Below are 144,179 nucleotides of genomic sequence, written 5' to 3'. Positions count from 1 at the left end.
AAACCTGTCTAGCTTGGATGGCCCGGCTGGTATTTGAAATATTGATGGCATAGCTTTCAACATCATAGCAACATGCAAGCCACCCCTGTGAGACGAACTAACAGACATAACTCACAGTCCACAAGCAGGGCTTTCTTCTCTCTCTGGGGGTCTGGTAACAAAATATCTTGTAGTTCCTTGGTTGACACCAGTTTGGGAAGGAGCGAGTACCACTTAAAAGTGTGAGACCAACAATGTCCTGACCAATGAGGAGTGATCCAGCAACTCTGACCAGCTGTGTTGGGGCAGACTGTGCCTCACACGGTGTTCTAGAAGCATCCACTCAGGAAACTAATGAGGAAAAACAATTGTACAAGGGCCTCAGGTAGCTTGGGGATGATCATGGATGGGGATTACTTGCTGATGAAGTACTTTTAAATTATTTTTACTTTATTAAACATTTCTTTTCAAGGGGACAGCATGAATACAGCCCCCCACTACCACACATTATGCAGATGAGTTTCCCACATTTGGGGAAAACACAGGGGTCAGCACACCCGGAGCGCAATGGATAATTCTTGGGAAAACCACTCTGAGATCTTGGACGCTCTCCTGCCAGATAAGTATAATTATTTTTACTTTTATCTCCACATGAACCATTGTCATTGCCCCCTTGCCCCATGTGTGTCCATTCCTGGCATAGTCTTCCTTCGCCCCTCACCTAGTCTTTTGGGCCATGTTCTCTGATCTTCCTCAACCTTACTTCATTTTAGAGGCTAGATGTTTGGAGCACTTCTTCAAAGCACACATCCTAATTGTAACCTTCTAGGTATTTGTCTAGTGTTTGTTGGTGGTCTGCCCTCCCCAGAAGTCCAGATCCATATGTGGTTTTCCACTGGCATGGAAAGCTGCTCTTTCCTTACAGAGATGAATGAATGGATTCTTATTCTGGCTCCTCCCTTGCCACTACCCGTCTCTCTTCTGATAATCCATGTTCTATTGTCTTAAAATCATAAAGATGAAAGGAAGACTTGGTCCCTCCTTTGACGATGTACTTCTAGTTCTCTCCCTGATTAATTTTTTGGGCTTGTCATTCCTACAGACACCAATTTCTGTACCACGCACTTTTGGAACTTGGCACCTGGCGGTTTCCTGTGGGTGGAAACTTCCTGTGGGCATGGACTGTGCTAGGCACAGAGTCAGGAGAAAATACTTCCTGGGATGTGGGAATTACAGGAGCTTTAGGGGAAGGCTGACTTGTTCCTCAAGGGCACCCACAGTGGGGAGCCCCACTTCCAGAGACCTTAGAAAATGAATTCCTGATCAGGGCTTTATTCTCCAGAGTGGGATAAATAATTAACATATTTGACTGCCGACTGAAATATTGGAGGCTTGAGTCGACTAAGAGGCACCTTGGAAGAAAGGCTTGGGATTCTACTTCCAAATCATCAGTCACTGAACACCCCATAGAACATGGCTCTTTTCTGACCACATGGGATTGCCATGAGTTAGGGTGGACTGCACAGATTTCTTGTGGGTTTTTATTTTGTTTGTTTGGTAGACATTTCATGGACCCTAGATATGTCCTTACACAAATTATGTTCCTGGGGATGGGTGTGGGGTGGGTGGGATAGGCAAGACCGATCTCCACTGCCCCCGCCCCGCCAAACCTGGCACAGTTCAATGGAAGCTTCTGTGAAGAGCAAGTGCTGAGAGAGGTAGATGGGAAGCACCCCAGGCCCTGGAGTAAGCCCTAGGAGCAGGTCTGCTCAGCTCTTGGAAGGGCTGGGCTGGGAACGCCGATTACAACCACAAAGTAGATGCTGTTCCACGATTATTTCTTCATGGTGGACAGGGAAGCTCTGAGGCCAGTGTTTACGTAGATCCATGGCCCTCATCACCTGAACAGGGCACCCCACTTCTGAGCAACCACTGTTGGCTCCAGGGCAATCCCTGGGAGCCTCCCCAACCCTCCCTCTCAACTAGACCTGCTATGTCTTTGGTTCCCTGTAGGACTTTGGAAGTCTCTTCTCTTGGCCGTCTCTGCCTTGCTTCCACGTGGGCCAGTCGAGGCTTAAGCTAAAGTCAGGGTGTGATAAGCTCCTCAGTATTATCCCTCCTTCCTGCCTCAAAATCAAATCAAACCAAACCAAACCAAGCCAAGACAAACCAAACTAACCCCAACCCCAACCCAACCCAAACCAAACCCCAACCCAACCCAAACCAAATCAGAGAACCAAACCAAGCCAAGCCAAGCCAAACCAAACCCAACTAAAACCGAAACCAAACCAAGCCAAACCCCAACCCAAACCCCAACCTAAACCAAACTAAAATCAAAACCAAATCAAGCCAAGCCAAGCCAAGCCAAACCAAAACCAAACCAAAACTGAAACGAAAAATGAAAATCAAACCAAACCCATACCAAACCAAACCAAGCCAAACCCAAGTCAAATTCACTGCTATCAGGTTGATTCTGACTCATAGTGACCCTCTAAAGAGTTTCAGAGGCTGTAAATCTTTATGGGAACATATAACCTCTTTTTTCCCCCTGGGGAACAGGTTTGAACCCCCACCTTGTGGTGAATAGTCCAACACTTACCTGAGAGAAGGGCCTCAAATGACCTTCCTTGGAAGTAGGTGAGACCCAGGATAAGAAAATGGTCCCCTAGGTACCCTTGTCCCAGCCTCAGCGCCTCCTTACTCACAGAGGGGCCATGAGTGGCTTCTGGTTTCTGGCTGTAAAATGAGGGTGTGTGACCATGCCTGTGACCAACCGATTGCAATTGTGCTGAACTGTTTGCAGCGATATCTAGCAATGTCCTCACCTTCCCAGTGTTATTCCGGGAGAGGGCAAACTTTGCGGACTCCTGGGACCAGCCACTCCAGGGTCGCACACCTATTTCACTTATAGCTAAGAGGGAAGAGCAGGCAAGTGACACACAGCCCCTGAGCCCCGCCCCAGGCAACAGGGTCCCAGATGGAAGCGATTCTTATCTGCCTGAGGAGTGGCCTCCTGGTGGGTCTAATGCAGGCCAGTGGGTGCCAGTGAGCACAGGGAGCCTTTGTGCCAGGCCGGCACCACCCCCTGGCCAGCCCCTCCCTGCTCTGGGCCAGCCCTTACCTGCGGGCGTCTCAGCCGCCGGTAGCTCAGGTCATTTAGCTCGGCTGGTGCCACCGACAGGTTCACTGTTCCCGGATCACCGACAGCGCCACACAGTGCAGCCGGGGACTCCTCGTGGCTACGGCTTCGTTGCCCCAACGGGGGCACGTCGCAGGTCTCCTCCCTCGGGAGCTGATCATTAACTAAGGCAAAGGCCATATAAAGAGCCAGTGGCCGGGACGGACTGACTGAGTCGCCGCCATGGACAGCAGCACCTGGAGCCCCGCGGTCACCACTGTCGCCCCAACTCTCGCGCCCCATGAGCGCATCCGCAATGCAGCCGACATCTCCGTCATTGTCATTTACTTCGTGGTGGTGATGGTTGTCGGGCTCTGGGTATGTGGGTCTCGGGGACTGTGGGCAGAGGGGCAGGGGCAGAGGGAGGTGGGGGCTGTGGGTTTAATTGTAGGGTCGAAGGAAAGGAGACGGAAAGTGCATGAGGGAAGGTAAGAGAGTGCATGCAGCGCAGGGGACCCAATGAGGGCGCAAAGTAAGAGAGGTGGCCTGGAGCGCCTAGGGCAGGCAGGAGCGCCTAGGGCAGGCAGGAGTGAGCGACCAGCCCCTGGAGCAGCGGTTCTCAACCTGTGGGTCGCGACCGCTTTGGGGAATCAAACGACCCTTTCCCAGGGGTCACCTGAGTCATAGCAGTAGCAGAACGACAGTGATGAAGTTTCAACAAAAATAATTTATGGTTGGGGTCACCGCCACATGAACTGTATTAAAGGGTCGATGAGAACCACTGCCCTAGAGAATAGGTGGAGCAGCCAATGTGCCTCTCTAGCCCAGTGGCACAGAAAGAATGCAGGATGGAGGGACAGGCAGACTCAGATGGCCCACTGCCCCCTCCTCCAAAGACTGGCCCCTAGGCCTGGTGCCTGGGGTTTCCGGAGCTAGGGCAGCTGGAGTGTGGACAGCAGGGCCAAAAAGCAAGGAGGAGGAGGAGGAGGAGGCTGATCTGGCACCGGGAGAGGGAAGTGATTCTCCGGGACACAGGAGACACACAAACCTGAGAAACTTGTTCTCAGAGCCATAAGTTGGGGATTTCACGGTGACAGAGTGGGGCACACCCTGTCACCAGAAAAGGAGAGGATCTAATAATGTGCCAATATTCCCACCACTTTCGAGAGCTGTCCTGGAGGCTCACTGGCCCCAGGATGGAGGAATGCCATAGTGCCAGCAGGTGGCTGTGCTGAACTCTTTTGCCTTAGAGGAGCGAGGGTGGGCAAAGGATCCTTCGGTGACCATGACATTTTTTTTTTTTTGTCAGAGGTACAAAGGAAAAGTTGTTGTTGGTTTGTTTTTTTTTTAAAATAGTGTATGTGTGTAAGGATCTCAGGTGGCCTAGTGGTTTCTATGCCGGGCTTCTCCCGGCAAGGTCAGCAGTTTGAACCCACCAACAGCTCCCACAGAGACTAAAGGTCTTGAAAATCCTGTGCAGAACCACGATGAGTCAGAATGGATTAGCTGGGGTTGGTTTTGCTTCCGTGTATATGTGGTGCCTTGACTTCTTAGAAAAGGAATTATAGGAACCAGTTGGGAAGGAAAGTTTCAAGAAATGTGGAGTCAGAGTGGGTAACTCTTCCTCCATACACCCTGCTTTCCAGACACAGTGGAAAATGCTCAGCGAGGAGCCAGAATACTCAACTTCTTGTACTGGCTTTAACATGGTTTGAGTCACGTAACTCGGGATAACCTCCTCTAGCCTCAGTTTACTTAAACGTCAAACAGAATCCTATCAGTTCTGATGACTTCCAGTGGTTGTCGGGGTGGGGGGATGTACAGAGATGAATCTGTAAGCTCTTACTGAATAGAGTCCTATTGTCATTTGACTAGGTAGGAGTTAGGCCCTGAATTGTTTTTGTTCTGGGTCACAGTGGTCAGCTCAGTAGTCTTCACAGAAACCCATGAGACTGGGAGAGTAGGCAGCCAATTGTCCTTTTACAGAAGAGGACATTAAATCATGATGTAGTTGTGATTTGTCTCTGGAATTCAGGAGTCTTGGCTCTGGTTTTCCATGTGCGCTGCCCCTTTGTCTGATCCCTCCCCACCACCATATCAATTTATAAATGCTGGAGCCAAGAGTCATATTCATTATTTGCTGTTTCTGAGACAATTACCATGAACTGTTCTTTCGACGTGTCTCATCTCAGCCCTACAAGTGCTGATGACTGTGTGTTCACTCTTTGGCTATCTGTTCATCGGTATCACTTGCCCCATTAAATGCTACTTAATGACCCTGTTAGCATCTGTCCATGTTTAATCTTCCCACATTAGTCGGTACCTCCGAACCCTGATTACTCAACATGCGGAATTTCTTCCAGTTAACATCCTCTTTCTGTTATCGAGGCACCAAGAGTGGCTGGGTTAGGGATGGCCATCCTGGCCTCTGTATTGTCTCTGGGTTGAGCAAGACAGGAGAGTCCAGGCCCTGTGTACTCCCTTGACTAAGGAAAAAGACTCACAGCCAGTGTCTCATCTATTACTGTATTTGGGCTTGGGCGTATAACTTCCTCAGTGCCTACGTCCATGTGTCTCCTGGCCCCCTCCCCTGCCTCTGGCACCTAATTCTGTTTGTTTTCTTTTGGAGACTGGGCATCCTTTGAAACAGTATTTTTTGACTTTATTCTTTCTGGAAGATTTTATTAAGATATCCTTTAATGCTTTATACAAGGTTTATCAAACCTTAGCCCATGGACAAAATCTGGCCTGTTCATGTGTAATGTACAGTCGAGAATTGTTTGCATACTTCTAAAAGAACAAACAAAGCGAGAAGAATGCATGGCAGAGTCTGTATGTATTCCACAAAACTTTCGTTGTTTACTATCTGGCCTTTACAGAAAAATTGTACAGTACATTTTTAGTAATTTGAACCATTGTTGTTAGGTGTCATTGAGTTGGTTCCAACTCATAATGACTTTATGTACAACAGAGTAAAATACCACGTGGCCCTGCACTACAATTGTTCTTATATTTGAGCCCATTGTTGAGGGCCTTCCTCTTTTTCACTGACTCTCTCTTTTTTGAACCATGGTATCATGGAATGCTGTGATTGGAAGGGAGCCCAGTGTTCTCTTTGTACAGATCAGAATCATAGAGGATGGCCAGAAATCCATCAGATAAATTGATGGCACAGCTGGAATTAGAACCAGGCCCTGTTATGAAAAAGGAGCCCCTCTGTTTGCAAGTCTACTCTGCACACATTGGGTAGGCATGAGTTGGAACCAACTGAAACGAGTAACAGTACTCCTCCCAAAGATCCTCTTTCTGAGAACATTTTCTTTGTGGACCCTGTGCATTGATGAGACTGGCACTGAATTCTTTCTTTCCTAACATTTTCAGGAATCCAAGGTCTAAGTTGAACTGAGTTCAACCTTGTGCATCTTAGCTTTCCTCTTGAGTCCTTCCAGTAGAATCTCTCGCTGGAGACACTGCTTCCATTTGTGGCTAGCTTTGACAGTAAGACATTTCTTCCTAAAGATCTCTGGTCTAGGGTTCCCAGCTGACTCAGTTCGGTTTAGCCACCGACTGAGAATTCACATTTCTACCCCATATGCAGAATCTGTTTAAACAAGATACCCAGTGGCTTCTTAGTCTACCTAGGGATTTATATGAATGAACGGATTTGAAGCCATCTCTTGGTCATGCATAGTGTAGATCATGCTGAGCATGTTTGTCTATTTTATGTTCTGGAAGACAGCTGGCCACACCAGAATCCTCTTTCTATGGCCCCAACAGCCCCAGGTTCTACTTAAAAAAAATCATTTTATTGGGGCCTCTTACAGTTCTTATCACAATCCATCCATCCATTTTGTCAAGCACATCTGTGCATATATTGCCATCATCATTTTCAAAACATTTTCTTTCTACTTAAGCCCTTGGTAGCAGCTCCTCGTTTTTTTTGGCCCCTCCCTCCTCCACCCTTCCTCCCTCATGAACCCTTGACAATTTATAAGTTATTATTTTTTCATGTCTTACACTGACCGCTTTCTCCCTTCACCCACTTTTCTGTTGTTCACCTCCCTGAGGTTGGGGGTTGGTTATACGTTATCTTTGTCATCGGTTCCCCCTTTCTCTTTCCCCACCTTCCCGCTACCCTCCTAGTATTGCTACTATCGTTATTGGTCCTGAGGGGTTTATCTGTCCTTGATTCCCTGTGTTGCAAGCTCTTATCTGTACCAGTGTACAACCTCTGGTCTAGTCAGATTTGTAAGGTAGAATTGGAGTCATGATAGTTGGGGGCGGGGGGGGGGGAAAGAAGCATTAACAAAGTAGAGGAAAATTGTATTTGTCGGTGCTATACTGCATCCTGACTGGCTCGTCTCCTCCTTGTGACCATTCTATGAGGGTATGTCCAGTTGTCTACAGATGGGCTTTGGGTCCCCACTCCGCCCTCTCCCTTATTCACATCAATATGATTTTTTTGTTCTGGGTCCTTGATGCCTGATCCCGTTGACACTTCATGATCACGCATTCTGGTGTGCTTCTTCCACGTAGGTTTTGTTGCTTCTCAGCTAGATGGCCACTTGTTTATCTTCAAGCCTTTAAGACTCCAGACACTATCTCTTTTGATAGCCGCAGCCCAGGTTCTTAAACCCTTCCTTATCTGAACAGAGGTCTGAAGTTTCTCCGTTTCACTTATCCTTCCAGATAATTTTATTACCGTAAAGAAGGAAAACCAAACAAACCGACCACCAAGGTGGATTAATAAGTATGCTTCTTTTGAGGGTTCAAAAACCAGCAGCCACTCAGTGGGAACAAGACAGGACTTTGTAGTCCTGGGAAGAGTGATATTCTCAGAAACCCACCGGGGCAGTTTTACCCTGTCCTGTGGAATTGCTCTGAGTCAGAATTGACTTGACGAGAGTGAGTTGAAGGTGACAGGCTTGCAATTGTGCGTTCTTTCCCCTCTAAGTTGTTGGGTTGACAGACCAATCTAATTCCATGGCTTACAAAGTGGGGTCCCGGAGCCTTGAAATGTTCCTATGTGTGTTCCTTGCTCTCCATGCCGACTCGGCTATTTGTAGAGACAAGAAGGAGGAGGTAAAGTCTCTGGGTTGCAGTGCCTGACTCCAGGAAAAGAGCGTTTATTTTCATTCACACTGACACCATAGGTGACAAAGCAGACCTCTGCTTCATAGGATTGTCAAGAGCTGATTTTTAGAAATAGATGGCCAAGCACGTCTTTGGAGGAATCTCTGGGTAGAGTCGAACCTCCAGCCTCTCAGCTAACTGTAGGGAGTGCTAACTGCTCGCAACACTAGGTACTTCTGGAGGCACCTAGTAAATACTGCCAAGTGCCGCTCATAGAATGACTGTTTGCCAAGAGCCTGCCTGATGACTGCTGCTCGTTTTGAAAATGGGCTTTCAGGTTGGGTACAGAGGATGAGTGGAGACTTAGGGTACTGAGGAACCCAGTCATTCAACATTGTGCTCAATATATACCACGCACAAAGCATCATATTAAACATTATAGAGGATGGAAAATTTCTGATTGGGTAACATAAAGTTCAATGATTATAAGGGCCATGAAAAACAATTTAGGCTCAGTTTTCTAGGTATTCAGAGGAGGGAGAGATTACTTGTCTTTAGGGAGGGAAGGGTGCCATCAGACAGAAGAATTCTTCTCTCTGTGTGTGGGGGTGTCAGGTAGGGCTCCCTGGGAAGGCTGGTATGTGAGAGCCTTTGAGGATGAGTTAGGTGTCCTGGTGTTGGGCTGCTGACCACAAGGTAGGCAGTTCAAAATTATCAGTTGCTCTTTGGAGCAAAGAGGAGGCTGTCTGTTCCCATAAAGATTTATGTCTGAAACCCTATGATTTCAGTCTTGGAAACCCCGTGGAGCAGTTTTCCTCTGCCCTAAAGGGTCATCAGGAGTCTAAGTCTACTTAAGGATAGTGAGTGTGTGTGAGTGTGGAAAAGTAGATGAGGTCTGGATTGCCAAGATGAGATATAGGCTAGATCAGAAGGAAGAGAGGGTCTGATATAGTATACACTGTTCACCTTTTATACATCTTTAGTATATTTTAGTCTTCCACTTTCACATTCTACTTTTAAGCTTTTCATTTATGAGATCAACTAAGCAATGTTTGGGGTTGGGCTCCTTCAGAATGACCTTTTCCTTGCCAGTTGCCAAAGCTTGGGCCTTTGGACCTTCTGGTTACATTCCCAGCTACCTCCTCTGCTCTTGACATCTGTTTGTCCTCTTGCCGTTCCCATTGTATTAGGCTGGGTTGACTAGAGAAACAAAGCCAGTGCAAGAATGAGCTTTCTATCAAGAAGTAATTATATGTAAAAAAAAAACACAAACAAAAACATTCCAGCCCAGTCCAACTCAAGTCCATAAGTTCGATGCTAGTTCATAAGTCCCTCTTTTGACTCATGCAGCAACATGCAATGATGCAGATTGCAGGAAGATCACAGGCTAGTGGGTGCAAAGTTTCATGGATCCAAGGTTGGTGAAAACATGATAGGACTCCAGCAGCTCTCAGGGTCAGTAACAGAGAGGGGGCAGGGGGAGGCTCCTAGGAAACTCCTTACAAGAAGGCCATGATCACAAGGAGGCTGTGACCTGGTTGACAGGTTCATTACCACCCCTACACTTTCAAGTTGACATAAATTTATCGAAACACCACACTCACTGTGGGGGATCTCACGAGTCTATCTGGTAAGAGAGAGGACCCTGCCAGGGGTCCAGTCTGAGCCTCGGTCTACCTGGCCCCCCCCTAGTACATAATGCTTGCTCACGATTATTTGGATTCAAGAATGGCAATGCTCCCTCAGGAGGTCAATATATGATCACAATATATGAGCACCTAGCAACATGCTATCTGTAGCAACTGTGTTTGATGAACGAATGGTGAGTTTCTGAGTACCTGACACGTCACCCTGAAAGATTACTTCCTCTGAGCCAGAGATGCTCTTAGGCTCAGTCATCACCTTTGGGAATACAGACACCTCTGATAGGGCTAAGTCATTATCAACCATGAAAACCGTCTGGAAGATTATGTAACTCTAGTTGGGAGGAGGCTGTTAACAGAGATAGAGATAGAGATAGAGATAGAGAGATAGAGAGAGAGAGAGAGAGAGAGAGAGAAGACACCAGGGGCAGAGATACTGTCTATATTTTGTGCTGGAGCTCTGAGTCTGCTCCTGAGCTAGACCAGAAGTAGAATAAAAGCTCACCAGGCCACCTTCTTTTAAAAAATTTTTTTTAAATGAATTAATATTATTCTTGTTGAGTTGTTTTATTTTCCTCACATTTTATTAGGGGCTCATACAACTCTTATCACAATCCATACATCAATTGTATAAACCACATCCGTACATTCTTTGCCCTCATCATTTTCAAAGCATTTGCTCTCCACTTAAGCCCTTTGCATCAGGTCAGGCTTCTAAGGTAGCCTGAAACTAAACCTCCTGTGACTTCCCACTGCCTACAGCCTACACCCTATACGGTCTCGCAGGATATTTGAGGCCCCGTGATCTACCCCACATTTCACCACTCTTCCCATTCATACGCCTCGCCCAGTTTCCCTTGATGACATCTCATGTACTCCTTCCCTCACTAATCCTGGTTGCGGTTGTGCGGTTATTGTTTCTGCTGTTTATCTTTCCCTGACTAATGCAGCTCATTTTTTTTCAAGAGTTGCTGAAATGCTGCTCTTCTCTGAAGCCTTTCCTGCCACCCTCTCCTTCCTCTCTGTTCCCCTCAGTTGTCACCATAGAGTGAAGCGTCTAAGACTCTCCTACTTAGATCCTCAGAGAGAACAATTTGAGTTGAGTTTGAATATCCGGTCCTTTATGTGGTATTTAGCACTAACTCTTACATTCTTAGAATATTTTTCTTTCTTTTTCTGGTAATAGAGCTTTTGAGATATCATCCATATATCATATGGTTGCTTTTAAAAAATATGCAGGTTTGGGTGGGAGAGTGGGGGAGGAAGAGGGATAAAAAAGAGGAGCTAATACCAAGAGCTCAAGTAGAAAGAAAATGTTTTGGAAATGATGATGGCAACATATGTACAAATATGGTTGATACAATTGATGTGTGGCATGTTGTAAGAGCTGTAAGAGCCCCCAGTAAAATGATTTTAAAAATATGTTAGTTCATTAGGTACCCTGCGTATGTGTGCAGGCAGGGCATAGAATGTTACATTTTCTAATGTTTAACAGACCAGAATACTCAGTCCAGTGAGATTAAGTGACTTGCTGGTTGCAGAGCAAGGACTTGGACTTGGACGAGGGCAAACTACTTAAATGTTTTGAGCCTCTGTGTCCTTAGATGTCAAACGTAGGCTCCTGCCTCCTTCATCTGAGTACATTGAGGAGCTGGAGATTGGGAATGTGGAGGTGTCCGAGAAAGTCTAGTGGGTAAGCGAAAGCATGGGCGTGTGGGCAGGTATGTCCTGTTGGCTGGCAAAGACGCCTTGTTTTAGTTTCTTACTAAACTCTCATCCTCTTCCCCCTCAGGCTATGTTTTCCACGAATCGTGGGACTGTTGGAGGCTTCTTTCTGGCAGGCCGGAGTATGGTGTGGTGGCCGGTAAGCGTTCTTTGAAATATTGTTTGCTTAAGTATAATGTTCTTTTTAGAAACCCGCACCCCCCCACACCCTTTTTCCATTGACATTAAGTGGCACAGATTCCTTCTCCCGTCTTAGATGCCCGCCAGTGAGCCTCTTGATCATCATGTTTCCTGGCCACCTCTAATCGTCTGTGGTAAGGAAATTGTCTTTAAATAAACAATGCTTTGAATCCTTTCAGGAATAAACAGAAGAAAAAGGTTACACAAGGCAGTCACGGTGGAGAAGCCGAGAGTGTGTAGACTCAGGTGATCCTGGGCAAATCTGAGACTCAGATGATCCTGGGCAAATCTGAGACTCAGGTGATCCTGGGCAAATCTGAGAGGTGATCCTGGGCAAATCTGAGACTCAGGTGATCCTGGGAAAATCTGAGACTCAGGTGATCCTGGGCAAATCTGGCTCTGCTTCTACTTCTGTGTCTGTGCAGTGAGGGTGGTGGCTGTCGTCTTCCAGCGTTCTGATGAGGAATTACTGGGTGGGACAAATGGGTAAGCTCTTGGCTACTGGCTGAAAGGCTGGTGATTCAAACCCACCCAGGGGGACCTTGGAAGGCACAGTTCACAATCTGCTTCCCTAAGATCACAGCCTTAACCCCCCACCCCCACCCCCGGAGCAGTTCCACTCTGTGTGCATGGGGTCACCGTGAGTCCATGACCACCAACACCAACAATGACAACAGGGATCTTAGGAGAAGTGGAGATAACACATGTGGGGGAAAAATCAACACATGTATTTATGTCATTTATTTGGGCTCTGTAAAGTTTCCTTTATTGTGCTTTAAAAAAAACCCATTTTATGGGGGACTCATACAGCTCTTATCACAATCCATCCATCCATCCATCCATCCATCCATCCATCCATCCATCCATCCATCCATCCATCCATTGTGTCAAGCACATTTGTACATTTGCCGCCATCATCATTTTCAAAACATGTTCTTTCTACTTGAGCCCTTGGTATCAGCTCCTCATTTCCCCCCTCCCTCTCACCTCCCTCCCTCATGAACCCTTGATAATTTATAAATCATTATTGTTTGGTCATGTCTTAAAATCCAATCCTTTGCCTGGCTTTTAAACCCCACGAAGGAGGGACCTTCTCTGTCCATCCAATGCAGTGCCGCAGACACAGGAAAATAACCCATTTTTGTGGAGTTGAGTTTGACTGAGGGAGACCCGACTGGGCGTCAGAGTAGAACTGGGCCCCTAGAGCTTCCAGCCTCTAACCGTTTGCCCCCTTGGGAGACTCTCCCTGAATAGATGGACAAGAAGTCCTCTACGGTTTCTAGTTACAATTTTCCTTGGGATGAGTTTCTCTAATTGTTTGGTGCACTTTGTGTTTTGTAGATGTAAGAGCTATTTTTCCCTTGCTTCTTGTATGTAGCTGGACACTTTCCCAGTCAAAGACTGGGTCTTTCTGAAAATTAGACCCTGAACTCTTTTGTACATCGACAGGTTTTGCCAAATGAGTAGAAAGAGAGCCCCAGATTGGGAAAAAAATTTCAACACCTCAACTTGAAAATGTCCACACAAAAAAAATCCGCTTTTTTTTTTTAATGGTGAGAGGACATGAACAGACACTACACCAAAGATGACCTTCAGGCAGCCAGTGAACACATGAAGAAATGCCCACCTTCATTAGCCACTTGAGGGATGCAAATCAGAACAACAAAAAGCTATTATCTCACCCCAGCATTAAAAGCAAAGTTCTAAAATACAGAAAAAAACAAATGCTGGGGAAAATGTAGGGAGACTAGAACACTCACACGCCTTACGCCATTGGTAAAGCTGTAAAATGGCATGAACACTGTGCAAAATGATATGGCACTTTCTCAAAAATTTGGAAATGGAAATACCATACGACCCAGAAATCCTGTAAATCCCCTTGAGAAGTAAGATCTGTGTGGATTGACACAGTGGTGTCACCATGTGACTCAGAGAGAAGGGACTGCGAGGTTCCTGTAGCCGCAGGTTCTCTTTCCTTTTGCTCTATGCCCAATAGCACACCCAATAATGATAATGGTGATAACAAATAAAAAAGAAATAAGATCAGTGGCACCAATAGATATCCATGTAGACCCAGGCTCACTGCAGCAAGAGTCACTGTAGCTACCAGACAGGAACAACCCAAATGCCCATCAGTGGAATAATGGAGAAATAACACACGAACAAATAATAGTACATACAACAGAATGCTCGATGTTAAAGAATAACGGATCTGAAAAACAACAGCTACCACGAAAAAAACCAACCAAATCCCTGTTGACCATGGGTGAACCTGGAGAATGCTGTGCTGAGTTAAATTAGTCAATCACAAAAAGATCAATATTGTAGGAGACCAATTGCTTAAAGACAGTTATGAAAAGATTTTCAGACGAAAAGAAACGTTCTTTGATGGTCACCAGGGATCGGGGAGGAAGGTAGGATACTGACTAGAGGGTAGGCGTATGCTAACTTGGGTGAAGGGGAAACCAATAGATAATAAGAAAGAAGTCATAAAAAAATAAAAAGATGGAGCCAGGGAAGTAGACGCAGGGATAAAGAAGCAAGTGGAATCTATGTGGGTGGGAGAGTGAGAGCATTCCCATGAACTGGTTTGATCGAGGATAATTGTACATGGATATTTACCGTTGCTGCAAGTCTATCCACGAGTGTGGGGGAAGATACAGGGGGCAGAGTTATGAAAATTTGCTTGAAATAAGCAAACACCTAGCTCAGTGGTTCTCAACCTTCCTAATGCCGCCAACCTTTAATACAGTTCCTCATGTTGTGGTGACGCCATGTGTGGGCATATCTGCATGTGGGCAGATGCACCTGGAGACGGAGAAAGGAGAGGTGTCTCAGTTCCTAAGACCATTGGGAATATTGTCCTAGGTGATCCCTGTGAAAGGGTCATTTGACCCCCAAAGGGGTCTTGACCCACAGGTTGAGAACCACTGACCTAGAGAGATCTGAGTCTCTGGGTGGTCCACAAAGGCAACGCTCTCTATCTTTAATTTGGTGAGTGAGTGGGGTCTTCAAAGCTCGTGTGCAGCCAGGGAAAATGCCACCACTGTTTTCTCTTTGTCTGGAGGAAAGGAAGAGTAATGAACATAGAAAGGCACATGGAAACACTTAGTCCAGCACGATCATCAGTTCCCACAACCAGAAGAACTGGATGGTGTTCCAAATACTGTGAAAGGGATCATATGAGATGATAGATACAATGGGTGAAAAAATATAGAACAAATCTCAAAATCACAGAAAAGCAAGGCTGTTGGATAGAGATTGATGCAACCACTGAGAAGATGGCCCATAGTCACCCTTCAGGTCTAAAAATGAACTTCAATTTTCAGCTGAATGCTATCTATCTATCTATCTATTTATCTATCTATCTATCTATCTATCTATCTATCTATCTATCTATCTATCACACTAACGAGGAATGTACACCTTAGAATAACAAACATTTTATATTAAAAGTGCAGACTTTATCCAAAGAAAAGGTACAGAAGAGTTAGGGAAGCAGGAGAAATAGAAAAGGAGGGTGTGGGATAATCAAAATTCCATTGTGGGATTACAATCAATGACATGAAACAAAATGTGTCTGAATTGAAGAGCAACTCACATACTCTGGAAACCTTCACCGAGTTCACACTGAAAAGTGAAGGGGCCAAAAAAGATCACCACTAACAGCTCAGTGATCTTTTTTAACTCGATTCTGACTGAAACAACTGGTTGACTAACTTGGCAGGTTAGGCAATTCCTTGAATTTAAAGTACAGGTAGTACTGGTTGGCAAAAGATAGGGTAATGAAGCATAGTCGCAGAGAAGGGAGGGACACATGAGTTGGCTGGAGGAAGAAAAGCAAGAAAGTAGGCTATCACCATCGTGGTAAATGTAGCACAGAGAGAAATTGGGTTATGTTCTACAACTGCCTTTTAACCAGCTATTTTAGGATGGATTTTAATAACTAGCATTTTCATAATTGCTTGGGTTATCCAGGCAGTCATTTCTGTTTGATTCTTAAGGTGAACAAGAACGCTAGACCGGTGCTGACTTTTGTGGAGTCCCCTCCTGGGGGTCTCTTCTGACCTCTCGTGTGTAAATGCATACACACTTCCTTCTTGTTCCATGCCAAGGCCTGCTGGCGCATCCCTGAAAGTTGATATGGACGAGGCAGCTCTGAGCTCAACAGTCAAGATAAGACTGTGTAGTCCCTGTGAAGTGGTACAATCCAACATGGTAGCCACTCATCTCACTGGCTTTGACAATAGAATAAAACGAAAAATTCACTTTCTCAGTTGCGTTAGCCAAGTTCCAAGTGTTTGATAGCCACCCATGGTTAGTGGCCTCCATATCAGACAGCACAGATCTAGAACATGTCCATCATTGTAGGAAATGATGCTGGACAATGCCACCCTACAGATGTCAGTGCCACGCCTGGTATGAAATGCCATTGGACTTGAGACTTCCTGAATTAAAGAGCGGAACTGGACCTTGCAGCTGACATGGACTATTGTGAAAGAAGTATGTTGCTCGGCTCCAACAAGGGCTTGAGCTCTCCTTCCGCAAGCCTCTGAAATGCTACCTGGCTTCAGTCTGCATCCAGTCTCCTTCCTTCCTAGTTCTGATAAGCCATTCTATTTTCAGACGGTTCCCCCCCCCCTTCTATTGCCTATGTAGTCAAGATTAAATTACATCCCCTCATGTGAAATTTTCTAGGACTGATTTATAGATGATCAAGATAAAGAGAGCAAAATTATTCACAACTAGACCGATAAGCAACATCTGATGTGCGAGGTTGATTTGGCGATGGAAAGAAGGCAAAGGTAGAAACAGTTTCAAGGGTTTATTTCAGAGCTGCCAGGAGGGAAGGGAGAGCAGAGAAAAGGGACGGGAGCATCCTGAGCGCCTGGGTGAGGAGCACGGCCCTCCAATTGGGGCCCCACAAAGTCACACTGTCCAGGTGAGAGGTGGAGAGTTTTATAGCCTGGGTCCTGGGGGGAGAGAGAAGCTGGGGGATTTTTCACTGCAACTTTATTATCTGCAGGTCTGAAGCTAAGCAGCAGCCTTCAAAATTATCTGTAACAGTTAGTCTTCTGCACCTGGGCCTGAAGGCCACCCCAGGGAGGGTGGGGGCAGGGTGGGAGGAAAGGGAGTCTGGCCTCCCGTAGCATCCTTGGTGTGTTTTTACCAGCTCTATCCCCTCGTCCTCCTGCCCTGCTTACTCCTGTTTCTGCCTGACATGACGAACTGAGAAAAGATGGAAGTGGTCTAGGATTTCATTTGACTGGGATCCACAACCAATACCCATGAAGGCAGCAGTTAAGAAATCAAACAGAAAATTGGCTGCAAATTACCTCTTTGAAGTGGTATTAAGGTGAGCCGAATCTAAGTCATAGCATTTCTAGTAACCTCATAAGCACGCAAAAGCTGAACAGTGAATAAGAAAGACTGAAAAATAAAAGGTTGCCTTTGAATTAACAAAAAAATTATGGGGGTGGGGTTTACAGCTCTTATAATATTCCATACATGAATTGTATCAAGCACATTTACCACATATGTCACCATCATCATGTCCTAAACATTTACTTTGTAGTGGAGTCCTTGGTATCAGCTCCTCTTTTTTCCCTTACTGCCCCCCCTGACTCCTTGTGACACCTTAATAAATTATAAATTATTATTGTTTTCCTATCTTACGCCGACCACTGTCTCCCTTCACCTACATTTCTGCTGATCATCCCCCAAGTGGGGGAGGGTTGTGTGTCGATCATTGCAATTGATCTCCCTTCTTATCCTCCTCCCCCCAGCTTCCCCTTACCCTCCTGATATCAGTACTTCCATTTCTGTTCCTGGGCGATTTATTGGACCTAGATTCCGTGTGTCATGAGCTCTTATCTGTTCCAGTGTACATGCTCCCGTCCTGCCAAAACTGAAAGGCAGGCCTGGGGTTATGATATTTGGGGCTGAGGAAGCCTTAAAGAGCTAGGTACTATCCTGTGCTCTGGCTGACTCATCCCTCCCTTGTGACTCTACTGTGAGGGGATGTCCTATTGTCTACAGATGGGTTTTGGGCCTCTGCTCTGAACCCCCTTGTTCTCAGCAATATGGTTTTTTGTTTGTTTGTTTTGGGTCTTCTGGTGCCATTACCTGATTCTGTTGACATCTCATGATCACACTGGCTGGTGTACTTTTTTTATGTGGGCTTGTTGCTTCTCTTCTAGATGGCCACTTGGTTAGCTTTAAACTTTTAAGACCCTAGATGCTGTATCTTTTGATAGCTGGGCACCATCAGCTTTCTTCATCACAATTGCTTATGCACTCTCTTTGTCTTCAGTGATCTTGTGTCGGGAGGGTGACATCCCGACATCACAGACATCACAGACATCCAGGCTGTTAGAACAAGGTGTTCTTGTATTGAGGGAGGGCTTGAGCAGATGTCAAAGTCCACCCACTTCCTCAATGTATTGCCATATAAATATAGGTACATGGGCCAATACTTCTATTTGAATGAATTAATATGTTTACACAAGTGCACAAATATGTTTATAACTCTGTCCATTGCTTTCCTTTCTAAGTCTTTCCTCTGTTTCCTTTTACCTTACTCCTGCTCCATACTTGGCCTTCTTCTGCTTCTTTGTAATTCCTCTCAGCTAGATTGTTGTTGCTCTAACACCACCGGGATCGCTGTCCTCCTTGTTGTTTCTTTTAATTCCCCAGTTGTTCCCCTGTCTATGGCATTGTTTGCTCACCACTTCTTTTCCCCACCTCTTCCCCACAAGTCCCTCAGGAACCGTCGGTTCTGTGGCTTTCTTCCTGGGCTTGCTTCCCATGCCGATCTTACACAGGTAGGCAAAACAACAATAACAGAGACAAAACAAAGAAACATAAAATTGCATAAAAAGAGAAAAAAACTAGCAAGACAAAACCTCCCAAATGAAAAGCATGCATAATTCCAGGTGGTCTGTCCACTGACCTTATGACAATCTCCCCAGCTGTCCTAGGGGGTTCCAGGAACTGCCCTAGCCTGAAGTCTCCTCAGAGTCTTTGTGACTTTGCTTTGCTCCTGTTGCTGATCTGCTATGTTCCTTTTGGGTTCATCCCACTGTGAGGGTGGTCAGACCTGACTCACTCCCTGCCATGTGTCCCCAGTATTGTCCTCTGTCACAGTATGCTCCAGGGAGGGGACATCGTGGCTTGAGCTATTGACAGCCCTACAGTCCTCTCTGTGCCTTAGCAGCTCCTTGCAGGGTCGTCATCCTCAGGGCTTGATGTGTCAGGATGGGGTCTAGTCTCTCTCTTTCTTTTTCCTCTTTGGTTTGCTTCTGTACGGGCATGGCAGGATGACCCCTCTCCCCAACCTGTAGGTTTAGCATTGTCCTCTGAAGCGCATATCATATATACTCGAGTATAAGCTGACCCGGATATCAGCAGAGGCGCCTAATTTTACCACAAAACTGCATAAAAATGTATGGAAAAACTCGGCTTATCCATGAGTATATACGGTACTTTTAGGCAGATGGGGCCAGTTTGGCTCTGATTGGGGCCGATCCTGTAGACCTCTCTGTTCATGAGGTGCTCCATGTGGTTATGTTGCCTTCAAGGTTTGGTGTGCCATGGTGGGGGGGTCTGCACTCCCATATCTGTGGAGACATAAACAACACCCCCACCCCTCGGGTGGGTTAGTGCCCGACTCCCCTAGTGCCATCATCTCCCTATTTTATTTGTTTATTTACCCCCCCACCCCTTCCCCGTCTTTGTTTTGGAATGACATGAACATCCTTGGCTTTGGCCTGTCCCCCACTCGATTGCCTGCACCGCCACCCGCACTGTGCGCCCTGAGTGGCTTTTCTTCTATCCCTACTGTGCGGCTTCCGGTTACCTCCAGAGACTCATGTTGTGCTTGTCCTTTTGTGATTGGAGGCCTTTGAATTTTGGTGTTGGTGAAGAATATTAAATATACCATAGACTTCCAGAAATGGAAGACATACAGGTGGAATGCTCCTTAGAAGACCGGGTGGTGAGATCTGTCTCATGTTATTTTGGACATGTTATCCAGAGACGTCAGTCACTGGTCATCAAAAAGGAGGAGACCCTTAACGAGATGGACTGACACAGGAACTGCAGCAATGGACTCAACCCTAGCTAAAATGATGAGGATGCAGTGTTTTATTGTGTTGTACCTTAGGTTGCTATAAGTTGATATCAATTCATTGGTATCTAACAACAACATATGTAGTAGAAAATATGCTATGTGGACATTTTTACATGTATAAATCAGGCACATTAACTATTTTCATCATGTTTTGCATCCATCAGTTGTGTCCATGTCCATATTTTCCATCACTCTTATTAGAAGCTCAGTGCACCCTTCTCCTGCCTTGAAAACGAGTCCCCCTTTGTCTTCTACTGGCCCTGACAACCAAAAAACTTTAGGCTCCAGGCCTTTGTCTGCTTTAGATGTCTTATGTAAATGAGGATCATACAATATTTATCCTTTTGTGGCTGACATATTTCATTCAGCACAATGTTTTGAGGTTCACCCACATTGTAGCATGCATCATTTTTTTCTCTTATGACAGAGTAAAACGCCGTTGTGTGTATTTGCCTCATTTTGCTTACGTATAAGAAGGGCGGACTTAAGCTGAGCCTAGACTTGTATGCCTAAGGCAGCGGGCAGCGACTGAGGAGGAAATGAGGAAGGGATCATAAGGTCAAGTCCCCAAACAAGTCAGGGGAGGGGCCTGTTGGGCAGCACTCCCGGGGCCTAGGGGGGTCCTAAAGAAGCCGGAATGGCCAGTGAGAGGTGAGCTTCAAGAAAAAGAGACCTCTTTTCTGAAAAGAAAAAAAAAACCAATGAAGTTGAGAGAGGAGAGAAAAATAGTTTGGGATAGTAGTGAGGGACACTTTGGGCTAAAATACAAGGATCAAGGATGCGTTACAAGAAGAGTCAGTTTACACAGGGCCCCAGGAGCCAGAGTCATGCTTGGGGCAAGCCCAGCAAACTGAGTAACACAAACCCATTGAAACTCCTTACGTAATTGCAGCCTGGTTGGTGACCCGAGATTTCCTTTTTCTGTGGCACCGTGAGCTAACACCTGTCAGTGTGCTGTGTTGCACAGATTATGTGGGAGGATGTGGGAGATTTGAATGCAGGAAGGCAAGGAAGCTCTGGGGCTGGGCTTTGAGGGGAAAATTCCCTACGTCTTGGCTAATGCCTGTTAAGATTACTCAGAGAGGTAGGGCCCTGGGAACACAGCCCAGTGGAAAACTAATATTTTGAAGGAGAGCTTAGCCCCACCTTCTTGGACCATTAACTGGCTCCCTGGGAACAGCTCAGTACAACTGACTGAACCAACCCCTTGTCAAGGGCCTGTAGCTCAGAAGTAAGTATTCCAAAGGTTGGAAAGTGGGAACCTGACAAAGAGTCAAAGGATTTGGTTTGTCCCAGCCCTGTGAAATAGAGTAAATGATTAATGTCTTAGAGGAGCCTGGGTGGTGTGGTGGATTGCACGTTGGGCTGCTAACTGTAAGGTCAGCAGTTTGAAACCACCAGCTGCTCTGTGGGAGAAAGATGAGGTTTTCCATAGACTCTGGTCCACAGCTACAGTTCATGGGCAGTTCTACCTTGTACTATAGGGTCGCGGAATCAGATCGACTTGACGGCAGTGAGGTGTTTTGTGTTTTTTTGTTTGAGTCTTGGAGAATCTTCTCCATCATGTGAGATTGGAATCTCACAGGCCCTTCCAGGACTGAGATGCCAAGATTTTTCTGACCCAGAGGAGGGAAGGGGCACAGAAAAAAATGGATGTGGGCATGCCAGTGCATCATCAGAGAGCGCCTCTCACCGATGGGCTCGTTGGGCATTTCTCAACAGTCACTGATCCTTCCGTCCTTTACTGGTACAAGATCCTCAGAGAAAAGTTTCTCACAGTGGTTTAGGAAAAGAGTTGGCAAACACTTTCTGTAGAGGGCTGCTCAACTTGTCATTGTATTGAGAAAGCAGTCATAGCCAATATATCAATGGGCGTTTCTGTGTTCCAATAAAGTTTTATTTACCAAAGCAGGCAGTGGGCCAGATTTGGCTCGCAGGTCCTACTTTTCTGACCTAGTGTATTTGGAGCTGGGCTTTTGAGTAAAATTGCTTGGATTGGATCCAGGCTCTGTCTCTTATTAGCTGCATGACCCTTGATAAGCTACTGCACTTGAGCTTGGGAGGACCCAAGCACAGTGTTCTGGCACACAGCAGACTCTCAAGCTTAGCTCTGGACCTTTAAAAACTGGAAGCTTCTGGTGTCGTGGGTCACAGGTTGCGCTACTAACAGCATAGTCAGCAGTGTGAACCCACCAACTGCCCCGTGGGAGAAAGATGAGCCTTTCTGCTCCCATAAAGATTTACAGCTTTCGAACACCACAAGGGCAGTTCTACTTTGTCCTCTAGAGTTTCTATGAGTCAGAATTGGCTCAATGGCAGTGAGTTTGGCTTTTGGGGTCTTGAAGAGTTGTTATTTTATTTACTTGATTGAATCCTCAATGCTAATTACAGCTTAGGTGAGGGTTAATTATCCCCACAGGTTGCTCAAGTTCGTATAAGATAATGGCAGAGTTAGGATTGCCTCTTAGTCTGGGTTGCCTAGAGAAACAAATTCATAGACACTCATGTGTGTATAAGAAGGAGCTTTTTATCAAAGAGTAATTGTATATTAAGAAAACATCCCAGCCCAGTCCAGATAAAGTCCATAAGTCTGACATTAGCCCATATGTCTGATACCAGTTTATAAATTCCTCTTCAGACTCACACAAAACATGCAATGATGTTGAATGCAGGAAGATTACAGGTCAGTGGGTGGAAAGTCTTGTGGACCCAGTTGGAGGTAGAAGAATCTCAGTGCTGGCTTGGATCTCCCACGTGGCTCCTCCAGCTCAAGGGCTCTGGCTCCATCAGTGTAGCAGCTCCATGTGTCTTATCAACAGGACCGTCTTGCAGAGAGAAAGAGTGTGTGTCCTGCTTCCAGGGAGGAAGACAGGATTTCCCAGAATCCTCAGGAGAAGGCCATGCCCACCCAGAAACATGATTGGCTATGACCTGATTGACAGGCTAGACTTCTCCCCTTTGCTCAAGTTGACAGGCAATTATGTAACTGCCGCATATGGCTATGTCCGATGTTCCATCTCCCCCAGGGACTTCAGTTACATTCAGTTTGGGGACCTCTGAAAAGTCATTTCGCTCCTCTGAACTTCTGTCTTCTCATATGTAAGATGAATGTAAGAATGATACATATCAGATATATTAATGGATTTTGAAGGCACACTTAATTCTAGTCACACACTAAGAAAAATCAGTTCTTATGACATGGCCCTGCTTGATGCTTGCCTTCATGAAGAGATCACCTGAGATATGGGTGCTCGAGCAAAGCATGATGAAGGAACTAGATGTGGTGAAGAAACTAGCGTCTGCGGTCTTAGCGGCTTGTCTTCAAACAAGCAGTCATCTAAGTGAAGTGTCAACTAAACCCACATGGGAGAAGGACACCAGCCTTGTGATCCAAGGACTATAAATAATAAAACGCGATCCTAAAGGAGGGAATGGCATCAAAGCTTAAATTGTGAACACCCAGTTCACAGGGATGCCAGTGGAAGCCCCAAGTCCTTTCACAAGATCCACGCACGAGTTGAGCTTCAGGTGAATCCCCTCTGACCACAGACCAGGGTTGTGAATCGCCTTGCTGTCATGTAGAGTGCAGATTTGTTATTTTCTGTATTTTCCCCTATATTTTTCTGTATGTGAAATCCAGGGTGGGTAAAGTTATAGGAACAGAGACTGCATGGATAGTTTCTTGGGGGTATGACAGGGGAGGTGGGGGGGGGGGGAAATAGGGAGCAAATCACAATGAGGTAGTTAATTTATTGTGCCAACCTGGCTGATAAACACATGTGGGGTTAATTGAAGGGTGGAGAGATAAATGGCTCGGTGAGCCTTGCCTTTCTAGTTCTCAGGTCTCTTGCTTTCTGATGGTCAAACGAAGGTGCAGCTACCTTAGCCAGTTCCCTGCTTCAACTGACAAGGCTCACTTGCTGCAAGACGTACCTGAGGAGAAGTCACATGGACCTACCCCGATGCATTTCTGGGTGCTGGAGCAGCCATGTGGAGACCCTTCCCAGTGCTGAGATGCTTACAGGTTCACTGACTCAGCTTTCCTCCTGTGGTCGGCATCATTGTGTCTTTCTCGTGAGATGGAGGAGGACTTTGGGGATTGGTGTTGGACATATGGGCTAATGGGTTAATGATGGACTTGTGGGCTTGGGCAGCACTCGGTTGGGATGTTTTCTTGATGTGCACTTAACCTTTATAGAAAACTCTCTCTTAAAACATGAGTTTCGGTGGATTTGTTTCTCCAATGTACCCAGACTAACACAAACAATAAGTACAAAAAAGAAGTAAACGTTTGAAATTGATTGTGGGGTTGATTGTACAACTCTTTTTCATATGCTTGAGCCAAACTGTTAAAACAATACGCAACCAAACTGTTAAAACAATACGCACCTCACGGGAGTATTGTGAACATCTCATAAGCTACAGTGAATGAGAGAAACAGCTGCTACATTTTGTGGAGGAAAGGTAGGAACTAGCGGGTGAACAGAAGTCGGGAGGGCACCATGGCCAGGATCCCTGGCACAAGATCCAGGTTCTGCAGCAGGAGGCTGAAGATAGAAGAGGGCTAAGCAGCTTAACTCTTAACAAGCCTCCCAGGTAATGCTAATTAGCATTGCCTGATGTAGCAAAGAGAAGAAAGACAGGATACCTAGTTAAATGAGAATTTCTGATCAACAACAAATACTTTTTGTGTATAAGTTATGTTCTTAAAAAAAACATTTTATCGAGGGCGCTTACCAAGTTATGTTCTATACAGGAACCAAAACAGGTTATCGCTGTTGTTGAGGAGAACTGGTGGCCTAGTTGTTACACACTGGGCTGCTAACCAAAAGACCAGCTGTTCAAAACCACCAGCTGTTCTTCGGGAGAAAGATGAGGCTTTCTATTCCCATAAAGAGTGACAGTCTTGGGGCAGTTCTGCTTGGTTCCAAAGGGTCTCCATGAATCAGAATCGACTCAATGGCACGAAGTTTGGTTCAGCTGTTTTTGTTAGTTTGGAACTTCATTTCTGACTCAGAGAAACCATTGATAGGCTTCTTTATTATTATTTTACAAGATCAGAGTTTATTAATGAATACCGGGAACAGTGGGGGGAAGGTGGGAGGGGAAGAAGAGTACCATTGTTGAGGGTACTGGAGAAACATAGAAACAGATTGAGTGTGATGGGAGAATCGGAGGAATGTCATTAATGTCAATTGGGCATGTGAAAAATGCATTTATTCATATATATCACAATAAAATTGTATTTATTTGGTAAAGTGATACAACTTTATAGGTTGTAATCTTACTGGAAGCTGATCACCAGACTGTTTCTTCTCTGGTGGCGCAGTAGATTATGCATGGGGCTGCTAACCGTAAGGCTGGCAATTTGAAATCACTGGCTGTTCTGCCAGTGATGAGACTTTCTACTGCCATAAAGATTTTGCAGGACCAACAAGGAGAGTAGGGATGCCAGGAGGGTAAGGGAAAAGTCAGGGGGAGAAAGGGGGAACAGATCACAATGATATCTATACAATAGAAAAGTGGGTGAAGGGAGACATTGGTCAGTATAAGACATAAAAAATAATAATAATTGATAAATTATCAAGGGAGAGTGGGTAGGGGAGGGAGGGAGAAAATGAGGAGCTGATACCAAGGGCTCAAGTAGAAAGCAAATGTTTTGAGAATGATGATGGCAACAGATGTACAAATGTGCTTGATGCAATGGATGGATGGATGGCGATAAGAGTTGTATGAGCCCCCAATAAAATGATTAAAAAATAGATTTCATCTCAGAAACCTAAAGGGGCGACTTATCGTCTCAGCGCCCTATAGAGTTGCTGTGAACCAGAACTGACTCGGTGGCAGTAACTGTTATCTTCTCGGTTAGTAGTCGAGCTCCAAACGCAAACCAAACTCATTGCCATTCAGTTGATTCTGCCTCACATCAACCCCGCAGAACAGAATGACCTGTCCCCGTGGGTTTCCGAGGCTGTACATCTTTCAGGGACTAGAATGCCTCATCTTTCTCCTGAGGATCAGCTAGTGCGTTCAAACTGCTGACTGTGGTTAGCGAGCCAACTCATAACCCTCTATGTCACAAGCAATCCTGTAGGTCAACAAAGGACCTTGAATTTGGGACATGCTTATACTGAACAGATATTTTTATTTTTGCCTGAAGATTTACCATCCTGCATTTTAACTGTATATTCTGATACATGCTAACGTTTGAAAAGCCTGTGCAGGATCTCCCAGGAGAGGCCTCAAGCACGCCCTTCAAGAGTGGAGAGGTGATGCTAGGACATTACCTCGGGCAAGTCGTCATTCCTGGGCCCTGGGTATGCCTGTGCTGCCATACTTCTCTTAGGCTGTGGATAACATCCAGATAAAATGAGTGTGTCCATGGAATAACTGCCCCCGTCCCCTCTGGATTGTACTTGTTTTCTTTTTCCATCTGAAAATGACAACATGGACATCATCATTTCCAAAGTAATTCCAGAGCTGACATCAGATGATCTGCTTTCTAGTTCCTGTTGCACCTGAACTTACATTCCACTGCATTTCCATGGCTTTTCTACAGCCAGGACCTAATTCACCCGCATGCTTGGTTCGCATCTCCTAGCCTTTTTGAAAGAATTGGAGACAGCTCCAGAATCATCACCTTCTATTAAAGACTTTAGGAGCCCTGGTGGGCATGTCAGGTACAGCCACCCCCAGAGTCCAGTGTTCAAACCTTTGGTGGATAGTGGGCGATAGGTCGAGCTTCAGACTTCAAGGTCAGCAGTTCAAAAGCACCAGTCTGAGGAAGAAAGACAGGCTTTCTATTCCTGTAAAGAGTCACAGTCTCATAAATCCACAGGGCCAGCTGTGCCCTATGCTATAGGGGGCTATGAGTCTGAATGAACTCAATGGCAGTGAGGAGTTTTTGTTGTTGTTTTTTAACGTGAAGATGAGATTCCTGGCCCATAGAACAGGATGAATAGCATTGTTACAGGGAGCTCATTTCGAGAGCCTAGTGTTTACTCAGTGGAATTTCTAGAGCCTAGAATTTACCCAGTGGCAGCAAAAATATCTAAGTACTTATAACAAACAGCCTCTTGAGCCCCATTAGAAGATGAGGAAGGCTTAGCAAGAAATTAGTCAGAGCAAGGTCAATCTGGGACAGTTTTAGGAGAAGGCTGAATGCCTGAATGCAGAATGAATGTGGGAGAAAATTATAGAGGACAAGTTGGTTCATGTCATTGGGTCCCTCCCCAGGTGAAGCATGGTTCCCATAGGGGCATGAGCATGAGGGTGGGGTGAAGAGAGAGAGTGTTTGGGAAATCAGGGTCAAGGAAGCATTGTTAATAGGCTTCTGAGCAGGGAGGAGCAGTGGGAAAACCTGGCAGGTGGATGTAGGGAATAACGAAAAGGTGGCCAATGGAGTCTTTGTGAATTGTTTATTATTCATTGTTTTAAAAAATTGTTTTGCTTTTAAACAGTTTTATTGACATATAATTTATGTACTGTACAGTTCAACAGTTTAAATAGATTAAAAAGAGTTGTGCAATCTTTACCTCAATCAACTTTATAATATTCTCTTTATTCTAATACCTATTATCACTAGCTCCTCATTACTCCCCAACCTCCCCTGACATAAGCCTAAGGTAATATTAATCTAGTTACTGTCTCTATAGATATCCCTATCTTGGATTTCATAAAAAGAAAAGCATGTAGTGTAGGCTTGTACTGAATTCTATCCCTAATTTTATGACATGGCCCTACTCAGTACTCTCCCTCATGAAGTGATCACTGAAGATACAGGTGTTTTAGCAAAGCGTGGTGAGCAAAACAGATAGTGTTCAGCTGTCAGAAAGAGTAAAAGCTTGTCTCCAAACAAGCAGCTGTGCCAGTGAGGCGTAAGCTAAGTCCACACGGAAGAAGCACAGCAGCCTGTGTGATCCAAGGATTGTAAATCATAAAACCGGTTTCTGAAGGAGGGAATGGTATCCGAGCTTAAGTTGTGAATGCTCAATTTGTAGAAGACTAGGGATGACAGTGGAAGCCCCAAATGGAATCACAGGGTTCCCACATGGATAAGTCCCCAGGGAATCCATTCTAACCGTAGTCGAAGCAGTGAGGAGCCTTGGTATTAGACAGGGAGCAGGGTTACGTTGATTGTAGCAGATGCAGTTAGGTTACAATGTAATACTTTTAAAAAATGTTTTTTAAAAATTTATACAATGTAATACTTTATCATTTGATCTCCCTTTTCACCCATTTTAAACTAGTTTCAGTTTTTAATATTTAATATTTTGACTATTGTCTGCCTTCTCTGAGTTAAGGTTTTTCTGTTTTGTCCAGTAGCTGTGTTGGTTTTGTTTATTTGCTGTTCGTCTGTCTGACTTTGTATGCATGTGTTTTGTACGAGTTTCTATATAAGGGTGAAGGGAGACATTGGACAGTGTAAGACATGACAAAATAATAATAATTTATAAATTATCAAGGGTTTGTGAGGGAGGTGGGCGAGGAGGAAGAAGAAAAATGAGGAGCTGATACCAAGGGCTCAAGTAGAAAGAAATGTTTTGAGAATGATGATGGCAGCAAATGTACAAATGTGCCTGACACAATGGAGGGATGTATGGATTGTGATCAGAGTTGTACGAGCCCCCAATAAAATGATTTTTTTAAATCCATGATCGGTAGACCTACAGAAATAGTCACTGAATAGGGACATGGCAGGGGAGGGTGGGGAAACTAGAGAACTAACAATGAGTGTGAGAAGACAATGTTCTGAAGTTGGTTGTGGTGACGACTGCCCAAATCTACTTGATGTGCTTGAGCGATTGAATTGAATGGTATGTGACGTACATGCCAGTAAAACGATTTTTTAAAGAGTAAAATCATCAAACACTTCAACAGTGACCACAAAGTTAAAAAGAGAAAACCCAATCCAAACAAAAGCAGAAAATAATGGAAACTGGTACACAATAAACATGGGTGGGTCAAAGGGGAAAATAAATGAGAATATGTCAACATTTTACGTAACTCTACTTGCAGTACTCTACTTTCCAGTGCCCTCTGTTGGAGGGCAAGGCTGATCTTGTGCAGTGTTTTTTAAGGTGCACAGGCGCTCTCTTGGGAGGAGAGAGGAAATAAAAGATACTGATTAAGGGCGAGCTGAGTGCCAGTCATTATTGATGAATAATTTCATCACTTTATCAGGAAACCAAACCATGACTCAAAGTTTTCATGACTGCTAAGGGAGTAAGTAGAGGTGACAAAATCATCTAAACTCTAACTCTTAAGCCTATGTTGTCTTCTCATTGGAGGGGGACTTGACTTTGAATTCTTGCTGAATTCTGAAGTCTTTGAGACTGAAGCTATTAGGAACATCACCTGGCGGGCCCCATTTGCAGGGTCTCGGTGGATCTCTGAATAGGGAAAGGACGTGATTCGGGTTGTCCTTTCAGAATTCGTTGGGCATGTGGGTGTAGGAGGGTTCTTAGGAGGAAGAGGGAGTAGGTCAATTAGAAGCTATTTCCACAGTTCTGCTGGAGATAATGACAAGGGGTCTCTGGAGAGCTGGGTGTCTATGCCAGTGTGGAGGCAGAATCAGGGACTTGGTAAATTACTGAGTGCACTCCATAGAGAGGATGGAAGACGTCTAGGATGAAGCTTAATTAGCTGGAAGAACAGTGGCACTCCATACAGAAATGAATGAGCCTGCTCCCAGGACAGTCTGATCTTCCCAAAGCTCTCCTTGCCCCTAGCCTATCCTCTTTTCAGATGTTAATCCTAAGCCTACTTTAAGTCCTGTATTCCCATTTGAGTGGAGAGCACCTTTTGAATTTAAGATGTATCAAATTACTGATAATTAAACCTTTAATAGTAAAATATTAGGCCTAATAATTTAACAAATGAGAGATGAAAAGATACATGTCAGGATATGTAGGCCACACGCAGAAGTGCTTAGAGTAAAAATAGCAAACATTATATTTATATATATAAAACATTGCCATACATTAATTTAAAAAAGAAAAAAAAGTGACTTTTATCTCCCTCAAGCTTTGAAGAAAAAGAAGTGGGTCTTTCTAGTCCTGTTTTCACCAGCGCCATCTTAATGAATGATGTCCATCCAGTTAGTTACTCGAGTTCTACATGCATGATTTTCTTCTGGACTCCTCTTTCTCTGATTGGGGGGCCAGTGGCAGTTTGGTGGTAAAATTCTCCGCTTCTGTGTGAGAGATGTGGGTTTGATGTCCAGCCAATGCATCTGTGATGGTAAACAGGTGTCACTGGTGCTGGGAAGAAAGGTGTAATGATCTACTTCAAAAATCCCTATGGATGCCAATTGTCCAATTCTTCACCAATCACGGGGATGGGGCAGGCCCAGGTATCATACCGTTCTATTGTGTGTGAGGTAGCCATGTGTCAAGGGCCAACTAGAAGGCAATGAATCACATTGATCTATCAGTAAAGCTGGTCTACGTTACTTCCAAGACATCATCTCAGCTCTACATTCGTTTCTGCCTCTACTCCTCCCACCCCAGCCCACGGCGCTGTCAGCTCTGTCCTAGAATCACAGCAATCGCTCCCACCTGTTAGCTCTGTGTTCTCCTCTGTTCCACAACATGACACTCTGCACACACTTTAGAGGGATCTTTAAAAACCCATTAGGCCATGTCCTTCCTCTGCTTAAAGCCCTACCGTGGTTATGATGAATATGGTCTCCTGTTACCTGGTAGTACCTTGGAATCCCAGAATCTGACAGCCAGGCGCCGGCGATGCTGCTTCCCCACTCCTCTTGGTTTGACAAGGGAGCACTGAGACCCAGGGGCTCCCTTTAAAAACAGTTAATTTTACTGATTGTGGTAAATACGTATGAACAATTATTTGTCTTTTCTTCCTTCTTCACATGTATGATTTATGACATTAGTAACGCTAATCGTGGTTTCGATCAACACCATTTCCACATTTCCCACATCATGCTTTTTAAAAAAAATCATTTTATTAGGGGCTCATACAACTCTTATCACAATCCAATCATACATCAATTGTGTAAAGAATATCTGTACATTCATTGCCCTCATCATTCTCAAAACATTTGCTCTCCATTTAAGCCCCTGACATCAGCTCATCCCCCCCCACTTTCCTCCCCTCATGAACTCTTGAGAATCTATAAATTATTTTGTCATATCTTGCCCTGTCCGATGTCTCCCTTCACCCACTTTTCTGTTGTCCGTCCCCTAGGGAGGAGGCCACATGTAGATCCTTGTAATCAGTTCCCCCTTTCCAACCCACCCTCCCAGTATCGCCACGTACACCACTGGTCCTGAAGGGGTCATATGCTTCCCCATCACTCTTAACAGGAGCCCTTGGGCCTTCCTTTCAAAGGATGCTTTTCCAACAGAATCGTGCACATTTTCCTGAGAGCCTTGTACTGAGCCAGGCTCTAAGCCAAGTACACAGGAGGAGCTGCAGATGGATGGCATAGCCTTTCCTAAAGCCTTGTGGACATTTCCCAGAGGAGGCATGCTGGGTTTCCTGTGTTGTCTGGGTTTTCACCACTTGCCATGGGGCTGGGTGCACAGCAGGTTCACGGATGATGAGATTCCATCATAAATTCCACTGCCCCTCGCAGCTCCCACCTCGGCCCCCTGAACCAGCGACTTGGACAGTCTCCAGCCGGGTCAAGTTCCCAGCCATTTCTCCTTTCTCTCTGGTCCACCTTGTGCCCCTGGGGTCAAGCACAGAGTTCTCACCCAACGCAATCTTGGTTTTTTCCAGATTGGAGCATCTCTCTTCGCGAGTAACATCGGAAGTGGCCACTTTGTGGGACTGGCTGGGACAGGAGCAGCTTCAGGCATCGCCACTGGGGGCTTCGAATGGAACGTGAGTAACATTGGAGCCACTGTGTCCAGGGCGCTGAAAAGAGACGTAGGTAGTCGCCCAGTTCAACCTGGGTCAGAATGGGCTTGATGGCACCAAACAACAATAACATCACCGTTATTGTCACGACTAAAGGCCGACAGGGGTTTGGACAGGGGTTTGGACAGGTTCTCCCCATGGTCCAGGGCCACACTTGGCGGTGGACGGCCTTCTGGAGTTCCCCCCACTGTCATCTTATGGCCACATAACTAAGGCTTTCTCCAGTTTTGGAAGGTACTTAAAAAGTTGTCCTTGGAGTCCCCGAAAGAAAATGTTGAGAGTTTCTTGTGATCAACGGAGCGAGTGTATGCTAGAGGTAGGGGGATGGGGCAAGACAACAGGGATGGGGGCAGGCTCCTCCTAATTTGACCTCTCTTCTGGTTTCAGGCACTGATCTTGGTAGTAGTACTGGGCTGGGTGTTTGTCCCCATTTACATCAAGGCTGGGGTAAGTATCTGCTACCTTATTCTATTTACTGCTGTGAAATAGAATGTGATATGTGAACTTGGTCTTGCTAGAAAGCAGAGAAAACGGCGAGGAAATTGGCACAGAGCCGGTGGCTTGACTTTTGCTCCCAGAGTGTAAAGTTCTTGCCCATCCATGGGTGCACTGAACTTGGATCTGGTGGCTGTGTTCAGTCTAGGCTCACGACTCCTCCCTCTGGGAATCTCCTAAGTAGGCTCCCTCCCTTCAGAATCGACTCCAAAGAAACACGTACCATCACGCTGGGTTGTGCAATTGCATGCTACTTCCATGCACTTGCCCTTGATACATAGTTTCTGTCTTTGCCCTTTCATTTATAAATACCAGCTAGGCTTGCTTGCTCAGCACACAGCTGGTGCCCAGCATCGGGTGCATGATTAGGGCTGTGAAGTATTATATGTAGGAAAGTTTCAGTATTGTCAGTTCTGTGAGATGTAACGAGCACTAGTGGGTGTAACCCCTTTGGGTCCTGAAAACAATATAGAAGACACACAGGGTTGACTGCATCTTTGAGAGAGTTGCAGCTTGTTGATGACACGGATCTGATCCCAAAGACAATAAGCTTCGAGGGGGAGGAACAAGACAGGGAGTGTGGTTGGAATTTTCAGAAAGGACTAAGAGGTCAGTTGGGCAGTCTTATGACCTCTGTCCTCAATGTAGCCTGTCTACAGAGATGGGGGGAAGTGCATATCCTTGTTTGGTGCACTGGATGCCATTGTTAGGATGTCTTGTTTGTAGTAGTACTCTATCACACACACACACACACACACACACGAGCGTTTCCTACTCATCTGTGCTTTCTTGGTTATATCCAATTATGTGTTCATTCAAAAACAAGTGTATACCACTACTGAGTGTACACCACTGCTCAGCTTACTCCGGCCCCTCCAGTTAGTCTGGCTAGAAGTGACCTCCCTTGTGTCCCATGCAGGTGGTGACCATGCCTGAGTACCTGAGGAAGCGGTTTGGGGGCAAGCGGATCCAGATCTACCTTTCCATCCTGTCCCTGATGCTCTACATTTTCACCAAGATCTCAGTGAGTCTTCTGTCCTGGAGGTTCGGCCCTGGCTGTCTCTGAGCCTGCCCGCTCTCACTCTGGCCCGTCAAGAGCCATCTCGACATGTTGCTATGAATTGTTTTCCTTAGGCCTTCTTGTTCCTACTTCACATATCAAGAGTCAACCCGTGAAGCTCCTTATCCTCAACGTGCTCCAGTTGAAAACATCGATGGGTTCAGGAAGGGTCAGGGAAAACTGTCCTTAATAGAAAGTTAGCAGGGTGTTAGGGATGTCGACGGCTCAAACCCTAGAGGCAGCCATGGGCCTTTGCATCCCGTCAGGCTCAGAAGCTGACTCCAGGTGTCATTTCGGATGTGCTTAAACATGGTCTACCAGGGCCACCTCTTAAAGGGACCTCAGGGGTTGTCTGGAGGCTTCCCGCCCTCTTGTTCTATGGATGGGATCATGGAATTCCTAAAGATGGAATGCGCTTGCTCAGGAACCACAATCAGCTTACGCCTCTATTTTCTTTTATGAGTCAGCTCATATAGTAACAACAACAACAACAACAACGAACCCAACTAACCCCAAGGCTAAACTATAAGCCTAACTAACTTGAAGGCTACACTATAAAACTGAAAAAAACGCCTTAGAGTATAGCTCTCTTAGTTTTTGTATGTACACGGTGAGGGAAGAAATGAAATCCGTCCTTTCGCGGAGAGATGTCCAGTTGCTCCAGCACCATGTGCCGAAGAGACGCTGCTTTTCCGATCATGCACATCAGCTTTTACACAGCTCAGCGAACCCATGCTCTTTCGACAGGGCGGGGAGGCTTCGTTCTGAAGGTGGGCTGACTGTGACAACTGCTACCCTTGACCTTTGGGTATTCTGTAACGGCATCAGGGCACCTCCTTTACTTTCTCTTCCTCCCCTTCAGCGTCTGATTTTCACTTTAACCCCAAATCTGCTGGTTTTGCCATCTGATTTCATTACAGACTTGTGTCTGTACGCCCTGGGAAGGGCGAAGCAATCAGGTGTCTGTGTTCCCGAGGGAGGGAAGGTGCAGTTATATAAAAGGAGAGCCAGGGGAAGATGGGAAAGATCCTCTTGGTTCACCTGTGAGACGGCACCTACCTCCTCTCTCCTCTGGCTTCCCTCTGCTCAGAAGAAGATCTTTGGCGAGTCCACGGGACAAACAGGCGAAAGTCTGTTGATTGTGGTTGCCATGAAACGGGTACTCTCTGCCCTCAGAGCTGGGGTGGGGGCAGTCATATAAAGAACGAAGTGCCTGACTTATCCCCCTGCCTTCCAAGCCACCTGTTTTCCAGGTTACTAATTAAACTACTTTCAACTCGGGAGCCCACAGGTCACTCAGGGGCTCCCTCTCCTAGCCCAATCCTGATGGAGCTCACCCCTCCCTACCCAAGCCAGCTGCTTCTGAACTTTGGTTTTTAATCATAGATTGTATAGATTTCTCTCTCTCTCTCTCTCTCTGTGATTTCTGCCCAAGTTTATCCCTGCAGCCCCTTTGATCAGATTAGGGATTGAGACCACTAAACCCATACCACTGGGTCCATTTGATTCTTTAGTGATGCTATAGGATAGAGTAGAACTGCCCCTTTGGGTGTCTTAGACTTTCAATCTTGAAGGAAGCAGACAGCCTCCTCTTTCTCCTATGGAGCAATTGGTGGGGTTGAACTACCAACCTGGTGTTTAGCAGCTCAATAGGTAATCCAGTACATCACCAGGGTGGCTTTGAATATAATGATGGTAAAACCAGTAAGCCAGTGGCTGTTGTGTCAACCACCAGATGATGACAACTCTCTCTCTCTCTCTCTATATATATATATATGTATATATGTATATATATATATATGTAGATATATATCCAAGTTGAACTCTATAGAGTTTTCAGGCACTCTTTTGTTGTTGTTTGTTGTTGTTTTTGATTTGAAGTAGATCATCAGGACTTTCTTATGAGGCATCTCTGGGTAGACTGGAACCTCCAGCCTTTCAGTTAACAGTGAATATAGTAACTCTTTCTACCAGTATCCCCGAACACAAAGCATGGATGGGGGTGGGGCACCATCAGGAAAACTTAAAATTCTACGCAGCCCAGGAACATTGCCCAGAAGACTCCCAAGTTCTGGGAAGTATTCTGCTGTGTAAAGTTTCTGCTTCAGGTATCTTATTCAGATGCATGCAATCACTTAAGATAAAAGCCTCTGGATCTTATGAAATCACATGTGAGGACTGAATGTTCCTATTTGCATTTCCTGGGGGTTCTTATCACATCATGACGGCCATAAAATTTTACAGCAACTTTGATGTCCATTTTGGATCCTTTAGAAAAAAACGAAAGCTTTGATTTTGTGCCTTTAGCTTCGGAGGCCCATCAATCAGGCTGTGTGCTTTTACAACCAGAACAAGAGATCGGAATAACGAGGCATCTCCATCTCACATTTCAGTGTCAGTCAGGGGTCTCAGCTATATCTTGGTTAGTCCCATCATGTACTGAAAACATACACATATGAAACCACCTGCCCGAGGCTCATTGTCAGAAACTCCATTACTCCAAGGGGCTCTCCTACTAGACACCCCCGAGTCCCATGGACATGGCTGAGCCAAACGTTCCGACTGACGGTAATGGAGTTTGGAAGGGAGGCCATGCTTACTTTTCAGTGTATTAATAGCTGTATTTTTCTTGTATTTAAACAATAGCAAAAATTATTTTGACAATAAGTAAAACATCCTTTTAAAAATTCATTTTATTGGGGGCTCATGCAATTCTTATCACAATCCATCCATCCATTGTGTCAAGCAAAACACCTTTTTTTAATGGGGCAAAACACACACTTCGCTCTCTGAAAAAATACTCAATTAGGAGATCAAGCCTCGCCGCTTGGTATTGTGGGAAGATCATTGGATCTGGAAGCAGAAAGCCTTGGATTTGAGCTTTTGAGAATGTCTCTGGCTCTGCCTTTCTCATTTGTAACATGGAGCTGGCTTCCTGATCTCCCTCTGTCGATTCGAGGGTCAGTACAGTGCAGGTGTGTGAACGCCCCTGTAAATGGTAACATGCACCACATGGAGGAAAAGGCCCTGGTGGAGTAGGAAGATGGTTGGATAACTGAGAAGACCCAGAGACTCATGTCACAACACCAGACTAAACGGTGTGGAGAACTCGGTGGCGGTGTCCCCAGGCAGAATTCATCCCTGAAGTTGGGACTGGCTCCTGGGAGGAAGAATTTGTCCCGTGATTCTCTGTTCACCAAGGCGGTTTTCTTAGAACCTTTCATCTGTCCTGATAGTTGAAGTATCTGAAAAGCAAGATTTCTGCAAGTCCCCCGAGGCTCTGTAGACTCCATTACCTTAGGTTATTTGTGACAAATGACAGCAAGGCACATATTAATGAGGATAGCACTGTCTACTGCTATGACCTGAAGTCACGAAGCAGGAACACTTAATTACTCTAGAACTAAAGTTGCCAAGGGGAGGAAGAGTCCTGGAGTCTTTTCATAGCTCATTTAGACTTAATGAGCCAATCGCAAAACCAAAAAAAAAAAAAGTATGCGCACGTATTCGCCCTCCAGTGAAATCCACAATGAAGTCCTTTCATTTAGTGGACTTCAGGGTGACAGTGTAAAAGCGTGGTGGTGGTGGTGGTGGGGGTGTGTGTGTGTGTGTGTATGCATCATTGGGACCATTCCTCATGATTTTAGGTGGCTCAGGGACAGAGCCCAGAGACATGGCCATTTCCCCTGTAGACAGTAGGGGGATTCTTTCCTCGGCTCTGTCTCTGGCCTCTGCAGACAGCAGGAAGGAGCAGGCCTAAACCTGTGACAAGGATGCTTTTCCTAGCTGCAGAATCCCGATCTACCAGCCCTGGATGGGAGTGTGGTGGTGGTAATGTGGAGACTCCTTCTAATTCACATCGCTTCCTCCATCTCCTGGCTCCTCCACCACCAAACAGACAACAATATGACGTCTCCTGTTGCCCCTGGGCAGGACCCTGCTGCATTTTGTTCTGCGGTGCATAGGGTCCCTCTGGGTCAGAGCTGACTCGATGGCACCTCACCACGACAAATCCCTGGGTGGTACAGTCAGTGAACAGCTTGAAGATTTGAGTCCACCCAGGGGCACGTGGAAGGACCTGGCATTCGGCTTCTAAAAACAGAGTCATGGTAAACTCTGAGTTCTGTGCCAACCCTTAGGGATCCCCCTGTGTCAGAATTGATTTGATGGCCACTGGTTGATCAGGTCCTCTGGTGCTAAGATGGCAGGGGAGGTCTAAGAGAGGGACAGGCTAAGGCATTGGGTCTTCAGAAGGACTCACCTTGCTGAAGGTGGGGCAGGAAGTTGGAGGTGAGGGTGGGGGTGTCTATTAGCACACAAGCCTGCGATGATGATGATAGTCAATAAGGTTTCGGCCAACCAAAAAGTTGGGAAAAGGGCTTCAATTGGGAGTGTCAGGCTGCTGTAGATACGGTCATTGGAGGGCCTTGGGGGAGCTTCAGTGGAATGACAAGTGGGGAGATAAGAAAAGAGATTCAACAACACTGAGAACAGCCCCACTGGGCCATTTCCAGGCTCTGTCTGGGCAGCCCTCAGCATGGCCTGAAAAACATCAGATTTTATACCCTCAATGAACTCCTGATTTCATCTAGGGGCAGTCTGCTTTTCTGCTGCTTCTAGAAATGTAAACACATGGCGATCCCTTCCTGCTTTCCTTCCCCATGGTGACGTGGAGAGGACATGAAAATTCATTTTGTGTGGCCTTAGTGCTCTCTGCTGGTGGACATAAGCAACTGCACCGTTCAGTCCCGGAGAGAGTTCTTTGGGGGCAGTTTACAGGAAGCAGGGAGACTAAGCAGGGATGGGAAAACGTCATTAGAAGAACATAATGTCACATTCAAGGATGAAGAGGAAACAATTCTCCCGAGAGTAGTAGGAGACCCTTTAGATGAAATCACTTAGCGCTAAGCCGCCCATGCCAGGGGTGCTAGTGATATTCGGGTTGTTTAGTTCACGATGTACTCCGTTGGGGTCTGCAGGACAAAACGAAGAGGTTGCTGAAGTTTCCTTCCTCTCAGGAGTAGCAGGGGGCCTGTTTAGAGCCTCCTAGGCACTCAAATGTGCTTTGGGAATATGATAAACTGCGCATCTCTGAGATGCAAATGATAGAAAACAGCAGAGGTATCTTCAGGCTGTGACTTGACCGATAGGTTGGGCTCTACCCCTATTTTCACACATGTGCAAGTTGATATAAAATCTAGCGGCCACACACAGCAATCTAATGGACTACACCTGTGGGGAGAATCCACCAAAACAAGGCTAGGGACTGACCGTGGACAGACATCACCAATTGCTAACACCCAAGTTCAAGGTGAAGCTGAAGAACCTTAGAAAGTCCACAAAAGCCAACAAATGACCTTGAGCATATCCATTTGAACAGATTTTATGCATCGAACAGTAATGACTGAAGACCCAGCATGCTGTGGGCTGACAGCAAGAACGTCGCACATAAACCTAAAAGGTCATTAAAAAGGCAGGCAAGAAACAAACGACCAAAGTGGATGTCAGAAGAGACTCAGACTGGCTCTTGAACGGAGCTGGAAGAAAAAGTGAATGGAAGAAGTGATGGAAAGAACTGAACAGCAAACAGCGCCAGGAGACAAAGTAACACATTATGATGAAATGTACCGAGACCTGGAGCTAGAAAACCCAAAGGGAATAACCCACCCTCCACATCTCAAACGGAATGAACGGAAGAAAAAGTTCAAGTCTTGGTTGAAACATGGAAGGACTGTGTGGGCAAAATATTGAACGACACAGAAGCATCCAAAGAAGATGGAAGGAATCCACAGTCATCTTCCCCCAAATAATTGGTCAGCATTCGATGATTAAGGAGGTAGGATATGATCAAGAGCCAATGTGACTGAAGGAAGAAATCCGTGTTACACTGAAGGCGTTGGTGAGAATCAAGGCTCCAGGGATCATTGGAATACCCAAGGAAATGCTCCATAGGTGCTAACAACACTGGAAGCGCTCGCTCACCCAGGTGAAGAAAATTGGACAACTGACTAGGAGAGAGCTCTATGAATACCCATTCCAAAGACAGGTGACTTAACAGAATGCAGAAATGGTTGAACAAAATTGTCAATAAGTAAAATTTTGCTGAAGGGAATTAAAAAAACTTGCAGCAATACACTGACGGGTCTGCCGGAAATACAAACTGGATGCACAAGAATTTGTGAAATGAGAAACATTATTGATTACCTCAGATGGATCTGGGCTGAAAGATGCTCACTTGTGTTTTGTTAACTGTGTCAAGGCAGTAAGACTCTGGATTATAGCAAACTATGGACATTTGGGAAGACCAGAAATTTCAGAACACCTAGTTGTGCTTATCCGGAACCTGTACATAAACCAACAAGCTGACGTTAGAAAAGAACAAGTGGGTAATTCATGAATTAAACTCAGGAGAGGGACAACTGAGGGATGGGAGAAAAGTGGTAACTAAACAGAGTACATTGGAGAGACAAAGATAGAAGATCAAAGTCAAAAATCCAACTTGAACAATTGAAATGTTGTCAGCTGATCCCCCCTCTGATGCATGCTGGACCTTCAACATTTTCTGTAATTTTGTTTTGCTTTGTCTTCATTCATAGTAGGGTGTATTTCAGAAGTGTTATGTCATGGGTGGGGGGGCGTGTCACCCTCTTGAAGGTGTGTTATATGTTTTTCTGTGTTTCAGTATACGAAACCCTAGATTGATGAACCTCTAGGGACAGCAAGTAGAATAAGGGTTTGGGGGGTGGGGTGCAGTAGTGGTGTTCAGTAAAAGGGAGGCGATGTCAAGGAGGCCAGGAAGAAAAAGAATGTTTAAAACTGACTGTGGTAGCGATCGCACAATTCTGCTTGCTGTGATTGAACTATGCAATGATATATGTATTAACTCCAAATTAATAAATTAAAAAGTGTAATCAGGAAAAGAAAGGCAATATAATTTCACTACAGTTATTCAAATGGTTTGCTGAAAAAAATCATCTGAGAAACAGGGCTATGTGAAGGAGAACGTGGCACGAGGATTGGGGGAAGATTCAGTCACCTGTGATATGTAGGCAGCACAACGTTGCTTGCTGACTGTGAAGAGGGCTGGAAGCACTTACTGATGAAGTTCAAAGACAACAGCCTTCAGTATGAATTATAACTCGCTGTAAAGGAAAAAAAAATCCCCACCACTTGACCAATATGCACCATCTTGATAAATGGAGAAGAGATAGAAGTTGTCAAGAATTTCCTTTCACTTTGATCCAAAGCCAACGCTCATGAACGCGGCAGTCAAGATATCAAATGACTGCCAGTACCGGGTACATTCGCTGTATAAGACACAGAGGGAAGGTGTCACTTTGAGGACTAAGAGCCACCTGACACACGTCATATTTTTAATCACCTAGTATGCAAGTTGTATGAACAAGGAAGATCACAGAAGCATTGATGCATTTGAATTATGGATTGGCAAAGACTATTGTTTGGAAGTATATAACCAGAAGACTCTTCACAAGTGAGGGCTGTGACGCTTCTTCTCATGTACTTTGAGCACAGTATCAGGAGAGGCCAGTCCCTGGAAAGGGACATTATGCTTCCAAAGTAGAGGGCCAACAACCAAGGTAGAACCTTGACAAGATGAATTGATACAGCGGCTGCCACAGTGAATTCAAGCAGAACCATTGTGAGAGTGGTACAGTCCCAGGCTGTGTTTCGTTCTGTTGGCCAGGGTCCTTGAATGGCAGCCTATTGGCCAGCACCTAACAACTATGATGTTACCAAGCACCGTGCGAATAGAAAAGGACCACATGGTTGGGATCAAGAGATAAATCTCTAATTGTCGGGTGCCAGGCAAAGGGCAAGAGAGGGAGAGTCAAACGTGGGCCCCTAAAAATCATAGCCACCAATGGACCTGCCATCTCAGGAGAGTCTTCTACTATCTCTTCCAAGGTTCCTTTCCTGCCTGTCCCTTGCAGTTCAGGCATGAGGCACACCCTGTGGCCAGCTGGTTCGCCCCACTCCTAACTCTGCCTCTTCTCTCCTTTCTAGGCAGATATCTTCTCTGGGGCCATATTCATCAATATGGCCTTGGGCTTGGATCTGTACCTGGCCATTTTCCTCTTATTGGCCATCACTGGCTTGTACACCATCACAGGTGAGTCTATTGAATGCTTTCCGCCACTCATGCCCAGCTGAGGGGTTGTGAATGGTAAAGGTTAGGAGAAAGTAGAAGGCCTGATTTCTCCTTTTAAAGAAACCTTCTCCATTTGAGAATGGACTATTTGCTTGACCTTGACTCACAGACTGTGCAAGTTATCTGGATGGTCTCAGAAACTTTCACTGTCAACTCGTGTAGTCAGGACAACTCCTCACAGGAAGTTGGGCAGGGCTTGGCTTTGTTGGGATCTGGATAAGTTGGGGGAATCAGGGAAGGAGTGACAAGTTCAGGTTATGGCATAAGCAGAGGAATGGGGGTGCGTGGTGGGGTGATGGATATGGCATGGGGCAGGGGGTAGGGTAAGCAAGCAGGGAGGCTTAGCTAGAGGAGGGTGGTCACTGGGAAGTAGTGGAGATGGGGATGGTAGGCAATAAGACTTGATGTTTCAATTAATTCATTATGGACACTTTAGGAGCTTTGGTGGTGCCGTGGTTAAGCATTTGGTTGCTAACTGATAGATTGGAAGTTTGAAGCGAATGCTGCTTGCTCCATGGGAAAGAGATGGGGTGGTCTGCTTCCGTAAGATGTACAACTTTGGTAGTCCTGTGGGGCAGTTGTATTTTACCGCCTAGTCACTGAGTTGGCATCAACTCAATGGCCATGGGTTTGGTTTGGGTTATAAGCACCTTGGAAGTTAGAAAGGGGCTCCAGGAGCCACTGTAGGAAGGGTGGGGACATAGGAAGTGACACACAGAAAGGTTTTAGAAGAAGACTCACGAGGTACCTAGAGGGGTTGATGACATGAATAACAAGAGAACACCTTTGTAAGCACGTGATTCTGTTCAATTCGGGGACAGAGCCAGCACTGGGACTTGCTGTCTCCTTGCAGCCCCCATTCTTGAGCTCCAAGAATTATAATTAACTGTGCAGCAAGAAGTGATTTAGGGGGTCTGAGAAAAGAGGTATCTGCAAGTATCCCTTCGAGATAAGTTTGATAATGTTCCCAGGCCTCTCTGCAGTCAGCTCTTTCTCCTTCCTTGTTTTTGTTAGTGGAAAATGTGCCACACTCACATAGTTAGACATAGAACTCCTGCATCCTTACTGTTAGTTATTGAGTCAATTCTGACTTGTATGTACCAAGGTGATCTGCTCTATAACCTGTGACAGGTTGGCTGTGACCTTTCCAAAGCAACTTTCCAGGCCTGTCCTGGGTGGGTTCAAACAGCTAATCTTTTGGCAAGGAATTGAGCTCATAATCGTTTGTACCACTCAGGGAATTTTAGAATTCTGTTCTTAGGTATGTACCCCACAAAGCTTAAAAGTAAGGGTTGAAACAGACATATATACATCAGTTCCTTATAACATTAGCCGGAAGGTGGAAACAGCCCACACGGCAAACAACAGATGAATGGGGAAAAAAATGAATGTGTCATAGACGTGGTTGTTCTGAGATGCCATCGAGTTGGTTCCAACCCACAGTGACCGTATGCATGAAACACTGTGGGGTCCTGTGCCATCCTCACAATTGTTCCTATGCCAGAGCGCATTGTTGCCACCATGGTATCAATCCATCTCCTTGAGAGCCTTCCTCTGTTTCACTGCCCCTCCATTTTACCAAGCATGACGTCCTTCTCCAGGGACTAGTCTCTCTTGACAACACGTCCAAAGTATGTAAGACGAAGTCTCAGCGTCCTTGCCTCTAAGGAGCATTTGCCATACTTCTTCCAAGACAGATCAGGTTGTCCTTTGAGCAGTCCATGGGACTTTCAATATTGTTCACCAGCACCATCGTTCAAATGCATGGATTCTCCTTCAGTTTTCCTTAGTCAATGTCTAACTTTCACATGCAGATGAGGCAATTGAAAGTACCATGGCTGGTTAGTCCTCAAAGTAACATCCTTCCTTTCAATACTTTACAGAGGTCTTGTGAAGCAGACTTACCCAAAACAATGTGTCCTTTGATCTGCTTCTGTGAGCATTGACTGTGGATCCAAGCAAAACAAAATCTCTTCGACAACTTCATTATTTTTCCATTTGTCACGATATTGCCTCTATTGGTCCAGTTGTGAAGACTTTTGTCTTCTTTACATTGAATTATAATCCATTACTGAAGGCTGCAATCCTTGCTCTTCATCAGCAAGGGCCTCAAGTCCTCCTCCCTTCCACCAACCAAGGTTGTGTCATCTGCATATCACAAGTTGTAAATAAGCTTTCCTCCAATCCTGATGCCACCTTCTTTATATAATCCAGCTTCTCTGATTAGCTGCTGAACATACAGATTGAATAAGAATGATGAGAAGATACAACCTTGGTGCACCCCTTTTCCTGATTTAAATCATGCAGTATTTCCTTGTTCTGTTCACACAACTGCCTCTTGATCCATGTCCAAGCTCTGCACGAACACAATGAAGTGTTGTGGAATTCCCATTCTTCTCAATGTTATCCACAGCTTATGATCCACAGTTGATTGCCTTGATATACTCAATAAAACAAGTAAACATCTTTCTGGTATCCTCTGATTTTAGCCAATGTTTGTATGACATCAGCAATGATGTTCCTTGTTCCACATCCTTATCTGTATCTGGCCTGAACCTTTGGCAGCTTCTTGTCAATATACTACTACAATTGTTGGATGACCTTCAGCAAAATTTTACTTGCATGTGATATCAGTGATATTTTTCTATAGGTTGGGCATTCTGTTGAGTCACTCTTTTGGGGCATGGGTTCAAATATGGATCTCTTCCAGTCAGTTGGCCAAGTGGCTGTGTTTCCTGCCATAGATGAGTAAGTGCTTCCAGCGCTTCATCAGCTTGATGAACCACTTCAAATGTCATTCCATCAATTGCTGGAGCCCTGTTTTTAGCTAACGCTTTCACTACAGCTTGAACTTTGTTCTTCCGCACCCTCAGTTCTCGCTCATATGCTATCTCCTGAAATGATGGAGTGTTGACCAGTTCTTTTGGGTACAGTGACTCTGTGTATTCTTTCCACTTTCTTTGGATGCTACCTACATCATTCAATCCATTGCCCATAGAATCTTTCAATATTGCAATTCAAGACTTGACTTTTTTCCCCTGAATTGTTTCAGTTTACCCAATGCTTTGGCTGCTCTGCGATTAAGAGCAAGTTGCAGAGTCTCTTCTGATATCCACTTGCATATTTCTCTACTGTCTTTTTTAGTGACGTTTTGCTTTCTTCATGAATGATATTCTTGATAGCCTCCTATACCCCCTCAGGTCTTCTGTCATTAGTATTCAACGTCTCAAATATGTTCTTGAGATGTTCTCAAACTTTAGCTGGGATAGATTCAAGCTTGTATGTTGGTTCTTGTGAATTTGTTTGAATTTTCTTCAATGTTAGACTGAACTTACATTTGAACAATTGATGCTCTGTTCCACAGTCAGTGTCTGGCCTGGTTTTAGTTGCTGCTATCGAGCTGCTCTATCATCTATTCCCACTGTTGGAGTCAATTTGGTTTCTGTGTATTCCACCTGGACAAGTTCATGTGTATAGTCACCTTTTGCATTGTTGAAAAAAGTATTAGCTATAAACAAGTCCTTGGTCTTGCAAAATTCTATCATATGATCTCCAGCTTCATTTTTATCACCAAAACCATACTTTCTAACTACTGTTCCTTCTTCTTTGTTTCCAACTTTTGCATTCCAAGTGCCCATAATTATCAACACACCTTGACTGCATGTTTGATTAATTTCCGACTGAAGTCATTGATAGAACTCTTCAATTTCTTTATCACTAGTGGTTAATGCATACATTTGAACCATCATTGTATCGACTGGATTTACTTGAAGGTGGATAAATATAAGCCTATAATAGACAGTATTGTACTTTATGACTGATTTTGCAATGTCCTTTTTGGAAACGAATGCCACACTATTCCTTATGATTGTGGTGTGTCCAGCATAGTAAGTCATAAGGTTCTTAGATTCAAGATGGCCAATACCAGTCTAGTTCAGCTCGCTAATGGCTAGGATATCGGTCTTTATGTGTTGTATTTCATTTTTGAGCACTTCCAATTTTCCTAGATTTATTGTTCACACATTTCATGTTCAATGATTGGAAGATTTTTTAGAAGTAGCTGTCTGCTTCTCTTTACCTCGAATCATGCCCCATCAACTAATGAAGATCCCTAAGGTTCCACGCTTACAGGCTTTCCTCCATTCACGTCACCATTACTGACTCCACTCTGGGACAACACCTTGTCCTCTGTCACATTTTGAGTGCCGTTGGACTTGGGGGGGGTCCATCCTCCATCACTATCTCTGATAAGATTTTGCTCCCATTCATTAGGCCTTAAGTATCTGATAATGTTTTGAAGCTCACCATAAGGTTTTCAGTGGCTTCTTCCTCCAAAGTGGGTAGTTGAGTTCTTCTTCAAGGTGTGTTCTTAGTCTGGAAGCTTCGTTGAAACTTGTTCACTTTGGGTGACTTCTGGCATTGGAAATGCCAGTGGCACAGCTTCTGGTAACAAGTAGTGGGTTATAAATATACAATGCAATATGTGTATTATTCACCCACAAAGAGAAATGAAGTTCTGATACATACATGACTTTTGAAAACACGCTGGATGAAATAAGTCAGACACAAAGGAAAAATATCATATGATCCCAATTATATGAAATATGTGAAATAATCAAATGCACAGAGACTAAAGTTTATCATCTGAAGTTACCAGTGAAGGAGGGGGAAATGGAGAATTATTTTTCAATGGGCATTGCGTTTCTGTCCGAGGTATGAAAAATTTGGAAATGGATAGTGGTGATGGTTGCCTAACATGAGGAATGTAATTAATGGCATTGAATCATCCACATAAAAATGGCTGAAATAATAAATCTTTTGTTATCTCTTTTTTAATCAATGTAAGAGATTAAATTAAGGAAAGGGGCACTCTAGTCTCTTCCCCATCAAATGGAGAGAAATGCACATCCTGAGAGGGAGGGAAAGAAGGGGGTGGTGTGAGGGTGTGTGCTCAGGTGTACAGAAGGAGAAGGCTGGGCTATGGGAAAGGCAGCAGCACACAGGGTGCCGTCCCTAGGTGGTCAGATGCATGCTTTCTTGTTTTCTTAGGGGGCCTGGCAGCTGTGATTTACACAGACACCTTGCAGACGGCTATTATGTTGGTGGGATCTTTCATCCTGACTGGCTTTGGTAAGTTGGAGCAGGCTGGGGAGGGAAGGCCAGAGAAAACCCATTTCCATCGAGTCTGTGTCAGAGTGGAACTGAATTCCTTAGGCGTTTGGGGTTTTGTTTGCATGGCTGATTTTTTTTTTTCATTTCAGTAGACTGCCAGACCTTTTTACTGAAGGTTCAATCTTTCACTTAGCAGCTTAGGGCACTAACGGTTTACACCAGCCAAGGACTCTGAGGACATGGTGTAGAGGTAGAAAAAAGCATTGGCCATGTGGCCTGATGCCAGCCGAGGCAGTGGGTTTGGACTGGGCTCTGCTGTGAGCAGGCAGAGGCCCCTCCTCATCTCTGGAAATCTGAGGCTGACTTGCTGGCTCCTCCTTTTAGACAATCTGGCCCAATGGCCCCCACTGTTGGCTTATGATGACGTGGGCTTCTGTCCACAGTGAAACTGGAGCAAAAAAGGTTAAGGATAGTGCAGTGAGAGCTGCAAATGTTCAACTATTGTATTTTTAATCTCAGATTACGTGGCCAACATTTTAAGGTTTTATGAATTGATGATATTAAGAGAGAGTTTCTTTTTAATGTCCTACATTGATAGCATTTTAAAATTTGCCAACGTTAGACTTTGTACCCCCCTGATTTTGCCAAGTCTTATTTGGGTATGAGATCTTAGTGACAACACTGGAAACCCCAAACCTGGGAGACCTTGCTAGCAGAGGATTTAAAGTATATTTTACTTTCAAGGGAGCCTGTATCACCTGTATCCCCTTTGAAGTCTCTTATCTACTTTATATCATTCTATTTTCCAAGGACTTCCATTTTCCCCCCTTCAGGTAGCACCTGGGGTGGGCAGGGCAGAGTTGGAATGACCTATTTAAGGATACACAGGCAAGAGGTGACAAGGCTCCACATATTCCACACCCAATCTCTGTTCCTTCCACCACACTGATGGGGGACCAGGGTGGTCTGATCTGGTGTTTGCACTAGGTGTTTATCCCCTCCCCAAAGGCCCCTGCGGATAATGGGGACTTACAGGGGAAAGGAGATCCACCTAAAACCAAGGTCTTTAATGAAAGTACTCTCCCGTTTTAAGAAGCTTACAGTTCAAGTACTTTTACTAATTCTTGCCTGGGCTCCTCGCAGTAACCTGCAAGGCTGGGCAGGGTTCATTACAGCCTATGGACGAAGAAGCTGAGTCCAGAGCAAGGAGTAAGTGACGGGCTCCCCGTCACGCCCGCCCGTTGGCTGGATTCTCTAAGTTTCTCCAAGCATTCTCAGGGGAAACACACACGACGAAGAGTTCCGAGCTTGCAAATGTTGATGTGCTGTCACTCATGTTTTCCAGCTTTTCACGAAGTGGGAGGGTATGATGCCTTCATGAGAAAGTACATGAATGCCATCCCAACCATGGTCTCGGATGGGAACATCACCATCAAGGAACAGTGCTACACCCCGAGGCCTGACTCCTTCCACATCTTCCGGGATCCTCTCAAGGGAGACCTCCCGTGGCCTGGGCTTATCTTTGGGCTTTCCATCCTCGCCTTGTGGTATTGGTGCACCGATCAGGTACTCAAGCCCAGGGTGCAGGGTGGATAGGATGTTCCCCAGAGGCATCGCCAGAAACCTTGCTGGTCCCCACTTGAGGGGTTTGGGAGGGTTGCATAGGGCTTACATGGTCAGTGGGCCACTGAGCTCTGCTGTCTTGGGAGGGTCATATCAGGCAAGGATCCAGGATGGGAGGCTTAGGTAGCAGAAGCTGCCGTGGAGGCTTTGAGTCAGCACCCTTCCTTTATTGGACTTTACCTGGCAGGTCATTGTGCAGCGCTGCCTCTCAGCCAAGAACATGTCTCATGTGAAAGCTGGCTGCACCATGTGTGGCTACCTGAAGCTGCTGCCCATGTTCCTCATGGTGATGCCCGGAATGATCAGCCGCATCCTGTACACAGGTAATGCCTTCTGCCGGACCCACTGGCAACCCACTCCCATTTTCTTGCCTCAAAGTCACTTCCAAAGCACTATAGGTCTGCCCGCCCCCCTTCCTTTCTCACCATAGTCCTGCCATATTTTTGTTCTCCTGCCTTATACCAAGGGCTGTGGGAGTTCTTCCATTGGCAGTTGCTTTGCCCTCTTTGGTTCAGACCTTTGAAATTTTCACATGCTTCTGGGTATAGTTTCTTTCAGCTGTTATTTGCTCATTTATTGCTTAATCTACTGCCTCCTGTCCCCCCACCCCGAGGGCTGGAGTGATATATAGGATGCCCTTCTTAATGACCCCAGCCAGTCTTTGCTTGCCTGCTGCTCTGACTCTTACTTTCCGGTTTTTTTTTTCCCCTGGAAGAAATCCCAAGGTTTGCATTTTGGTATCTCGGGTGAGAGCCTCTTCCACGGCCCCTTTGTAGCCTTTGCAGGATTGCTAGTTGCATGTCTTTTTGGGTCAATGCAGTTTCCTGGAATGGGACATTAACAACTAACGAAAGACCACAACCGAACACTCACTGTCCTCCAACCCAGCCCTGCTCACCCACAGTCGTTGGGTAGAGTCCTCCATATCGTGTCCTTACAGGGCAGCGTAGAAGAGTAGAATTGCCCTCTGGGGTTTCTGAGGCTTACGTCTTGATTGGAGCAGAAGTCTTCATCTTCTCTCATGAGAGTTTGAACTGCTGACCTTCCAGTCAGCAGCCCAATTCATAGCCCACTACGCAATCAGGGCCCCTAACATGAACAGTAGAGTGAAAGTTTGGTGAGCAACCTCCAAAATTAAGACAGGACACAGGGGGCTGTCATTGACCGAATGCTTCTGATAGGACTTCCACACTTCTATCCTGGCTCACTTGTTAAGATGAAATATATGCAAATGAATATAATATGCATCCCCACGAAGAAGTAGGGAGCAGGGAGGGAGGGGAAAAAAGAGGACCTGATGCAAAGGGCTTAAGTGGAGAGCAAATGCTTTGAAAATGATGAGGGCAAAGAATGTACAAATGTGCTTCATACAATTGATGTATGTATATGGATGGATTGTGATAAGAGTTGTATGAGTCCCTAATAAAATATTAAAAGAAAAAAAGAATATAATATGCATCAAAGTATTTTTGGTTATACCCCTTCACAAACCTACATCCATTGCAGTCAAGTAGAATGCTGACTCACAGTAACCCTACAGAATGGGGCAAAATTACCCTATGGAATTTCCCAGGTATTACAGATAGAAGCTCTGGGGGTACAGTGGCTAGGCTTCAACTACTAACTAAAAGGTTGGCTGTTAGAAGCCACCAGCTTCTCTATGGGAAAGAGATGTGACAGTCCGCTTCTGTGAAGGTGACAGCCTTAGAAAACCCACACAATAATTCACTTTGTCCGGAAGGGTCACGATGAGTCAGAGTTTTGTTGTTACTAGCACATGTGTCCCCTGTGGAGTGACTGGTGGGTTTGGACGTTTTGGTTAGCAGCCACAGGGCTGCTCTTAAAATGGCTACAACACACATCTCCGTATAAAAGCAGAGAGCAGCACTAAATAAAGTATAGCTGTAGTAAATACTTAATAAATGCTTGTTGCTCTTAATTCTATATAAATTTCCAGAACTCTATCCTAGTCTCGTCCATATCACGTGCAAGTAAAATGTTGCTGGACATCATCCACCAGCGGTTGCAGCACTACATTGGTGAGAAGCTGCCAGAGGTTCAGGCCAGATAGCCCAGGTTGACTAGAGAAACAAGTTCATAGATACTTATATGTGTATAAGAAAAGGTTTAGATAAAAGAGCAATTGTTTATTGAGAAAACATCCCAGCCCAGTCCAGATCAAGGCCATAAGTCCAATATTAGCCCATAGGCCCGCTATCAGTCTATAAGTTCTTCTTCAGACTCACACAACACAGGCAATGATGCCAAATATAGGGAGATTACAGGTCAGTGGGTGGAAAGTCTTGTGGTTTCAGTGGTGGTAGAAGCCTCTCAGCACTGGTGTGGGGCTCCATATGACTCCCTCAGCTCCAGGGTTCTGGCTCCATCAATATAGCTCCATGTGGCTGTCAGCAGGAATGTCTTGCAGGGAGAGTATGTTTCCTGCCTCCATGGAGGAAGACAGGATTTTCCAGAATCCTGAGAAGAAGGCCAGGCCCACACAGAGGCTTCGTTGTCTATGGCCTGGTTGACAGGGTAGCCTCCACCCCTTCCTCAAGGTGACAGTAGATTATGTAACTGCCACAGATGTGGAACAAGGAATATTATTGCTGATGTCAGTTAGATCTTGGTGGAAAGCAGAGGATACCAGAAAGATGTTAACTGTGTTTTATGGGACCATATGGATCATAACAATTTACAGTCTTGAGAACAATGAGAATCCCAGAACACTACATTGTGTTCATGAAGACCAGTTTAAAAAATATGTCCCCAACCCCTGCTGCTGCCATGTCTGTTTGCTAATATGACTTTTCTTCCTGTTCCAGAAAAAATTGCCTGTGTCCTCCCCTCGGAATGTGAGAAATATTGTGGCACCAAGGTGGGATGTACCAACATTGCATATCCAACCTTAGTGGTGGAGCTCATGCCCAATGGTAAGAGTATAGTATCTCTTGGGGAGGCCAGTTGACCTTGGTTTGCACATAGGTTTAAGCTGGGTGAGCTTTCTGAGATGGATTGAGAAGACAACAGAGAAAGCCTCATCTAGGTGTCTCTCATTTTTGAATTTACCTTCTCCCAGTGAGATGTGTTTTAGGGCACAAAAGAGACCACAATCTCAAACATAATTTAAGGAAAACATTTATTAAGTCTTAAAAGAGACAGAGACAACACAAAGACAAAGACATCCTCCCAGTGAGGGAGGCCATTGGCAAGAGATGGTAGTGGTGGGCAGGGATTCACAGTCAGGGTGCTGGTCAAATAAAGCATGAACCAATGGAAACGGTCATAAATTCATGATTGGTCGCAGATCAGCACATCACAGTTACAGGTGGGAGTTCAGAAGTGGGAACAGAATCAGGTTTGGGGCACATGCATTGTGTTAGATAGAAGTGTTTACAAGATTGGTCCAGAACCTTCTAACCAAAGTAGCCAGTGCAGAACTGGTAGGGCATGACTAATGACCATGTGATCCCCAGTACTATCCTCAGTATGGTAATCTCCATCAAGGACAAACCCAGGTGAACCCCTAAGAGAGACTGCCCCTTCCTGGGTTGGGTGAAGAAGGATAGAGGTAAACCAGTGCATTCTGTCTGGGGAAAAGGTTATCTACATCTTTAGTTAAAGATGAGAAGGAATTTGGTGGAAGTTTAATATATACGGGGACTCTACAAATATTTTTTGGTTTTCACTGTCATTTATAACTTTCTGCAAATGAGGTGCTCAGAATTTAAACTCTAATATCAAAGAATGATTGTGTTGGGCTCTAGGGGTCATGAAACTTCCAAAGGAGATATCTGAAACTGAAAAATATGACCATCCTAATCTTCTAGAAATTCAAAGCTCTTAAATAGTTACTAACATTGTTTTATGGTGCAAAAGAGATTCCAATCACAAATATAGTTTAAGGAGGACATTTATTAAGTCTTAAAAAAGACAACACAAAGACACAGGCACAACATCTGGATGATGGGGGCCATTAGCAAGAGTTGATGGCATTCGAGGATTTGAAGGCAAGATGCTAATTAAATAAGGCATGGAACAAAGGAAAATGTCACCAATCCAGGAGCAGGAACCATGATGGGGACACGTACATTACGTTAGATGGAAGAGCTTACAAGATTGGTCCAGGACACACCTGTTAGGGCATGACTCACAACTATGTGAGTCCTTGCCCTGTCCCCAGTACAGTGGTCTCCATCAAGGACACAGTTATGCAAGCCCCTAAGAGAGACTGCCCCTCTCCGGGGCTGGCTAGAGAGGGATGGAGGTAATCTACTTTTCAAGGAACTCTGCCTGAGGGCAAGCTTATCTACATTATTAGTTAATGATACAAAAATTTCAGTTTGTCCTATTGTGGTGGTTTGTGTGTTGCTGTGCTGCTGGACAGTATGTCCCGGGTGTTCCAACTACCAGCAGGGTCACCCAAGGTGAACAGGTTTCAGCAGTTTCCAAGAACAGACTATGAAGTAGGAATATGCTGTCCACTTCTGAAGAATTAGCCACTGGAATTGGTACGGATAGCACTGAAACATTGTCAAGTACTGAAATATTCATGAGGACAAACCTAACATTGGCAGAGATCGTGCCAGAAGATGAGTCTCTCAGGTCATAATGCACTCACAATATGACTGAGGGAGTGCTGCCTTCTCAGAGCTGAGTCTACTATACTGAGGGGAATGGAGTAAACTTGTAGTAGTAGAGCCATTTAGACCTTTATTTACTGATAGGGCATGACTCAAAATGAGGAGAAGCAACTGAAAGCATCAGTTAACCTGAACTTTGAATGTCTGAAATATGAATCTAGGAAAATTGGAATTTATCAAAAATGAAATGGAATGTATAAAATTAATGAAATACCATGTTCTATTGTTAATGAGCTGAAATGGACTGGTGTTGGCCATTTTGAATTAGAAAATCCCCTCGTTTACTCTGCTGAAAATGAGAGATTCAAGAGGAATAGTGTTACATTCATCGTCAGAAAGGACATTTCGAGATCTATCTTGTGCAATGTTGTCTGTGATAGGATAATCTCCATCCACATACAAGGAAATTCACACAATGCAATTATGATTCAAATTTACCCAATAACCACTAAACTTAGAGATGAATGAATTGAAGAATTCTACCAATGTCTTCAGTCTGAAATTGATCAAACAACCAATGAAGATACATCGATAATTGTTGGTGATTAGAATGCAAAAGTTGGAAATAAAGAGGAAGGAACAGTAGCTGGAAAATATGGATTTGGTGATAGAAATGAAGCCGGAGATCACATGATAGAATTTTGCAAGACCAATGACCTGTTCACAGCAAATATCTTTTTCCAGCAAGATAAAAGGCGACTATACATGTGGGCTTCTTCAGAAGGGACATCAGAAACAAACGTGCTACAACTGTGGGAAGGACTCTTGGTGTAATGGTTACTCTTTGGGATTCTATCTGAAAGGTCAGCCATTCGAACCACCAGCCACTCTGTGGGAGAAAGATGGGACTTTCTACTCCCGTAAACAGTTACAGTCTCGGAAACTCAGGGGGGCAGGCCTACCATGTCCTATAGGGTCACTAAGAGTTAGCATCAACTCAAAGGCAGTGAGAAAGTGGGAAGAAACACAGCTCAATATCATCAACTAAAACCAGGCCAGGCCCCAACTGGGCAACAGACCACCAATTGCTCATGTGTAACTTCAGGTTGAAACCGAAGACAATTAAAACAAGTCCGTGATAGCCAAAGTACAACCTTGAGTAGATCCTACCCGAGCTTCAAGACCATCTCAAGAACATATTTGGCACATGGAACACTAATGACAGAAGACCTGATGAGCTGTGGAAGGATATCAAGAACATCATACATGAAGAAAGCAAAAGGTCATTAAAGAAATAGAAAAGAAAGAAATGATCAAAGTGTATGTCAGAAGAGACTCTGAAAGTTGCTCTTCATAGTAGCTAAGAGTAGCTGGTGGTTTTGAATCGCTGACCTTCCGTATAGCAGCCCACTGAATAACCACAACACCACAGGGTCCCTTGCCACAGATGTTGTCGATTTGATTTTTGTGTCTTCCATCTGAAGAACTCCAGTAGGGAAAGAGAATAAAGAGTAGGGAAGAGAAGGGAGAAAGACAGGGCTTTCTACTCACATAAACAATTACAGTCTCAGAACCTCACGTAGCAGGTCGTTCCTGTCCAATGAGGTCACTAGGAGTTGACATCATCTTGATGGTAGTGAGTTTGGTTTTGGTTTTTGGAGCTAAGGGAAATGAAAGACTTGGTGAAATAAAAGAGCTGAGCAGAACATTTCAAAGGGCAGCTCAAGAAGACAAAGTAAAATATTATAATAAAATGTGCAATGACCGAAAGTTAGAAAACCAAAAAGAAGAACACAATCAGCATATCTCTTTACAATATAGTTATTTTATTTTAAATAGTTTCATTGACACATAATTTACATATCATACACGTCAATCGTTTTTGTTGTAGTTACGTGCTATCAAGTTGGTTCCGACCCCATAGCAACCTTATGTATACAGAATGAAACACTACTGGCCCTGCACCATCCTCACAATTTCCCCTATGTTTGAGTCCATTGTTGTGGCCATTTCGCGAATCCAAGAACTTCCTCTTGTTTGCTACACTTCTGTTTGACCAAGCATGATGCCCTTCTCCAAAAGTATGCAAGATGAAGTCTCGCCATCTTTGCCCCTAAGGAGCACTTTGATTGCACTTCTTCCAAGAAGTGTCAGTTTGTCCTTTCAGAAGTCCATGGTACCTTCAATAATCTTCTCCGGCACCTCAGTTCAATGGCACCCATTCTTCTTCCGTCTTTTTAATTCAAGATCTTAGGTCCTATTGCCTTGCTGGATTCCTTGATTGCTTGATTCTTGATTAAATTTAAAGGGAATTTTACTGTTACAGTTTGGATTTTTTAAACAAATTAATATCTAAATTATGTTTTATTTCTTACACTTTGGTTAACATCGGGCTAAACCTGTCACACCCTCTGTCACTAAGACAGTGTAATATGTAACCAGTTGTGATTCTTTAGCTTGGTTTGGCCTTCCAACTCTAGCAAGTGCTATTTTATATCTTCATTGGAATGGGAAGGAGAAGAAAGATGATATCAATGATGCATGCCATATTGCATAGCATTTTAGTAATAATTTATTCTGATTTGGTCCTGTGTAATGTCACTTAGAAAACCTAGAAATGAATGGGTTATTGAAAGAGTTCAAAATAGAACTTTAAAACAAACAACAACACCCTCTTTCCCCATGCCCATAGATCCAGGAATGGGTTTGGGACTCATACTAAATCCTAGCTCCAACTTAAGAACAATTAGCTCTTATATCATGGCCTTGCTTGATACTCGCCCCCAGGAAGGGGACACAGGAGATATGGGTGCTATAGCAAGATGTGGTGAAGACATTAGATAGTGTCCAGCAATCAGATAAAGTCATGTCTGAGGTCTTAAAGGCTTGTCTCCAAACAAGCAGCCATCGAAGTGCGATGTCAACTAAGTCCACATGGGAGAAGCACACCATCATCAGCCACTGAAGGATTGGGAAGCATGTAATCTGAAGTTGAAGGAGAGACTAGTAGCAGGGCCTGAATCGTGAAAATCCGGTTTGCAGAAGGTTATCGACGACAGCGGGAGCCCAAGATATATTTGTGGGAACTACATAGGAAATAAGTCTCTGGTGATCTCCCTGTATCCATAATTGAGGGATGGGAGGAAAGTGGCTACTAAACAGAGGGCTTTGGAGACATGAGGGTAGAAGATCAAAAGCAGAAATCTGATTTGAGCAGTTCAAACGATGTCTGTTAATCCCCTTTCTGATGCATGCTGGGCCTCATTTGGGTTCCAACATTTTCTGTACTTTTGTTTTATTTTGTTTCCACTCATTCATATTAGGGTTTTTCTCAGAGGTCTTATGTCCATGGGGGACACCCTCTTGAAGTTGGGTTATATGTCTTTCTGTCTTTTGGCACATGAAAGCCAGGATTGATGAATCTATAGGGACAGCAAGTAGAATAAGGGTTTGGGGAGGCAGGGCTGGGGTGGGGGGAGTGGTAAAAGGGAGATGACGTCAAAGAGACCAGGAAGAAAAAGAATGTTTGGAACCTGATTGTGGTAGCAATTCTGCTTGATGTGATTGAACTATAGAATGACATGATATATGTATTGACTCCCGATTAATAATAAATTAGAATAAATATTAAATTTTAAAAATAAAATAAAAAAGAACTAAAAAAAGAAAAAAGAACTTTATTTTTTGAATCCTGGTTTGAACCTCTTTCTGTTATATCATGACGATGTTATATCACAAATCTTTGAGGTGGGAGATGCAGACTAGTCCTTAGATTGAAATTCACACACCACCACCTCCATCACCATCAACCAACATGATCAAAATTATTGTCGTCTTCATCATGCAGTTTCAAAAACATTCCCTTCATCCTCTGTTGTCTACCGCCCTCACTGTCATTAAATCATTTTCAGCTCATAATGACCCTAGAGGACAGAATGGAACTGCCCCACTGTAACTCTTTATGGGAGTAGAATGCCTCACTTTTATCCCATGGAGCTGCTGTTTGTTTCAAACTGCTGACCTTGGGGTTACCAGCCCAATTTGTAACCCAACTGCACCCACAGGGCACCTTGTTGTTTGCAGAAGGATGAAATAATTTAAAGCCACGGTTGATTCCTTTACATTTTAGTCTTTCGAGAGAGATGCATCAGAGAGCACAGCACGTTCAGAAGGCTCTCCTACGGCCCTAGCACAGAAGAGTTGAGGTGCCGTGTGTGTCACTCAATATCTCCTTTCCCCGTCGCCAGGACTGCGAGGCCTGATGTTGTCCGTCATGTTGGCTTCCCTCATGAGCTCCCTGACCTCCATCTTCAACAGTGCCAGCACCCTCTTCACCATGGACATCTACACCAAAGTCCGGAAAGGGGCATCAGAGAAAGAGCTCATGATCGCTGGAAGGTAAATGCTGCTCCCCCCTGCCATGCACTAAGCCAAACCTGAATGGCTAGAGAGGCTCTGTCTATGCTACCCTGAATCCACGGAAGATTGGACGAGGCCTGAGTAAAATTGAGTAATTTTAAATTGGAGGTCATCCAGTTACTCCTCTGGAGCCACAGAAAGTTCTGGACCCTAGAAATTGTCTAATCCAATTCTCATGTTATTGATGAGCAAAACGAGACCCAAAGAAGAATCCTGCTTCAGCCTACCCCAGGTAGAGCCAAGATTAGAACCCGTGACATACCGAGTCCCTGTACAAAGTCCTTTATGTTGTCCTCTGCCCAGCCAGCAGCTCTCTATACTGGCCTTTCTGGTTTTGAGGTTCAGACCCTTTAATTACCTCAACTCCTTGGTGCACCATTTTACAGAACCAATTTGAAAGTTGAGTTAGACTGTACTTATCACCATGCATTGTAAAGTCTCATATATTGTGCAAAGTGCAAATTCACTACCATCTGAAGGGCTAACGAGCTTAACAGAACATACAAGGCAGTGAAACAATGAGACATCCGTCAGGTGTGCTTCTTAGCACGGTTGTTCACGAAGCAGATGCTCTGGGTAGGGATTTAACAGAAGCGCTGCTGTTTCTCTCCATCGATCCCAGGCAGGTCAACTCCCTTAGGTCACACGTCCCTGGGACATCAGTCCAGGAAAATATCCAACTGAGGTACCCAAGAGGGGTATGGGCTCTCACCTTATAGATAATACTGATGAATTGTTAACAAATTATTATTGATTATTACTATGAGTCAGAATAGACTTGATGGCAGTGGGATTTGACTCTCTGTTAAGTGTTTCACTGTAATTGATCCTTATTTCAGCCTGGTGGGGTCTGTCATATTATCTTCAGTTTCCTGAGGAGGAAATGACAGCTCAGAGGGGTTATCGTAGAGTTTTCTAGGTAAATAGTACTGTTGGTGGTGCAACTGGTTAAGCACTACTAAACAGAAGGTTGGCAGTTTGAATCCATCCAGAGGTGCCTCCAAAGAAAGGCCTGGTGATCTATTTCTAAGAGGTCATGGCCACTGAAAAGCCTATGGAGTGCAGGTCCACACCACAAGTCTAAGTGGACTTCATGGCAATTGTGTGTGTGTGTGTGTGTGTGTGTGTGTATCTGTCTCTATAGAGTGAGTATTTGGCTCATACCACTGTGGAAGTCTGACACATTTAAAATTTGTAGGCTAGGTGACAGGCTCGAGGGTCTGGAAATCAAGGCTTTTGTCACAAAGTCTGAAGGTCAGACCATGGGAAGAGGTCTGGAAAAATGCTTTTTTATTGTCGAGAGGCAGCAAACATGCTCTGGAACACTCACTCGCTGCTCTGAAGGCCTTCGTCTGAGTCGCCGAGGCCCCCTCGTTCTGTGGGGTGTCATTTGCTTTGGGCCACAGGTAGTGCTTTATCACACCAGCGAGGATGATTATGTTGGACTAGCTACCTGGGCATCATGGCCTAGTTGACCATCGCAGAGATTACGGAGAGAATCTGAATTTAAACCTCAAAGTTACCTGGCTCCGAAGTCCATTCTCCTGTTTGTTTTTGCTTTTAAGGGTCCCCCCCCTAGAGTTATTATTAACTGGAAGTTAATTCATATATCATATCATTCCATCATTGAATCCATCATCGAATACTTTCACCATTACCACCACAATCAGTTCCCAAACATTCCTTTTCTTCCTGGATTCCTTGACAGTGTCGCTCTTTTACCCCACCCGCACCCCATCACCACTGTATGCCCCACCCTGATTGTTCAATTTAAATCGCCATTATTATGTACCTCAATGCCACTAAATCATACACTCTTGTTTTTATGCCCTACTGTCCCTCGAGGTGGACTATGCTTTAGTTGATCATTGGATCACCGAGGACTGCATTTTAGGTTCTTAGTGACATTGGAAGAAAAAAGGGAAACCATAAAGAATGAATTCTCTGATGGTTTTTCCTTGCTGTGGTCATATTTGGTAGAGAGATTTGAGAGTATTTGGAAAATCCACACACGTAGTCTTATGCATCTATCCACGTGGAGCTATTAGCTGATGCTCTGTTGCGGGGGCTTTGGTTTCAGGTTGTTCATCCTGGTCCTGATTGGCGTCAGCATCGCCTGGGTGCCCATTGTGCAGTCAGCACAAAGCGGACAGCTCTTCGATTACATCCAGTCCATCACCAGTTACTTGGGACCGCCCATCGCAGCCGTTTTCCTGCTTGCTATTTTCTGCAAGAGGGTCAATGAACCAGTAAGTATCATTCAGTATAAAAACAAAAGGCGAGGAAGAAGTGGCTTGTCAAAGGAGAGAGAAAGGTTTAGGAAGTTGGGCCAATACGCCCAAGGTCAGTAATATTTTGAATGACAGTGACTGTGGACCAGCCTCATCCTTTTTCCTTACTCATTTATTCAGTCAAGCATTTACTCTTAGGTGCCTGACACGAGGCGCATGGGTGTCGGAAACCTGCCCTGGGCGGACTCTCAGTTCAGATGGGGTGGCAGAGAAGTGAATGAGTTATTGCACAGCAGCAAGGTCAGTGCTGCTGCTGCTGCTGGAGGTGTGTCCACAGTGCAAAGGCTACACTGTAAGGAAGGGGCACCCCTGTAGTTCCCTCTGGGAAGGAGGAGTGGCACTTTCAAGCTAGGCCAGGGTTACCAGGAAGGGTAGTCTCCCAGGTGGAGGGAATGGCCTGTTTAGAGACGCAGGGACATGAACATACCTGGCATGTTGAAGAGTAGCTGGTAATTTACCATTAAAAACATTAAGGAAAATGAAGATACCTTTTGGCTATCCTCTGGATAGACTTCATCCCTGGCTTTCTTAAAATGTAGTCTCTAACACTAGCTTGGGTGTGTTCTGTCAGACTTGCAGTGGAGCACACTTTGTTCCAAGAACCCTTTAGGTGCAGAGGAACCAAAAATCAATATCAACACAGAATTTACTGTAAAAACATATATTTCAGGTTTTTTCAAATACAGAAGGATCTATAAAGGAAGGTAAAGAGGAAGTTTTATTTATATGTTTGTGGGAAAGTTCCCTCCCTTTCATTCCCTAAAGACCCACTTTCTGTTTCTATGTCTTCAATATATTAATATAGATTAATTCACTTATAGTCAAATATACCTAATCTATAAACTGATAGTAATGATGCCTGAAGGCAGAGAGGGTCACATGATTTTTAAAGTTCAAAGGAATGATTTTTGTCATTGTTAATGCCTTGAATTGCTAATGGATCCTGGTTATTCGACACTTTATTGCTGCTGATAGCTACCACCTAGTTGACTCTGACTCACGGGCACTTTATGTTACAGTAGAGGTTGCAACTGTTGTTCCAGCCCATCTCCTCAAGGATCTCACTCACTCTCATTGGCCCTCAACTTCACCAACCATGATGGCCTCTTTTACTGACTGGTCCTTCCGATCTCACTCTCATTGGCCCTCTACTTCACCAACCATGATGGCCTCTTTTATTGATTGGTCCTTCCGATCTCACTCTCATTGGCCCTCTACTTCACCAACCATGATGGCCTCTTTTACTGACTGGTCCTTCCTGCTGGCATTTCCAAAGCAAAGGAGTGGCACTGTTCTGTTTCAACTGAGAAAGTTTTAATTGGCTAGTTTATGAAGGTGGAATACTAGAACTTTCTTCGTATTCTGGAAGTTCCCCTGAAACCTGTCCACGATGGGTGAACTTTGTGGTATTTGACATGCCAGTAACATAGCTTCCACCATCATAAACTCCCTGGCATCCAGTCCGTGTTGACTCACAGTGACCCCCTTGTGGGTTTCCTAGACTGTAGCTGTTTATGGGGATAGAAAGCCCACTCTTTTTCCCATGGAGCTGCTGGTGGTTTTGAACTGCCAACCATGCAGATTGCAGCCCAGTGGATAACCACTATGCGACCAGGATTCCACCATCATAGCAACATGCAAACCCTCATAGTACAAGAAACTGACAGATGGGTGGTGAATTAGATACTTTGTTCATCTTATGAATAATTTTTTTTACGACACAGATAAAGCCATGTCCTTGAAACATGACAAACACACACACGGAAGGCCTGGCAGAACATTCCTGACCATATCTGAACGCAAGTCTTCTGGCTTTAGGAGGCCTTGAGACATCCTTTCCCTCAGCTTTCTTTCCTCACTTCTCATTCTCAGGACTGACAGCATGTTCAGCGGTGCAATGTAAGGCATTAGCTAATCCCGGGTTTTCTTCAACAGGGTGCTTTCTGGGGACTGATACTAGGATTTTTTATTGGAATATCCCGTATGATTGCTGAATTTGCCTATGGAACCGGGAGCTGCATGGAGCCCAGCAACTGCCCCACAATTATCTGTGGTGTGCACTACTTGTACTTTGCCATCATCCTCTTTGTCATTTCCCTCATCACCATCATAGTGATATCCCTCTTCACCAAGCCCATCCCAGATGTTCACGTGAGTACCTATTTTGGAGGCCCGTTCTACTGTTCCGTGTTCATGCTGCAGTGCAAATTTTCACTGGTCTTGGGTCGTTTAGACATTTATATCCACATTATCGAAATAGGCCTGTCTTGCCATGTAGAAGGATACTGGATAGGAAGCACTGCATGTCCTCAAGGCTGTGTCAGACACGTCTTCAGTGGGAATCCTCATATCGGTTCACATTTTAGTCCAGGGGCTCTTCTCTGGACCCATTCCCCAAGTGATAGTTTGAATATAAGCGCTTCCCTGGTTCAGAGGTTCATGTCCAAAATTAGACCTGGTATTTCTTGTCAATAGTCTCATGGCCATTAGTGTCCAATGGTCTTGGCAAGGGACCTATCTTGTTACAAGCATCACCACACCCAAGGAATTCTGAAGTGTGATATCCCCTTTGCATTTCCCCTCAAGTAAGCCACAGAATCCATGACATCTCTACCAATATCAATGTCCACATGAGTCAAAGTTTCAAACATTGCAAGTACTTTTCTTGGTTGTTGTGAGGTGCTGCTGAGTGTGTTCCAACTCATAGCAACCCTGTGTGCAACAGAACGAAACACTGCCTGGTCCTGCGCCAGCCTTACCATTGTTCCTGTATTTGAGCCCATTGTTCCAGCAACTGTGTTAATTCATCTTGTCCAGGGCTTTCCTCTTTTTTTTTTAGCCCCTGTACTTTACAAAACATGATGTCCTTTTCCATAGCCTTTAGCTTTAGATAAACCCCTTGGTTTAAGGTTTATCTATAGCTTTTCCAATCCAATTGCAGCTTACCAATTAGGCACCATATTTACGATAGAAATGCTATCTGATAATCCAGCACAGCTGACAGTCTACTTTCTTAGGTTTCCAAGACATCAGAACTAGAAAGTTCATCCAAACTGGTATTTTTCCATAGAAAAAGAGAATGGATTTTGCTAACTTTACAAACACACACACACAAATGCAAATATCGGCAACCACAGAATTCCTGAGAAATGTCAAACTCAATTTTCAAGAGCCATTATCAACCGCTATGCTAAAGAAAGACTGCTTCTAGATTCAATTGTCTCTTGGCCAGATCTGTGGTGGGCTGTCTGCTTCCTCATGTCTCAGGCTTTTAAAGTATCACAACCCCAAACACATTTAGTTCCATACTTTTGCATGCAACAGAGAAAGCAAGGTAGTTGCCAGCAGGCATGGCTGGGACACACACGTTGCATAGATTTTTCAGATTTCTCTGGATTTTTTATTCCTGCTATAGACAGTCAATAGAAATTGTTCCAATTATACCGATTGTTTCACTATGGCTCATAATTCTAAAGATTGTTTCCCTCAATTATGGCAAACACAGCATAAATATCTGGTCTTACACCGTTGATCTGGACAAATAGGTGCCCGGTCTTGTTTCCCAGGACCAGTGTTAAAAGAAACAAATTATTGTTGATTCCAACTAATAGTGACCTTATAGGACAGAGTAGAATTATCCCTGTGTGTTTCCAAGGCTGTAAATCCTTATGGGATCAGAAAGTCTCGTCTTTCTCCTTGGAAGCTGCTTGTGGATTTGAACCACTGACCTTGCAGTTAGCTCAATGCATAATCCACTATGCTACTTAGTATGATAGAATGTTGCATGACCAGCTATTTCTTTGTTGCAAACACCATTTTTCCAGAAACACAAACCGCAACCCTACACATGGGCTTTTAAAATTTTTAATAAATCATTTTATTAGGGGCTCTTCTGGCTCTTATCACAATCCATACATTAATTGTACCAAGCACATTTGTACATATGTTGTACAAACATATTTGTACATATGTTGTATATCATCATTTCCAAAACATTTTCTTTCTCCTTGAGCCCTTGGTATCAGCTCCTCTTTATTCCCCTCTCTCCCCTACCTTCATGAACCCTTGATAATTTATAAATTATTTTAATTTTCATAATTTACACCATCCACTGTCTTTCCTCACCCATGTTTCTATCGTTCATCCCCTGGTGGGGGGAGGGGCGATGCACGGCGATCATTGCAATCAGTTTTCCCTTTCTCCCGCTTCTTCCCCCACTACGCATGGGCTTTGACATATGGAATACACAGGAATCAAATTGACTACAGCTACAGGAAGAGAAATGGAGAAGCTCAATACTAGAAGCCAAGATGAAGCCAATGAATGACTTTGGAACAGACGATTCATTGTTCATATATAATTTCAGACTGAGGTTGAAGAAAATTAAAACAAATCCATGAGAGCCAAAATATGACCTTGAATATATCCTACCAGGATTTTGAGAACATCTCAAGAACAGTTTTGCCACATGGTACATGAATGACAAAAGACTTTGCTAGCTGTGGGGTGATATAAAGAATATCATACAGGAAGAAAGCAGAAGGTCATTCAAAAGACAAGAGAGCCAGAAAAGATCTAAGTGGGTGTCAGAAGAGACTCTGAAACATGTTCTTGATCAGAAAATGGCTAAAGCAAATGGACTAAAAGATGAAATGAAAGAGCTGAATCGAAATTTTCAAAGTTCTAAAAGACAAAGTATTATAATGAAATGTACCAAGACCTGGAGTTAGAAAGCCAAAATGTAAGGCAGTCATCATATCTCAAGCTGAAAAAAACTGGAGAAAAATTTTCAGCCTCAAAATACAATATTGAAGGATTCTATGAGAAAAATATTGAATGATGCAGAAAGCATAACAAAATTGGAAGGAATACAGAGTCAGTGAACCAAAAAGAACTGGTCAACATTCACTCATTCAAGAGGTAGAATATGATCAAGAATCAATGGTACTGAAGGAAATAGTCAAAGCTGTACTGGAGGGTTTAGTGAGAAACAAGTTTCCAGGAATTGATGGAATACCAACTGAAATACTTCAATAAGCCAATTTACTCACCTATGCCCAGAAATTTGGAAAGCAGCTACTTGGCCAGTTGACTGGAAGAGATCCATATTTGTACATATTACAGAGAACGGTGACCCAACTGAATGTGGATATTGTCACCAATATCATTAGTATCACATGCAAGTGAAATTTGCTGAAGGTGATTCAACAGGAAAATGCCAGAAATTCAAGCTGTATTTTAAGGAGGGCACGTGAGGAAGAGTTTATTGTTGTTGTACCAGATGGATCTTGGCTGAAAACAGAAAACAGCAGAAAGATGCTTACTGATGCTTTATTGACATTGCAAAGGCATTTGACTGTGTGGATCATAACAACCTATGGATAACACTGAGAAGAATGGGAATTCCACAGCACTTCATTGAGAAGAATGGGAATTCCACAGCACTTCATTGTGTTCATACAGAACCCAGGCGTGGAACAAAAAGCAATCATTTGAACAGAACAAGGTAATACTGTGTGGTTGAAAATCAGAAAAGGTGTGCATCGGGGCTGTGTCCTTTTGCCATACTTAATCTGTATGTTGAGTAAATAATTTGAGAATCTGGACTACATAAAGAAGAAGGTGGCATCAAAGTTGGAAGAAGGCTTATTAACAGCCTCTGATATGCAGATGACATAACCTTGTTTGCTGCAAGCGAGAAGAACTTGAAGCGATCGCCGATGAAGATCAGGGACTGCAGTCCTTAGTGTAGACTACAATGTCAAGAAAATTAAAATCCTCACCACTGGAAAAATGACATCATGATAAATGGAGACAAGATTGAAGTTGTCAAGGATTTAATGTTGCTTGGATCCACAAACAATATTCATGGAAGTAACAGTCAAGAAATTAACTGATAAATACATCACTGGGAAAATCTGCACAAGACCGCTGAACAAAGAAGACCACAGAAGAATGGGTGCATTTGAATTGTGGTGCTGGAGATAAATGTGGAAAGTACCCTGGACTGCCAAAAGAACAAACAATACAAGCAGAACGCTCCTTAGAGGCAAGGATGATGAGACTGTCTCACACACTCCAGACATGTTGTCAAGAGAGACCAGTCCCTGGAGAAGGATGTCAAGCTTGGTCGAGGGGGAACAAGAGAAGGCCCTTGACAAGATGGGTTGACACAGAGCCTGCAGTAATGGGCTTAAGCCTAATAGCGCGGGACGTGACTCGATGGTACCTCACAAGGTACAAGAGATGAGATGGCCCTTGATGAGATGGACTGATGTCTTGGCTCCAACACTGAGCTCCATCATCACAATGATTGTGAAGATGGTGCAGGGCCATGCAGTGTTTCTGTTCTGTTTTACATTAGCTCACTCTGAGTGGCAACCTAACGGCAATAATAATAAGGGTTTATTTAAAAACAAAATTCCCATTGCTATTGAGCCAGTTGTGACTCATGGGGTCATGTCTGTGTTCAAGGCAGTCCCTTAGCCTTTGACTGTACACACATCATAAGGTCTACTGCATTTACATGTTGATGATTTATATGTAACTTCCCAACACATTTAGTGATCATGGTGAGAATGAGACTTATTATCGGTGTTACTGCTGAGACTAAGAGGCTAAGTACCTTTCCCATTCATAGCGTATCTTTTCTCCTAGATTCTTCGTGAGAGACACTAGTTGGCTCTTTTGACATCTAACTTTCTTTCTTTTTTTTTCATAATTTTTAAAACAATTTATTAGGGGCTCATCCAACTCTTATCACAGTCCATACATATACATACATCAATTGTATAAAGCACATCTGTACTTTCTTTGCCCTAATCATTTTCTTTTTTTTCTCCTCTTTTCTTTTTTTACATTTTATTAGGGACTCATACAACTCTTATCACAATCCATACATATACATACATCAATTGTATAAAGCACATCCATACATTCCCTGCCCCAATCATTCTCAAAGCATTTGCTCTCCACTTAAGCCCTTTGCATCAGGTCCTCTTTTTTTCCCCCTCCCTCCCCGCTCCCCCCTCCCTCATGTGCCCTTGGTAATTGATACATCGTTATTTTGTCATATCTTGCCCTATCCGGAGTCTCCCTTCCCCCCCTTCCCTGCCGTCCCTCTCCCAGGGAGGAGGTCACATGTGGATCCTTGTAATCAGTTCCCCCTTTCCAACCTACTCACCCTCCACTCTCCCAGCATCGCCCCTCACACCCTTGGTCCTGAAGGTATCATCCACCCTGGATTCCCTGTGCCTCCAGCCCCAATATGCACCAGTGTACAACCTGACATCTAACTTTCTCTGCAGCTCCACCGTCTGTGCTGGACTCTTCGAAACAGCAAAGAGGAGCGAATTGATCTAGATGCAGGAGAGGAGACGATCCCAGAAGCTCCAGAGGAGACCTTCGAAATCGGTGATTTAGGATTCACAAACTATTTCTAAGCTCTAAAATCCACAGTCATAGCAAGGCCACTTTTCTGAGGGAAGTGAGGAATGGGGTGGGAGGGAAAAAGATGAATGGGTTTGGGGAAGTTTGGAGGAGAGCATAGAATCATTCAGAATACCCTGTGTGTTCGTCTGGGTACGTTAGAGAAGCAAATCCACAGAAACGCACGTAGAAGAGAGAGTTTTATATAAAGCCCAAGTGCACATCAAGAAAACATCCCAAGCTGCTGTAAGGGCAGTTTTCAGACCATGAGGTCCCTTCACCACAATCTGAAATATTGAAAAACAATAGCACGAAGAAACCTTGCAGCTGCATCATCTCCATCATCATTATCAAGATGGATAATGATTTGATCACAACATGTTTTAATTATGAAATACCCTAATGCTTTATTTTAGCACCACACCATCCCTTTATGGACGTTAATGCAAGCGTGATTCTTCCAGATACATAGAAAACGAAAATGAACCATAAAGACTTGCCCAGTGCTCCTCATTTTTAAAGTGAACCAGATAACCATTTATTTCTTATTTGGGTTGGTCAATGAGCCCGATCCTCTGTTACTTCTTATAGTTCTCCCACTTTGGTAGCGTGGTATAAGTATACTTATCACTCTCTCTTATGGGTATGACTGGAAAGAGACTGTGGAGGGAGATTAGCACTTCTCAACACCTACTACGTGTTGGACGGTCTCCTTTAAAACTTAAAATGAAAGTGTTTTTTAAAACCAAATTCTACATATACATCATGATAAGAGAGGTACCACAAGCTGGGGTCCAAGTTCTGACACACTTACATGCTTGATTGCTAAAATTCCTTCCAGTTAGAACATTCTGTGATTTAGATGACTGGCCATGGCACTACAATATAGTGGACTTGATCTCATAGCCTGTGAGCTGCAGCCCTGGGATTCAAACACAGTATTCAGAAGGGAGACTCATTTCTCTTAGTGAACATCCACTTAAGGCCCTTTGAAGGCTAGATTCTGTGATGCTGACACACACGATCAGAGACCTAGGCTTTCTCCCTCCCTGGCTGAATCTGTCAATGTCCTGGAGTTTCTAAGTGTAGGGAATGCATTCCTTAAGCATCTAGAGATGTAGCAAACAGATATGAGTTTGTATCTGAGGTGGATTTGTGGGTATGTGTCCTTCATAGATCACAGTTCCACAGTCCATTGCTAACATTTTCTCTCAGAGCTGTTTCATGTCTGACTCTTACTGTTTTAATCAACCTATATTGCATTTCACCAGAAAAATTCATTCTTTAAGACTGAAAAGTTAGCTTAGGTTAAATGATCATTAGAATGTAGGATTCACCTACTAACACTCCTCAGGATTAATCTTCTTTGACAATTTCATTACAATTTCCATGTCTACAACCAAGAGCATGGGGGGAGCTTCTGCTGGTGCTCAAGGTATCGGTCTTCTTTGGAAAACTTTGCCAGCCACTGTGTCCAATAATTTTTTTTGTATTTCCCAATAATGTTTTTATCTCTCTTTTCTGACACAGAGGCCCCCGAGGAGAACAAAGGATGCTGCAGGAAGGTCTATGACCTGTTCTGTGGGCTGGACCAACAGAAGGGGCCTAAAATGACCAAGGAAGAAGAGGCAGCAATGAAACAGAAAATGATGGACACTTCTGAGAAGCCTTTGTGGCGGACAGTAGTGAACATCAACGGCGTCATCCTACTGACTGTTGCCGTCTTCTGCCATGCCTATTTTGCCTGAGTTCTACTGTTTGCTCTGGACGGCGCTCATAAAGGACACATTTCTACGGTGCCTCCCTCTAATTCCATTCTGAGATGTGGAAGAAAACTCAGCCAGTTGTAAATTTTGCTGAGATGGTCAGATGTGTACATGTGTAATAAGAGGCTAGACGGATGAAAATGTGTGCATGTGTAAGAAGAGGCCAGACAGATGAAAATCATTGTTAGATTATGTATTTGAAGTTAATATGATGTATTCCAGAGGACATTCTAGAGCTTCAAGAGGAAAGTCTACTCAGTAAAAGGACCAACTAAGAAACAGAATGTCTACCATATTGGATGCCTACTCGTCTCACGTAGATTCAGTGCACCTACACAAGAAATTCTTTTGAGTTGCCACCTACCTTCATTTTCTCCAAAAACAAACATTTTTTTCCTGCATCATCTCTCTGTCAGGGTTTTCCTGGCACACGAATAATCAATCTTGTAAATGTATTGAAGCTGAGGATGGGAGCTTGATAAGGCCCCTATGCTGGTGTTTGATCTTTGAAGTCAGGCCTGGGGGAAGTTGTACCACTTCCTCTAAAGGGGGTGACATCAGACCAGTGGGGAGGGAATAATCTTAAACACAGGCAATCTTCTGATCTTAAAAATATCCACTGTGAGTTCCCGTGTTTGGGATTCCACTAATTTGGGCATTCATTTTCACGGCAATGTCTTAGCCACTCGGCGATGTTTTTTGACTGACTGAATGACATGGATATTTATTTATAAATGTGTGCTTTATTTTTATAGAAGCCTGGCCCTTGGTTAACATTTTTCTGTAGGCTCTGGCAGCTCTAATGAACTGGAGTGCATTCACTTGAGACCACCTTTCTTCATAGGACTGTTCTTTCCCCGTGACCTTAGACACTTACTCCTGGTGATAGACCAGTGGAAGCAAATATGTCTCTCAGGGGCATTTTTGGTGTCATTCTATAGAAACCATGACATATTTTGCCTTCCTATGAGTTCGTGTGACCACACTCCTTCCTTTTAATGTGCTTTAATTGGTGATTATAACTTGATCAAAAAAGCCTCTATTCCAGGCATTAGTCCCCAAAATCCTAGCTGGGAAGAATATATCTCTTGAACCTGTCCCTAAGGAGCAAAGTCTTTGAATCCACTGTACAATTTCAATGATGCTTATAATGCAATCGCATTGAAGTTAAGAAAGGGACCCTGATTGATAAAAGAAATGGCGTCTGAAATTCTGTAGAGCTTTGAGTGACTCCTGAATCTAAAAGCGGTTCAGCAAGTAAAAGGATGATTGGTTCTCAGGAAAGGAAGCAAATCCAGAGTGCTTGATCTGATGTGCCTTCACCATCCCCCAAATGTGACCTCAGGTTAAGCTAAGCACAGCCGAGGGTCACGGGAGGGTCTCACTTGGCTGGCATTACCCAGAATGCCCAGTCTTGTTCATGGTGTGTTTTGTGTTTTGAGGCTACAGGGAAAGGCTGAAAAAGCTGGTGGATAAAGTGAATGGCAAAAATGTGTCCACTTGGTCCCTGATTCTGTTTCTGGAAGTGTCACCGGTTCACTGTGCATATTGTGTGAAATTACTTTATCTTCATTGTGCATTTTTCCTCTGAAAAATGAGCCCTTGATGCTTGTAGCATCTACCTACCTCCTGTGGGTGTGACGAGGTCACTTGGAAGAGGGAATGGGGGAGCCATACATGAAAGATCATATTCAGATGCGATGTTAAACGGCAATGCCGCTACATAAAATGAAATGCATTACTCTGACAACAATAAAAGCATTACAAATCTTGTTCTACATCGACTCTAGACAAATGAGGAACACAACCGTGGTGAACCTTGTGGTGGCACAGGATATGCATCAGGAAGAAAGTGATCGGAATAGTTGAGAAGAAAATCTAATAACTTGGATATTATTGTAAAAATATAGCCAAGTTTGGAGATCATTGAAAAGGAAAAACCTCTAGAAAATGTGAGGCAAGTAGCTACCTACCCTTGATTACGAGCCAAAAGGTTGGCGGTTCAAAACTTTGGAAGACTTGGTGATGACTTCCGAAAGGTCACAGACTTGCAAACCTTATGAAGCAGCTCTGTTTGGCCCATATGGGCTCGCTATAAGTTGGAATTAACTTGACAGCAACTAGCAACCATCTTACCGAAAACAGTAATGTTCCACTAGAACAGATTGACACGTGGGTCACCAGGAAGCAGTCAGAGCTAAATTGTATTATAATAACTCCAGGCTTCAAGGCAGAGCTAGTTTCCCCTTCGAAACTAGGTACACATTGTGCACAGGGCAACCACCACTCGCTGTGAATTGATTCACACTCAGGGCAAGTCCATGGGTGTTAGAGGAGAATTGTGCCACAGAGTGTTCAATGGCTGATTTTTCAGAAGTAGATTCCCAGGACTTTCAAGGAATCCCTGAGGGGACTGGAACCATCAACCAATAAGCTGACAGGTGAGTGCATTAACCACTTGCACCTCTGAGGGACTCCTACAAGAGGTAAAAAGATTGGTTATTAATGCTCGGTTTACAGAACTTAAAAATGATGCCATATCATTGGGGGGGGGAGTGGAAACTTCTTTAAATATTGGATGCCTATTTTAAAAGGATTCTCTCAAAATGGAAAGGTGGCATTCTTCCCTACACTGTGAAGTTGGTCTTGAGGTCTTTAACTTACCTACTTGCATTGCTTTTGTCTGTGTAGATGACTCAGTGTTCATTACATTTTTTTTTAACCTTTGGAACTCACTAGAAACCCTTTGTCACCTGAGGGGAAGATATTTTACTCTTGAACACTGGAGCCAATTTACTCACTCCAAGTCAGGGGAAGTAGGAGAAGGGATACTAGTGAGGAGGTGAAACTGTCTCTGTGGTGTCTTATTTGATATCGGAATATACACATAATATATTCCACTGGCTTTGGAATTTACACTTTGGGCAGCCATGTGTGGATGTTCTACATTAACTCCAGTTTCATGGTAACCACAGGAAACAACGGTTGACCATCAGAAAGCAAACAGAACAGTAAGGTTCGCTAAGTCTTAGGCCAGTTTCAGGATGTCGTTGTTGACTAACTGTATAGCAGGGCCTAGCGTTCAATCACCAACAGTCAAGTAAATAAGAGAAGACTCAGCATTATTTGACTCTTAGGTGACATACACATCTACCCTGTCTGCTTTTGAGCAATGTAGCAAGTTATGAAAATTCCACAGAGATGGCATTAAGTACTGGGGAACTTTTCTAACTATATGAAATCAATAACTTGGGGGCACATTTTCTTTCCTAGTGCTGACCCATCATCTTCTAGAAGAGGTCCTTCAGCTCAAGTTCTCCTGCCCTGTTTCCCCACAGCAAACCAGGGTTTGATTACAAAAAAAAAAAAAGCCCAAAACATGCATTCTTGGAGTAGGGAAGGATGTTTCTTAACATTGCTCCCCCAAGCAAGCCACTCTAGTTTCCAAATTGCATTTGGATGGATGAAATTGTTTGTAGGAGGTACCACTCCACAAAGCTTTGTGCAGCGGTAGAGACAAGATTGGGAGGTACAGGGGAAGTTAATGGTGCCAGTATTGTTTGACTGGTTCCAAAGGACTCGAATTAGTGTAGTTCAGTTTCAGGGTCCCCTATTGCATCTCTAGCCCCGACATCTTTCTCCGTTTAAGAGTAGCTCAGAGAACAGGTGATTTGATACAATTAATTCCATGGTTACAATGCTGAGAGCAAAATCTCATAAAGGGAGTGCCTTTGTCAGTATATACACCCTGGTTTCAGAATCCTATCACACTTGGTTCTGAAAATATAGACTGCAAAAAATCCCCTGAAGGGCGTGGTAAATCATAGGTCGTTGGAATTCATCCCACAGTTTCTGATTCAGTCGATCTGGAGTGGGGTCTTAGGATTTGCATTTTTAACAAGTTCTAAGATGACTTTGATACTGCTACTACTCCCGAGATGGTCCACCTTGAAAATCACATATTTAGAGTTAATTTCTTAAGAGGCCTTATTTTATCACCCAAGCAAGCAGAACAGTGTACACCTCTTTTCCATGACCTGTGCTCAGAACACAGGTGATAGTTCAAGACCAAAAGTCTTTTTTTAAAAAAAACAGAACTTCATAGGCATACGTGAGGCATACTGCAATGCCAAATGTAATAGATTGAATTGTAACACCCCTCTCCTTGCCAGTGTATGTTGAATTCCTGAACCTTGTACTGTGATATGATCCTGTTTGGATATGGGATTTGGAAATAAGATTTTTTTTTTCATATTCACAATAATGGTACAAAAAGACCAGGATAGTCCCAGAGAGACACACATGCAGAAGCCACCATATAACATAGCAGATGCCAGTACAAGCCCAGGAACACCAAGATTACTGGCTAGTAGAAGAGAAAATAGACAAAGAAGGATCTCCCCATACAGCTACACCCTGAATTTGTATTTCCAGTCTCCTGAACTGGCAGAAGCTCTATTTCTCTTCTTTAAAGCTGCCCAAGCGTGATGCTTGTGTTATAGCATCCCTAGGTAATTAGGACATCAAACCAAAAAAACTACACTCACTGCAAGTGAGCTGATTCTGACTCAGAGTGACCCTGTAGGACAGGGTAGAGCTGCCCCTCTGAGTTTGTAACATTGTACATCTTTACAGGAGTAGAAAGCCCTGTCTTTCTCCTGAGGAGGGCCAGTGGTTTCAAACTGATGACCTGGCAATCAACAGCCCAATGCATAACCACTGCATGACCAGGGCTCCCACTAATACATCGAGGTACAGAAAATTCTATCTTCTGGATCTTTAGGGCCCCCGTGCTTAAATTTCTAAGTCAGTCTCAGAGCAGGACTCTACAGGGATGGAATTTGTTAAAGAGAGGGATCATTAATATATTTTTAGCATATTCTATGAGACAGGCAGGCTACATAATTCTCAAATAGCATCACCTAAACTTTCCAAGCACAACCTGCTTATTGGCTTGTCATACTGTGGTGGCTTGTGTGCTGCTATGGTGCTGGAAGCTATTCCAAATACCAGCAGAGGCGGGCATTTGTGAACAGGCTTCAGGGGAGCTTCTAGACTAAGGAAGTCTCGGAAGAAAGTTCTGGCAATCAACTTTCTCAAATTAACCAATAAAAGTGTTATGGGTCACAGCAGAATATTGCTGAGTATTGTGCTGCAAGATGAGCCCTTTGGGTTTAAAGGCAACACACAATGAACTAAGTATCCTGTTTCATTCTGTTGAACATAGGCTGGTATGAGATGGAGCTGAGTTGATCACAACTAAAAAAATTTGCAAAAATATTTTTAATAGACCTGTGAAGTCTAAAGCATACTTGGAAATAGTTGAAGGCAAAGGGATTCAGTGACTGACTCAAAGTAATTCGAGAATTTCCCAGCTGCAGAATTTCTAAGAGCAGACCTATGATACTGACTCTTCAGTTCTGAGTATCTTAGAATGATAGTGGGGTTTGAATAGCTGAGGAGACTTATTATGTGTCAGTATATAAGAGTAACATTTGAACCTGGGTGCCATGCAGTCCTATATTGTTTTCATATAATAAACGAAGGTTCAGTAAGATTAATTAACTACCTGTTCAAGGCGGCCTGTCTCCAGAGCCTTCCTCCTAGGTGGATGTTTCATCCTGACAAATAGTGGTAGGAATATGTTTTCACTGTCAATGCAGCTTCTACTCTTCCACGAGGGCTCTTCTAAGACTCCAATATGTGGCTAATGATAATTTTTGGTTCCACTTTACTTCCAGGATGAGGGAAGATAGTACTTCAATGACCCTTGTATGCCTAAACAATGTTCAAAGACCAAATTCAGATGAGCAAAAAATGCTAATTAGAATTCTCTTGCTTTGCTTCTATTTCATGATAGACCATAGTCCAGGAGTGAAAATGAGAAACTGAGTGATCAAACCTGCCTAAAGGCCCTGCCCTAGTTCAAAGCTTTACGGGACACCCTAAGACAGCCTCTTAGAAATTGTACCATATTCTCCTGGAAAGATCACCCCACTCTGTTCATTTCTCAGATTTTCTTCTGGCCCTTTCATTTTCTATTTTTATTTTCTCTTTGCCCCCATTCTCCTCTCCTTAATTATCTGGTACAGTAATTTTAAGAACACAATTTTTGTGTGTAGTGACTCAAGTTTTCATTTCTACCCCCTTTCTGATCCTTCTTGAAGTCCATCAACAACTCTAGTTGCAAGCAGTGAAAATACAAAGCAAAAAGAAGAATAAATGGTGCAGATATTAAACTTCCAAACGCAGAGGAATATAAAATAATATTGAGATAGAATGGACTGCTTTAAACTTAGGAAGAACAGAAGTTAATTAGCGTGTGACCACAAAGAGAGTTAACAAACTTTCCGTTAAAAAAGTTGGTGGTTGGGGGATGTGGGAATCATTCCACCCCATAATACACTGTACATTCTTCTCCCATGTACATGGTACATATTCTAGAATAGACCATGTTAGGTCACAAGACAAGCCTCCACAATTTCAAAACCATTGAGATCCTACAATTCACTTTCTCAGATCACCATAAAACTGGAAATCAACAATAGAAAGAACAGGAACGTAAGGACAAACACATGGAAACTGAACAACATACTACTTAAAAGCGACTAGGTCATAAACCAAAGAAGGGATGAAATTAAGAAATTCCATGAAACAAATTATAATGAAAGTACATCATAAGCAGAACCTTTGGGACACACGAAAGCAGCTATCAAGGGCAATTTATAGCAATCAATATATACATGACAAAAGAAGGAGAAGGCCAAAATCCACACCTTAACATAACACATTCAACAACTAGAACAAAGGTGTGTTAGTTTGGGTAGACTAGAGAAATAAATCTAGGGAGACTTATATGTGTCTAAGAAAGAGTTTTATATCAAAGAGTAATTGTATATTAAGAAAACATCCCAGCCCAGTCCAGATCAAGTCCTTAAGTTCAATATTAGCCTATATGTCTGACACCAATCTATAAAGTTCTCTTCAGACTCACAAAACACATGCAATGACACTAAATTTAGGAAGGTCACAGGCCAGTGGGTGGGAAGTTTTGTAGATCTAGTGATGGTATAAGCATCTCAGTGCTGGAAAGCGGTCTCCATATGGCTTCTCTGACTCCAGAGGTCTGGCTCCATCCACCTCTCTCCATGTATCTTCTTCACAGGGATGCCTCTCAGAGAGTGAGCTGAGGGTCTCTCAGGGAGTGAGCCTAGAGAGAGTGTGTCTCCTGCCTCCAAGGAGGAAATACCAGAGTTCCCAGAATCCTCGGGAGAAGGCTATGCCCACACAGAGGCCTCATTGGCTATATACTGATTGACAGGCTAGACTCCACCCCTATACTCTTAATCCGCAAATAGACACCAGATTATGCAACTAACAAAAGAGGAATTAGCCACTATGAACCATACAGATAGCAATGAAACATTGTCAGATACTGAAAACCTAATGAAAATTAGCAACAAAACATTGTCAGATATATACCAGAAGATGAGCCCTTCTGGTTGGAAGGTGTGATAGGTAGATTTATTGTGCCAACCTGGCCAATAAGAACGTGTGGAATTAATAAGGTCTCAGTTTGATTGAAGGGCAAAGAGATAAATAGCTCGGCGAGCCTCACCTGTCTGCCTCTTGCTCTCTGATGATTGGGCCAGTGTGTGGCTGCCTTGGCTAGTTCTCTGCCTCAACTTGTGAGCTACACTACCTGTGGGACATCCAATCCGTGGACCGTGTCGTTATATCTTGAGGTTCCTTTGAGGTGTGCTTTGCCACACTGCTGGTATAAACATCACTTGAGCTGGGGACGGTTGGATCCTGTCATCTGGCTGACTATTGACGACCCACCCTACTGCCTGTGGCTGGATTGACTGTATTGCTTTACAGAAGACTCAGCTGTTTGCTTCTTTGACCTTGGACCCTGCAGCCCTCAAGACTTGAAGAACTGTCAGTATATTAACTGTTTCAAGAAATGAGTTGAACTGAGCCCTCTATACTGCTGTGTGGACTAATTAGCTGTTGTATTCCTTTATGCTGTATGTATGTATGTATGTATGTATGTATGTATGTATGTATGTATGTATCTATCTATCTATCTATCTATCTATCTATCTATCTATCTATCTATCTATGTAATCATAAGTGTCCTGGTTTTGTTTCTCTAGAGAACCCTGTCTAACACAGAAGGTATTAAAAAATGGCTTAGGATGAGCTGCCTTCTCAAAGCCAAGCCGATAATAATGATGGATGGACATTCATTTGCTGATGAAGCATGACTTAAAATGAGAAGAAATGACTTTAAACATCAATTAATAATTGGAACTTGGAATGTACAAGGTGTGAACCTAATAAAATTCATAGGCACCAAAAAGGAAATGAAACACATAAAGGGTAATATCCTAGGAGTTAGTTGGCTGAAATGTATTGGTTTGGGCCATTTTGAATAAGAAAATCACATGATTTATTCTGCCAAGCATGGTAGGTTTAAGAGAAATGCTGCTGTGTTTCTCATGAGAAAACATTACTTCAAGATAATTTTTGAAATATATGGCTGTCTGTGATAAGATAATATCTATCCACATAAAAGAAAATCTATTCAATACAACTATTATTTAAATTTACCCAACAGCCATTAAAGTTAATGATGAATAAATTGAAGAATTTTACCAAAGTTTTCAGTCTGAAATTGATCAAATATGTAACCAAGATATATTGATACTTATTGGAAATTGAAATGCAAAGGTTGGAAACGAAGAAGAAAGAACAGTAATTTAAAAATATGACTGTGGTGATAAAAATGAAGCTGGAGATCTCTTGATAGAATCTTACAAGACCAACAAGTTCTTCATTGCAAATACCGTTTTTCAAACACACAAATTAATTATCATCGATTGCCTATAAGCAAACTCAGGTTGAAGTTGAAGACAATTAAATCAAGTCCACAAAGGTCAAAACACCACCTTGAGTATATCCCACTTGAATGTTGAGAACATCTAAAAAGCAGATTAGATACATTAACCCTAATGACAGAAGACCTGATGAGCTGTGAAAATATTACACGCGAAGAAAGCAAAAGATCAGTAAAAAGAAAGGAAAGAAAGAGAAGATCAAAGTGGAAGTCAGAATAGACTCTGAAACTTGCTCTTAATTGTAGCATCAGTAAGGCGAATGAAAGCAATGATGAAGTAAAAGACCAAAGTAGAAAAGGAAAGCTTGAGAAGACAAAGTCAAATGTTATAATTAAATGTGCAAAGACCTAGAGTTAGGAGATCAAAATGGAAGAACACACTCAGCATCTTTTAATTGAAATAGCTCAAGAAAAAATTCTAGCCTTGAGATACAATGTTGAAAGATTCTATGGGCAAACTATTGGACCATGTGGGAAGCATTAAAAGAAGATGGAAAGAATATACAGCCAGTGTTCACACAAACAAATTAGCCTATCAACCATTTCAAGTGGTAGCATATGACTAAGAACCAGTGATACTAAAGGAAGAAGTCCAAGCTGTGCTGAAGGCTTTAGCAAAAAACAAAGGTACAGGAATTGATGGAATACCAATAGAAATAGTTCAGCAAGCCAATGAAGCACTGAAACCACTCACTCACCTATGTCAGGAAATTTCGGAGAGAGTTAGTGACTGCAAATGATCCATATTTTTACCCATTCCAAAGAAAGGTGATCCAACAGAAAGCTCAAATTATAGAACAATATAATTAATGTTCCACACAAGTAAAGTTTGGCTAAAGATCATCCAACAACAGTTGCAGCAGTACATTGACAGGTTGCTGCCAGAGGTTCAGGCCAGACTCAGAAGAGTATGTGGAACAAGGGATATCATTTTGGGTATTAGATGGATCTTGGATCTTGGCTAACAGCAGAGAATACCAGAAAGATCTTTACTTGTGTTTTGTTGACTATGCCAAGGCATTTGTGTTAGTCTGGGTAGACCAGAGAAACAAATTCATAGACCCTCACATGTGTATAAGAAAGAGCTTTGTATACAAGAGCAATTGAATATTGTGAAAACATCCCAGCCCAGTCTAGATCAAGCCCATAAGTCTAATATTAGCTCATATGTTTGCTACCAATGTACAAATTCCTCTTCAGACTCACAAAACACATGTAATGGACCCTGAATGCTGCAAGATTTCAGGCCAGTGGTTGGGAAGTCTTGTGGCTCCAGTGACATTGTAAGCATCTCAGCACTGGAAGGGGTCTCCACGTGGCTTCTCGAGCTCCGAGGCTCTGGTTGCCATCAGCCTGTCTCCATGTGGCTTGTCAAGAAGAACGTCTCACAGGGACTGGGCGTGTCCTACCTCCAATGAGCTATTTATAGCCTTCGAGCCTCCAAATGAAGTCATCAGGCTATGACCTGATTGACAGGCTAAACTTCACCCCTTCACACTTAATCCTCTCAAATTGACAACAGGTTATATAACTACCGCAGCATTCCACTGTGTGGATCATAGCAAACTATGGATAGCTTTAGGAAGAATGGGAATTCCAGAAAGCCTCTTTGTGCTCATACCAACCTCTATATAGATGAAAAGACAATGGTGCAAACACAACAAGGAAATACTACATGGTTTAAAAATAAAAAAATGGATGTATCAGGGTTGTATCTTCTGACTGTACTTATTCAATATGTATGCTCAGCAAAAAATTTAAAAATCTGGATTATATTAAGAAGGCTTATTAACCACCTGTAATGTGAAGATGACACCACTTTGCTTGTTGAAAGCCAAAAGGACTTGAGTACCTGCTTGTGAAAATGAAAGATTGCAGACTTTACTTTGCATCACAATTCAATGCTAACAAGAACAACAACAAATTCCTCACAATTGGGTCAATAGGTAACATCATGATAAATTGAGAAAAGATAAATGTTGTCTAGTATTTCACCTTGCTTGGATCCACAATCAATGCTCATGAAAGCAGCAGTCAAAAGATCAAATTAATGCATGACGTTGGGTCATTGTGCTGCACGATATCTCTTTAGAGTGTTAGAAAGCAAGGATGTTACTTTGAGGACTAAGGTGTGCCTAACCCAAGCCATTGTGTTTTCAATCAACTCATGCGCATGCGATCATTGGACATTGATTATGGAAGGCCAAAGAATAATTGATGCATTTGAATGATTGTACCGACAAAGAATATTTAAGGTACCTTGGAGTGCTAAAAGAACAAACCTGTCTTAGAAATAAAGCAGTAAAAAAGCCAAAGGAGTATAGAGGAAAAGCTACTACATGTGTACATTACTGGGGTGAGGTCCAGGTACTACAGCAAGGGCCAGACCCAATCCAGGGATACATATGGCAGCCAACTAAAAAGAAGGGGAAAAGAAAAGGACATGGGTAGCGGGGGAACAATGTACTAAGCCATCCAAGGGGAAGGTATTGTTTATATCTCCACAAGAGACAGAGAGAGGGACCAGACTTCAACCTGGTACTTCAAGACGTGAATGCAACATACTGGCATGAAGCAGCAAACCAATAAGAGGTCTGTGGGGCCGGCCCCAATCCCACCTAGATGGACCCCCCCCCCCAAGAGAATGCACTACAGAGGATAGCACTGAAGCTACAGCCCAGGAAGAGGGGTACATCTGGTCTATCTGGTCTGAGCACACAGGAGCAAACTAAGAGGGAAGGAGAGAGAGAGAGAGAGAGAGAGAGAGAGAGAGAGAGAGAGAGAGAGAGAGAGAGAGAGAGAGAGACATCCTAGTCCACCAAGCCGCAAGGACGATATTCCTGCTTGGAGCAGCCAATGCACAGAGAGGACCATACGACCAACCCCACCAGGAGACAAAAGGCCCCATACTGACCCATATAGCTATGGGGGACAACATTGGAGTCACAGTGCAGGAATTGTGCCCATCTGACACCACCACACTGGGGAGAAACACTAAGGGCATGGAACAGAGCAGCAAGGGGAGTAAAGAAATTAAGTCCCTGAAGAATACCAAAAATAGACTTTGGGGTCAGGGGTGACCAGAAAACACTCATTAAGGTCAACAAACAGACCTGGAACTATTTATAGGCTTTGCTTTGTTGTTTTATTATGCTGTTTTGTTTTTGTGCTTATTGTTGTTTTTGCATGTCTATCTAGATAAGATAGGTGGGATAAACAATCCAGAGGCGAAAACAAAGAACTGACAGTTCTGGAAGAGGGAAGCAGGGAAAAGTAAGCACGGTTCCAACAAACCCAGGGACAAGGAACAAGTGATCTAAAATCAATGGCGAGGAGGGTGTAGAATGCCTGGTAGGGCTTGATCAGGTACAATGTAGCCGAGAGTACTGATAGTGGGACAAGAAGAAAGTAAAAGGAAATAGAGGAAAGAACTAGGAGGCAAAGGGAATTTATAGAGGTCTAAATTCAGGCATGTTTATATGTAAATATATTTATATGTAATGATAGGGAAATAGATCTATGTATATATTTATGTATTATATTATATTTGTATATTATATAATATATATATGTATATATATTTAAGTATTAAGATAGCAGATGGACGTTGGACCTCTACTCAAGTACTCCCTCAATGCAAGAACACTTTGTTCTAATAACTCCATATTCTGTGATGCTCAGCTTCCCCACAAAATGGGTGCATAGCAAATGTGGTGAAGAAAGCTGATGGTGCCTGGCTATTAAAAGATATAGCATTTGGGGTCTTAAAGGCTTGAAGATAAACAAGTGGCCATCTAGCTGAGAAGCAACAAAGCCTACATGGAAGAAGCACACATGGAAGAAGCACACCAACACATCAGGAGTCAGGCATCAAAGACCCAGAACAACAAATCATATCGATGTGAATGAAGGGAAGAGTGGAGTGGAGACACAAAGCCCATCTGTAGACAATTGGACATTCCTTCCCAGAAGTGTCCCAAGGAAGAGACGAACCAGTCAGGATGAAATGTAGCACTGACAAAACATGCAACTTCCCTGTGATTCTTTAATGCTCCCCACTCCCCACTATCATGACCCCAATTCTGCCATACAAATGCGGCTAGACCAGAGCATGTATACTGGTATAGATAAAAGCTTGCAACAAAGGGAATCCAGGACCGGTAACCCCATCAGGACCAATAATGAGAGTAACTATACCAGGAGGGTAAGGGTAAGGCGGGGGGAAGAAGGGGGAGCTGATCACAACGATCAACGTATAACCCCCTCTCAGGGGGATGGACAACAGAAAAGTGGATGAAGGGAGACAGCGGTTGGTGTAAGATATGAAAAAAAAGTATAAATTATCAAGGGTTCATGAGGGAGGGAGGGTGGGGGAGAGGGAAAAAAAGAGCTGATCCCATAGGCTGAAGTAGAAAGGAAATGTTTTGAAAATGATGATGGCAACATATGTACAAATGTGCTTGACACAATGAATGGTTGATGGATTGTGATAAGAGCTGTAAGAGCCCCCAATAAAATTATTTAAAAGAGGAAAAAAAGAAGTTAAGCCAGAATGCACCTTAGGAGCTAGGATGATGAGACGTTATTGCACGTACCTTGGGCATGCTATAAGGAGAGACCAATCCCTGAGGAATATCAGGCTGGTTAATAAGAGAGACAATAAAAAGAGGGATGCCTTTATAGGGGCAGTAAATTATTTAATGGGGGTGTAAGGGATGATATACTGCAGCTAAAACGAGAACAGGCTGATTAAGATTAATAAGAGCCCAGTGTCTTCGGGAAGCATCCTGCCAGAGTCCCCAAGTTATATGTACATACATAGATATGGTCCAGGTGTGGAGAAAGGATTGTTGTGTTTGAGAATTATTAACAAGGCCAATGATTTATTTGGTTTCACAATTGATACTTAATATTTCTCCTAGCTGGTATTATATCATAAGGAATCAATTGTGATTATAAGATATTACCCATGAAATGAGGAGCTGATACCAAGGGCTCAAGTAGAAGGCAAATATTTTGAGAATGATGATGGCAACAAATGTACAATTGTGCTGGACACAATGGGTGTATGCATGGATTGTGATAAGAGCTGTACAAGCCCCCAATAAAATGATTAAAAAAAGATATTACACATGATTGCAAGAGATTGTAAGTCTTACCCCAGCCTATATTTGATTAGATATGCTAAAAGTTGAGTTAAGAATTTCATGAAAGAGAAGCACACCACCTCTGTGATCCAAGGATTATAAATAATAAAATCCAAATCTGAAAGAGGAAAAAAAAAGAATTTCATGAAAAGAATGGGCTTTTTGATTGACATCAAGGATTCAAGCTTTTCTTAGAAAGAACAGGAGTTTTACATTGGGAGACCTGCAGAGGTCAAGATGAGCTTTTGGAAAAACACTTTTAAAAAGTTTTATTGATGTATAATTCATATTGTATACTCCCAAAGTTAAGTGATATTTGGAAGAGTGTATAATCATCACTATAATCAGTTCTGGAACATTTTCTTCCTTCTTGTACTCATTACTAGCTTTCTATTTTCCTCCAACCTCCCATCCTATAACCTCAATAAGCCATTAATCCAGTTACTGTCTTTATAGATTTACCTATCCTATTCTTTTGGGGGCAGATGGAGATTTATTGGTATCTTTCTTCCTTCTCTAGAACTGTGATGTTTCATTGCATTGGTTTCTGGGCAGTGTAGTCTTGTGGAATGTTCTTAGAAATGTGTGCTGTTGCTGATTTTCTAATCATAGCAATCCAGTTTGTATTTTTTGTAATACCAGTCTTGGCTATGAATTCTCTAGCGTTTCCTTGTTTAGAAATAACTCTATTTCTCTCTATATGTGAAGGATAACGTTTCCAGATATAGGAGTCCTGAATGACAAGTTTTTTTCTTCTTCTTCCTTTCAGGGTTTTATATATGTTACTTCATTTTCCTCTTGTCTTCATAGTTTCTGCGTAGATGTCCAAGCTTATCCTTATCAATTTTCTGTTATAGGTGTTGGTTCTTTTTTTCCTAGATGCCCTCAGGATTCTTTGCTTTTCCTTGTAGGTGGATTTGACAAGGATATGCTTGGATTTTTTTTCAGGGTTTATTCTATTTGAGGTTCTCATGAATTATTGAATAGTTTTCTCCTCCTTTTTGATATTGGGGAAATTCTCTGCCCCTAATTCTCATGCTATATTTTCTGTAGATTTTGTTGTTGTGTCTCTTGCTCCAGGATCCTGATGTAAGACATGAGCTGTTCTTCTTGATGGTGTCCCACATCATTCTCAGATTTTCTTCAAATTCTTTTAATTTTTTTAATTGGTTCTTTCCTCAGCAGTAGTTGGAGTGATTGTCTTTGAGTTCACGGATTCTATTTTATTTTTCTTCTGTCAGGCATTTCACTGTTATTTCTAATATCTCATTGTTTATTTTCAAGGATTTTTGAGTGTGAGGTTTTTTTCTATTGTTTCCTTGAGTGTTCTCCATATCCCCTGAAGGGTCCCAAATATTCTTTTAAATTCTATTTTTGGTATTTCCAGGGTCTCTTTTTCAGAATATTTCATTGGGCTTGGGTAATCTTTAGTTGTTAGGTTTTCTTGGCTTTGGGGATGCAGTGCAGTAGTTGCTGTTTCTGTGGCACAGCGGTACAGTTATTATAGCTGTATAGGTTGTTGAGTTGTGTAGGGTTAGTTGCCTTGTTTTGAGTGACAGGAGTGAGGTCTAAGAGGAGCCAGGAATCATATGATGGGGGATGCAGAAAATTGGACAGAGATTGATAGGTGTGCAAAGTGGAGGTATTGCAGTGAGAGTATGGTATCAGTTAAAGTAGTAATAATAAGTAGCCTTCTTAATAGACCAGAAAGATTACACACACACAAAAAAGGAAAAGGGAGTTTTAAGAGGCATGAGAGGATTTGCTAGTTACTGTGAGTGTATTTCATTAGGAAAAGGAGAGCAAAATCAGAAGGTGATGGCCAGTGGAACAGGAGAAGAGCATAAGCAAGCAATCAGCTTGGGAGTAGAGGATGGGGTGTGTGTGTGTGTGTGTGTGTGTGTGTGTGTGTGTTTGTGTGTGTGTTTTCTTGGAATAACTGTTCACAGGAGTACACAATCTAGTCTTGCTCCAGCGAAGCTGCTGATGGTTGCAAACTGAGGCCATGAGAACGGAAGACCCACGGTAACCACAACACTCCCAAGGCTCCCTGGAGTGCAGGTGATACTGGTGAATTCCAGAAAGAAGGGAACCTGGCTGGGATGGGTGTGGGCTGCATGGGAGGGATGTGAAGCTGGAGGGAGTTATGTCCTCAGGGATGGAGGGGGCCAGGGCTACCATGGGCTATAGATCAAGTTACGGTATAACAAAAACAGAATGTAGAAGCAGAGGGACAAAAATATTCCCCAGGTTCAGGTGAAGCCTGCCACCTTCTTGGCTCAGTTGGAACAGAATCCGGTTCTTTCACCAAGTGTTGGGAGTGGAAAGGCGGGTGTTGGGGAGGATCGATCACCAAGGGAAAGGGGTGAAGAGGAGTTGGGAATGTAATAAAGTGGTAATTTTCGTTACTTGAACTGCGAGAACGGCTTCACTAGGCATTCCCCAAAGTCCAACCTCCAACATAGGGGTCCCAGGAGCCAGTAAGGTGAGGGGCTTGGCTAGGCGGGCTGGAGGAGCTTATGATCATCCGGGTAGGAGGAGGGGAGGGGAACCCTGGGAATTGGCACCAGTGTCTGCTGATGTTGGAGGCAGTCAGAAAGGCGCAGCCTGTGTTGTCGAACTCTGACTTATCCTCAAAAGAAAGGAAACAACAACAACAACAAAACTTGGTGCATTTAGTTTTCAGATTAAGAGCTTGGGTTCAGGAAGCAAGGAGCCTTTTCTGTCAGCTTCTTCTTTCTGGGATTCGCAGAAGGGCCCCTCCTGCAGTTTCTACCTGGTGGCCGTTACCTTCCGTTTTCTTGACTTAGGGTTCATTTTGGTTCTCTGACCCGTCAGTTGCTGTCCATAATTTGGAGTCATTGATTCTTGTTTTCTCCTGACATTGTTGTTGTTTGGTGGGGGGGGGGGTTGGGGCTGGGAGTGCAACTGGTCACATCACCGTGCCCTACCTCTTTAACATGCAAAATTCTCAGTTTTTATCAAAATATTATGTTTATACCCCCCAGTATGATATTTTTAGAAATCAATCACCAAAGAAAAACGTTTTTTTAAAAACAGCTGATATGCCAAGGGATGAATATGCAGACATTGCTAGTTTGGTGCTGTTGATAAGAGTATGAATTTAGCCAACAGGAATATCCCACAGTGGAAAAGTGGGAACATTATGATAAATTATTCCATGAAATTGATACAACTATTTATTGTAGGGGAGAAGAACAGGCAAAGACCTCCAAGATGCATTTTATGCAGAAAAGCATAAAATAAAGCATAAAGACTATATTGTGTAAACATTTTTGTATTTTTGAGGTGAGTAGGAAAATTACTGGTATTTATAATTTGTTAACAGCCATTCCTCTTGGAAGTTAGTGGCACGAATAAGAGGAATGAAGTGTAATCTCGCCCCAGGCACAGTTGCTGTGGAATCAGTGTGACTCATGCAGCCCCTTTGAGTGAGAGAACTGTGCTCCATAAACTTTTCAAGGGTTGAATTTTCAGAAGTAGATTTCCGGGCCTTTTCAAAGCACCTTTGGATAATTGCCAACTAATTCACTTGGTTAGGAGCAATCTGGGATTCCAGATTGTTAATATATAGTCATATATTTAATCTATAGAACAAAGAATTGTTTGAGCTTTTTTTATTGTCAACCTTGGAAATTTTAAAAATCGTTTTATTAGGGGCTCATCACAATCCATACATATATCAATTTTGTAAAGCACATCTGTACATTCATTGCCCTCATCATTCTAAAAACATTTGCTCTCCACTTAAGCCCCTGGCACCAGGTCCTCTTTTTTCCCCCTCCCTACCCGTTTCCCCCTCCCTCATGAGCCCTTGATAATTTATAAATTATTTTGTCATATCTTTCCCTATCCGACATCTCCCTTCACCCACTTTTCTGCTGTCCATCCCCCAGGGAGGAAGTCACATGTAGATCCTTGTAATCAGTTCCCTCTTTCCAACCCACTCTCCCTCTATCCTCTCAGTATCACCACTCACACCACTGGTCCTGGAGGGATCATCCACCCTGGATTCCCTATGTTTCCAGTTCCTATCTGTACCTGTGCACATCCTCTGGTCTAGCCAGACTTGCAAGGTAGAATTCGGATCATGATAGTGGGCGGGGTGGGGGGGAGTGAACATTTAGGAACTAGAGGAAAGTTGTGTTTTTCATTAGTGCTACATCGCACTTTGACTGGCTCATCTCCTCCCCTAGACCCCTGTGCAAGGGGATTGCCAGTGGCCCACAAATGAGCTTTGGGTCTCCACTCTGTACTCCCCACCTCATTCACTACGGTAAGATTTTTTGTTCTGTTAATGCCTGATACCTGATCCCTTCGACACCTCGTGATCGCACCAGCTGGTGTGCTTCTTCCATGTGGTTTGTTGCTTCTGAGCTAGATGGCCGCTTGTTTACCTTCAAGCCTTTTAAGACCCCAGACGCTATGTCTTTTGATAGCCGGGTACCATCAGCTTTCTTCACCACATTTGCTTATGCACCCATTTGTCTTCAGCGATCATATCATGGAGGTGTGCACCCAATGATATGATTTTTTATTCCTTGATGCCTGATAACTGATCCCTTTGTTGTTTGAGTTTTTATAACAAGTTCTATGTTTCATTTAATTAAAATATGTAAATTCTTTGATTTGCAAAATATGTGTTTTAAAACCAATTCCACATAAAAATTATTATTCAAAATGTCAAATTAAGACAATTATAAATATGTAGAAAGGTATATGTTTGAGTTAATTATATCAATGAATAAATAAATTTAAGATATAAAATTAGATTACAATAGTGATTACACAACTGAGGATATACTCAAACCCACTGAGTGAGTGAATTTTATCATATGTAAATTACATATTGATAAAGCTATTTTTAAAATTAATGGCTTGATATTCTCACATTTAGTGTATATGCATGGTGGTTTTCTTTAAAATATAGCTTATAATTTCCATTAGATTCATTAAGAAGTTCACAACAGGGATTTCTGGCTCACCATAGCCTCCACCAGTAGAAAAGATTTCTATTTTCTAAACCTTGAGCTTGGTGAGGTGAATATATGAGAACATTCTGCTTAATAAATGAAGAGGTTACCAGGAGTGGCAGAGTTGGGAAAGGCATTCTTTCCAAACTTAGAGTTTGGGAAACTGCAGAAGTAAAGTGTAAGGTAAGACAACCTCTGTTTAGAGTGCTATGAAAAAGTTAAAAAAAAAAGAATTTAGACCTAATTGGACCTTTCCCTAGTGTTTACATAGATAGGGTCACTTCCATGGCTTTCTAAATGTTAACTATTTTTATTGACACCAAGGAACCTTCGAAGGAAACAACTAGGCTTATACGCCTCGTTAAGTCAAATTACAAACTGTTCTTCTTTTACACCACAAGCCCCCCAAAAACCCTCCAAAAATCATATAAAAGTAAAAATCAGTCAAAGTAGGCCTTGATTAGTAAATATTCCGTGACTCAGATCCAAGTTCAAGCGAAGTAGCCGAAGACAAACACTGCCACTGCCAGCAGCAGGAGCGCGTTCATGTTCACGACGGTCCTCCACAGAGGCTTCTCGGAGGTATCTGTCAGCTTCTTCTGCAAGGCTGCTTCCTCCTCTTGGGTCAGCTTGGGGCCCTTCCTCTTCAGTCCGCAGAATAAATCATAAGCCTTCCTGAAACACCCAGGACGCTCTTCAGGATTATCTGATACAAGAAAAGAAAAACTTATTTTCACAAAATACAGGAAGGAAAAAAAATTTTTTTCCCCCAACTAACCTTAGCCGTTCCTGGTCAGTAGCATACCTGTGACTATAAGGACTTACAACAAACATTTCTAAGCTTTAGAAGGACCCCTGAGAAACTATAGATACATTTGATTGTTTAAATATGAGAAAAATTTGTATGGCATAAAGTTTAACAAAACAAAAATATACATGATAAAATGGAGAAAACTTTTGTATCTTATATTACCAAAACAAACAAACAAACAAACTCACAACCATTAAGTAAGTATTAACTCATAGCGCCCCTACAGAGCAGGGCAGAACTGCCCTGTAGGTTTCCTAACGGTTTACAGGAGTAGAAAGCCTATCTTTCTCCTGAGGAGCAACTGGTGGTTTCGAACTGCCAGTCTTGTAGATCGCAGCCCAAAGTGTAACCTCTACGCCACCTGGGCTCCTGTTTTATATCACAAAAGTATAATATGCTTACTACATATCAAATTTCCAAACACAGGGAAGAAACGACCACTAACAATTTCAATCTCATGTAAACATGCTAGAGAAATTAAAAGAAAAAAGTGTACAGGGAAAAAAAGCCGCGATCCCACTTAAAAAGGAAAAATTGAAATGGAAGCTATACTGAAATATCATTTCTAATTCATCAGTAGCAAAAATATGAAAGCTTCACAACATGTGATGTTAATACAGAAATTGGCATTCTTCACACATTATTGCTAGAAAAGCTTGATTCAACCCTCTTTGAAGATGATTTGATGGGGGGGCGGGTGGCGGGGGGCTCTAAGAAGTGGTGGTGATTGTACAATTCACCTTGATGTGATTGAATGATTTAACTGTTCAATTGTATGCTATGTGAATTACGTGCCAATAAAATTGTTGGGAAAAATGATTTAGCAATACAGCCAAACCTGTGTAAGAATTGATCCTCTGATCCAAAGATCGGTTTCACAAAATCTATTCCAGTTTAAAATATGAAAAAGGTTTGTGCACAAAGCTATTCATTGCAGCATTGGAAAATTTAAAACCTACTACCAAATTCAAATATCTATGAAAATTCATAATGAAGGAATTATGATATTTAGGAATAAAGGATAAAGAAAGTTATCTATAAATTAAAAGCTGTGAATTACAGCAAAAAAGCATTACTTTGGGGGAAGTGTAATAACTTTCCTTATCTGTATTAGAAAAGAAGGGATGCTGAAAGTTAGGGGAAAATAGCAACAGAATAAATCCTAGCAACATAGATAGAAGGGTATGCAGGTAAGGCTAAGTAAGGAAGTAGAAAATGAGGATAACAATACAAGAAGCTAAGCCAAGTATTATTCATTCTTAGAGAAAAGTAATATAGATAAGTTTTGGGTGGGACTTGTTAAACTAAAAAGAGAAAATTCCCAAACGATAAATTACATTAGGAATTTAAAATTTACTATAGAGGCAGCAGAGCTATAAAACACTAAGTAAATATTATTTACAAACTTATGCCAATAAAGGAGCCCTGGTGGTCTAATGGCTTACCCATAAAGCTGGTGACCGCAAGATCAGTGGTTTGAACTCACCAGCTGCTCTAAAGGAAAAAAGATAAGGCTGCCTAATATAATGGGTTAAAGTCTCAGAAACTCAAAGGGGCAGTTCTACCTGCTCTATAGGGTCACAATAATTGACTTGATAGTAGTGAGTTTGGTTTTTGGAGTTTTATGCCCCCAAATTTGAAAGTGTATTCTAAAGGCCAAAATACTAGCAAAATTTAACCTTCCAAAATTGATTTATAGTTCTATAGTCACTAAATACATTTAAGCAGTAGTTTAAAACCACTCTCCTGTTTTTCACCCCTGCTGCTCCCCCTAATTCCTCCCACCCCACTGAAAGCTCAACAGCTCCTAATGGTATTATTGTCATAATACCAGCATTTCAATGTAGATATCAAGTCAAACTTATTGAAGTATTTCAATAAACTGGAAAATCTATTCCAATTCTAAACATTTAAATAAATGTTCTCATTCTTAAACCAAAAACTAGGCAAAGATTAATGAAAATTATAGGCCAATCTTACTCAGGAACATTAATATACATGTAAAAACCCAAAATAAGTAGAAGGTGTCCATCATTGAACTTGAAGAACCCAAACCAAACTAAACCAAACCAAACAACTGGTGAACAACCCAAGACACATATCCTCAAAACAACTTATTGGGGATTTAAAAAATATTATGTCTGCTCACCACACCCTCCCCACCACCACCTTCTCCCCACAAGATCCTCTGGGGCCATTGGCCCCATTGGTTTCTCCCAGAGCTTGCTCCCCATGCCTGTCTTATATAAGGAGGCAAACCAACAATGATAGAGACCAAACAACGAGAAAACAAAAGACTGAAAAAAGAAAAGAGAGAGAGAGAGAGAGAGAGAGAGAGAGAGAGAGAGAGAGAGAGAGAGAGAGAGAGAACATATATAATTCTAGGTCTGTCCACTGACCTTTATGACTATCTACTCTGGTCCTGGGGGACTTCTGGGAGCTGCCCTTCCAAGCCTGAAGTCTATTCTGGGGGCTCTTTGGGGGCTTTGTGGTTTGGCTTTGCTCTACTTGCTGATCTGTCATGCTCCCTTCTTGGTTTTCCCCACTGCGGGTGGTGTGTGTGTGTGTGTGTGTGTGTGTGTGTGTGTGTGTGTGTGTGTGTGTCGCAGATGCGAGCAAACAATGCCATAGACAGGGGAGCAACTAGGGAATTAAAGTGATCAAGGAGGCTGTAGAGATCCTGTGGGTGTTGGAGCAAGAGCAACCTAGCTGAGAGGAAATACTAAGAGGTGGAAGTAGGAGGAAGGTGATGGTGGGGCAGGAGGAAGGCAAAAGAAAACAGGGGAAGGCTCTGGGAAGCAAAGCTATGGATAGAGGTATAAGTATAGGTGTAAACATATGTAAATACATTAACCCCCCAAAATAGAGGTATTGACCTATGTACATATATTTATAAGGCAATACACTGAAGTTGTGGACAAACCTTGGACCTCACTCAGCTAACACCCTCCCTCAATACAAAAACACTTTGTTCTAACAAAATGACATTTTGTGATGCTCACATCCATTCCCTACCCCACCTCACACAATCGCTGAAGACAAATGGGTGCATAAGCAAATGTGGTGAAGAAAGCAGACGGTGTCCAGCTTTTGAAAGGTATATTGTCTGGGATTTTAAAGGCTTGAAGTTAAGTGGCCATCCAGCAATGAAGCAACCTCATGGAAGAAGCACACCAGCCGGTGTGATTATGAGGTATCATTGGGACCGGGTAACAGGCATCAGAAGATCCATAACAAACAAACAAAAACATATTGTTGATAACGAGGGGGGTTGGAACAGAGATCCAAAGCCTATCTGAAGACAACGGAACATCCCCCCTCAGAGGGGTCACAGGAAAGGGTTGAGTCAACCAGGGTGGAGTAGAGCACTGATAGAGTACACCTATTCCTCTGGTTCCTTGAGGTTTCCCTACACCCCACCATCTTGACTCCAGTGCTGCTTCTCACTTCAGAATAGACTAGAGCATGTACACAGGTATAGATAAGAGATAGGCGCTTACAGCACATGGAATCCAGGAACACGAATAGGAATAGCGATACCAGAAGGGTAGGGGGAACAAGGAAGAGGAGGGGAAAAGGAGGAACCAATTGCAATGATGAACAAATAACCACACACACTCTCCAGGGGGAAGAACAACAGAAACCATGGGGGAAGGGAGACAGCAGTTTTGTGAGATAAGAAAATAATAACGATTTAAAATCTATCAAGGGTCTATGAGGGTGGGGGGAGGGGGGAAAAGGAGGAGCTGATACCGAGGGCTCAATAGAAAGTAATTGTCTAGAAAAGAATGATGGCAACATGTGTACAAATATGCCTGATACAATTGCTACATGGATTATAATAAGAACCTCCAATAAAATGATCTTTAAAAAATTCATTTTATTTGGGGCTTGTACAACTCTTAACACATTCCAAACATACATCCATTGTGTCAAGCACATTGTACATTTGTTGCCATCATCATCATCAAACATTTTCTTTCTACTTGAGCCCTTGGTATCAGCTCCTTATTTTCCCCCCTCCTTCCCTACTCCCCTAAAATGATATTTTAATTTTTAAAAAATCAGGTAAACATAGAGCCATGCAATATGACTTCTTTTCCTCTTGGAGAAGAGGTAGAAATAGAAGTCACAAGGTTTGTACATGTGGGGAAGAGAGGAAACCTGTCAATTTGGAATGAAGGATATATTGTGGACAACAGTGAGAAAGAAAGTTGAAGAAGGGAGTGAGGTTAGTTAAATGCTTAGTCATAATACATCAAGACTGATTTGAGTTTGGATTCAATAGGTGAGTGTCAACTTGGTAGATAGTAGATATTTCCAGTCAACTTGGTAGCTAGTAGATATTTCCAGTTACATAATGGATGAATGGACAGACTGATGGACTGGTAGACGAATGAATATATTTCATATGACACAAGTTATTTTGGTCATTGGGAAGTTAGGATTTGCCTTCAATGTAACGGCTTTCTCAGAAGTTGAATTTTGCAGCATTTAAGAACACCAAGCCAAGCCAGCAGAGATCCTGTAGGAAAGCCAAAAGTAAACCAGATATTACCTTCTTCAACATCGTCATCAGCTTCCTCTGGTCTTTTCTCTTCTGCATCTAAATCAATTCGTTCCTCTGTACTGTTTCGAAGGGACCAGCACAGGCGATAGAGCTGAACAAAGACCATACACAAATCCATCAGTGATACAGAAAAGCTTACAATTAAACAGGATACTCTTCCTGGTGGCCTAGTGGATGATGCATTGGGCTGCTAGCCACAAGGTCAGTAGTGTGAATCTACCAACTGTTCTGAAGAAGAGAGATGAGGTTTTCTGCTCCTTTAAAGATTTACAGCCTCCGAAACCCAATGGGGTAAATCCACCCTGTTCTATATGGTCATTGCAAGTCAGAATCTTGTCGAAGGCAGCAAGTTACTTTGGTTTGTTTTATGGTTTAAAAAAAAATCAAGGAGTTAAAAAGGGCACATAGATGGCATTTAAAAAAGGTTTTCTAACAACAACAAAAAGGTTTTCTAACCATACCTACTCAGCAAAACACTTAAAATGATTTCCTTTAAGAAGTTCTTCTAAAAGCTGATGGTGCCCAGCTATCAAAAGAGATAGTGACTGGGGTCTTAAAGGCTTGAAGATAAACAAGCGGCCATCTAGCTCAGAAGCAACAAAGTCCACATGGAAGAACACACCAGCCTGTGTGATCGAGTGGTCCCGAAGGGATCAGTTACCAGGCATCAAAGAACAAAAAATCATATCATTGACTGCACACCTCCACGATAGGATCGCTGAAGACAAATGGGTGCATAAGCAAATGTGGTGAAGAAAGCTGATGGTGCCCGGCTATCAAAAGAGATAGTTTCTGGGGTCTTAAAGGCTTGAAGGTGAACAAGCGGCCATCTAGCTCAGAAACAAAAAAGCCCACATGGAAGAAGTACACCGGCCAGTGCGATCACGAGGTGCCAAGGGACCAGGTATAAGGCATCATGCAAAAAAAAAGATATGTTTGTGTATGTATGTATGTATGTATATATGTGTGTATGTATGTGCATATGTATATATATATACCATATTGAATGAAGGGGGAAGTGCAGAGTGGAGACCCAAGGCCCAAGTGTCGGCCAATGGAGATCCCCTCATAGAGGGGTTTAGGAGAGGAGATGGGTTAATTAGGGTGCGAGGTAGTACCGATGAAGAACACAGCTTTCTCCCAGATCCTGGATGCTTCCTCCCCCAACTACCATGATCCGAATTCTACCTTGCAGGACTGGATAGGGCAGAGGTTGTACACTGGTACATATGAGGGCTGGAGGCACAGGGAATCCAGGGTGGATGATACCTTCAGGACCAAGGGTGTGAGGGGCGATGCTGGGAGAGTGGAGGGTGAGTGGGTTGGAAAGGGGGAACTGATTACAAGGATCCACATGTGACCTCTTCCCTGGGAGAGGGACAGCAGAGAAGGGGGGTAAGGGAGACTCCGGATAGGGCAAGATATGACAAAATAACGATGTATAAATTACCAAGGGCACATGAGGGAGGGGGGAGAGGGGATGGAGGGGAAAAAAAAAGGACCTGATGCAAAGGGCTTGGGTGGAGAGCAAATGCTTTGAGAATGATTGGGGCGGGGAATGTATGGATGTGCTTTATACAATTGATGTATGTATATGTGTGGATTGTGATAAGAGTTGTGTGAGTCCCTAATAAAATGTAAAAGAGAAAAGAGGAGAAAAAAAATGACTAGGGCAAAGAATGTACAGATGTGCTTTATACAATTGATGTATGTATATGTGTGAACTGTGATAAGAGTTGTATGAGCCCCTAATAAAATGTTAAAAAAAAAGAAAACTATGAATTAAAGAATTTTGAGAATTGAAAAAAAAGTTCTTCTAATAGTTATTCACAATCTAAATAACAAACTTAAGATCTCTTCTTCTGAATTTATAATCCATAACAATTGAGGGTTTAACTCATTTATATTAGAGGTTAGCTTTGCTCATTGTCCACCAAACCCAAATGTTATCAGATACATCACTGATTACTCAGTACATCTGGCGATTACTTTTATAATATCTTATTAAGCTATATTCTGGATCTAACATGCTTAGATATGTGTACTGTTCACAACTCCAATAGTAATTAATCGCCTTGAGTGTTGCTTTCTCAATCCCACCTCTTCTATCAGGTTTGTATTGTTGTTTCCAACCCCCAACAGTTTTATCAGCACATAATTTACATATCTCACAATTTGCATATCATACAATCATTCAGTGATATCAAGGGAAATTATACAATCACCACCACATCTATCTGAGAGCCTCCCACCCACCCCCTGGTTAAATCGCCTTTAAAATTAGTTGTGCAATCATGTGTGCAAACATCAGTTCTAGTGGTCCCTACCCCCTCCTGCCTTCATTATTCCCCAAATCCCCTTTCCCTCCCTATCCCCCACCCCCACCCCTGAATGCCCTACATCTTTTATCAGTTATTATCATTACACATCCACTCTTCCTGGGCTTCACAGGTGGGAAACCCAACAAAAAGAATGAAACACAAATCATGCTAAGGTGGTAAGGGTAAGATCCTATTAGTATAAAGACGAAAATACAAATAATGTGTAAGAGTGAGAAGACCCCCATCAATATTCAAGAAGTCAGAGAAAAAATTTTTGCCATGCACCCAGGTAAAAACTCAGGTAGTGTCTATACGGAAGTCAACTGACCAAATATCCAGTTCCATCCCATATAATCAAAATTACAATGGTCTCTGCCTGATAATAAGGCTGTTCAGGACTCTTGCCTTTGGCTAGAACAGATTTCATTGTTTTAAATGTTAATTTTTGTAGGATTTTAATTTTTCTATAACTATAATTAATATTCCAATGATATCTGTATGTTGATTTTATTAATTAAAGGCAATTTTATTCTATTAGAATCATATGACATTTTTCCTTCATAGGTTCATGACACCATTGACCACAATGAAGAAATATCAGTCCTAGGTCAGTCTGACTTAGAATAAATTGTTGTGAGTCTTGACAGGGTTTCTTAATTTATAATCCATCATAGATATAAATTCACCCCTTTTAAAATTGGCTTTGTATTTGGCTCACAACTTATTTTTTCCACATATTTGAAATGAGTTTGTATGTCACGAACGACGTGCAGTTTAGTTTTACTTTTTCTCCTTTTTTAGCCACTCAAACCGATATTTAGGTCTGAAGGGTAAAGAGTCTGGAGGGATTTTTTTTTAATGTCTGTGAGCCTTCTCACTTGTTTTATTTTATTTTTTATGGTGTGATTTTTAAAAAGCACACTGTAAATAGTAACACACCCCATCTCGACAAATGAAATCAACACTATCTTGTTAAATCTCCCTAGCCCCCAAATATGGATTCCTTTCTTTTCTTTATTCCTCCCTCATCCTTCCTCCCTTCCTCCTTAATATCCTATCCCCCTCTCTCCCTGTTCCTGACCCTGTCCTTGGCTTCCTCATAGTCATCAAGGTTTTACCTTTGGGAGTGAAAACCATGTTTCTGCTGCTTTGTATTTCCTTAAACTAATGATGTTATTAAATACTTATCTTTGTAAGTATCGAATCTTTGTAAGTATTAAATCCTTATCTTTGTAAGAGAATCATAATATTCTCTAGTTTTGACCATGTCTTGTGTTTAAGAGAATTGTCATTGTTTTCAATTGACACAAAATTCCATTGTATTAATGTACCAAAGTTTGTTAATCCATTCCTGTATAATCAGAATTTTTGGTGTTTCCATGTTTTTGCTATTATGGAAATCGCTGCAGTAAACACAGGTGTGCATATGTCTGTCTGTGTTGTAGTCTTGATTTCTTCAGGGTATATACTCAGTAGAGAGAGAGCTGGATCATAAGTACTTGTATTTGCACTTGTTTAAGGAAGTGCCATCCTGATTTCCATAGTGGTTCCACAATTCTGCAGCCCTACCAGCAATGGAAAAGCATTCTGACTTTTCCATGTCGTCTATAGCATTTATTATTTTGTGTTTGGTATGCATATTTAATTTGTATTTCACTTATTGCTTTTGGACTCTAACATTTCTTCAAATGGGAGTTGGCACCTGGATGTGGTCTTTGGTAAATTGTTTAGTCATGTCTTGCGTCTTCTGTATTTTGATTGGATTATTTATATTTGTTGGGATGGTGAGGCATCCTGGTGGCATAGTGGTAATGCATTGGGCTCTGATCCTCAAGGTCATGCATGAGCTCCAAACCACCAGCGGTCTGACTCTGACTTCATTGTGATTTTTTTTTGGCTTTGGTTTTTGATGCTTTTGTCTATTAGCTAGGATTTTATTGAAAATCATGCTCTCTGTATTCATAGAGACACTGGTCTGTAATTTCCAATTCTGGTAATGTCTTAGGTCTCCGAGTTATAGCTGCTTCATAAAATGAGTTTGGTAGTATATTGTCCATTTGTATATTATGGAATAGTTTAGGTAAAATTGGTATTAAGTCTTCTCTAAATGTTTGAAGAATTCCCCAGTGAAACCCTCTGGTCCTGGACTTTTGATGTTGGGAGTTTTTGGGTTTTTTTTTAATGACGTAGTTCTATTTCTTCTCAAGTTTAGAAGCTCGTTGAGAGCTTCTACATCTGTGACAATTAAGCAAAGAATGCATTTCTAGAAATGCATCCATTTCTTCTAGCTTTTCAAATTTGTTGTAATACATTGTTTCACAATACCGTGTGAATTAAAAAAAATCTCATTTGGTTCTATTGTGATCTCATTTGGTTCTATTGTAATATCATCTGCTTCATTTTTTATTTGTAGAATATGCTAATCTTGAACCACTAAGCTTGCAATTAGCAGCCTAACTCGTAACCACTATACCACTAGGGCTACAGATAGCCTGTGCCTATATGTACAGTATATATAGTACATTACCTTACCTAGGGTTACCTCTCTCAACCATTTCCAGTTTGCATGCCTTAAAGTGCTTTTTCTATGCTTAGATAAACATGCACCTAACTACATGTATATAAAAATGACATGCAGTGAATCGAAACCTTTGGGATTCAGAACTTGACAGGAATTCCTTGTTTTCCTTAGCTTTACCAGTTTTCTGCCTTTGATAGGACACAATATTACCACTTTCTATTGTTCTTTATTGGCAGAAACGATTTAATTTTTCTTCTCTGACAGTTTTCTGCTTCATATGGGTTCTGGCTTTTACAGGTTGTACTGTATTTTACCCTATTGTAGTATTCTTCAAGTGTTTTAAATAATTATATAATGGGATTTTTGGTTCAAAGTCAGCAATAGAGCTTCCTCATGTTTTTGAGTAGTTGTGGAGTTCAATATGAAATTATTTGCGTACTTGTTTCTATAGTGATGGAAATTGGGATCATTCCTATTTTTTTGTCTATTAGAAACCCGGATTCTGAAAAAATTTCATGTAACCTTGTTTGTACATGATTCATATTCCTTTTATTGCAAGCATTTTTACATAACGCCTAAACCAGATCTCACTGCCATCGAGTAAATTCTGACGCCTAGTGGCCCTATAGGAAGTGTCAGTCAGAGGCCATGTAAATCTCTCTGAGGGCAAACAGCCTCATCTTTATCTGTAGAGCAGATGGAGGGTTTGAAACACCAGCTTTTTGGTTAGCAGTTTGATTCTTACCTGACAGCGCCACCTGGACTCCGTATAATATATTACTTTTGACTGGGCTGGTCAGTGCTAGGATTCAGACCCAGGATCTCCTGCTTTCTAGACAGGTGCTTTAATTAGTTAAGCCTAGAAGTCAAATTGTCGACTCACAGATTATGAGCATTTTAGAACAGAGAGATACTGCCAAATTGCTTTCTGACAAATGTTACACATTCATATACTCACCAATAGTTTTGGGCATTTCTCTCCATTCTTGTTAGTACTGGAAATGATACAAATTAAACTTTTTGCCTATATTAAAAAGAGCATCTTTCTGCCCTACTTTTTTTTTAAATGATCACTTGCATCATGCGTTTTTTCACTTCTGTGCTGTGTTCATGCTGTTTGTGAAATCTTACTGCCCCAAATAGGCCCACCGCAGACAATAGATGCGGTCAAGTGTGCAAGTCTATGGTCAAGTTTCAGGCAATACTCACTATGTTCATTTCATCATCTCATGTAGTGGTATAAACTATCTCCCAAATGCATTGTGAATTTATCTTTTTGAGAAAACCCAGTTCCCCAATGCCTTGTTTTTGTTTTGTTTTTTTAACTCATTGGTGCCTTGCCCAAAGTAGGTTCACATTGTTCTTAATTTAATGACTGGCTCCTAGTCTCTTTGATTTCTTGTTGTTCTATAATTCTATAGTGCTATGATTCTATTGGCTTAGGACACTAAACAAGAGTCACAGTTTTAGGAGACAGAAAGTTCATTTTTTAAAATAAGCATTAATCTTATATTTCTTACTCACGTGTACATCAGGAATAGGTTTGGTTATCAGGGAGACTCCCAGGACAACTAAGATGGTCAAAACAAAGAGAATGATGGCAAAGTACAGGTAGTGGACTCCACAGATGATCTTAGGACAGGCACTGGCAGCCAAGCAATTCCCTGTTCCAAAGGCAAACTCTGCAATCATACGAACAAGGCCAATCACCAGCCCAATGATTAGGCCCCAGAAAGCCCCCTGCAGAAAACAAACAAAGAACAAGATCACAAGGAAATGATTTAGAAATGGTAAGAAGTCATAGTAGGAATTATTATTTAATTATCACCCAGCCTACTTTCTCAACCTAAGGATTAACAAACTGTTCATCCTGAAAAGCAGGGGAAGTGACAAAAGTATATTTATGGGTCAGTCAATGCTCTATATGGTTCTGAAATATCATTGCTGTGTTGACTCTGTAAACCCAGAGCTGATGGAAGATGAAGCTTTTTTCTGACATGTATACAGATTTTAAGAACTTATGACTTATTTAGATTATGATGTGTTTATATCATAAAACAAAACTGACTTATGTCAACATTTTAACAAGTTGGTATTAGGTAGTTTTCACAGTTCTGTTACACTTGACAATTATAAGCATTCATTTCTCTGAGAACTTGTGCCCCATTCTACTCTGTTCAATGTTGTTTAAGGGAATAAAGTTTAGGGAAGAAATATTGCATAGAGGTGGAAAATATAGTCATGTCACCTAGAAAGACCTGATTTGAATCCCAGTGACCCCATTTACTAGTAGCAAGGAATCACATGAGGAACAGAGATATTAACCCCTTTGAACCTATCGCGCATATGACAATTACCACGTAACATATAGGAACAACCACGTGAGTAAATGTGCATGGTCTGTGCTTTTGTTACTAGTTGCCGCGAAGTCAATTCTTACTCATTATAACCCCACGTGCATTAAAATCGAACTGTGCTCCATAAAGTCTCAAAGCTGTGACTTTTTGAAAGGCCTTCCAAGGTCCTTCTGGGTGTGTGCTTCCCCACTCAGGGACTTCATAGTGATCCCCAGTAGTCTATCGATATGCATATAATAATCATATATGTACACACATGTAAGAGTAATTCATATATTTTGAACCCTGATTCGGGTGTTCAGACTCTCAAAAACTCCCTGTTATGAAATCAGTTCTGATTCAGCAACCCCATGGATTAAATAGAACTGTTCATGTGGGTTCCTAAGGCACTAAATCTTTATGGAAGCAGAAAGTCTCGTCTTTCTCCCTTGGAGTGGCTGGTGGGTTTGAACTGCTGACTTTATCATTAGCAGACCACTGTAACCCACGATACCACCAGGGGTCCTTTATTAGTGGGTTAGGTATCCTTTTAAATACTTTACATATTTTATCTCAAATAATCCTTACAACCTCCCATAAAATAAGTACTATTATCTTCACGTTACAGCTGAGGACACTGAGACACAGAGGCAAGTGATCCCAGTTCTATTGGGCGTGCACTTGAACTGCAGTGCTGGAGAAGGAATCTTGAAAGCACCACAGGCAAAAACAATCCATCTTGGAAGAAGTCTGGCCAGAGTGCTCCTTACAGACAACAATGGTCAGGCTTTGTCTTCCAGACTTTGGGCATGTTGTCAGGAGAGACCAGTCCCTGGGGAAGGACATCGTGTTGGGTCAAGTGGAGGAGCAGCGAAGGAGAGGAAGGCCCTCGACCAGATGGACTGACACGGTGGCTGCCATAACGGGCTCGGGCACAGGAACAATTGTGACAATGACACAGGACTGGGCAGTGTCGGGCCCTGACAATCTGACTTCAAAACTTGTGTTGTTCAGCGCTGTGTCATGTATGTACATCATATTGTGTAGAAAGGTCAATAGTCTATCTAGTGCCCAACAGTGGTTATACACTAGCTAGTGATACACATGAAAAGGAATCAGGAATTGTGGCTGACTGAAGCCAATCCTGAGATAGATAGGGTGACAAGGATGCATTTTGCTATCCCAGAAAAAACAAACCATTTCCCCCATTTCTGCAGAGAAAATATCCCCCAGGGTTCAGTTACCTGCTCATTGACTCTTTTACAGAAGATGGCCAGTAGGAAGACAGCTGCAATTGGAGGCCCCAGGTAGCTAGAAATGGATTCTATATAATGAAACAGTTGTCCATTTTGAGATATCTGCACAAACGGGACCCATACAATGCTGACGACAATTAATAAAATGATAAATAACCTATAAAGAAAAAAAGATTCACTATTAAGCATAAGCAGCATCAATATGGTCATTGTGTTTGTAGTTCTTACCTTCATTCTTGTAGCCATGCATTGATTTTCCCAACAAGTTCAAGTCCTTCAACTCACGTGAACCCATGCCATACCTTGTGGTCCATCAGTTAGGAGAATGCCAATGAAGCACTTCTTTGTCTACAATGAGCTATAATATCGTTATCTAGGTGATTAGATACCCATTCATAAAAACGTTCAAATGTCAGCGATTGATTAGCCACTCCCTAATGCAATGTACATAATAAAGTAGGGCTTCATGAAATTGGGGGGGGGGGCGGGAAGGGAATGAAAACTAACTCTTTGAAACTCCCTTGTATATTAATTAGAAATACTATATTAGTTCTATTAGTAAATAATTGTTTGATTAAGAAAACTATATATATATATCAGTTTTCTTAATCAAACAATTATTTATATATACATATATATATTTTATTTGCCTTCCCCCCATACCTAAAGGGGCGATAAGTTTTTGGCTTTTTTTACAGGCTAGAAATTAAAACAGCTTTGCTGGGTGATTTGGCTAGAAATGTAATATGTTAGAAATGTCATATTTTGCATTTGGTGGAAATGTTGATAAATTAGTGAAAACACATCAGAGGCTCCTAAAACCAGGAAGCATAACTTAGTCACCTGTCCAAATCCCACAGTACTCTGGGGAAATACAGTGAAACTTGTGGGAGCTGGAAAGTGACAGGACTGCCTAGCTTTTCGGAATCTCACAAGTCTCCCACTTTTGACAGAGTTCAGTCTTACCACCCTTCTCTTGCTGTGTATTAGTGGTAAATATTTGAGGTTTTCTTGTCCGGTAGCTTCCTGCCTTACACAGGTTCCCATGTTTGCAAGTTGTACTGTATAATTGATTGCTGTTGTTGGTTCTGACCCATAGCCACCCCAAGAACAATGGAATGAGACACTGCGTGGTTCCGCACCATCCTCTGAATTGTTGTTACCCTCGAGCCCATTGCTGACGTTCTACATTCCATGTTCCGACGACTAATGTATCTCTGCCGCAGCTTCTCATTTTGAGCCGTGCCGCATCAGCAAATGAAAGCCCTGGATGCTGAGCTCCCCCCACTGCACTAAGGTGGTACTTTGAGTGCCTTCCAACTGGAGGGGCTCATCTTCTGCCACTATATCAAACAACGTTCTGCTGCTGTTCCCAAGGATTTCAGTGGCTAATCCCTCTGAAGTGAACTCCCTCTTCTCTCTTCCTGGTTTATCTTAGTAGGGAAGAGCCCTTGAGATCCGTTCTCCACGGGAGACCTGCTGAGATTTGAAATACTAGTACGGTAGCTGCCAGTATCACAGCAACGATCAAGCCACCACAGGACTCGTACAAACTGACAGGCTAGTGCTGTTATAATTGGCCTGCCCCTAAAAAGCCATCATTTTTGCGCCCACCTGAGATAGTGTTTATACGAACAGAGGACCAAACATTTGAGCAGGAGATTGCAGTACACACTCCTGCTTTGTAAGCTTTACAGAATGTTCACAACCTTGTGAAAACTAAGTATGATAAACCATGCAAATGCCTGGACCAGTCCCCATAAATAACCTGCAGTATCATTACCACTGCTATCATTGGAAGTTAGATTAGGCCTACTCCGGTTTTCTGAGCTTCAATTGCTTGCTATCTCATATGGAGTAAAATCCAAAGTCCTTGCTATGGCCTTCAAGGTACTGTGTGAACTCTCAGATGATCACGGTTCTGACCTTGCTCGCTTACCACTCTCCCACATGTGCCAATCTCACTCCTTGCTGTACTCCAACACTGCAAGTATGTGCCTGTCCGAAGCATGCAGGGTAGCTCTTTCCCCAGAATCCTGCATATTCTTCGGGGTTCTGCTCAAATGCACCTCCTCTGAGAGGACACCTGGAGTCTTAAATTGCTGCCATCCTCCTGTCCCGATGTTCTTTCCTTCCTATAGTTCTTATCATCTGATGCAGCACGCGTCTATTCATTGCCTATCTCCCCCTAAAGTCATAAGTTCCATAAACTGTTTTTTTTCCTCATGGTTGTGTCTTGGAGATAACAGCTATTGAATGAGAGAAAAAAAAAACAAACAAACAACAACAAAAGAGCTATGACAATGGGACATCCGCTCACAGAAGGTTCACAAGGAAGGGATGAGTCAACCAGGGTGCATTAAAGCATCAATGAAACACCCAATATTCCTTTGGTTCTTTGAGGCTTCCTCACCCCCCCACTATCATGACCCCAGTCCTGCCTTCCACTTCGGGCTAGACTGGAGCCTGTACACTGGTACAGATAAGAGCTCACGACACACGGATTCCAGGAACAGAAATGGGAGTAGTGATACCAGGAGGGTAGGGGAAAGTAGGGAGAGGAGGGGAGGAAGTGGGAGCCAATTGCAATGATTGACACATAACCACCATCTCCCCACCCAGGGGGACGAACAACAGAAATTGGGGAGGAAGGGAGATAACAGTTGGTGTAAGATATGAAAATAACAATAATTTATAATTTATCAAGTGGCAGAATGGGAGTGGGGAGGGAGGGAAAAAAGAGGAAATTGATACCAAAGACTCAAATAGAAAGTAAACATTTAGAAAATAATGATGGCAACATATGTAAAAATATGCTTGGTACCATTGATGTATGGGTTGTTTTAAAGCTGTAAGAGCCCCCAGTAAAATGATTTTTATAATAATATAAGAGTCATGAATCCACTGTCATTGAGATATAAAGAAGATTTGTGCTCAACATTCTATATCTGTTAGTGGGACTTGGAATTCTAATCCCACTTGAGCAATCTCGAGCCTCCCGAATTCCAATCCTGCCTGGTATTCACCACAGAAACATAGATGTATTACCATTGTCTACAGTATTTTCTAAGCATCAAGCCTGAGGTCAGGTGGCGTGGGAGTATTGAGTATTTCCCCCCTAGTGTTTGATTTACTAAAGTAATAGTAACTGTACCAAGATGTCCCCAAGACAGTGCAATCTTTTAAGAAGGGGCACATTTCTTTTCACACTATTTCACTGGAAACATAGGGATCCTCTAAAATCAGTCTTTGCAGACAGGGCATTCTGGACTGGACAGCACCTGCCTCTACTCTGAACTGAGGCTGGCTGTCCAGACCACCCGACTCAGTGAACAAGCCAAGGGGAAGGGAGACATTCCAAGTTAACAGAATAATAGCAGGGTTCTTGCTTTCCTTCCACCCAGTAGGGAAACCATGAAAGGAGCTTCAATTGCTAAGCCACAGTAAATAAGCATACATTGTTAACATCATAAACCATACATGCAAGTTGTTGTTAGATGCCATGGTTTTGATTCCAACTCATAGCAACACAACAAAACACCCATTTCGTGCCCTGCTCACTGCTGTTCTTACAGTTGAGCCCATGGTTGCAGCCACTGCATCAATCCATCTCATAGAGGGCCTTCTTTCTTGCTGTGCCTTTACCAAGCAGGACGTCCTTCTCTGGGGAGTGACATGTCTAAAGCACATGAGATGAAGTCTCACCATCCTGGCCTCTAAGGAGCACTCTGGCTGTACTTCTTCTAAGACAGATTGGTTTGTTCTTTTGACAGTCCATGGTATTTTCAGTTTTCTTTTCCAGAACCGTAATTCAAACACAGCTTCTTCAGTCTTCTGCATTCAGTGTTCAACTTTCACTTCACTTACTTATAAGGCAATTGAAAATACCATGATTTGGGGCAGGCTACTTTGGTCCTCCAAGTAACACCCTTGCTTTTCAACGCTCTGAAGATGTCTCGGGGAGCAGATTTACCCAATGCAATGTGTCGTTTGATGTCTTGACTGCTGCTTCCAGGAGCATTGATTGTGGGTCCAAGCAAGACAAAATTCTTAACAACATCAATCTTTTCTCCATTTATCATGCTGTTACCTATTTGCACAGTCTTGAGGATTTTGCTCTTCCTTACATTGAATTGTAATCCATACCGAAGGCTGCAATCCTTGATATTCCATTCTTTCTTACTTTCAGCAAACTAAGTTGTGTTATCTGCATATTACAAGATGTTAATAAGCCTTCGTCCAATATTGATACCACGTTCTTCTTCACATAACTCAGCTTCCCTGGGGATTTGCTCAGCATACAGATTGAAGAAGCATGGTGCGAGGATACAACCCTGATGCACACCTTTCTGAGTTTAACTGTGCAGTATTCCTTGTTCTGCTCACACAACTGGCTCTTGATCCATATACACATTCTTCATGAGCACAATTAAGTGTTTCACAACTCCCATTGTTTTCAAGACTATTAAGTTTGTTATGAGCTACACAGTCAAATGCCTTGGAATAGTCAATAAAACATAAGTAAACATCTTTCTGGATATTGTTCTGGAACATTGGTGAACCTATTTTTGTGCCTCAAATGTTAGACTTGTTTCTGGGTATATTTGACCTGCTAATTCCAAAAATCACACCGGTTTCCCCCTACCAGCTCTAGTTTTAGAGTTACAGAACATGTTCCATATTCCACCTTTCACTCTGTTAACCCATTAAAAGCACCAGGATATTGTGATGTAGTATTTAAATTAGCATCTTTTAAGCACGAAGGAAACATTTTAAAAGAGAAAAGTACAATACATGAAAATACTTATTTCATACCAAAAGCACAGATTTCTGATAAAAACCCTGCAGTTATTCGACACACATGAAGCTCTTTCTGGGAGACTTCCAGGAATGGGATCCTGCCAGGATGCTCTCCCGTAAGATTCCAACAGTAGTCTGCCATCATGTGTGCACCCCATCTTCTTTGGTATCTGGCTTCCATTGTTTTCAGGTCTTGGTGAAATCTTTCACTTGCCCTTTGCTTACATCTAAGGGACTGTGCAGATAATGGAATTTAACACTCATGTTCCAACCAAGCCTGTTGAAATGAAAGAGCATCACTTCTACTAATTGTGTATAGTTATCCACCACCTTGTTGCCAGGAAAGTTTTTCACAAGAACAAATGAAGACCAGGTACATGATTTGATTTCATTCATTGAAGTGTAGATCATTTATTAGTTGTCTGATCTGTGGACCCCTGAAAATTCCTGCCTTCAGTTTTGGTAAGTCCAGGTAACTTATGCACTGTGTATTCAATTCACAAGCTGCCTTTATCCAAAGCCTTTACAAATTGTTTCATGAGCCTAGCTTCATATGTATTGAGGAAGGAGTATGATTCTATCTCATGCTACCAAAGGTTCATTAATTACATTTTGTCCTCCAGCCATGCTATCTTCCCTTGGAGGCCAATCTTCCCCCGCCCATGGCCCTTTGAGAGATTATTGTTAATTATTATTTGTTAATAATTGTTAATTATTTTCAAATCTCACACTGACCACTGGTTCCCTTCCCTTCTGGTTTCTGTTGTTCTTCTCCTGGGATGGGGGTGTGTGGTTATGTGTCATTCATTGAGATTGGTGCCCCCCTCCCTCCCCACCTCTCCCCTACTTCCCCCTATTCCTTTGATATCTCTATTCCCATTCCTGTTCCTGGGTTCTGTGTTGTGAGTTTTATTTCTTGCCTAAACTTATGTACATGCTCCTGTCTAGTCCAGAGTGGGAAGCGGCACTGAGGTCGTGATAGTGGGGGGTGAGGAGGCCTTAAAGGATCAGAGGTATACTGTGTGATCCATTAGTGCTCTAGTGCACCCTGATTGCCTCATGCCCTCCCTGCGACCCCTCTGTGGGGGGATGTTCCATTGTCCACAGATGGCCTTTAGGTCTCCACTCCAATCCCCTTCCATTATCACCAATGCATGTTTGTTATGAATCTTCTGATGCCCATTGCCCACTCTCGATGACACCTCATGATCGCACAGGCTGGTGTGCTTTTTCCATGTGGGCTTGTTGCTTCACTGTTGGATGGCTGCTTATTTAACTTGAAGCCTCAAAGACCCCAGACACTATCTTTTAATACCCCGACACCATCCTCTGTCTTCACCACATCTGCTTATGCACCCATTTTGTCTTCAGTGATCATGTAGGGGGTGGGTGTGAGCATCATGAATGCCAATTTGTTAGAACAAAGTGTTCTTGTATGGAGGGGAAGGTATGAGCCGAGGCCCAAGACCCATCTGCAGCCTCAGTGTATCACCTTATAAATATATGTACATAGGCCAATGCCTCTATTGTCACAGATCAACGTATTTACATAAGTGCACACCTCTGTTAATTTCCCTGTCCACACCTTTGCTTCCTAGAGCTTGCCTCTCTTTCTTTTTGCCTCCTCCTGCCCTGCCATCACTTTCCCCCTTCTTCCACCTCTTAGTGCTTCCTCTCCACTAGCTTGGTGTTGCTCTAATACTCACAGGATCTCTACCCTCCCCTAGATGCTGGTTTCGATTCCCTAGTTGTTCCCCTGTCCATGACGCTGGCCACTCCCCACACCTTTCTCCCCATGGAGGACAATCTTTTCTTGCCCAATGTTTATTTGGTTCTATTATTCCAAAGACATAAAGAGCAAGGATATTACATGCAGTCATGTTGTTGACTAAGAAGAAATTAACCATTTTCAAGTCTACATCCATTAATGTTCTTGGTTATTTACCTTTTCCAAGACTAAAGAGATGGCCTTGTACTCTTCTTTCATCCTAGTGGAGTGACTCATTGGAATACAACCATATTTATTGCCGTTATTTATTATATATATGCATTAAAAGGTCATTTTATTGGGAGCTCCTACAACTCTTATAACAATCAGACCTCAGTTGTATCAAGCATATTTGCACACATCTTGTCACCATTCTTTTCTAGACATTTACTTTCAATTGAGCTCCTCTTTTTTCCCCTGTTTCCCCCAACCCCAGTTTCCATTATTTAAAAGAATACATTTCAAACTATGTTTTGAACCGTTGATGAAAAGATGCCACCGGTGGGTTAATTTTGAAAGATCAATTTTCTTCAGAAGGTTTCCTATGTCGTTGCTGAATACTAAGTTGTTGTCTTTGATAAAGAATAGCAGCAAATCTTTCCTTCTCCTTTGATAAAATGTAACTTTTATTCCGGGTTGAAGTATATCCTTTCCCCTTACTCTGGAGGCAAGTAATTCAGAATACTCCTTGAAAAGATCTGAGGCCTTTAATCAGATCACTTGATTCAATCTGGTCAAAATGTTTACTATGTGCAGTTGTTTGGAAATCACCGTCATTGCCCCCACTATCTTTGCCTGTGAGTAAGTTTTCTCACCCTCCTTCACTTATTCTCTTTGGTTCTGTAGTCTCCCACGGCACTAGAGTGCTTGCCAGCTTCTCTGAACTTTCCTCTCCCATATTTTGCTCATCTTGTTTCGCTCTGGATCTGTCCAAACTGTGTCTCCGTTGCAATAGGGATTCCATGAGGTTTGCTTCTCTTGGCTTATGCGTGTGGCCTCTGTGCCTTGAAATGATTGGATACAGTGTAGGATCCCATTCTGCATTTTTCCGCAGGCCCTATTTCCATCATCCTTTCCAACCAGTGTTTAACCCAATTCTTTATCTTTTCATTTAATGCTCAGAGGTCTAATATTATTGTCTGTATGTATTTCCCTCCCCACTTCCCCCCAGGTCTCCGTTGGAAAGATATTGGGCAGAGTGTTCCATTAGGATGCTATATTATCTCTGAGATAGTTAAAGTTTATTGTGCCAACCTGGCCGATAAACACACGTGGGGTTACTTGAATGGCGGAGAGATAAATGGCTCGGTGAGCCTTGCCTTTCAAGTTCTCGGGTCTCTTGCTCTTTGATGGTCAGACCAGGGTGCAGCTGCCTCAGCCAGTTCCCTTCTTCAGCTGGCAAGGCTCACTTCCTCTGAGTCATCCTCGAGGAGACGTCACATGGACCTACCCCGATGCAGCCCTGGGTGCTGGAGCAGCCGTGTGGAGATCCATGCCAGCCTGAGATGCTGACACGTTCACTGATTTGGCTTTTCTCTGGCTGTCAGCATCATTTTGTGTGTTTTGTGAGATGGAGGAGGACTTTGTGGATTGGTGTCAAATATATGGGCTAATGTTGGACTTGTGGGCTTAGGCAGCACTGGGCTGGGATATTTTCTTGATGTGCACTTACCCTTTATATCAAACTCTCTCTCACATACATATGAGTTTCTGTGGATTTGTTTCTCTAATGTACACACACTAATACAATCTCTATGGCTCTTCTTTCTTCTTTAATGTCTTTTAATCTTTTAGGATAAAAGGCGATTCAGGCCACACTCCAGGGAAACCCCTTTTAAGTCATATCAGGGTTGCAACCTGAGTAAGGGTGTTGCATCCCATCCTGGTCCCCTTACAACCAATTGACCAATCACATTAGACCACATCACAATCATGAAGGATGATTACATAGAATTACCAAATGGCATAATTACATTACTGAGAATAATTGCCCACATATTTGGGGGGAGCCAGTTTAGTCCATGACAGCGTCCATGTGCACTAAGAGGAATAGACAAACATCCCCAAGGCAGCGTTATTTACAATAGTCCTAAATTAGGAAATATCCCAGGGAACACTAACATCAGAGTGGATAAACTGTAATATAATGGAATACCATGCAGCAAGCAAGCCAATGAACGACATACAGCTAACCATGCAGCGTGACTGAATATCATCAACACAATATAAATAAAAGAAGACGGACATGAGGGTAGGCATCTGGAGTTCTTCTATTTATACACAGTCTAGAACTGAACAGGACTATACTACAGTGTGAGATGTCACAGTGGTTAGCTTTGGAGCAAAGGAAGCCCGCGGGCCTTTGACTGCTGGTGATTCCCACACTCTGACCTGACATGGTTTCCTGGGCTCACTTTATGACACATTATTGAACTGTATATTTATGCTTCACACGTTTTCTGTGGGGATTTTATTCTTTCATTTTTAAAAGCCTTTTATTGGGACTTGAGTGAAAGTTTAAAGAGAAAATCAATTGTCAATTCAACAATTAATATATTGCTTCATATCAATAACATCACATTCCACTACCTCCTTGTGTCTCCTGTTTACATAACTCTCTCTTACCCAGCCCTTCCTAATTGATGTCCCCTTGATCTTAAATGGTTGATTATGCTAAGTTAGTGAGTACCTCTCTAATGCTATTGTTCCCCCTCATAATCCTACCTGATGCTTGGATAAGATTTGAGAATCAGGGATGAGTTCAGTTCTAGACAAGAAGGTTTACTCCAGGCTATAGTCTTAAGAGTTCCTCCAGTCTCTATCAGACAGAAGATCCTAGTTCTTTGATAGTTTTGAGCTTCAGTCCACATTTTTCTCATATTCTGTCTCGGGCTTTCTAAAATGACTTTTTTCAAAGCAGTTGGTAGTGGTAGCCAGGTACCATTTAATTCTTCGGGTCTCAGGGTCAAGGTGACAGATGTTTACATGGCCCATTACTTCATTGGCCTAATTGTTTCCATGTTTCTTCAATCTTAATCACTCTTATCTCTTCCAGATGGGGAGAACCTTAAATGACTGCTCGTGAGCCTTTAAGACTCCAGTCACTACCACTAAAGTAGGATGAAGAATATTGTCTTTGTGAACTATAATATGCCAGCTGACCTTGATGTCCCCCGGTATCACACTCCTGACCCCCTAGGCCCAGCACTTCATTCACTCTATGTATTTGGTTATGTCAAAGAACTTTTCATAAGTCTGCCCCTGTATGCTTCACTACATTCATGGGTATATTTTCAGAAAAAAGTAAATACTCATGTTTCAATATATTTTAACAAATATATATATGAGGGAGTACCACCCCAAACACGAATTCTTTTCAAAGCTATGAATTTAATTTTTTTTAACAAAACACCCCTATCATCTCCAAAGTACTCTCCATTACACTTAATACATTGGTCAAATCTGTGATTCCATTTTTGGAACTATTTTTCAAACTCATCTGACAGCACCTTCCTCGTTTTTTCTTCACCTCTTCTACATTGGCAAATTATTGTCCTTTCATATCCCTCTTCATTCGTAGAAACAAAAATAAGTTGCATGGAATGAGGTCAGGTTAGTAAGGTATGTGGTGCAAGAGAGGAATCCTGGGTTTCTTTGGCCCCAAACTGGCACACTGAGGTGGCTCCATAAGCAGGTGCGTTGTCATGGTAGCAAAATCAGTCCCAAGCCTGCCACAAATCAAGCTTTTTTGGGGTGCATACGGTTACACAATCTTTTCAGAACTTCTAAATAGAAAGCTTGATTTATAGTCTGACCTGGTGGAATGAACTCCGAATGCACTATCCTACTAGCATCAAAAAACCAAAAATAAGCATCATCTTGATCTTTGATTTCACTTGCCAATCTTTTTTTTTGACGTCTTCCACTGATTGATCGATGTTTGCTTTGCTTTCAGGCTTATAAGAATAGAATCAGAGAGAGAGAGAGAGAGAGAGAGAGAGAGAGAGAGAGAGAATAGAACCACGTCTCACCACCAGTAATGACCTTGGGGGGTGGTAGTCTGGGTAACTTTGGGGCTGTTCTTTCAAAGCCGGCATGTTTTTAGTTGATGCTTTTATTCCTGGTCAGTCAGACCCCAAGGCACAAATTTCACAGTGACCCTTCTCATTCCCAAATCTTCTGTTAAAATCCACTGAACCAGGCTCCAAGACAGCGCAGATAACTTTCCCATCTCTTCAGTGGTCCACTGTCAGTCTTTGAGCACAAGTGAACCCATTTTGTCTACATTTTTATCCATGCGGGAACTTGACAGATATCTGGAACGAGGTTCAATCGACCTGAGTTTTTCCCATAGCACTGTTTTTGTAAGCTGTGTTCAACAGCACAACAGCTTCTGCGGCATTTTTCTCAGGCAGCAAACGAAATTTCAAAGCTGCACGCTGTTCTCTTGAATCCACCATCATGAAAAACGAGGTTTGAGGAAAACTACTCTTATGAAAAAGTTCACTGTGACCAGAGAGAACCTTCCCAGGTGATGCCTCTGGGTGCACTAACTCAGAGCTACTTGCTTGATGCTCACCTAGTGGGAAAAATGTGTACCATGTAAGCTCCCCCAGCAGTTTTTTCCCAGATTTTTTTGGGTACCCTGTGGTATATCTGCATATACGTATATGTACGTGTACATATACATATGCATATTTATGGGTATATTCCTACTCTCCCTCCCACACTCCCTCAGCCTGCATGTCTATCTGTGCATCTACTTGTAGGTCACTGTTGTTGCAGGATTGTGTGTATGACAGTATCCACCTCTGCTGCCTTTGTAACTCTCGCCCTCCTCCCAGTGTCTTCCGCTGCCTATATCATTATACTTTAATTGAAAAGTACACATTACAAATGCGGTGACAATACATGGTCTATATGAAAATTATAAAGATATACTATCCAACTTCTTTGTTTATTCGCTTTCACTCTGATTGCTTCATGGCCTGCAGGTTTCTCTGGGACCCCTGAATTGATATAATTCAATAAGCAAACTCTAGAATAGTCCCTTTTGTCAGTTTATCCCTTTCTGGCAAGGCTCAATTCTTTATACATATACTTGATAAACGGTGAAATTGCGTGGATGCGAATCTATTACTTCTTTCATGTCATGATCATAGAAACTTCTGGAGCCAATGCACTGGCGTATTAGAGAAGGTGAGAGTTTTAGGTTCACTTTAGGAGTCTCTATATGGAGTTTCATGTTGACTTTGGACTTTTCTAGATAAATTTCAGGAGGAAATGAAAAACATCCTTACCGTCCAGCTATCAGGAGCTCTTTCTCGGATGCTTGCTTCCGAATCTTGGTGTAGAGGTCCATGGTGAAGAGGGTGCTGGCGCTGTTGAAGATGGAGGTCAGGGAGCTCATGAGAGAGGCCAACATGACGGACAGCATCAGGCCTCGCAGACCTGGGGCCAGAAAAGGGAGCAACCATTGTTTAGGGGCGGAACACCATGATGTCTGATTGCCTGCATTATCCAGGGAGTCACTGGAAAATAAAAATGTCACCTGAAACTTTGGCTGATCCACCTATTCATGCATGTGAACCTGTGGTGTTTCCTATGCTTTTCCTGATAATATAAGAATAATTCACTCTGGATGTTTTTGTTCTAAATATATACTTAGAAATCATCTGCTAGGACCTGATTTGGGGAGTACTGTTGAAATAATTGGAGAGGATGAAGTCTGGCAGGTGATTCGGCTGAAGATGCCTTTGGTGGGAGCAAGGTGTATGCTTTGAGACATGATGGCAGCTTCCTTAACAGTGCCCTCTACCTATTGTTATGCCTTAAATGTAATAATATAAGTGGAATATATTTGGTGATGTCATTTATAGGTTAGTCTCCTTTTTTCCTTAAAATGCTCATGTGGGTCTGGAAAAGAAAAGTCACAGCATTGTTAGCCAACTTTGGTTGGGCCTTTAATAGATGATCACAAGTCATTCTCAAACCCCTCACTCCCCTGTTTCTGTTCATATTTGAAAATGATTACCTTCCAACATCCTATCAAATTTACAAATTTAATTTATGCAGGCTTTATTTTCTCTCTTAAAAAAACTAAAGTGTGAGCTCCAAGAGCATAGGGAATTTTCGGCCTACTCACCTGATGTTTTCCAACGACCAGGTAAGTTCCTAACACAGATAGGCATTTGATAAAGCAAAATAAAAAAGAAAACTGCTCAAGAGTCTAGTTATCCACTGAATCAGTTCCAGCCCACGGACACTCCATTTGGACTGTGCCCCAAAGGCTTCTAAATGGCTGTGATCCTTTGGGAGTAGACTCCCAAGGCTTTCTTCTCAGGCAAAACTTTAGATTGTTGTACCACTCAGGGACTCCTAGGCACTCAAAAAAAAGCTTTACATCAAATAGACTGCCATCTAATACTTAGGAATCACTGACCCTAAGAAAGCAACATAAATAATAAACCTAGACTTCTGAGTTGATAAGTTTCTAGCTATGAGACTTTTCACCGACAACGAAGAGGTCATGTTTCTAACTGGATCGTAGATCAGTCTCAAATCCAAAGGATTAAAAACGCTTATAACTAGTACTGTATCTTGTTCTGTTTTATCTCTATTTCCAGGACCCAGAACAGGGCTTGGAGTCTACGGAAGGTACTTAAGAATTGTTTAATAGATTGAATTAAGCTAATACAAACGAGAATGCAAAAGATTCACCATACTCCTCCCGACTGACCCATATATTGAACAGGATTTCGAGGAAGAGTCAACACAGGCATTTTCTTACCGTCGGGCATCAGTTCCAGCACTAGCAGTGGGTAGGCATAGTTAGTGCAGCCAACTTCAGTGCCACAGTGTTTCACACACTCAGAGGGTACCACACAAGCGACCTTGTCTGAGGAGAGGGTCAGAGGGAAGTTTACAGGACTGAGGCAAAACAGACACTGAACAACAACAACAAACAAGTTGTAAATTCACAAGGAGAAAAGACATGTATTTTCTTAGGACTTGGAGACTCCATGTTGGAGTGTCACTGCTGAGTGTTCTGGCGGATCTGAGCACATGACATGACCTCCTAAGTGTTCCCTGCCTGCAGCTTTGCTTGCAGTGACTTAAGGGACAAGCCTTTTCTTTAGACTGAACGTCCAGCCGGAGCATTAGACCAAGTAGAGGAGCTGATTTCATCCTTTAGGATAAACATCAAAGGAACCACTGTCTCAGGAATACAGAATCCCATAGATTGAAAAAAAATAAACACACACAAAAATGTTTCTGGTCATATTAAGCCCAGTGTCTTTAACCTACATCTAAGAAGAGGTGCCAACTTTGATAGTCAACTGGGTAGTTGTCCATATGTGATGCCTCACTTTATTGTGGTAATTGCATAACACTTTGGTGATCAATGTTTTTGATTAATATCATAAAAAGCAAAATTGTTAACCACCCAGAATTCTAATACTTTAGAACATCTCTTATTTTATTTAAAATTTTCCCTTCTAATCCTTTTCCACAAAGCAATGATTAGGCTCATGGTTGTAACTATCCTTTATCATTTACTCTAAAGTTAGAATTCCCCCCAACTTTTATGATAAACTTCACTCATGAAATATAAAAACACAACTCACTGTCATTGAGTTGATTCTGACTCACAGTGACCTCAGAGGTGAGGGGAGAACTGTCGTTATGGGTTTCTGAGACTGTAACTCTTTATGGGAGTAGAAAGCCTCATCTTTCTTCCTCAGAGTGGTTTGGAACTGCTGACCTACTGGTTAGCAGCCCAACAAATAGCCCAGTACCCATCCGAGCAGAAGATATATTTTTAGCAATGCCCTGCTTGTTGGACATCTTTATTGTTTGAACAACATTGTAACTCTAGTTCACCTAAATAAAAGTGAGAAAATATCAAGTAGATTCAGTATCTTCTGTGTGGACCTGATATTAGTCAGAAACCTTGATTCGGCAGGAAAAATTAAGTTATATTTTCTTCATATTGTGCAATAAAGAAATAAAGTTGATTTTTAGGGAAATTTTCAACAACAGAACTTATTTTCAGCGAACTCAGAAATTAAAGTAGTAGGAGGGCTGGAAGGATATGGGAAGCTAAAAACAAGGAGTGCAAGACAGAAGAAAATCGTCAAATTGGTTGTGCTCATGACTGTATAACTCTTCTTGATTATAATTGAACTATTGAAATGCATGATATTTGGATTGTGTCTCAACAAAACTGCTTATTTTTTTTTTAAAAAGATATCAAAGTAACTCCTAGAAACCCCAGTTTCAAAGCAGTAACATTAGTGCGGTTCTCAGCCCTCTCAGAAGGATTAAGAAAAATTCCCCAGATCTTTTCAAGACGGAGGTGTCACTGGGCTCCATCACCAGAGTTCTCCCATATTTACCCCCAAATCGACCTCCTCCTTCAGCACCCTTCTGCTTCATTTTCTAAAGAAACAGCAAGGACAAAAAGGCATAACTATCTTCAGTTTATTCCAACTCATGGCGACCCCTGTGGGTCAGAGTAGAACTGTGCTTCACAGGGCTTTCCATGGCTGCCATGTGGGGGAATTACATGTCTGGGCCTTTCTTCTGAGGAGCCTCTGCATGAATTCAAACTACCAACTTTTGGGTTAGTGGTGGAATTCTTGACCATTTGTGCCCCAAGAGTCTAATATTATTCACTAGACTTGCTTACATTCAGGCCACTCATCAAAGCTGGCCTCAAAGACTTATACGTCTGCAGGAAACAGGAGCATGAAAAAGCTAAGTGAGCAAAACGTCAGATACACCAAATTTCTCTTGGACCCTCTGCACCAATTATTCCTTCCACATAGAATTCCATTCTGAGGTTTTCTAGTTTATCAAGTTTTAAGAACATTTTACAAACACGTCAAAGAAATGTAAGCATAAAAATATAAGGATACATGGATCCTGGACTTGCCTGTGTACAGGATACGGCTGATCATCCCGGGCATCACCATGAGGAACATGGGCAGCAGCTTCAGGTAGCCACACATAATACAGGCAGCCTTCACATGAGACATGTCCTTGCCTGAAAGGCAGCGCTGCACAATGACCTGCCGGGAAAACACGAGGAACTAATGAAAAAACAAAGAAGGCGACTGTTTCTTTCTAGGGTTTAAGGTGATATAAAAATGATGACATGGCTAGTATCAAATAAAGGGCTTTGCAGTAAGTTCAAACCCGAAATTCTCTGATATGGTACTTGACCTCTCTGATTTTTAAGTTTCTCATTAATTTTTTAGAAGTCCTTTTTATTGGGGGCTCTTTCAGCTCTTACCACAATCCATCCATCCATCCGTTGTGTCAAGCACACTTGTAAATATGTTGCCATCATTATTTTAAAAACATTTTCTTTCTACGTGAGCCCTTGGTATCAGCTCCTCATTTTTTCCCCTTCCTCCTCAACCCTCCTTCATGAACCCTTGATAATTTATAAATTATTATTTTTTTCATGTCTTACACTGACTGCTATCTCCCTTCACCCACTTTTATGTTGTTTGTCCCCCTGGGGGTGGGTGGGTGCTAAATGTCGATCATTGTGAATGTAAGGTCATCTCTCAGAAGGCATTCTGAATATTTGGTAATATGTTCCTAAGACCTTTGATAATAGCAATTCTACTAAGTCAATAAAAATCTATGCTCATAGCTCCCAGGCTGCAAAGTAGCACAGATTGTGTGCTTCTCCAGGTACAAAGTTCTTCCTGGCCCAGGTTGTATAAATATTAAGTCATTAATATTAGCTCTTTACTGTTTCAGTGAAATGCCTCCTTGAGAATCAAGCCTTCCAACCCAGAAATGCAACAGTCAGTGAACTGAACCATAAGAGTAGAACCTTGAGACTTTCATCTCTAGATTTCTTCAGAATAATGATGAGAATTCATCTAGGTAAGAATAAAATATTACAATTATGGGAAATTAATGTATATGATTTCATAATTCCTAGTTAACGAAGTTTGTTTGTTTTACAAAAACCAAAATAGCAATTTTGAAAATGGCATAACTTTTTGATATTTTTATTTTTAAAGAATATGAGCAAATAGGGTTATCTTTTTATCTGCCTGAAAGTCTTTGGAGAGGTACTATAGTCAGTGCTAAGGGAGAAGACTACATTTTTAGAAAGAGGGGGTAAGAGCAGACAGTTGGTAGGACAGCACACACCACGGCGCGGAGGGGTACCCTATCAGTAGACAAGCAGGACCAGGAATCAGGTCTAAAGGTAAAATGCGGCTAGTCAGGGAGCATGAAGTGCAATACAAGCAAAAAGATGGTTGTGCAAATCAGTGGTGAAAGGATGCATTCTCTGGTACACGGGAAAATGATTCACGATAGAAAGAAAAAGAAAACCGTATCCCAAACTAACTCATAAGCAATCATTGATTCAGTATAGCTTGAAGATTGTAAAATTATAAACTGGAAGGTGGCAGAGACTATTCAGAGAGAAGAAAATATTTTAAAAAACAAACAAAAAGAAACAGATATTGTAAAACAGAAAACAACAAGTAAGGAGAAATTAGAAATATAAATAAAGATTAAGAAATACAAATAAAGATTAAGTTGAAGAATTCACCTAGAAAGTAGAATAAAAAGACCAAATTCTGAAAAGGGGGAGAAAGGATAAGTCTATCAGACAACCAGATAATCTAGCATCCCAAACATAAAAATTCCCCAATAAGGCAAGAGAGACAAAGGGAATTCCAAAGGTGGCAGTGAAGGGCACCGTGGGTGAAGGCGGACACTGAGCATAGTAGCAATCTACCATATTTGGAGAGCTCAAAGGCACTGGGAGAAAGCAAGAGAAATGAATTGATAGACTAATTTATGTATTTTCATGTGTTGAAAGAAGACTTAGATGATTTGCAGACAGCTTGTTGTTTAATCAGTAATAATTACCATGAAAAAATTTTTAAAAACTGATCAAGTTAAGATAATTATGAACTCAAGAAAAACAATAACTATAGTACAGAAGAACAATCAGAGGATGCCATGTGGCTCAGCATGAGTTACATTCACTAGTCATAAAATTAAAAGGACTACACATCCATCTCATCCGAATTGTGATTTCCATTTACTGGGAGCCTGGGAGTAGAGTTGGTGTGCTTGTGTGTGAGTGAGGACAGAGAGCTGAAAAATAGATCATTGATCTTTGGAAAAGCAATAGAAGACTGAAAAACTAAGGGGGCTCAATACAAGCATGCAATTTGAATTGAGTATCATGTTAAGCGAATTCTGATTCAATGATAGGGTATGAGAATCTCCATTTCTAGTGGGTTGCAAGGTGGCAGCCACGCTGATGGTCCATAAAGCATCTATTTATTGCTAGGATTTAGAGAAAGAGCTAAAAGGTTTTTTGTCTGAGAGACAATGAACAGGAGATAATAGGGTTTTGCCATAAGAGGTTTCGCCATAACAAACCAGGTAGAACGGTTTGATTCTTTAAGCAAGGTGTTTGCATAATAGCCTCACAAAATGGAAACTGGAAGCTCTTCTCTGAGAAGAAAAAGAACAACATACACATACATACACACACATCACCTGATCTGTGCACCAGTACCACACAGCCACAATGGTCATTCCAAAAATCATGCCTGGCCATGGAATATCCCCGGTGACAGCATCTCGGAAAATGTGGAATGAGTCCTCCTGCGGCGTGTAGCATCTGGGGCTGATGGTCAGGTTGTCACCCTCGACTACGGATGGGATAGCATTCATGTACTGCTCGGTGAAATTCTCATAGCCACCAATTTTGGCAAACGCTGAAAAGTCATAAGAAAAAAATGAAATGTCTTACAGAAGCTAAGCATTCATCTGGCACTCATGACGATTCCTTTGTGGTGCCGTTGCCAAAGCACATCAGCCTGGTTCACTCAGTGGTACCCTTCTCCCAGGATCTTTGTTCCACTGGTATCTATTAGGTGACTTTATTTGCACAAAGTACATAAACACATATCTTTTAGACTTTTCTTCCTACGATGCTCTCCAGTATATAAAATCCAGGATTGGTAAATCTAGAGACAGTAACTGGATGAATGCCTTCTTGTGGGTATGGCAGGAAGGACTGGAGGAAATGAGCACTAACAGCAATGAGTATAAGAAAGAAGATAATGTTCTAAAAGGGACTGTGATGATTGCCCAACACATTCTAATATGATTGAACTACTGAATTGCCTGTGATGTGAATCATATGGCAAAGAAAGATGACCCAATAGAATACTCAAACTATAGAACAACATCATTTTAAAACAGTTTTATTGGGACATAATCCACATATACTAGAACAATGTCATTGATATCACATTCAAGTGAAATTTTGCTGCAGGTCACCCCAATAAAGTTGCAGCAGTACATTGACAGGAAGCTCACAGAGGTTCAGGGTGGAGTCAGAAGAAAACATGAAATGAGTGTGGTAGTTACATAATTTCATGTCAACTTGAAGATATGAAAGTGTAGGGGTGGAGTCTAGCCGATCAATTAGGTCACAGCTTGATGGTGCCTACCTTGTCGCATGACCTTCTCATAAGTAGGGTTCTGGGAATCTCCCTCCCTCTCTCTGCTTCCATCTTCCTATTGATGAGCCATGCTGAGACCTGTGAGACCTGTAATGCAGCCACGGCCAATGGATCCACACAACTCTGCACCCGCCAGCCTGTGATCTTCCTGCATTTTGCATCATTGCATGTGGCTGAAGAGGGACTTAAACACTCGTATCAGACCGGGCTGGGATGTTTTATTGATGCATGAGTACTTCTTTATGTAAAGTTCTTTCTTATACATAAATGAGTATCTCTGGATTTGTTTCCATAGTCAACCCAGCTGAACACAATGAGAGATATCATTGCTGATGTTAGATGAACCTTGGCTGGAAGTAGAGAATACCAGAAAGATATTTGCCTGTGTTTTATTGACGATGCCAAAGTATTTGACTGTGAGGATCCTAACAAACTATGGATAGCATTGAGAAGAACTGAATTCCAGAACACTTCATTGTGCTCATGTGGAACTTGTGCATGGATCAAAAGGCATTTGTGTAAACAGAACAATGGCATAATGGTTATAAGGGAATACCACATGGCTTAAAACAAGGAAAGATGCACATTAGAATTGTATTCTCACCATATTTATTAAATCTGTATTCTAAGCAAATAATCAGAGAAGCTGAATTATATGAAGAAAAATGTGGCATCAAGATTAGAGGAAGGTTTATTAACAATCTTCAATAAGCAAATGACACAACTTTGCTTGTTGAAAGTGAGGAGGACTTGAAGCACTTGCTGATGAAGATCAAGGACTGTAGCCTGGATTATGACTCAATGTTAAGAAGACCAAAATGCTCACAAATGAACCAATAGGTAGCGTCATGATAATGGAGCAAAGATTGAAGTTGTCAAGGATTTCTTTTTTCTGGCTTGAATCCACAATCAATGGTCATGGAAGCTTTAGTCAAGAAATCAAATGACTCGTTGCACTGGGTAAATCCGTAGCACAAGACCTCTTTAAAGTATTGCAAAGCAAGGATGTTGCTTTGAAGACTAAGGTGTGCCTGACTCAAGTCATGATATTTTCCATGGACTCATATACATGTGAAAGTTGGACACTAAGTAAGGAAGACTGAAGAAGAACTGATGCATTTGAACTATGGTGTGGGTGAAGAATGCTGAGAGTATTATGGGTTTACAAAGGACACAAAAATCTGTCTGGGAAGAAGTACAGCCAGAATGCTTCTTAAAGGTAAGGATGGCGAGACTTTGTCTCAAGCACTTTTGACATGTTGTCGGAAGAGAACAGAACTTGGAGAAGGACATTGTGATTGGCGAAGTGGAAGAGCAGTAAAACGGATTGACACAGTTGCTGCAACATGGGCCCAAACATAAGAACAATTATGGGGACAGTACAGGACTGGACAGGGTTTTGTTCTGTTGTACACATGGGGGAACCAACTCGATGGAACCTATCATCAACATTAAAAACTCAGATGTGGTAAGACGTGGTCTTTGTGACACCCTCTCCATCCTGACTGAGCATGCTGAGTTGTCCATTGATGAACACCAATAAGATACATTATTACTCTAAAAGACCACTAACCCAGGACTGGAAGAGATCGTTCTGGTAATGCTTCCTGGGTGCTCTTTGGCTTTGCTGTGGAAGTGAGAACTTCCTTCCCTTTCAGATGTTTCCCATCTGCAGCTTTGCTGAGCAATTCTGACAGTTTGCTCTCTTGCCACCGGGGTTCCTTTGGCTCTGTGATTAAGTGTATGTACATTCAGAGCTAAATTCAGTTCAGCTCACGTGGGTCAAACATGGCGACTGCAATACAAAGGTCTAGGGAAAATCTATTTATTTTTACTTTGTTATGGAGCAAATTGGTTTCCTGCAAAAAATACCAGGACCTGTTGTTATCTGTGCTCATGACCTTGTTGGAAAAGGTCATGAACTTGATCAGAAATACAAAAGATCAGAATAGAGCTAAATGCAATAAATAAAAAAGAAACAGGAAAGCAGTGGGAAGATTCAACAAAATCAGAAGCTGTTTCCTTGAAAGAATCCATAACATAACAAAATGCCTGACTAGACTAACAAAAGGAAAAATGAGCAGAAATGACATTGGAGACATTACAACAGGCCCACCAGAGATAAAGAGGGCTATAGCAGAATGCTATTAAAATTGTACTTCAATAAACTTGAAATCCAGATCCAAACCAACCAAAATAGCCTAGTTCCTAGAAACGTATTACCTACTTAAATGAACACAAATGGAGGTAGAAAACATTTATAAAGACCCAGAATGAAAGAAGAAAGTAATGATCTTATAAAAATATTTTCTAACCAAAAAACTCAGGATCAGATGGTTTCATTTGGGAATTTTGCAAACATTCAGAGAAGCTTTGACACCATTTTGACTCAAACTCTTCCTAATTTATTCTATGAATCCAGAACCACTATAATGCCAAACCAGGTAAAGACTGTGTGTGCGTGCCCATGTCATGAGTGAATATAGATGCAATATAGGATATCAACAAAATTCTAGCCAATAAAACTCAACAACATATAAAAAAATTCATATGCCAGTTGTGTGTGAATCAAGTGGGATTTATATCAGGAATTAAACATTGGTTCAACATTAGAAAAGTAATCAATGTTATTTACAACACAAATAAAATGAAAAGAAACACATGATCATATCAACTGATGTCCAAAAGATATTTGGTAAAATCCAACACACTTTCTGGGTTAAAAAAATCAGCAAAATGGGAATCGAAAGAAAATTTCTCACCATAATTAAAGGGATTGAGTAATATGTCCATTCCAACCATAATCCCTCATGTGAGATATAATAATTCTGGACTTCATATGCTGTGGCCAGAGTCCCATTATAGTGGACATTGTCTGCTAACAAACAGGAATGGGATCCAGCTGGGTGCTGACCTTAGTAGAGAGTGTGAATCAGACTCAACACTTTGTTTAATGGTAATCTAAGTGACTATTACTTGTAACTAAGTAATAATAAGGAATTATATGCTATATCTGAGAGGAGAAAAAAACTGTTTCTGGGATGACCTAGGGAAAAGTCTGGCTGATTAAGAGGTCAATGCCTACTGGAGACATCTTTCCAGAGGCACCAGGTCATATGTACATAAATAAAACACAGTCCAGGGGTGGAGAATAGATGAATACATTTAGGTGAAATTTGATTGTACCATGTGACTCCCACCAAACAACCTTTCCCTACATGGGTCTGGTCAGAAGATGGGGGAAGATACTGATAGAAGTTCCCCATGAGTGACTGTGAAAAGATTCCGTGAATGCCATCCTGCTGCATACAAAATGAACCCACTGAGAATCAGGCAGTGTGATCTCATCACTTAAAAGAGTCAGGAGTGGCCCCAGCGTACAGTTTACTCCTGCCTGACCCACCATCACGTGAGTCATTTCCTTGACTTTGGGGTGAGTTCTGAAAGGACATTGCAGCAATTCACAGAACCCAGAAACATGAGGGAATATACTCAAGGGAAGGGGCGGGGCAGGGGATGAAACAATGATAAGTTTCAAAGATTGGGTTTTAGGGACATTTTCCCTTTTCAACCTCTTGGGACTAGTTTGGTATTAACTCTTATAGAAGAAAGTATCATTACCTGTACACATGTAAAACCAACAGCTGCCTTTCTCAATAGAGAAAGACTACACACCTGAAGAGAAAAATATGTCGATTATTATATTACCACACCTACTTGACATGGTCCTGGAATTCCTAGCCAGGAAAGAAGGCTCGGGAGAGAAAGAAAAGCTTGCCAAACTGGAGAGGAAAAAGTAAAACTATCTCTATTCGCAGATGACACAATCATATACATAGAAAACACTTAAGAAAACTGCTGGATCTAATAGAAAGTTTAGTAATATTGCAGGATACAAGATCAACATACGAAAATTAATTGGGTTCCTTTACAGTAACAAGAAGTATTTTAAGAAGAAAGGCATAACGTATATTATAGCCCCCAGGTGATAAAATACCTAAAAGTTAAAATAACCAGGGACATAAGCCACTTATACACTGACAATAAAACATAACTACAAGAAACTGAAAGAGACCTACACAAATGAAAGGGCATTTTGAGCTCATGGGTTGGAAGACTTAATACAGTGAAAGTGTCAATACTATCTAATGTGATCTACAGGTACAATGCATTTCCAATACAAATGGAAAAACTAATGATCAACTTTATCTGGAAAGGAAAGAGGTCCCTAATAGCCAAAGCAATGTTACAGAGGAAGAACAAAGCAGGCGGCATCGTACTCACCGATAATAAAACATCTTATACAGCCTCTGCAATTAAAACAGCCTGGCCTTGGTTCTTTAATAGAAACAGACCTATAGAATAAAACTGAGAATCTGTTCTTAAGATAGTCTCTAAATTCAGGTGGAAGATACTCAGTGTCATGTTTTGGCGCTCAGGTACTAGTTTAATTTTCTTCAGGTTTGACCTGAACTTCCATATGAGCAAAGGATGATCTGTTCCACCGTCGGCCCATGGCCTTATTTTGGCTGATAATATTGATCATTCCTGATGATACTGAATATTTCCTTATGATGCTAATTTCTTCCCACAGATGTAGTCAATTGATTCCTGTGTGAAGTTCACATGTATAATCATCATGTATGTTGTTGATGACAAGGGTTTGGCAATGAAGAAGTCATTGGTCTTGAAGAATTCTATCATGTGATTTCCCCCTTTGTTTCTATTACAAAGGCCTTATTTTCCAACTAATGATCCTTCCTCTTTGTTTCCAACTTTCACAATCCAGTCACCAGTAGTTACCATCTTGGTTGTCTGTTTAATCATTTTCAGACAAAAGAAATTGGTAGCATTCTTCACTTTTTTAATCATTGGCTTTAGTGGTTAGTAGTGTGTACATTTGAATAAAAGTTTATTATCTGGGTTTCCTTGTATACATCTGGATAACATCACATCGCATACTCTTTTTTAAAAAATGATGAATGTGGTACCATTATATTTGAGTTTGTCATTCCCAACATAGTAAAACACACACTTGTTAGACTAAAAGTGGCCCAAATCAGGCCATTTCAACTCATCAATGCCTAGGATAGCTAGCTTTAGGTGCTTCATGTAACACTGATGGCTTTTAAATGGTCTAAATTCATGCTTTGTTCATTCCATGTGCCATGGACATTTGCAGTGGTTGTTCCTCACTCTGAGTTGTGTCCTGTCAGTAAACAGAGATCTCAAAAGCGTCAGCCCGTCCATGTCGCTCAACTTGACTCTACTCTGAGGAGACAGTTCTTCTCTCGTCACATTTTAAGTGCCTTCCAAACCGAGGGGTTAATCTTCCAGCCCTATATCCACTGCTATTCATAAGGTTTCTCACTCAGATGTTTTCCCTCTTCTTGGTCTAGTCTTAGTCTGGAAGAGCTGCTGAAATCTGTTCACCCCTGGTGACCCTGCTGATATCTGAAATATTCTTGGCATAGTTTTTAACATCATAAGAACAATCAAGCCACCATGTTACAAAATATTGACAGACAAATGAGGTGATAGAGCCTCTAATGGCCTAATCTCTAAAAGACATAGTAAATGTCAACACTCAACAAAAAGCCAAACACCCCAATTTAAAAATGGGGAAAATATATGAACAGATACTTTGCTAAAGAGGAAATTCAATTGGCAAGTAAACACATTAAAAAATATAATCAATAGCCATTAGATGAATGAATGAGTGAATAAACATAATGTGATATAGACTCATTGTTTTAGTTATCTAATGCTGGTGTACCAAAAATACTGCAGTTGGATGGCTTTAACCAGCAAATTTATTCTCTCACAGTTTGAGAGACTAAAAGTCTGAATTCAGTGTTCTGGCTCTAAACGAAGGGACTTTCTCTTTTTTTGACTCTGGGAAAATAAAGACCTTATTTTCTTTAAACACCCATGAAAATTGAAGATTTCAATATGTCTTGGCATCAATTTTCCTTAGGTCTAGAAGCCTCTTAGCACTTGGACCTTGGGTCCACGAATGAAGTCTGTTTCCATACTTCTTTCTGGTTTCTCTCATCTCTGCTCACTTCTTTAATCTCTTTTACATCTCAAAAGAAATTGACTCCAGATATAACATAATCCTGAAAGTTGCATCGTGCCTCAGTAACATGATGGAAATTAGGATTTACAATGTATAGGTAATTAATCAGATCATACAATGGAATATAATTACATAATGGAGAAAATCATGGCTTAGCCAAAATGACACATATTTTTGGGAACATGGTCCATACCATAGTACAGAACCATGAAGAACAAAGATGTCTTCTAAACATATTACAACATGGATCGATCTGGAGGACTTCATGCTAAGTAAAATAAATCCATTACAGAATCCATTACCGAAGGGCAAATGTTATAAGGTCCCGTTTTTATAAGATTAGATGTTCAACCCCATAGTAGTAATTAATTAAGCAATAATTTTTTAAAAGAAGTGAGGTTCTTTCTTCCCATTACCTCATGCTGAGACAGAAGAGCAAGAGAGATCCCAACTGACCTTCAATGATGAGAATGATGCAATTAATTGAAAAATGAGAGCACATGGAACTGGAAGAGAATGGCCCAGACTGGACAGAAAATATCGTCACGTGATTTGCCACTCAGGGCTCTGCTCACACTCATGTCGTCATATGTCTGGATTCACTTACCAAACCCCATGAGAATAAATGAGCCAATCAGCATGATGACGGTCTGGAGGGTATCAGTGTAAATCACTGAGGCCAAGCCCCCTGTGAAGAGACAGCAAAGAATTAGGCCATTTATCCAGGTGCGCTCACTTATCTATCTTCAGCCCTGGGCCTCCTCTAACCAAACCCTGGAGAAGCCTTAGCAAAAAGCATACTAAAGGCACCTGATTGGTTCAGAAGCTTGTTTCATCATAATCATCTCATTAGTAATTTTTTCTCTCGTGGAGTTTTCTGTCTCACCAACTAAACACTTTTATGGGTTTCAAATATTAAGTCAGAGAAAGACAAACATCTTAAATCCTGAAAGTTCCCTCTAATTTTCACCACTTATTGAACTACACAAGAACTAAAAAAATATTAACAAATCAGACACAGCAAGAACAGGATTGGAACTAATTGAAAGATTCGGTGAAAGGGTCAGGGTACAAGACCAACATTGCAATATTGGTCAGAGTCTTTTACATTAACAAAGAGAACTTTGAGAAGGAAATCAGCAAAACAATACTATTTTGGGGGTTGCTATTGCTATTGGTGCAAAATTGTATGTTATAGCATTAACCCAAATTATACCTTTTTATTATGTAATTCTCAGCATCTTTATTTACCTTGGTTATGGTCTGACCTTCACCCACATTTGGTATTGTCTTTCCTATTACCCAAAGTAACAAGTGTTTACTATCTAGACACCCCCTGCTCCTTCCATCTCTGGCAAACATCAAAAACATTGCTTTCTGTGTGGATATTTATTGATTATTTTATATACACTTATAAAAAATCAAGTATACAATCATTGTACTCTTAAAAATTGACTTATTTTCCTCACCCAATGTTCTCCAGAGTCATCTATATCATAAGATCCCCTTTATTTTAGTTAGCTCTGTTGAGGTATCATCCATTTAATTTTTATTTTGATTAGTTGCATCTTCTGTACCCCTTTGTCAATTTGGCCAGTGGTTTGTCAACTTTATTGATTCTCTCAAAGAACTAACTTCTAGTCTTGTTCATTCTTTCTGTTCTTTTTATTTTCTATTATTTTTTTCTGTTTTCTATTTTATTTCTGTTCTGATCTTTATTATTTCTTTTCTTCTGGTAACTGTGGTCTTCTTTTGCCATTTCTTTTCTATTTGTTCAAATTGTCAGGTTAAGTTATTGAGGCCTTTTTTGATGAAGACATTTTTGATGTGTGAATTTATTAATATCAATTTTCCTCTGAGCGCTGTTTGGTTGTGTCTCTAAAGTTTAGGCATACTGTGTTTTTCATTCTCACTTGATTCTAGTAATTTTTAAGTGTTTTTATACCCAATAGTTCTTTAGTCTGTGTTTTCGTGTATTTAATGTTTTCCTAGTTCTGTTCTGTTATTGATTTATACTTTTATAGTGTTATTGTTAGATAAGATGCTTAGTATTATTTTATTGCTTTTTAATTTTTTGAGGCTTGCTTGGTGGCCTACAATATGATGTTTCCTGGATAAAGACCCAAGTGTATGGAGAAGAATATGTACTATGCTGTGTTGGGTGGTGTTTCATAGGGAAACAAAGAAGATCCTGAAAATACCAGATTTACAGTTATTTATACTCCAGTTTATACTCAGTTATCCTGACACATATGCCCATTTTATGAAAATGCCTCAGAACTATCTTAATTGTTCAAGATGATTTTTTGTTTCATTTCCCAAGGGCAGACATACTTTAATTTTCATAATTCAATATGCATGTGTCACCACTCCAATGGACTTTGTAGAAACTCCTGAATTATGGCCACAAGCATTCCCCCGACAACCCACCCACTATTCCACTTGTCTTCCTCCCCAACTCTATCACTCACAGCCCCTATCAAGATTCGGCATCCTGCATTCATTGGGCCCTGCCTGGCATTATCCAGTCTCAGGTCTTAGCAACTATTTCATCCCGACCTTCCCTGTGTATTATCTGCTGGAATCCTAATTGTCAATCTGGGTGTTGAACACATAACGGAACCAGATCACCAACTCCCACCCTGAGTAACTACATCATTGTCTTTGACCAAGGTGCCCACATTTAATACCGAGGCTTCTGTTTCAGTGGTACTAGTTGTACTTCTCGAAGTGTGAATGGAGTGGTGTCCTTACTGTGATTATAACAAGGTTCACACTGGTGTTCCTAATGGAAAGTTGGGATGGGGTCAGCAGAAGGCAGCATGTGAGATACACCTGTCACAGACTCACCGGTGATCGTGTAAACAGCAGTGATAGCCAAAAGGATGACGATCGCCAGGTAGAGATCCAACCCCAAGGCAAGCTTGATGAATATGGCTCCAGAGAATATGTCTGACTGAGACAGAACAGTTGGGAGAGAAAAGAAGCATCAGGTCAGATCTTGGTTTCTCTTATTCAATGCCTTCACCCTCTTCGTTGTCTGGATGATTTTTACTGATACTTGAAAACTTATTGGAGTGTCCCCATAATGGTACTTTCCACAGTTTCTAACTGTGATCTTTACAGTCCCTCTTCTATGTTCTCACAGCTCTTCGTTCACTGCTCAGTTAAATCACTTAGTAGATGAGATGGCATGTCCAGGACCTTTCTCTGTATGTTCTGTGTATATATAAATGCTCTTGATTATAACTCACTGGTGGTGTGGTGGTTACACATTGGGCTGTGATCTGCAAGGTTGGGATTTGGAAAGCACCAGGCACACCGAGAGAGAAAGATGAGGTTTTCTATTCCCATAAACTGCTACAGTCTCAGAAACCCACAGTGAAGGTCACGGTGAGGCAGCATTTGAGTCAATGGCAATGAGTTTGTTTGGTTCTTGATTGTACCACGCACTTTATAGAGGGTAAATAGATAGATAGATAGATTGTTATAGATCTTTAAAACCAATACTATTATTTTCTGATGAATATTTTCACAATGTATACTCATATTTATTTTACTTAAATTACAATTATATCTCAGTTTGGTCTATTTCAAGAGAAGAATTGTATACAGTCTTTTTCCTGTTCTGATAAAATTTGAGGTGTAAAATAATTATTTTTTCCTTGGAACCTTAAAAATATTCACCCCCAGCTCACTTCATTTCCTCAAGTTCCTTTTCTACTTACAATCAATTTGTATCTGAGTAAACTAAGGCTCAGAAAGGTTACTTAATTTACTCAAGGTCATCAGATAGCAAGTGGAAGAGGCAGGAGATGCAACCCCAAACATCACACTGTTAAATTGTTGAAGGGAAATAAGGGATCTTGCCCTCACTGGGATGGTTAATGTGATTAGTTGATAGGGTGGGGGTCAGAAGATCATAATTTTGCTACTATCATAGTGAAAATTGGATCAAGAGAGGATCGTTAATGAATGTTGAAACTAGTGACAAAGTTGATGAAAACTCTAAATGGGAGAAAGAATCTTATTCAAGACTGCTTGTTAGTTAAGCAAAGATAAAATAGAAACTGTACAGTGGAGAATTTCAGCAACACCTTGACTGAGCCATCAAAATTAATACCTTTGAGCAATAGATGGGCATCAAGTAACTCAAGAGGAAAGCAACACAATACCTTGTGAAGGAACCAATGTCACCTATATAATATTCTAATAAAAATGCCTGACTTGAACTTAATCATGAGGAAACCTCACACAAATAAAAAAAAGTAACAGCATAATAAAAGGAGAAAAATGTATTCCTTAAAGAAATCAGTGTCATACAAGACAGAAAAAGGTTGCGGAAATACTTCATATGAAGAAGCTTGATCCTATCCTGGCAAAGAACATATTCTATAAAGGATATTATTAGTTAAGGTAACAAAATTGGAATTCAGATGCAGATTAGTTTTATCAAATATTGCATTATATTGTATAATACAGCATTTGTTACAGTTAGTAATTTATTAGGTCTTGAAAGAGATTATAACTTTTTCTACAAGTAGGATATGCACAGTAGAGTATGTTGCAGATAAAGAGCAAAAAGTTATTGGAAATACGAAATGAAATTCTTAGACTTAAAAGGACAACTTATTATCTTGATCACTATACATTAACAAGTAGTATGTATGTGGAGATGCTCCTAGCGTTCGAGTTCATACACGAACAGGCTTATTCCAAACAAAACATAGTTAAACGTGTCTTTGCCTCCAGTGATGACTACAGACAAGCTCTCTCAGTGGTGCAACGGTCAGTCTCCTCTGGTGCCTTAAAAATATACATTGTAAAAAGCCTAATCAAAACAGTGGCTCCTGAAGGAAACTGGGGTGTCCATTAAATTCAAGGCAGTGAAGCTATCTCTGAAATTATGGTGGCTTGATGGGGGAGATAGCAAAGGGATGATATTGATATATTTTCTCAAAGTACACAGGATGGTGATGGGGCTTCTTATGAATACATTTATATAGAAAACTACATTGATGAGAAAATAAGACCAGTAAAGTAGAGCTGAGGATCTTCCACCCCCGCCCCCCATTATAACAATACATGAACTCATTCTTCAAGGGTAGCAAAGGCCTATCCTATGAGAATTTTGTTGAGAAAACTTACCTCACCCACCATATAGCCCTGATCTAACCCCTCCAGACTTCTTTTTGTTCCCTAAACATAAAGAACATTAAATATAACATTGTGCTTGTCCTTTCAGGATGCTGAAATGGCTGTTTTAACATAGTGAAAACAGAAGAGTGTAGATTCTTCCAAATGTTAGGTTCCTGGTCTGGTTTATCTCCGTTCTTGCTTATCATTACTGAAAGAATTCACCTGGCAGAAGCACTTTTGTAAATCCAAGTAACTTTTATGAGGGAAAGAGAAGTTCCGGTAGTACAGTCTCAGATAGCACATAGTATACTCTATCCCTGGAAAGCATGCAAGGTCAAATGGCGGGGAAGGGGAGGAGCTGTGGGAACGTTCGTGGCCAAAAATGGCCACTTCAGGGGAGCATGAAAAGCCATATGGAAAATGGCCAGAATGGAGTTCTCAAACCGAAGTGGGGAAAAAAGTTCAGGAGAGAGTGTAAATCCCAAGGGAGCATGCAGGTGCTGCCTTCCACTCTGCAAGAGACACCCAAGAGGCGGGAGTGGCCCGCTCTTAGTCTGCTTTTTAACCCCTCCTACACCCACTGGCTGAGGGGGTGGGGCGTCGTTGAGGGTATTGGCCAATCTTAGTGGCTAAGTTCAGGTGCACCTGTGTGACGTAATGTCGCTGGTGCCTAATGTGCGCGTGCCCAGGTTGATGGCCACCTGAGCCTAGGGGACCTGGGTCTGAGCATGCCCATTTAAGGATTTTCCCCATCGGTGTCTAATGTGTGCCTGATTCCTTTGCCACATAATTTTTGCTTAGGGCAGGCCTTTGGTGGAGACAACCCTCTTTATCCCTAATCTTTCTACTTTTCACTTCTCAGAAGGGCTAACGAGGTGGAAACACTGACTTCAGAAGTGTATGGGCAGTAGGCAAATAAGCATTCATTTGAGCGAAGGGGAAAGCAATATGCAATTGGAAGTAAGAAGAAGTGGATGCACTTTTATATGGAGGTTATGCGATGAAACAAATCTGACACTTTGATATTTTTGTTTAATACAGCGGTGGTAATTACATAATCTCGTATCAACTTGATAAATAGAGTGAAGTGGTGGAGTCTAGCCTGTCAATCAGGTCACAGCCTGATGGTACCTCCTTGTGGGTGCGCTCATCTCATAAGGAGGGTCCTGGGAACCTCCCCTCTCTCTCTCTCTCTGCTACACCTTCCTGCTGTTGAGTCACCCTGAGAGCTGCCAGAGACACCTCTTCTGGATCCACACAACTCTGCACCCACCAGCCTGTGATCTTCCTGCGTTCTGCATCATTGCATGTGGCTGTGTGAGTCTGAAGAGGGATTTATGGACTGATATTGGACTTATAGACAAGTATTGGACTTATGGACTTGTTCTGGACTGAACTGGGATGTTTGCTTGATATATCACTACTTCTTGCTATAAAGCGCTCACACATATATGAGTGTACTTGAATTTGTCTCTCTAGTCTATCTGCCTAACACTTTATGGTACCTTGGAAGTGGGGTACTAGAGAAATAAATCATGACGATAGAGAGTGGAGGCTTGTCTGCCTCTGCCTCATGCGGTTTTTCTTCTTCGGCTAGCTGGAGGTCAAATATGGCCATGCAGTTTACTGGGTGGTTTTCTGGAAAAGAGATGGGAAGTGAAGGTTTTGATTCCTAGAAGTTGCTATTGTTTATTCCTGTCTGAAATGGTAAAAAATGAATGTGATAAATGTGAATCTTGAGCTCAGGGGATAAAATGGCCCCTTGAACTCTGAGACCATGCTGCTTAGTCAAAATGGTGGATAGAAGACTCCCATCCTGGATTGATGCAGCCAGAGGCCTAAGTCAGACCATATTGTATATAAATGGGATAGTTTAGATAAGGATTAAATTTGATTGTTTTAAGAATTGTGTTTAGGATCTGTCTGGACTAGGTTTATACTGTCTTCTTTTGCCTATTGTTATTGATTTGATGATTGATAGGAATGATTGCTGGGAAGTATGGAAAAAAAAGGGTTTGAGAACTCACTTTGGTCATCCATTAAGTTAAAGCTTTAAATGGGTATGGGACACTCCTGCAAAGAAGGCTCTGAAAAGATAAGCCCTACCCAGTGTTTTGAGTGCTCAGGACATTTGCATTCTAAGAGACTTGCCTAGGGGGCTGTTGACAGACTAAAGAAGCAAAAAGGAACCTTTGGACCTTTTGAATTTTGAACTACTAGTTTGTGCCTGAAGCTGGAAGAATTTAGAGCCATGAAGAAACTTTCCTCTCTAGGACTAAATGTTAAAGGGAGCCTATGGGCAGCCTGAAATGCTTGGTAGGTGACCACCTGGAGTTACTTGTTGAGTGGAAGTGGGAGAAATGCAGCAATAAAGAGATGGGTTTAGTCTGGCCACGGACACCCATGGATCTAGTTCACAGGGATTAGAGGAGAAGACAAGAGCAGCTTGGCTGGTCTGAAGTTTAGAGTTGTGAGAAACATGACCTAGCCCAAGGGAACTAGGGTTGCTGAGAATTTGTGACGGGGTCCATGTCAAAAGTTGAGAAGCAGGCACCCTGGTGAGGCTAAGCAAGACAGCCGACATTGAGTTGACCACAACCTGATCAGATAAGATTTTTAGCCTCTGAATTGGTGCATATTGCTGCTGACTTTATAGACAGCCGGTCCTGATTTGACTTTGCCTATGCATGCAGCCTCACAAGTTTCAAACTGGAATGAAGATTCTTTGCATCAAAGAACATGCTGGTCTCCCTGGAGCTCTGGGTTGATGTAAGTGGACAGTATAGAAATTGGATACCCAAAGTCAGGGCAATAAAGACATGAAGTGACTGGTTTACAAAATTTCATGGATGGGGAATATGTTCAGAGGATTGTAGGATTATGGGTAGGTGTTCACTTAACTGCAATCATTAGGCATAGAATTTTTGTTTTGTTCACTTATAGAATATTATGTTTAAATGAGGTTGGTACTTTTTGAGTTGTATTCATTTCAGTTTTATCCAGTTAGGCACAAATATGATGTTATTTTTGTTGTGTTAAAATTTATGTATGGCTAACGAGTTGTGTAAAGGTGTCAAGTTACATAAACACTTGATAAATAGAGTGAAGTGTTGGAGTCTAGCCTGTCAATCAGGTCACAGCCTGATGGCATTTCCATGGGGGCATGGCCTTCTCATAAGGAGGCCTGAGAACCTCCCCTCTCTCTCTGCTTCACCTTCCTGATGTTGAGTCATTCTGAGAGCTACCAGAGACACTGCCATTGGATCCTCACAACTCTGCCCCTACCAACCTTTGATCTCCCTGCATTCTGCATCATTGCATGTGGCTCTGTGAGTCTGAAGAGAGATTTATGGACTAGTATTGGACTTAAGGACTAATATCAGATTTATGGACTTGTTGTGGACTGGATTGGGATGATTACTTGATATATATGATTATTTATTGATTTAAGGTTCTCTCTGACATATAGGTGTCACTGGATTTGTCTCTCTAGTCAACCCAGCCTAACACAAAAGGTTTCTATGATTTAGTAGCAAAAATCTTGACTTGTCCTCATATTATTGGGGATTGAGAACCAACGAGCAATGTCTTTTCCAAGCCTAAATCAAATGAGGGTTATAAAATAGCCCTAATTCCTCATCAATAGTTGTTTCATAATCATCACAATCGAACCTATTATCAAGTTGTAAAAGTACACAAAAAGCCGTGTCTATAATTAATGGCTACTAATATCACTTAAAACTCAATGGCATCAAGTTGATCCTGACTCATAGTGATTCTACAGCAAGGAGTAGAGCTGACCCTGGAGATTTCCAAGAGAGCAAATTTTTTATGGGAGTAGAAAGCCTCATCTTTCTCCTTTGATATGACTGGTGGTTTTGAACCAATGACCTAGAAATTAGCAGCCCAAGTCCTAACCCAAAGCATCGTTAGGGAGGACTTACTTAGAACATGGTAGCAGGAAAGACCAGTCCCTGTACAATTACATCATGGTTGGTGAAATGGAGGAACCGTGAAGACAGCACACCCTCGACAAGATGACTTGACTCAGTGACTGCAATGTTGGGTTCACACATAACTATCGTGAGGATGGTGCAGGACTGGGCAGTGTTGCATTCTGTTGTGTCTGAATTGATTGATGGCATCTGGCAACAATGTCACTCAAAATATCCTTGGAGCAAGAATGGACTCTTATTACTATTATCATTCCTGACAACTAAAAATCTACACACATAATTGGCCTTCACTGCTTGCCTCCCAAAGCCCTCAGGTCTACAACATTATGACCCCTTATTAACTTCTAATCATCATCAGAAACCCTCAACTCCAGCAGGCTCCATGGAGTAACCTTTTGGTTACCATCTTTCTGCCATAGCACCTTGTTCATGTGCTTTACTATAAAGCTGTAGGAATTAGAGACCCGATAACTAGGAGATTTACTTCCTTCTGAATCTCCTAACCCTTCACACCCTGGATACTTAGCTAATGCCTCCTTCCTGAAGAGGTCCTCTGTAGTCCACCAAACAGTGTCCACTCTTTCCTGAGTGTCTTCAGCACATGGCCTGTGTCCACACATACTGTATGTCAGCCCATATTTTAATACTTCTGCATATATTATCATAACCTGCTAACTATTTCAGAAATATGATTCTAGGAGAACTTTCTCTTTTTTTTTCTAGACAATTTTCAACACACAAGAACCTTTGTTACTGTAAACATGGAGCCTAATAGTAAACAATATGTTTGGAAAATGCTCACGCTGCATTAGGAAGGCTCATGCCATCCAATCTGGCTTATTTCCAACCGTGAATCAGCTAAACAGAAAAGCAATGATGAGGATCAACTTCTTCTCTCGTGGACAGTGAGATAACTTCCTGGACTTTGAACTTCTAGATGAAAAGCAAATGATTTACTCTTTCATGGTTTCCTATATTTTCTGCCGAGTCTTCAAAATGTTCCTTCCTCACTGATTATTTCCAAGGGATGTGATCTCTTCAAAATGTCCTAATTACTTTAACATTAATTTCCATAGCCAATTTTAGCTAAAATAGAGTACGTTTAAGAAAATTCAATATAGAGCAATAAGACACTTTTGTGGGGGTGGGTGGTTATGTGGCAGATAGCGCAGCTGGAAAAAAAAAGTATAAACCCAGACTCGCCCAAAGAGAATGAAGAGGATATCACGTGGTAAAAAGGCAGACCAGGAAAGTCCTGCTCTTTCCCAATACTAAATAACTGTTACTTGAAGGATACATTTTGTTTTTGCTATAGATCCATCGCCCCCCATATCCTTAATAAGAAGGTAAACATAGACTCTGGAATGTCTCACAACTTCAAGAGTCTACAAGTCTCTGAGGTTTCTGATTTCCTATGAAGACTTGGTAGAGACCGAACTTGCTAAAGCTCACGTTTGAAAGGCTGTAGGTAGTTGACTCCTCTAGCTCTCTTAGTACTCTATCTCATCAAGTAAATCATGCAAAAACAGGTTGCCGGGAGGCTCGGAACTCACCGAGATTCTTAAAGCCACGCAGATGAAGAGGGATAAGATGGAGAGGTAGATTTGGAGCCGCTTCCCACCAAAGCGCTTCTTCAGATATTCCGGCATGGTCATCACCTGTAGAAACCGACATCAATAGGCACTGACCACAAAGCCCAGCACATTTAGATCCGTCAACATCCACCAAGCAGTAACAATTTGCTGTTATCTTGAGAATACAGAGTTGAGAAAGCAATGCTCCCTTGGAAGAGCAGCAAAATCCAGGAATTGGGCTTCGGATCTATCCTCACCTCTGATATTTACTGATGAATCAGGCTTCTGTCCGTTTCTCTACCCAGTCTCTATTACCAATACCCAGTCTCTATTACCAATATCCATACTCCACTTCAGCTTAATCACTTGGGACTACTTTAAGGTCCCCCAATATGCTGCTGGAACTACTTTAAGATCCCCAAATATGCTGAATACTCTCTTTCTGGACCGTTGATTGCAATATTTTTCTTGCCTGGGCAATGGTTTTCATGCATCTTTGACTGGTTGAGCCATTCCTCAAGCCTCTGCTGAGATGCCTCTGCTTTTTCTCAATAATCAACCTGCATCAGGGACAGCTCCTCGGGATCTCCCGGTAAGGTTTTCGACTTGTAATAGTTTTCTTTTCTAATTGGGGAAGTATAGCTTCTTGTGAACATCTCTGAGGCACATTTGGGAGCTCAAACAGCATTTCCAAAGTTAAGTCCACAGCCCAGATCGCCCTCCATGTCCATATTTTAGTGTCTGGAAGATACCAATAATTCACTCAGTTCCCAAAGGAACTCATACTCCTTCCTGTTGGAAATCATTTATTTTTCTCTGGGATCCCCTTCTTCCCTAAGCAGTGGCCTCACATATCTAAGTCCTTGAGATTAAGGTCCTTTATTTATCTATCTATTTATATTGTGAATTGGGTGAAGGTTAACGGAGCACATCAGTTTTTCATGCAAAATTCATACACATTTCATTTCATGTCATTGGTTGCCATCTGGGGATTGTGGCGACTGCAGCATCACATGTCCCACTGCCTTTCTGTGTTCCCGATTTTTATTCTCCTCCTTCCTTAATCCTATAAACTTTGTCCTTGTGTAAGCACTGTCCTTTTGATCTCAGACTTGATTATTCTGAGGTGTTCACACCTCCCTAAAGTTATTATCCCCCTTATAGATTAGTCTATTGGTTGGATAAAATTAGAGTTATTTCCAGATATGAAGGGTGATTAGAGCTATATTCTTAGGCATCCACAAGTCTCTGTCCACCTTGTAAGCCTGAATTCTTTTATGATTTAAAATTTTGTTTTACATTTTTTTCTCACTCTATCCAGGATTTCCTCATGTGATCCCCTTCAAAGAAATTGGTATTGGTAGCTTAGACACTATCAAGTAATTTTGGCCTGGGCTGTGGAGACTGGTAATCATGTGGTCTATTAGTCCATGTGACTAATTTTGATTCCACCTCTCTTCTTTCTTCCAGATAGGGAGTGATAAAATAATTTCACTTATAAGCCTTTAGTATCCCGGTTGCTACTCACCAATGTCAGATGGATAAAGGCTTAGGCTTTTCTCTCTATGCCTTCCTCATAGCTATCAACCTGTCAACTCTATTCTAGGAACTCTTACCCCGCCTCTCTAATTCCTTGCCTAGAGCCTCCCAAGGCATCATATGCACTTCCTTATTAACTCATCGTTAGGAGGTGCCCCTTCGAGGCCATTTTTCACTCAGCTGTCTGAATGAAGCATCCTAAAACATGAATCTGACCATGGCCCTCGACTACCCGGAAGTCTACATTGACTACCCGGAAGTCTACATCGACTACCCGGAAATTACCTTGACTACCTGTTTCTAGGAGAGTAAAGGGCACACTTTTCCATTTCACCCCTAAATCTCAAATTTAGGCTTTCGCTCTCAAACTTACCTTTATCTGTGGACCCCCACCAATCCCACATATACCCTTTATTTCATGATAATTTCACAGGATCCTCTAGGGTTTTTTCATGATTTCCTGCCTCTTTATAATATTTTCTCAATTCCTTCATGATCCCACTTTTCTGCCCACTGGCCTCATGTCATCGCTGAGAATCGTTTCTTGAAGTACATGTGTGGCTTGGCGTCAGTCTCACTGCCCTGTATTGGGCTGGCCGCTATCACAATGGTCGTTGTTCAGAGCCATCACTGACTGGTCTCCTTGCTGCAGTCATGGTATGTATGCTTGGTGTCTCCCTAGGGAAGGGACCAAGTTCTTGGTGTTTCTGGAAACAGGTTAGGTAAGTGCCAGCACCTAACCATTATGACTAAACCGAAGACAGGAGTGAATAAATGATGTCCCCAGTGCGACCTGAAAGATGGGCACAGATACTTACCCCTGCCTTGATGTATATAGGAACGAAAAACCACCCAAGCACTAACAGCAGCAGCAAGGCCTACAGAAAGAAAAGGCGACCGTAAATGGAACGAGACGTCGTCATGGACCTTCTCCCTTCACACGCTCTGAGTTGGAAAAGAAAAGCTTGTGTGGATTTTGACACACTTCCTTCAGGGATGGCCTGCAGAGAGCAGCTGTGGCTTCCTTTCCTGTGTATATAATCCAGAGGCCCTGGCGTTTATAGGCTTAACCAAAATAATAATTAAACACACACAAACACACACACACTTGCAGACAACACAACACAAATGCTTGTCGTTGAGGTGATTCCAACTCACAGCGACCCCGTGTAGGGTTCCTGAGTCGAAACATCGTTAAGGAAGTAGGTAGCCTCATCTCTCTCCCCTGGTTGGTTGGAACCACCAGTCTTGCAGATAGCCCTGTAATGCGTATTTGACATGATATCACAGCTCTATGGGACATGACAAGAGATGTGGGTTGCAAAACTGAACAGAAGGTAAAGGATCTTTGCCAAAAAAAAAAAATAAGTAGTGAGTTTAGACACAACAATGACACAACAATGAGTTGAGTGACACAACAATAAGAGAGAAAGTTAGCCATAAGATAATATTCCTCACCCCTCTCACCAGGTCTAGAAACATAACGATAATCGTAGAATTTTGCAATGATATGCAATGTTTACTGAGAGACTTCACATATATCACTCATGCTTATCTCACAACAATCACATAAGGAAGGCATGGTGAAGCAGTAATTCTTGAATCATGGAGAACAGGACACTCACAGCGTTAAAGGTCAAACATCGTAAGAGGTGCAGCTGAAATCTGTGCACCCTGATCCCCACACTCACTTAGTCATAGTGCAAGTGTTAGAGTTAGAGTCTAGGGTTAGATTCCATTCGGGAGTCCCTGACATTCTTTGAGAAAAATTGGGGACAAATTATTCAATAAGGAGTCACAAGCATTTGTATTGGTTTATGATGACTTCGTGTGTCTATCCGATGGTCTGCTTACACTTTCACTATAGCTCAACTTTCTTTTCCACAGACATCTTCCTCTGACTGATATGTATCCTTATCTATATACTGGAAATGATCAAAGAACATGAAAAAATTCAGCCACCCCAACAAAGATGTATGGCATGTGCAGAAAGCTGGGGTGATGTGAGTGGGAAAGAGGACATGACCTCTAGTCTTAGAGGTCATAGAACTTAATTATGGAGGTCTAACTTGTACTGGTAAAATAGCGGAATATTTGTGAACTTAATCACAGAGCCTTGTAGAGGCAAGCTACCATCCCACTAACCATTCGCTACTCATTCCAGGGTCACAGACTCAGGACCCACTTGATTACTAGCCCCCCACCGCTGGGATGAGCTGCAGGAAGTTCTCTGACACTTGCTAAATTTCATCCACAATGCATGCCCCCTACTGGGAGATCCTTTAATAGCTGCATATGTTTCTGACCTTGTGTTTGCTGCTGTACTTCCTGCATGTGTGTCTGTCTCTGCACCTGGAGGGTAAGCTCCTTAAAATAATGAAGTGTTCATATATATTTTTAATTCCTTGCATCTTTTAAAAGAGCTGGACACATAGTGTCAAGGAGGAGAGAAAATTGAGAGCCGAAATGGCCAAGGAGGTCATCAAAAAAAAAAATGGGCTTGAGTCGCATAAAAATGACACTTGTGCTAGAGGCAACTACTTGAGCAAAAGACCAGAGTATAAGACAGAGACTGGCTGACACACAAAGGGGCTGCAGGGAAATGTCTCGAAGGTCAAAAAGGGATGGACAAGGAAGAGGCAACAATAGAAATCAACCCGAAGAAGAATTAATACTGTACAACTGTCCAGAAGGAACTGAGCATCAGCTATGAATGTAATTGAAGGGGGGGGGGGTTGGAAAGCCCGTGATGGGACTTACATTCCATTCAAATGCTGCAGTGGCAATGCCTGAAGCTGCTCCAGTCCCAGCCAGCCCCACGAAGTGGCCACTGCCAATGTTGCTGGCAAAAAGAGAGGCGCCCATCTAGAATCCAAGAGAACAGGTTAGGGTCAAAGTTGCAAAACTCAAATCAGAATTCTCGAAGCCAAGTAAATGTTGAGATACTTCAATCACTATCTTCTTAGGGCAGGAGGTAGCAAACTATGACTCTGGACTCAATCTGCTGATCTACTTGTATGGCCCCGAAACTAAGAATAGTCTTTACATGGTTAAATGTTTAAAAATAACAATAAATAAATAAAGCAAAACAAAACAACAACACAAACCTAGAGAAGAAAAACATTTTGTGAAATGTGACAATTATATGACATTTAATTTTAGAATTCATAAATCACATCACACTCATCTGCTTATGTTCTGACACTATTTGTTTTTATGCCAGAATGCTAATCCTGTTTTGCAGTGATAGAGTGAATGGCTCAGAAACCATAAATACTTGAAATCTGGCACCCTACCAAAAAATCTTGCCAACTGATTGCTTAGGTGAACTGTGCTCGATAGTCCTCCTACTGTGATTGGAACTTGTCCCTTGTCAAGAACTTTTAGATTTCCCATCAGCACTCGCTCTTTTGATCAGCGACAAGAATTCCCAAAGCTGGGCAAGACTAATGCTTCCCTCCAGCCTGAGATCCTCTGAGACCCTCTTCTCATCTGTTACTGGCCCTGAGACCCTGAGACCCTCTTCTCATCTGTTACTTCCCCCTTACATCACCTACAGGTCTTACATCTTTAGCCCAAGATAAATCTCTTGAGTGGACACAGATCGGACCCTGTCGGACAGAGAAGAAATACTCCATAGGGTTTCCAGGCTGTCAACTTTATGGAAGCAGATGGCTTCTCTTTCTCCCTTCGAGAAGCTGGTCACTTCAACACTGAACTCACTGCACCACCAGAGATCTTGAAGAGTGGAACTAGGAGTCCTTAAATCCCAGACAACTGGCTCTCAGAACTGGTGACTAATTACAATTTAATAACTCTAAAGCTAAGAGCCCTGAATAAGGATTTAGGGGAACAGGTATCAGTCAGTAAGTGGGCATCCAGTATAATTCAGAAAACATCATGATCCCCATGTTTCCTTTATTCACTCTTACATAACATACCAAATCAAACCGACTGTCATCAATTCAATTCCAGCTCAAAGAGACACATAGAATATTTAATTCTTGGGAATTCTGACTCACCGGCCACCAGGCCACATTTCGACCAGCCAGGAAGAAGCCTCCAACAGTGTCCCGATTAGTCTTCAGCATGGCCTGAACAGAAGGGTAGCAAGGTGAGGGACAAACTAAGAACAAGCACCAAGCCAGCCAGCTAGATGCTCCGGCCTGGGTGCTGACAGGGGCCACCACTTTAGCACTTCGAAAGAGAAACATTTTCCTGAAAGCTATGCTATAGCAGAAGTTATGCCTTACGTGGTATACTTTTAAATCTTAAGAGGCACAAACACCCAAGTTACATAAAAACCTGGAGCTGGAAGGAACTTAAGAAATCCTCTCCTGCAACTTCTGCCCTAAGTGCTTTGTTTATTCCATTCAAACATTGGGAGCTAACGCCAATGCTAGGCTTGCGAGAAACTTTGCATCCTCAATTTGACTCATCAGGAAGGAACAAGAGGAAATGGACCAAGTGGCCAACTCCGTAAGTTAGACAGCCAACAATAAATGAAAATAAAATGAATAAGACGAGAAAAAGAAAGTCCTTATTCCCCCGTGTCAGCCACTGAAGTTGCCGAACAGAATAAACCGGAAGTCCTCTGTGCTGGTGATCTTCACAGTGATGGGGCTGCTAGGGGATAAAGCCACACACGCTGCTCAGGTTAAACTTACTTATGTTACACAGGCAAAAATGACTTTGCTAGAAAGACAGTGGAGTTGGTGAAAGTTACCGAGTGTCCTTAGCTTGGTCACTCCTGGTCCTCTCCCCTTCTACCTCATGCCTACCCCAAAGCCTCAGTGGACTACCACATACCCACAGCCCGACCACCATCACCACCACAAAATAGATGACAATGACAGAGATGTCAGCAGCATTTTGGATGCGCCTTGACATTTCAGGTAGCTCCGGCACCCCAGCCGTGGCGCTGGGGCTAATTGTAGTGGCCATGACTTCAGATGGTGCTTTTCCCTCCTGGTGGCCCTTTCTTTATATAATATCTGGGTTAATGATCAGCCTCCTGCAGGTGGGGCATGATATCAGCGCTAGTGTTTGGCCTGGGGACCTTTAAACCTATCCTCTGAAGCCAGGCTCAGAGACTCTGGGCTCCATTAGTCAATGCTGGCCGAGGTGACGGCTAAGAATGAGGCAGGAGGGTCCGGAAATTGGGTGAGATCTGGAGATGGAATGGCCAGGGTCATTGAGTAGAGACACGGGGCATTTACAAAAACGTGGCCAGGTTAAGTAAGGATCAGGGGGA

The 144,179-nt window shown here is 42.3% G+C and overlaps 2 protein-coding genes and 1 non-coding gene across 6 annotated transcripts; 1 reads left to right on the top strand and 2 right to left on the bottom strand.

Moving 5' to 3' along the window:
* Window positions 1-448: 448 nt before the first annotated feature.
* Window positions 449-606, bottom strand: LOC142429931 (U1 spliceosomal RNA). The gene has a single exon (XR_012780446.1). It is a non-coding gene; the product is annotated as a U1 spliceosomal RNA (small nuclear RNA).
* Window positions 607-3,340: 2,734 nt separating this feature from the next.
* Window positions 3,341-68,667, top strand: SLC5A1 (solute carrier family 5 member 1). Of its 4 annotated transcripts, none has more exons than XM_075533889.1 (16): window positions 3,341-3,475; window positions 11,606-11,677; window positions 31,598-31,702; window positions 32,126-32,185; window positions 33,153-33,257; window positions 41,319-41,424; window positions 46,513-46,593; window positions 47,921-48,141; window positions 48,386-48,521; window positions 51,024-51,131; window positions 57,029-57,179; window positions 59,281-59,449; window positions 61,427-61,642; window positions 66,799-66,904; window positions 67,183-67,190; window positions 68,452-68,667. In XM_075533889.1, the coding sequence occupies exons 1-16, from the start codon at window positions 3,341-3,343 to the stop codon at window positions 68,665-68,667; spliced, it is 1,995 nt and encodes a 664-aa protein (XP_075390004.1). The 4 variants fall into 4 exon arrangements, with proteins under 4 accessions (XP_075390004.1, XP_075390003.1, XP_075390002.1 ...); XM_075533888.1 differs by lacking the exon at window positions 67,183-67,190 and adding an exon at window positions 67,098-67,105; XM_075533887.1 differs by lacking the exon at window positions 67,183-67,190 and having other exon boundaries at window positions 66,799-66,902; window positions 68,442-68,667.
* A 19,552-nt stretch (window positions 68,668-88,219) lies between these two features.
* On the bottom strand, window positions 88,220-143,869 carry LOC142428942 (solute carrier family 5 member 4). Its single transcript, XM_075533866.1, has 15 exons — window positions 143,735-143,869; window positions 142,948-143,019; window positions 141,686-141,790; window positions 139,744-139,803; window positions 137,366-137,470; window positions 129,568-129,673; window positions 127,325-127,405; window positions 119,665-119,885; window positions 117,050-117,185; window positions 114,902-115,009; window positions 113,412-113,562; window positions 101,532-101,700; window positions 99,476-99,691; window positions 93,098-93,200; window positions 88,220-88,434 (listed from the first exon to the last, which is right to left on the bottom strand). Exons 1-15 carry the CDS (start codon window positions 143,867-143,869, stop codon window positions 88,220-88,222), a joined length of 1,983 nt encoding a protein of 660 aa, XP_075389981.1.
* Window positions 143,870-144,179: the final 310 nt, after the last annotated feature.

This window comes from Tenrec ecaudatus, chromosome 16 (genome assembly GCF_050624435.1).
Source record: "Tenrec ecaudatus isolate mTenEca1 chromosome 16, mTenEca1.hap1, whole genome shotgun sequence".
In the NCBI taxonomy this organism is placed as follows: Eukaryota; Metazoa; Chordata; class Mammalia; order Afrosoricida; family Tenrecidae; genus Tenrec; species Tenrec ecaudatus.
This window is presented reverse-complemented; position numbering and strand designations above follow the sequence as displayed.

Bases quoted from the DNA above. Each gene is read 5' to 3' on its own strand.
- SLC5A1 (XM_075533887.1), top strand. From the start codon at position 3,341: ATGGACAGCAGCACCTGGAGCCCCGCGGTCACCACTGTCGCCCCAACT. The intron at 46,594-47,920 runs GTAAGTTGGAGC...CATGTTTTCCAG, and splicing joins TTTCATCCTGACTGGCTTTG to CTTTTCACGAAGTGGGAGGG. The intron at 66,903-68,441 runs CGGTGATTTAGG...ATCTCTCTTTTC, and splicing joins CCAGAGGAGACCTTCGAAAT to TGACACAGAGGCCCCCGAGG.
- LOC142428942 (XM_075533866.1), bottom strand. From the start codon at position 143,869: ATGGCCACTACAATTAGCCCCAGCGCCACGGCTGGGGTGCCGGAGCTA. The intron at 143,020-143,734 runs GTATGTGGTAGT...CCTTCTGTTCAG, and splicing joins TGATGGTGGTCGGGCTGTGG to GCCATGCTGAAGACTAATCG. The intron at 101,701-113,411 runs GTAAGGATGTTT...TTTTCTTTATAG, and splicing joins GAGCTCCTGATAGCTGGACG to GTTATTTATCATTTTATTAA.